Source organism: Dipodomys merriami, unplaced genomic scaffold (genome assembly GCF_024711535.1).
Source record: "Dipodomys merriami isolate MVZ:Mamm:240054 unplaced genomic scaffold, mDipMer1.0.p SCAF_56, whole genome shotgun sequence".
Lineage (NCBI taxonomy): Eukaryota > Metazoa > Chordata > Mammalia > Rodentia > Heteromyidae > Dipodomys > Dipodomys merriami.
The window spans coordinates 7,401,283-7,530,443 of NW_027206135.1; the positions used below are offsets into that span (position 1 = coordinate 7,401,283).

A 129,161-nucleotide genomic window follows, 5' to 3' on the forward strand; every position below is an offset into this window, starting at 1 on the left:
TCTTGGCCTGATGCAATGCTATTGTGCTTTTTAAATGGAGGAGGCTTGTTCTAGCCCTCTCCTCTCAGGATACAACAGAATGGGAACAGGTCACCGCTAATCTGTGAACCCTCAATGGTGGATAAATACAGAAGAGAGGGTGACAAGAAGGCAAAAATTCTAGGCCAAGAATGAGCCCAAATGGAGCTTCAGGCTAACCTCTCAAGGAAGATAGAAGGGTAAGGGCAGAGTTTTTCATTTGAAGTCAACCCTTACTTATTTAAAAAGCGATTTCCTTAAGCACATAATTATATGTTTATTTCCCTAAGGAACTCTTGAGGCAGAGGAGACCTGCTTAAATTATGGGGAGGGAGGCTGCACACAGGGCTTTAATGGGGTTAAGAGAATTTTTCTATCACCTTCAAAGGAACCTGGGAGGAAGGGAAGGGCACAATTCTGCTTGTGTGGTGCAGAGGATGTGGGGAGGATGGAACAAAAGAGGAACAGAGAGACAAGATGAAGAGTGGCAGTGTAGTCCTCACAGCTCAGGATGGGTGTGCAGACACGAATTCTGGGGCGAAGCTTTGAGCCTCCCACTTCCTTCCCTCCATCCTGATAGAAGAGAAGGGGGGTGCAGGAAGTGGCCACTCACATCCTTCCTGCCCATGCAAGGAAACGTGCACAGACTCTTTTGGAGGATGCTCTGGCTTGCATCAAGGCACAGAAAGCAGTAAGCTTCAGCGCAAGGATGAGAGAGGCAGGGGGACTTATAGGGGGAGGGTAAAAAGAGTTTCATGTGTGACCTCTCTTCGTGCTATTTCTCATTTCTTCTGTGGCAGTCTGAATGCTAGGTTTCTTCTCTTTGGGCAATATCCTTCCCTGACAGACTGGGAACCTAAGTAAAGGAATTGATCCCTCAGATCCAACAGCCAGACTGTGGTTAGGGCACCTCACAGCTGGTGAGATTTGGGCTGATTCACCTTTTGTGTCAGGGTGAGCAGGATGCCATAGAGTTGGGTGTGCAGTAGACATAGAGAGAAAGTAGAGAGGAGGGGATGGCTGAGGACTGGCTCTTGACTGGGGCATGAGGGAAGGTTCTAGAAAGATGGAAGGTCTAACTCCCATCCCTCTATCTCACTGTGCCTGGATTGACAGACACAATTTTGAATGTCCATTATGTGTGTGACTGGACCGTGTGCTTAGCTTCTTCTGCAGGCTGTGAGCTCCTGAAAGCAGTCAGCACACCTCATTCTGCTCAGTATCTCACATCTCTAGTGGAGCCTCCTTCAGACAGGCACACAGTACATACCTCATGAATCCCACTTTATTCAGCACAGCCTGCTTCAGCAAAGAACAACAGTTCAGACCCATGTCGGCTTAATAGAGCCCATTTGGCTAGCATACACAATTCACACCATCTCTCAAGAAGTTGAAAGTGTGGTAAAGAAACGTGGCCAAGATTCACAGCCCTACCAGTCTTTATTTAATGAATGAATATTTGCCCCTCTGAATAACCAGTGGTTCAGCTCCAGCACTTTTTGGTCTGATGCGGAGGACAGCATAGCAGGATGGAAGAACCACGTGAGCTAGGCAGCCCTGGAGAAGTGTAGACAGTCCTCATCTATGAGTAAAACACCTAAGCTTCCTCCGTTGTTGTGAGAGGGATAAGGGTGACACTGTGGGGCAAGTGGATCTCCACCCAAGGTGACATTAACCGAGGTCCTCCTGGCCAGGAAGTGGCAGAGATCTGGAGATTCAAGAAAGCTTGGCAGCCAGGGACTTGCATTTTCACTGGCCATTTCCCCACAAACCATATCAAATAGCATCAGGGAACAGGTGCAGAGAATTCCAGCATCTTTAAGAGGCTAAAGATACATGTCACAGTCCTTCTAGAAGTATGATCTTGGCACCTCTCTGAGCCTTAGCCAACCCATCTAAAGAACAGGGATTTTTTTTTTTCCATTCCCATATCACAGAGCTAGCATGAAGCTTAAATTGATGTGTGAGAGTGCTTTGTAAAGTGCTGTCCAGTGTGAGCTGGACAAATCATTTATTCAAGGAAGCAGCACAGGGTCCCGTTCTTTTCACTTCCATGGGGTCCCTGCCATTTTTTCATTTGGGACCTGCCTGCTAGGAGGGGCTGCCTACTTCAGTCCAATGGGAGCAATGCAAGCTGGAGGGCTTAGTATTTCACTTTCCTTCCTCTCTGGCCGCATGCCCCACATAGAATAGGGGGCTGAGGTGCTAGTAGACTTCTGAGACCCCTCATTTCAAGACCCCTTATTTTGTTCGCTGGTAGAACTGGAAGACTGCTTTCTCTTGCTCGTAGGTCTCTATGGATCCAGGTCGCAGGCGACGAATCTCACTGATGGCATCTCCTGCAGCCAAGCCCTGGTCCTTCACTAGGTAACAGGCTAGCATGGTGCCAGTACGACCGAAGCCCAGGGCACAGTGCACTCCCACGGCCTGTGAAGAGGCAGCTTGATGCGGTTGGTGGAGTCCCCGATACCCTCCCCAGTACTCTGTGGTCCAGTCTCAGACCCTCAGAGGGTGAGAAATGCCGTCTGGGTCACAGAAAACAATCCTTAACCAGTAGTGAACTGACTGGCTCCAGCGCTGGGCATCTGGTCTACCTCCAGGACCCCTCTTTTACCCTTGCTGTCTAACACAGAAGCCAGTAAGCCACCTTGGCTGCTGACCACTTGAAACGTGGGCAGTCCAAATTGAAATGCGGTGTAAAATACACGCTAGGACTTGAAGATGCAGCAGGGCAAGCCCAGAAATATCTTATTAACAAATTTATTAGATACTGATTATATGTTGAAATACCTTTTTTTGCCTTAGTCAGTAGTACCAGAATTGATTTCATCCGCTTCTATTTACATATAAAATTTACATAAGATATGCGATATGCATTATGTATAACGCATAATACACATTATGTATCACATATAATGTATTTTGTGATAAATTTAAAATTACAAGCTGTGGCTCCCTTACACTGGCCGGCATTGTTCTAGAAGGTTGTAAAAGGCCTGCCTCCCTCAGGCTCTCTCTCCCATTCACCAGCTGGTCGGGGCCTCTCATCCCCCCCCCCCCCCCCCGCCCACCGTCCCGTGACTCCGCCCATTGGGGCCCGGCCCCTCCCGCGCCTGGACGTGGCAGGGTCCCCCAGCTCCGGTTCCCCTCCTCCAGCCCCGCCCCGTCCCGCCCCGCCCCGCCCGGCCCCGCCCAGCCCGGCCCCGCCCAGCCCGCTGACCTCTCCCCGCGCGTTGGCCTGGTCCACGATCTGCACGAAGCGGTCGATCTGCTGGGGGTCTGGCGGGCAGAAGTCGGGGACGCGCAGGCGGTGCTGGGCGAGCTCGGGGAACCGGTCTCCGTGCGGGGGCCCGTGCTCCGTCAGCGACACCAGGTGCCGCACGCCCTGCGCCAGCAGGAACTGGTAGTGGGCGGGGAGACGCGGCAGCGCCATCCCCGCCAGCCGGCCCGGGAGCACCCAGGAGAAGTTGGGGGGCTGAGCGCCCATGGCTCGGGGAGGCGGGGCGCACGGGACGCGGGGTCGCCGGAGACGAGGCTGGTCGCCACGGCCCCGCCCTCCCGGGTAACCGGCGCCCGCCCCGCCCCGTAGGGCCGGCCGGGCCACGTGACCGCGGGGCCCGCCCGGGTGACGCCCCTCTCTGCCTGGAGGGGGCAGGGAGTGGGGCGGGCAGAAACGCCGGGGCGGGGCCGGGGTGGGGCCTCTGCTCCCAGTCACCCAGTAAGGCCCCGCCACCCCGCCCAGCCGGAGCAGGGCATTCGTTAATTGGCTGGATGACCAAGTGGAGGTCCACTCCCACCACGGAGCAACGGCAGAGCAAATTAATTGCTTTGTAGATGACGTAACCGGGGTCGGGCTCTGCTGCTCCCTGGTGGTGCAATGCTGTTACTGCATCTCTGGACAGCTGTTCCCCTCCCCCCATCCCCCTTCTCCTCCTCCCCCCCCCCCCCCCCTCGCTCCCGATCCCTAGGGGCCTGGCCTTGCCTTCCTTTCTTCACAGAGGGTGTGGGAGGAGAGTTTTAAGAGGTGACAAATCTATTCCAGTCTCCTCGCCTGTGATTGACCAGTCATTGTGGGTTACTTCTTGAACTTTTCCAGTAAGAAGGAATTAATTACAAAAAAGGTGGTTAATTTCATGTTCCCTTTGCTGGGATTGTTTTGTTTTTTTTTTAAATTTTTTTAAATAGTGGACTGCCACGTGGTCCCCAGAAATCTTACTCAGAATGTAGTAATGATATCCATTAGCATAATCACATTTATTAGCTAGACCCTGTGGCTGGTAATCCTAGCGATTCAGGAGACTGAGATTGGAAGATTATGTCTCAAGATCATACAGAAAACTCCATGAGACTCCATCTCCAAAATGTCAGGTTAGAGGCATGGCTCAAGCAGTAGAGTGTGAACAAGCAAGAGAGAGCATAAGGCCCTGAGTTCAATCCCTGGTATTGGCTTAACTCTTCTAAGGACATTACATATATGAACTTAGTTATGACAGAGGTAATCTAACCTCATTTTGTAGGTGAGGGAACAGGCACTGGAGAGGTTAAAGAAGATGTGGAATAGCTCCAGAAACACAGTGCTGTTCTACAGGAAATTATATCTTCTTCACAAAACCACTCTTCAAATGTCCCCAGATTTAAACACCTATGGGTTTTCTCCATTTTAATTCCAATTTCCTATTTCTCCGTATTTCAGGATTTCCAGGCCTTCTGAGTCCTCTTGTTCTGGGCAGGTCAGTTTATCATTCTTATTATAAGCCGGGGCCTAGATCTGAGTAGGGTGTCTCAGCTAGGATTGGAAGTCGTATCTTCATATGAATGATGTATTGTTGTATTACTGTGAGAATAGTACCTGATCCTGTGCCAGGTGTTTTCCAGAAGAACCACACATGAAGGACATTTTATATCCTTTTCATACAGAATAACCTGATCCTTAGAGGAGTTGGTCAGGGACACACTGATCCAAGCCCAGGGCACAGAGCCATGAAAATGAGCTTCTCCCTCTGCCTGGCCTATGCCTGACATGCATATTTCACCATTTAGTCCTCTGACTCCAGCAAAATAAAAAAGATTTCTCCTTCCCTAAAGCTCAAAGCCAGCTCTGACTCAGTGCAAAACCATTTACCCAGGCAACTACTCTCCTGGGATTTCAGGAGTTGCCAAATCTCCTCTTTTCTCCTCTTCTATACAATTGAGTCCTGATTAAATCCTTCCTGTTTGCACTCCTGTTTCCCTGAACAATTCCCTATTCACTCCCTTTTCTGTCTTCCCAGTTGTGGCCTTCCTAACACTCATCAACTAACCCTACTTCTCTCAATTGAAGTGCTCCCCAGGATTTCTGGTTGCTTTTGCCTCTAGAGACAAAACTCCAGGGCCAGTCCTTGCAAATTAGTCATCTCTTGCTCAATCCTTTGTTCTTTACACTTTTCAAAGTTCCTACCCATGACTCTGCCCTCCTATTCCCCTTCGTGGCTCCTTGATATCTAGCCCAAAGTCTCTCTCCTCCAAAGGCAATACACTTTGGGGAGAGAAACAGATTCTCTTCTCTGTGTCTTCAGACTGTAATTTTCCCTGATAGGTCTTTGCAGGACAGGAGCACATTCATCAACCCACAGGACTCCCTATGGAAAGGCCAGTTGGCTCCTTTTTAAAGCCTTCCTTTACTTTCTCTGCTGTTCTACCCAGGGAGGACACTATTCCTGGAGAGCAATCTGTTGACACTGCCGGTTGGATGAATAAGTTTAAGAAATTCTTTCCAGCAGACCCAGGGAGAAAAGGGAGTCTCTGCCAGAGCTGTGTCTGATTGTCAAATGTCCCATTTAATTTGCTGTCGTGGTTCAGGGAGCTCAAACTATACGCAAAATCCTTCTGCTTCCTGTTGAGGACTCCTGCAACTGGCAATGTTAGTTCTCCCCCTGCTATGGTCTTGACATTCTTCACCTCTCTCTGTGGAGTGTATCTGACCCTCCATCTCCTTCGATGTCAATCCATCCTTCTCAGGATGGCAGTTACTGTGCTGAACTGGGGTTACCTCATTGCACTGAAGCCAACATTGCCTCCTTCCGTCTCTTCCCATTCTACACAAAGGTGGAGCCTGAACATGGTGCTCAAAAACATCAAATAAACAAATGTCTAGAAAAGGAGTAAGTGGAATGCATTGGAAAGACTATGATCCTATGTTTTTGGGTGTCTCTAGCGCTGTACATTTGTGACTCTTTTTGTTGACTGTGTTTGAGGATGTGTTCACTATTGTGTAACATCTCTTTTAGGTTACCTTTATTTAAAAAAAATCTGCCTTCTGCTTTTAATAAAATAGTGACTGTTAGTATAATCTTATGTCTAATAAGTTTTTTTTTTTTTGGTGCTGGTACTGGAGCTTGAACTTAGGGCCTTGCTCTCTTGCTTAGCTTTTTTGCTCCAGACTGGAGTTCTACCACTTAAGCCACACTCTCATTCCAGCTTTTGGCTGGTTAATTGGAAATAAGAGTCTCATAGACTTTTCTGCCCAGGCTGGCTTCAAACTTCAATCCTCTGATCTCTTCCTCCTAAGTAACTAGTATTACAGGCATGAGCCACCAGCACCTGGCTAATTATTATTTTTGTTAAAGGGATAAATAAACCTTCTTCATCAGGCGCTGCTCTTGTGGTATGCATGAATATGCCAGAATGTGGTTATCTGTGTACACGAGTGTGTTCAGGGACAGATTCCTGGAGACAATCTGTTTATGCTGATGATGGGATGAATAATAATCTTAAGTAATTCCTCTGACTTCAAGGAATTTACAATGTACTGGGGGGATTTAGACTCAGATATAATGATTCCCCAAACATATAATAAAGTCCTAAATGGTTCATCAAAGCAATTGTCATTATCTGGCAATCAGATAATATACATTAAAAAACTAATTTGTGCAGTAAAAATAACAGGCATGAAGGCAGTTAGTGGGGTAGTAGAGGTAGTGAGCGGGGAGATAAGCTTAGGTTATAAGGTGAGGAAGACAGGGCCTTCCTTTTCCATTTTGTGCAGTATCTTTTGAAAAGCTCAATAGATCAGTCTCAGGACATCCTAGCTCCCCCTTTCCTAGTTTTGATTTAGTTCTTATCCACATTGATATCTCAGGTCCCTGATAGACTTGATGTTAGTAACAATTAGACATGACATTAGAGAATTTCTTCCTGCAGGTAGCTAGCTCCCTGTGTTCCACCAAGCCCAAAGATGGTTTGAGTGTGGGCTCCTGTGGACCTTGGACTACAGTCAGTATTGTCAGTGTCTTATGTATGCTCATTTTTATATCTCAACACACTTCTCATTTTGTGATCTGGAAATTGGACCTAACAAGAAGGCGTGGTGTGGTAGCCAGCCTCCAAGATGGCCCCAATGAACATCTCATACCTGTGTTGTCATTTTCTACCATGATGGGCCAGATTGTGCAACCAGTAGGACATGAAATGGTAATGAGTAACTTCTAGGTAGAATGCCGACCTTGGATGTGGCTTGTTCTCTATTGGGAATCCAGCTGCCAGGTGGTGAGAACCTAGAGAGAACCAGGCGGGGAGGAATTGAAGCATCTTACCTAAGCAAGCGAGCTGTTTTGGAAGTGGATCTTCCAGCCGTATCAAGACTTGAGATGACTTGCACATTATGGATTCCCTGAGCTAGAACCACCCAAGTAAGCCTCCTCCTGAATTCCCTATTCACAGAAACAGTGAGATCCTAACTATTCAGTGTTTAACCCATCCATTTTGGGATAATTTCTTATACAAGCAATATTCAGTTTGAAGAAGAGGACTAATTTCCAATAAACTCAGGAACTGGAATGAAATGGACACAAGGGCAATTTAAACAGTTGTGGTCTAAGTGCATGCCTGTGTCTGTGTGAGGTGTTCTGGCAGGTCTTTGCAAATTTTCTACCTTTGGGGAAACTATGCCTAGTAGGGGAACCAACCAGAGCCATTTGGATATGGGTTTTGTGGATGTATAGTATTGGAGATAAAGGTTGATGTAGTGTATTTATGGCTTAAGAGGATACATAAAATGCATACCAACTGGCTGTGTCACAGGAAGCAAGAGTTCGAACATGGTTTATCCAATCAGATCACCACCTTGATGTCTACTGGCTGCTTACCAGCCATGGGTGCAAGGCTGTGAAATGGTGTGGGTGTGGTCAGATCACCTTGGACATTTTAATATAGGTCTTTCCACCAGATGGCACTGATAGCTTTTTCATATTTCTTTTTTTTTTTTTTTGGTCTTGTTGAAGCCGGTGTGATTTGGACTGTTACAGAACAATCCATAACCCCAATCTCACAAGTTGCTAATTGATTTCTTGTCCTTTTTTTTTTTTTGGGACAGTTTTGCCTTTATGGCTGTCAGTGATTTATGCTTTCTTTTTAGGTCCTTCCAGGAGCGTGTTGAAACCTCTAAGTTGGGGTGTTGGAGATGCTGCCTTATACCACCAGGTATTACAATATGAGTTGGGGAAGGGGCAGCAGGAGTTGGGGGAGGGACGGCAGGCTTTGGCTCTGCAAGAGCTATTTGAAGAAAGCAGGTGAGAACAGAATCAAAAGGGACTACTCAGCTAGATGACAGCCACTTTTGCCATGAAACCATTGTGGTGCAACCTCCTCCTTCTATTATTCAAGTTGCCCTGAGCAGAGATGACTGAAACTCTGGCTGGAACTTTGATTTTAGCCTGAAACCTTGAGCCAAGGAAAACCTGTAATTGGACTTTTAATCTACAAACAGTGACACAATAAATGGCTATTTCTTTAGCCACTAAATTTGTGCAATTTCCTATACAGCAATAGAAGACTTCCAAATATTCTATTAACTTACTTTATTTCCTCATTTTTAATATGCTGACTACAATACCAGACCCTGAATTGTCACATAATCTTATTTTGACTCTTTGCGCGAAGTTTTCCAATTTCCAAAACCTGTAGACCAACTCGACTTACTTTTCCAAGGCAAACATAACCAATGCAGTGCATTGGTGGAGTCCAGCAATTTCAGGCATCTAATTTCCTGTAAGCACCATCCCAAACCTATGGCTGTTTTCCAGTCACCTGTCCACCAGTGCTTCTTAAGGTGAGCTCCACAGTGGACATTGTGTGGGAGCTCCTGAGAAAGGCACCATCTCAAGCCCCATGCCAGATGGGAGTTCCAGGAGGCTTAATCTCACATCTGTGCCTGAGAAGCCCTGTTATAAGACTGCTTTATCCTGAGACTGGCCTTCCATTTTTCTTGATGGTCATTGGTAGCACCCATGGTCTGGTGATAGAGGTGGTGACATGGAGAGTTTCAGACCTCTGGAACTGAGTGGGGCTGTAGGAGGACTTGCTGATCAGCAGAGGGAGAGTCTCAAAGGGGTCTAGCTAGTTTGGGAGGAATCCCCAGGCCAATGATAAGCACTAAACAGTTCTGGATGAGAACAATCTATTGGTCTTATCTCCAGGTTAGAAGGATGTCCAAGAAAAATAGGAGCAAATGTACATATGCCTTTCCTGTTTTTGTCCTAAGGAAGGGCTTGGTGCCTAGATTTCCTTTCTGAAGGAATTCTTGAAACAACCCTCCTTGCCCTTTTTACCTTTTAATTACATTCCAGGCATGACACTGGATGTCATTATCATTCAGTTTAAGTGCTCCCATCTCCCTGCCATCTGAAGGATAGGAAGGCGGCGATGGACTACACATCCTACCATCACCTCCTTCCTTTTCCATAGCAAATGCCATCTTTCCCAAACCTCATGGTTTATCACCTCTGGATCTCTGGACTCTTCTAAGGCGGCTCTCTATTTCTCTTCTGTGTAACTTCGATGTATTACACAGATCCTACCTTTCTATTCCCTCTGTAACTTTTTATTGCTCTCTAGGAAACCCGCCCAGCACTTGCAGGCTGGCAGTCAGAGCCCTCAGGGATGAGGCTTTACCTCTTCAGGTTTGTCTCAGCTAGTTCCTCTGTGCCAGTGTACAACCCCAGCACACTGAGCCATGTGCACATCTTCAGAGAGGCAGAGGACCTATGCCTTTGCCCATGCCCGTGTCCTTCACATGTTCTGCTACTACCTTCAGCTTGCAGCAGCCCCTCATTTCCTCAGGGTTCAGTCTAGGAACAAAATGCTTTCTCTAGGAAGCTTTCCCGCCTCCCTTATGACTCCTCTTTTATGCCCCTCTTCTAAAGCTTCTGTAGTATCTCCATTATAGTTTTTGTTACACATTTGACACGTTGAAAGCTTGTGATACTACATGACACAAATAATATGTTTATTTTAAAGGCAATAAAGTACATACACACAAAAAAGAAAATAATGATTACCTACTACCTAGTTACATGCTGTTTGATTAGGAAAAGAGAAGCGGGGAAGGAGATTGAGATTAGACGGGTTGTTCAGCAAAAGGTCCCAGACAATCTTAGCCTGTAACTCCTAAGTGAGGTGTTCGCAGAGATCTTGCCCAGAAGCGATTTTACTGTAAATCTCAAGAACTTCTAGAAAATTCACACCAATTAGCTCAGTCTTGTAGCACTGATGCGGGAGCATCTCAAGAAATTCACTAGGCTTTCTTTGGCTGCCTCTGGCAAAGAATGAGCTCTTCTCTCTCCTCTCCCATGCCTCACATGAATACCTTGCATTGTCGCTCAAAATACATGGGGAAAGGGAATTCTGAGAATGTTCCTACTCTCTCTGTGCTAGAGAGATCTTAGAAATGAATGACATTGGTGGTTAAGTTTACAAGAGGGAATTCGCTTAAAGATAATAACATTTTGGTACACTATCTTTCATGTGTATCTCTTTCCCCCTTACTGTGTCTTTCTCTTTCTCTTTCTCTCTGTGAATAATATACATAGATTTCTCTCTTTAGGGTGCTTTCTCTGTCTGTATATCTGTATACATTTCCCCCCTCTGGTTCCTTGAAGGTTTAATGAGCTTCCTTCTCCACTTCTTTAGAGCGAGGATTCCCAGCACTGGTTTGATGACACCCTGGAGTGTCTTCAATTTATCTCAGGGGGTGCCTCGAAATTCACAAAACAAGATTAATTTAAATTCATTTTCATTTAAAAAAGTAAACAGACATTATATACTAATTACAGGTACAAGTGCGTGTGTTGAAATCAAACTAATAAATGTTTGCCTTAGAGAGAAATCAAGAGGATGGGGGTGGGATAAGAAGAGACTATAAAGGTGGTATAGTCCAAATATTTTCTAACACATCCCTCCCCTTCTCTTACTTCGAGGTAGCTATTGCTCCAAATTAATCATGGTGTTCCAAATCAGGGCTGTTGAGGATGAAAGCTCTCAGTATACCATCTACCTGCTGTGGCTTTCACAGGTTCTGGCATTCACAGGAAGTATATTTTGATTGACAGTGTGTTGGGCTGGGACACAGAGATGGTGGGTTAAAAGGGTGCAGGACACATGAGAGACTTAGCTCTGTGGGATTGGGCGCCATGAGATAGTAGCCTTGGTAGAAAACATACTTGAATCTGGGATGATGTAGACTCTCAGATTGGACTAGAGGCATGTCTGAGCTGTAGAGCACCTGCCCAACAAACACAGTCCTTTGAGTTCAAACCCCAAGAGAATACGGACTGTTAGACAAAGAAGAATGTGGGCTGAGATGCTATTGGCCTCAGGTGACTGTCCAGAAGCTTCAGGTAATTACCCTTCTATTAACAATTTGTGATCAAAGAGTTAAATAGGCCAATTATCATCAAAGTGTATGAGTGTCAGGGACTTACAGATGCAGGGAGGGTTTTTTAATTCTGCACAAGTCTAGTATCTTTGAAGCAATACATTTGGTACATTGGGGTTCAAATTCTGATGCTGATATTTCGAACTATATTATCCCCTACCCCCAATTGCTTTATATCTCAGTACCCTTCTCTATAAAGTACAGCTAATCATAACACTGACTTCATAGAATTGTGAGGATTAAATGAATTAATCCACGTGAAGTGCTTTGAACAATGCCTGCAATCACTATTGTTATCATCAGCATCATAGTAGTCACATCCTCCTTAGAAGTGCCAATAGGTAGTAAAAGTGTTTCAAATAGAGAGTATATATTAGTGGCCCCTCTAGGCCCAGAGAGTAAGTTTAGGAGTTCTTCTTGTTGTCCTCTACCTTGGGGTAGGAGCAGCATGTGTTAGAACTAGAAGCACAGGAAGAAAGCTAATTGTGCAACAGGCAAGCAAATAAACAAAACAGAGCAAAAAGCTACCACATGCAAATAGAGTTCTCAGTGAATCCCCTTGTTACATGTTGATGAAATATTCTGCTTTGTGAGGAAAAACAATGCAAATATGCCTGGATTATTAGAGTCATACTTAGTAGCAAGAGAGAAATGTGTATTTTGGCTCAGAGCTTTATGGCTTATCGATCTTTGAAAGTAAGATATCATTAATCAAATGCATTCATTATTACTCACTACTATTGATGAAAATACCAACCTCATCTGGAGAAGATGACTGATAAGAAGAGAACCTTTGAGGCCATTAAAACACAATTCTGATCCTCTTTATTTTTGTGAAAAATGAAACATACCTGTATCCTCACATGGGAAAAACAAATCAAGTCTAATATATCATCTTAGCAAAATTCAAATATAGAGCTTTGAGATGCCAATAATTCTATTCAGTTTCTTTTCTCTTGTGCAAGTATGGAGGAATCTTCACTATGTGATCACTCAGATTTTCAAACAGTCTTGGAGGATCCAAAAAAAATTGCCAGTTCATATGGAATTGTATTTCTTGAATTGCTACAACTATAATAGGTACAAGATTGATGAGAGGATTACCTATTTGAAATTCATGATGACCCTAAAAGTCCTTGGCTAGAAAAGGCATTTGAAGCATATGAATGTGGAAAGATGGTGGGAAATTTTTTATTTAATTTTACTTATTTAATATTTTATTAGATTGTATTAGTTACACAGAACAGAATTCTGTTGTTAGATTTCACAATATAGCCCAATCAATCCCACCCACTCTGTCACTGGGAATCTTTCTTTTTCATGGCTAGCTTTGTTTTATAATCTTTTGCTTTTCTGATACAGTAAATGACTAGGATTTCTGCACATCGAGTTTCTAAAATGTAATATACATCGAGTTAATTCCATTAGATAAATATACATTAGATATATGCTCTAGTGAGCAAGAATATGAAACAAAGCACAACAATTACATAGTAGTGTTATAGATTTTTTTTTTTGTCGGTCATAGGCCTGAACTCTGGGCCTGGACACTGTCCCTTAGCTCTTCAGCTCAAGGCTAGCACTCTACCACTTGAGCCACAGTGCTGCTTCCAGATTTTTCTGCTTATGTGGTGCTTAAGAATTGAACCCAGGGCCTCATGCATGCAAGGCAAGCACTCTACCACTGAGCCACCTTCCTAGTCCCATAGTGGTGTTATAATGGACTGGTATAGCAATGACCTCAATGGGTCACAGCTGTTAGCATTTATATCCTTCCATCTCTACCACACTGGTACTGGGATTAGCCACGTGCTTTGCTTTGGATCATGTGACACAGAATTAAAAACATCATGTGGAAGAAGAGGCCAGTTGAGTTCCGTCTCCAAGGGTATCCTTAAGATGGATGCAGCTGTGAGAGTGATCTCAAGCATGACCAGCAGAACAATGACTTGGATAGCTCATAGAATCACGAGAAATAATAAATTGTTGTTAAAACACTGAGATTTTTTGTGTGTGTGGGGGAGTGGCTTTTAAAAATGGAAACAGACAAAAGTTGATACCTTATATAAGTGGTAGGTTGCTGTAATCGCTTTACCCACATGCCTTTGGCTTTAGGACTGAGCGGCTGACTAAGGCTTAGAGGCAGCAAGTAGAGGCCCATTAGTTGGGGGGAGGGGAACAGCTAATGGAAGCCAATAAATGACATGTCTGATTATTTAGCAAGTAATAGGATAACTGGCAACACTGTCACCTCCAGAAACATGTGAGATAGAAAATGTACTTAATGAACCTGTGGATTTGGCTTAAGGAAATTTCCATTTAGAATGCTGAAGGAGTCAGTTTTTTTTAAGTCATATATAATAGAGCATAGAAAGACAGAGATGAAGTGAGGGAAGCCTCCATTTCCAAGCAATATTTACAGCAAATAATTAGGGCCAACAATGTGCTAGATTGGGAAAGAGTACTGTGTCATATTCTGAGTCTTTTAACTGGCAAAATATTTCTTTTTAAAGTGAAAAATACTTTAGGGTTCAAACCAAGTCAGGCCAACAGATTTTGGAAGGCCCCTTCCCTTGCCCAGAAGGATTTAAAATGATGTCTGCTAAATTCTTTCAGCTGCACGGAAAGACTTCTAAGAATTTTAAGTGCATTTTTCTATAGCACCTAATATGCTGAAAAAGTAGATGCTGTCTCAAAAATGACTGTGTGACTTCTCCTTAATGAGGTAAACTATATAACCTAGTCTGTAGAAAGACGGCAAAGTTTATAGGAGGACTGGGCAAGTTTATATTATATGATGTACAGGAGGTTCAAAATGACAAGAGACAGAAAGTGAGCTGAGAAAAGTATTTAGCTGCAAACAAGCTATTATTTATTGAAAGGATTGCCATCTTGACTGGCAGAACCAACTATAAAAACCAGGCTCTGTTCAAGGATCACTTCCTGTACGGGAGTAGGGGCCCTGCAGCACAGACATGTTGGCTTTTAGAAATGCTAGGACCTAGTATAAGGGCTTATGTGGCCTCCCTGTCATTCCCTCCTTTAAATGTATGTGCTGAGGGTGCCATTCCCACAATTGTATGCCAGGGATGTATGGAGCAGAGAACTAGGAGCCACCAAAGATCCTGGATTGGGGGTTTGATATCATGATTAGTTAAGATCTTTAATGATTTTGGGAGAAGTCAGTGCATTTTGCAAATGGGACTGATATAAATCATTGAAGCTAGCAGGAAGGAAGACCATGACATGTTGTTAACAATTATGGGCCTTAGTGAATTTTGATTCAGGGTATTCATGTTCATGTATAATCCTTTTCCATGATATTTTCTGAGCTTGGCCTTAAGACTTGCATCAGCGTGTAATATAAGCCAAGGCTTGAAAAAAAAAAAGCTTGAATTTTAAGGCTTGTTGAGATCATCATGTGGTGAAGAACCTTATTATGAAAGACTGTGTGTGTGTGTGTGTGTGTGTGTGCATAGACAGAGACAGAGAGAACCTATGGTTTTCACTTTGACTCCAGGAAACCTGGAAACTAAACACATAGTTCCTATACATGAGCAATAAAAGAATGATTCAAATAACCCACAAAATTATGAGATACAGTAAAATGCTGTTTGTTTTAAGGCACTGACTTTGGGATGGCTTGTTGTGCAAGGACAGACAACTAGTACTAGTGTCCACTGCTGAACACGCAAATCTAATAGATGGGAGACTAGGAGAATGCCATACACTGTGTCATCTGGATTTCTAAATTTATTGACATACTCTTGATAGATGTGTGTAGAGATGAAGAACTGACAGGAGAGTGTAGATGCTATGTGGCAGGGTCTTGGAGCTATATGCAAAGATGTTGAATAATAGGTAAATCCTTGATGAACATGTGGCAGAGTGAAATGAGAATGGGTGGTGAGACAGAAAGACTTGGTGCACATTAATTCTACACATTAGTTTGGACAAATTACCTAACTGCTAAGAAGCTTTGTTGTCCTACTTGTATAATGTGGATTGCAGTCTTTGCTTTATGGGGTATTATTTGCATTGAGATAGCATGTACAAAAAAAATGCCACCCGAAGCCTGGTACATAGTAGGCATTTCCCACATGTCTTCTGTGTGTGTGTGTGTGTATGTGTGTGTGTGTGTGTGTGTGTGTGTGTGTGTGTGTGTGTGTGTGGCGTTGGAGTTTGAACTCAAGGCCTTGTTCTTGCTAGGCAGGTGCTCTTCCATTGAGCCATGCCTCTAGCCTCTCTTCATTGACTAATTGTGAGACAAAGTCTTCTTTCTTCCTGGGAATGAGCCTGGGCTACAGTCTACCTATTTTAGGCTTCTTGCTGTATGTAGCCTTTTGTCATTAACATGGACTCTTGTGGACTTTTTCCCCCAGGCTGGGCTGGAACTCTAGTCCTGTCTTCTCAATATCAGCCTTCTTGAGCCACCATGCCCAGTTATTGTTTGCGAAGTATGCTTAGGCTGGCCTTGAATTGTGATCCTCCTTATGTCAAATATCCCAATTAGCTAGGATTACAGGCTTGATCTACCAGTACCTGTCTTGCCTCCTGCTTTTTTTTATAAGGAACAATCTTGCTCTAACACACCATGGAGTCATCATTCTAGTGGACTTTTCATGCACAATTGTCCTAATTTTCTCTGGTAATGAGGATCAGGTTGGATTTAGGTAAAATATTGCATTATTAACTATGTTCCTCTCTATGATGTGTTGGAAAAATTTTTTCATGAACCCTAATTATTGCTTATAAATTTAATTGGTCCTTTTTTGATCTTTGTGCATAAAAACTAATGAACTGGTGCATCATCAGGGCTTGTCAGAAAACAGATAGTTCACACAAACTGCATAACTTAATAGAAGGAACTACATGCAAAGATATAGGCAGCGTTGAGGAAAATCTGGATGGGCTAACAGAAGAGAAACTGCAACTCACCTGGCCTGAATGATCAAAGGAGGGGAGAGTTACTGGAATTTAAAGAATATAATGATATGAATTATGAGCCCTGCCTGATATGAGCTACAGCCTTTGGTTGAGGAATGCAACCCAACCCTTGCTGGCCCAGCAGAGAGATGGATGGCTATACTAACCTATTTTCCCATCCTTTAATCTCCTGCTGGTCTCACCCATTGGCTGATTCCTATATAAAGAAAAGAGCAAGGGACCCTGTTGATGCATCATATACAGTCAGCCTTCCCTAAGGCACAGAGCAGGATGCAGAATGGTGGAGAAGATAGAGAAGGTGGACATAATATTCAGTGTAGCAGGGATGCAAGATTAGATAACTAATGCTTATGTACTGTCTGCGCTTAGACCTTAACAAGCCTTCCTGGGAATGGTCTAGTAACAGATCAGATGATAATTCTAAAAAAAAACTGAACTGTGTTCTGCCTCTGCTTCTTCCAATTCTTCTTTTTAATTTGTATCTTAATGATTTGAAACAATTTGAGCATGATCTAGCTGTATCCACCCTTATTATAAAAAGTATAAAAATATTCTCTATGCTGGCGATATAATTTTATTGTCACTAACCAGAAATGACCTTTTTTTTTTCTTACTGGGAGATAGAATGGCTTAAATTCAAATATTCTAAGTCCCAAATCATCATTTCTGACAGCTAGCGTTTACAGTTTAATTGGCTTCTATCTAATGAATATATATAGTCAGCTAACTCAGCTAGTTAGGGGAACATTTTGCAACCTTTTTTTTCCTCTTATAGTTTCACTAGAAAAGGATGCTACTTGAAAGTAGATGGGCTTTTTGGGTGCAATTTTGATATTGTTTGTTTATTTTTATGGCTTGAGGGATTAGTGAACTGTATTTTAAAGTTATTTTTTGTGGGGGGAGGAGACTACAAGTGTATATGTAGCATCCGTGGAGACTCAGTGAATGTTGAATGAAAGAATGAAGTTTGACTTTACCCTTCTTTCCCACAATTGCTATGAGGAACCAGTTTTGGGGAAGTTGTCTGAAGGTGAACCTTGGTTAAGCTGGCAGGTCTTCTGCTAAAAATGTCCACGTGGAGGAGGGCTGGCCGGCTGGTCTTGGATGGGAGCCTTCATTTACTTTGAGGTAGATGAATCCACTTGGTTGACCTTTAACATATACAGGCTGTCTTTCATAAGTAACATGGATTTCATGTACTCTTTCCCAGTGTTAAAATTTAGACAACTGTTGCCTAATGCCTACCAAAATCACAATTAGAGGGGAGAGCAGTTCCCATCAGCAGCTGAAGAATATTCTTTCATTGTTCGGGATCAGCATTGCTTAGTAGAACTGTTTATAGTGATGGACGCATTCTGTAATAGTGCTATAAAACACACACTGGCTGTGTCCAATGAACATGTGAAGTGTGCTTCTTAGAACAGAAGAATAGTATTTAGCATTTTTATTTTTAAAGTTTAAGTTAATTTTAATTTAAAATCAAATCAATTAATTGTAATGAACTAATTTAAATAGACAATTATGCATGTAGATATTATATTTGACAGTAGAACACTAGATATCCTAAATTTTATTCATAGATCAAGTCAGACCTCTATCCTTCTGTAGCTTTCCAACAAATAGTATTAATTTTTTTTTAATGTAGTCTAGACTGGTCTGGAACTCTCCGTTTGCCTGCTTCAGCCTCCACAGTGCTGGGATTACAGGCATGTGTCACCTAAAGGATATCATTTTCCACTCTTTTTTATTAGCATAAATTAATTATACAAAGGAGGTTCATTGTGACATTTACATACATGAATATAAAGTACGCTGATCAAATTCACCCCCTCTATATTATCACTCTTTTTTAACTCCTTTTTCCTCTCCCTTCTTTTCAAAGATATTGTTTGCTAGATGCATATATATATATTTGTTTTTTATTGTAAAAATAGTGTACAGAGGGGTTACAGTTACATGAGTAAAGTAATGAGTACATTTCAAGCAGTGTTACCATCTCCTTTGTTTTTCCCCTACCATCCATTCCCTCCCCACCTCTTAACTCCCCTCTCATCTTGGGGTTCATTTCACTTAACATCATCTTATACGGTGATATGTACATAGCTTTTGTCAGTTGTGGGGCTTGAACTCCAGGCCTGGGACTTGTCCCTCAGCTCTTCAGCTCAAGGCTAGCGCTCTACCACTTGAGCCACAGCGCCACTTCTAGCTTTTTCTGCTTATGTGGTACTAAGGAATTGAACCCAGGGCCTCAGGCATGCAAGGCAAGCATTCTACCACTGAGTCACCTTCCCAGCCCAATATATATAATTTTTAAAATAAGGTCTTAATTCCTGGTCAGGTAGGCTCCTGATTGCCTGCTTTAGGCCTTCCACCATAGCTAGATGACAAATGCATATATTCACTCCTAGCTTCTTTTCATTATGATGGAGTCTCATAGATCTTTCTGCCTCTTCTGTCCAGGCTGGCCTAGAATCTCAGCCTTCCTAATCTCAGTCTCCCATATATCTGGGACAACAGTGTTAATGGCTCACTGAAGTTGTTGGGTTATTTTGAGGGTCAAATTGACATAGATTTCTCTTGAGTCTTAATATCAGAAAGACTTGTACTTTGAACAATACATACATTTATTTACTGAATCTAAGTATTCCTAGGAAGGAGAGGTCACTGCTGGCTGGGGGATCACAAAGGCTTCAGGAAAGAGTGACAGTGAGCTGGACCTGGAAGGGTGGTTGAACTGCACATGTTTGTTGGACCATATTGCTTACTCTTCTGTTTATGGATCCAGCTCTGTCCAGAGGCATGTGAATAGGGTAGTGTGTGTGTGTGTGTGTGTGTGTGTGTGTGTGTGTGTGTGTGTGTGTGTGTGTGTGAGAGAGAGAGAGAGAGAGAGAGAGAGAGAGAGTGTGAGAAAGAGAGAGAGAAAGAGAGAGAGACAGACAGACAGAGGCAGACAGAGACAGAAACAAAGAGACAGACAGAGACAGAAAGAGGTAAACAAGGAAAAAGAGTAGTAGAAGAGGAGGAAGAGAAAAAAGAGAATATGAATGAAAGATTCCACATACCTGATTGTTTAACAAACAATGGGAATATGTTCTGAAATAACTGTTTAGAACCTTTTTATTAACAAATAACTTTGGTACAGGGGAAGAAGGTTCTGGAACAGATTCCACAACATTGTGTGGCACATTCAGGACACTGCTCTGGAACCCAATGGCATGTGCAACTTTCTGTTAGACAGCTTGACTTTTCTTTTTCTTTCTCTCGTTTTGTGTTTTCAGTTGCTGGGGATGAAACCCAGGCCTTGCATTTCTGGGCATGTACTGTAACTCTGAGGCGCGCCCCCTTCCTGCTTCATTTTTATTTCTTACAGCCTTTTTGTAACAACAGTAGGCTGGTATTCTGTGGAACAGTAAGCCCTGGGAAACTTAAGAGTGGGGCTCTGCAGGGACAGATCTACAGTTTTTTCCAGCAGTTGAAGCATTTATTGTAATTAGTAATAAGCAGTTCTCCTGAAATTCTGCAATTGCCCCTTGAAATAGGAAACCCTCAGATCACATGGGTAGGAAATTGTTAATGGGGTGAAAACTTTTCCAGACCATTAAAACCAGTTTCTGTCATTTGCCTTGAAGTGAAAGTTTAAACAAACCTCGGTTTTGGTTAAGAAGACCAGAATCAATATCCGATTATAGCAAAATTCTATGCCATTTTGCTTGATTCTTCTGAGCACACAAAACCCACAGAAGGCAGGACTTGGTTAATGTAAGTCATCAATAACTGTAGTTGCTATATTAACATTGCATATTGCTATACTTCCTAAAAACCATTTCACATACATTTCATTTAATCCTCATAAAAACCCAATGAGGTGATTATTACTCTTCTACTTTTACAGAGGAGAAAACTGAGGCACAGATAAGTTAGGCAAATCATCCCAGATCTCAAAGCATGTGTGTATCAATGGTAAAGTTTATGTCTGATCTTGGGAGTCTTAAGTCCATTTTGCCCTTGAACAAGGTCCAAAGAAGAGAACAGGCTTGAGGCACTTAGGTAGAAGAGTGAATGCAGAGGCACACTGGGCAAACATTTGGCCAGCTAGAGACAGGCTGCCCGCAGACAGAGACAACCTTTTCTAAGCGTTCCTTTCTGTCCAGGAAAGTAATTAGGTAGCTAGTAGCATCATTGGAAGTGATAGGCAGATCTCCTGAAATTCTGCAGTTGCCATTTTGAAATAGGAAAATCTGAGATCACATGGATAGGATCTTGCTGGAAGTGATTAAAGTTATTATGTGTTCAGCACCTTTGTTTTCCAGAGGGGAAAGCAAAGGTCCAGAGAAGTTAAGTGTCTTCAAGAGGCTCACGTAGCTGCCTGGTGATGAGGCTGGGATTGTTGCCCAGTTTTCTCATAATGGAATTTTTCCCCACTACACCTAGATGCTCTTCCTGTTATATGATCTCTCCCTCTCTCTCCATCTCTCTTTAACTAGGTAAAAGTATGTTTACAATGAATGATGATGGGGTACTCCTTAGATAAGTGAGATAATGTTAACTTTGCTACTATGCATTGAGCATTTTTTGATGTGCCACACTAGATACATCAAATGCATGCCTTTTAATCTTTGCAAAAACACTGAAAAATCTATATTATTATCTCGTAAAAGAACTAGGGCCAAGGATGAAAAGGGATTGGCTAGGGCAATAATGAGTTGATGATTTTCCACTGTGCAATGTGGCCTCTGCAATAATTTATCTCTTGTCCTAGAAAACGGAAATATCTTATTTTTTATATAGTCAACTATCAGTTTTTAGAAATCATTAAAATTCAGATTGTCTATGTTTATTCCTAGAACTATATCTGATTAAAAAAGGGAGATGGGGATGAATCAGTGAGCACTTTTAAATAGGATCTTTAGAAGTCCTGATTAATACATAGATTTTTGTATTGTGAAAGAAAACCAACAATTTTTTACGACTGTAATTTAAATCATATGCATAAGTAATTTTTTAAAAATACATAATTTTTCAACCCCTATTCCTCTAGGATGCTAAAGACAGAATCTTAGAGACACTTCTGTATTCATTAATTCTTCTCAAATTCAAACACTTTAGGAGAGCTAAGCATATTCAATATTTCTACCTCAGTGAAATGTGGTTTGATACACTTGCTTTCCTCTTAACATCTGTGACAGGCTTTCCTCAAGAAGAGGAAGAGACTTGTGGAATTCTGGGTTTGTCATCTCAGGTGGGATCCTTGGGGCTTGAGCACTTGTCCAGAAATGGTACCACAGGCAGAAATGGTACTACTGATTGAGAGGCGGGGGAATGTTACAGCAAAATTAGTCAATTTTTATGTTTATTTCCCCCCCCTCTGATTCTTAGTGGCTCTTCCTGGCTTGTGAGCCTTGAAATCCTGATGTGTCATTGGTGACTAATTATTGGCTTCAAGTTCTGGCCTTTGAGCACTGGATAGAGGATACTGGTGTGTCCTTCAATATGATTCCAACAAACCTCTGTGTCGTCCCTCTCTGTCCTTCTGTCTCTGTCTGTCTGTCTGTCTGTCTGTCTGTCTGTCTGTCTGTCTGTCTGTCTGTCTGTCTGTCTGTCTGTCTGTCTGTCTGTCTATCTGTCTGTCTGTCTCTTTCTCTCTCTCTCAACATAGAGCCTCTGCTTCTAAACACAACTTGAAATGGTTACATTCCATAGATATAGGGTTAGAATTTTCTTCCCAGGAGCAGCAGGTGGTTTGGCTTCAAGGCCATTCTGATTCTATCTTATAATTGGTGGGCTTGACCTTTCACTTGGTTCTGATGTTTTGGCATGCATTGCCCTATGGTGCCTGTGGGTTCCCTGGTTCATTACCACTGCTTCATCTTGAATCATGATACACATATGATTTCTGACTGCTCATTTGATTTCTGAGCTCTATTGATTTTCCCCTCATTTCCAGTGCCTACCTATAATTCTTTGACTTTTATTTTTCTACCTGGCTTCCCATCAAAGCTCTGGAATGTCTTATCAGCATCAGTCTTCTTCCAGTAAGGAGATTTAATCTCATTGAGTAGCCAGGTACACAGCGGAGGAAGTGAAGGCCCTCATGCCTTCACTTAGTGTCTAGTACGATTCTCCTGGTCTTCTAAATCAAAGAGTTGACTTCATATATTTGAAGAAAGTTTGAACAGAAGAGATAGTTTGTAATTGAGGGACAATAATAATTATCATCTCTAGTTGTTGAGTTGGATGTGCCTTTATAAATTGTAACACAGTACTCCACATTTATATTGAGTTCCTATGGTGTTCTGAAATTGGGGTCAGTCCACTTCTCCAAAGAAGACCAAACTTATTCCTGTGATGCAGAGCATTTGATATAACATTCACGGATGATAATTCCCAATGCTTTTTCCTCATTCTGAAAGTGAACAAAAGTCATTTCCCCTACAGAGCCTAGATTTTCTGGTAGTAATTTTGTCAGTGTGAACTCCTAATTTATCTCAATAGGATACTATTAAAGGAAGAATAATTTCCACATCTAAGAGGACTAACCCAAATCAAGATCCTCAGTTAGGAAAGGCAAACTGAAGATCAGATACTAGCAAAACTGGCACTTTGTCTTGCAGGTATGTTGAATTCATACAGCTCTGAATAACTCGTGGGCAAATGAGCTCAAGATTAATTTCTTGTCATTTTCTAAGAATACATGTCTGTATCTGCAAAGTGAGATGCAGTGGGGCCTCCAATAGCTGTTCTTTCAGACCACTGCTCTTAAGAATTCACATCAAGTTTACTCCTTGTGTTATAACTGACGGTGACAGTAAAGTCAATGAGTCAATGTCATCTCTTCGAAGCTCATGATAATTTTAAGGACATGCTGTCAACCACATTTCCAACTTCAATCAAACAATTACAGGTATGGCTTCTAAACTCATTGATTTCCATAATGTCACATTTCGTAATGCATTGAAAGCTGCTTTTTTGGAGCTGCCAAGTATGGCGATGCTAAGAATTCTGACCTCAGGAAAGATTTGGGACAGTGTTTGGCAAATACAGGACACATCAACTATGCCTTCCTGTTATTAACTTGGCATGGACTAGATGATCAACAAAGTCCTGTTCCAAGCTTATGTTGAAATTCTGTCACCCTTTGAAAACCCAAGTAGTGATTTCCTCCCATTGTGCAGCTCAATAAATTTGATGAAATAATGTGTTTGGTTTTCTGTTCCTGGAAATTTCCTTCACAGAGGCCACTGTAGGTGTTCTAAGGTTGCCTGAGGGAAGTTAGTATTGGATGATGCCATGAAGGCTACCAAATCTTGGTAGCAATAAAACACATCCTAAAGCAGCAGAGGCAGAGATAAGCAGGAGGAAAATCTAAGGGTGATGCAGCACAACTCAAAGGATGTATCATTCAGACAGCCAAGGTCATGGAGAGCAACACAGAACACCAAGAAAGCAGTCCCTGATAAACCAATGCAATAATTGGAAGTGCTTGTGGTGATGTGAAGGAGGACTCAGGAGGCCTCCAGGGTGCGATAAGGCAAACAATCAACATGTCAAGGTAATTTGTTAGCAGGTCTGGCTTTGGGTTGAGGTGTATAAACCTGCCCACTGTGATGTATGAAGCCTGCTAGCCTGAGGAAACTTGACCATAGAAAGCCAACAGCAAAGTGGAACCTGCTTGGAACTGACAGGCAGAGTCATTACATCCGTAAATGTGACATTTTCCCTGGTGAAAATAGTCCCTGATGACAAACCTTCTAGGTAGAGGCAGGAAGTGGTCATGGCCTCTGTACTCAACAAGGCATTTCCTACTTTGGCCTGATCTGGTTGAGCAGTTCCAATAAACTATTGTTCTCAAGAAGCTGCAAAATGGGTCTAGGAGCTTTAGTGAAGGTTCATCTCTACAAGCCAAACAGACACTAATCCACACTGACTGCACAATCCTCACCATACTAGCTAGGTGTACTTTTTTTGCTTTTCTTAGTGTATTGACTGTGATTTACAGAGTTTGAGCTAACAAATGGTGCCACTACAGGTCACTACCCCATTGAGCCTACACAGATTACACCACTTTTACATCACATTGTTAATCTCACACCTGACTGTATGATTCTTACTTCCTTCCAATCTCACACCAGCACACAACCTTCCTTCACAATTTCAAGGATTTTACCTGTACCTGCATCAAGCTAAGCTGAAGCCACATGGTCCAGCTTATTTATTTCACATGGATTAATATAACAATGATTTATATAATACTGATTTACCCAAGCGGTGATTTTCACTGCTAAGAGTGTGCCTTTCCCTGCTTCCTTTACTGTTACATTTGATTGTGTGATAAGTTCTGGCCAATGAGGTGTAAGCAAAACTTGTGTTGGGCAGAATTACTGACAAGGTTCCTGGGAAGGGAACTGAATGCTGGACCTAATTGTTTGCCTTCAATGTTTTCAAACCTTGGAAATGGAATGTGGACCTGGTGAGATCACATCAGTTGTCTTTTGTCTTTGAGAATAGAAGTTATCTAATAAGAATGATTAGCTCATCATTTAGGGATGAAGATGGGTCTCTAATAATTTTGTAGAACTACAATACCACCCTCTCTGGTCCTTCTATCTTTTGACTTCTTTTGTGTAAAAAAAGGAAGTCATAGTGTTGTGTAAGCTGCTGTATTTGGATCTCTATTACTATGTCTGTACATAAGAGGGCTGTGTGTTGGTACTGGGGCTTGAACTCAGAGTCTCATATCCTCACTTGTTTTTTTTTTTTGCTACTTGAGTCACATTTCCACTTCTGGCTTTCTCTGGTTAATTGGAGATAAGATTCTCATGCTTTCTCTCTCTCTCTCTCTCTCTCTCTCTCTCTCTCTCTCTCTCTCTCTCTTTGCCATGGCTGGCTTTGAACTGTGATCCTCAGATCTCAGCCATGAGCCAATGGTGCCCAGTTTATGAGTGTCGTTCTCATTGACCCAACCCTCACTGTTCTATGGAACTCACACTGTGCATACTGATCATCTCCCAGGCAATGTGTGCTCCATGTGTTATCAGTTTATCATGATGGTGCATAAGTGACACAACTGTCTTTTTTTAAATGCCAAGAGGACTCCCTGAATTTTCCCTATGACTTATTCAGTCATATAAAACAGGATGAATTAGACTCTCCGAGGTACATAAATCACATTCTATAAATGTTAATGAGGAGAGGCTAAACTCGTACAGCACAAGTTGTTCACTGGAACCAATAAATTATGCACAGAGATGTTGGGACCAATGATGTTCTCTTCTCTGGGTCAGCACCAAAATCTAGCAATTATTTCTGTATCTTGGATGTTGCCAATGTTTAATGTAATTCTGAGTCACATCTACTATACTATCCCAAAGACTATATAGTCAGCTGTCTATATCTTCAGATTTTCTACCTGCAGATTCAATCAACAGTGGATCATAACTAAGATAAAATTCAGTTGTACTGAATACATACAGCCTTCCCCCGCGGCGCCCCCCCCCCCCCCGGGTGTCATCCTTAACCAATCTATTATGACAACTACTTTTTGGACATTTACACTCTTTTGGTTATTATGGGTAATTGAGTTCACGTGAATATACTTGAAGTATGTAGGAGATTGTATATAGGTGCCATGAATGAAACTATGCTATTTTATATGGGGGCCTTGGCTGCCAGGAAATCCTGGCAGCCAATCTCCTGTGGATACCAAGGAATAACTGTGTTTGAAAACATTTACACATTATTGTCTTTTCCTTGATTGCATTCTTCTCTCTAAAGCCCTTGAAGAAAAAATTGTAGCTACGGAGACTGCAACTATATGGCAGGAGGTGGGACAATGGGCTCCCACCAGTTCTGCCCAGTGCAGGGATAATACTGTAACTGTTGTTTCTCCAAGGGGAAAGTTGGTGGCTCTGGCTCATTCCCAAGTGGAAATGTCATCTCCTTTCATAGTTGGCATTAACTTTAGGGGATAGAGGACACAGTAAAATGTGTGCTCTGGTCCTGTTCATAGTAAAACTGCTTCTCATTCCTCCTTATCCTTTTTTCCCCCCTTTTGGCACTACAGCACTAGTGAGATTTGAACTCTGAGCCTCATTCTTGCTAGCTGGCATGATACTACTGGGACGGTGGTACTGTGGGAAGCCAGCCATACTTTCTCCCTCACTTCCCACCCAGATGTGCCTGAACAAAGCTCCAGCTCCTTCTCCTTTAGAAGGATTCCTGTCATTACTGGCCACTGTACCTAACTTCCCACTACAGATAAGGAATCTCCCACATAATTTGAGATGGCTAGTTTGCCTGGTCATGCCCAGCTATATAGATGGAGGAAGGGTCTCTTGAACTTTCCTGCCCAGGCTGGCCTTTAACCATAATCTTTCTGTTGTCAGTTTTCTAGGTAGCTAAAATTACAGGCATAATCCACCGATTATGCCTCAGTGCCAGCCATCAGTGCTTGGCTTCTCGTATCTTTTTGGGAAGAACCCCTTCCCTAGGCTTTGACACGGTGGAGCAAGGCGAGTGGTTCTATGGAGGGCCAAGGGTTTTTCAACTGTGAATTCTTCAGGATGTAAAAGGAAAGCTTGAGGAGAGTATGACTAACGTTGAGATAGGAAGTGGTTATTTAGGTATCAAACTTAACCTTTCCGGTTCATCCAAAGGTATGGCTTAAAACCTTTAAGCAGTAGAGATAGCATGAAATGAAGTGATATTATTTTAAACAAGGATTTCTTAGGTGTCTGGCTTATCCTTCTTCCCCCCAGTCTTGGGGCTTGAACTCAAGGTCTGGATGTAGTTCCTGAGTATTTTATTCTCAAGGCTAGGTTTTTGCTCTTCTTAAACTAGTTCATTTATCCACAACAGCCACACTGGCTGTGTCTAAATGATCTTTTTTTTTTGTATGTGAAACCTTTAGCCACTCAAGGTTGCCAAGCCCCCAATGTTTCAGATTTGGGACCCAACATGAATCACCCATGTAGGTAACAGCTGTGCTTTTTGTTTGTTCCTTTATAGATCCCATTTGGATTGTTATTCATTTCTCCCATAAATGATCCATGTTAGTTTTTAGTTTTTCCCACTGACAGATTTTGTATTTTCTAAATCTCTGTTGTTTTACTCTTTGCCAACCCTGACAATTGCAGTCATTGGTTATAATTTTTATTCATTTTTTTATTAATGTTATGCAATAGAGTGAAGTATTGTTGCTTTGAGACTTTATTCTTTCTGCTCTATCCCATGTTGTCTTCTGCTGGTAGATATGTATCTATTACTTAGGCTCCTCGAATCCTCAGTTTCTTTATTTGTCAAATGGAGACAGCATTGCACTCCAAAACAAGCAACTCATTCACATCTCTGTGCCCACAGCACTTGCCCTCTCCCCCTGGATGCCTTTTCCTGAGATGCCTCGCACCAGCTGAAGGTGAAAACCAGATTAGGTAATGTAGAAGAGCTATTTTATGTTCTGAAAAGAGACATGAAGATCTTTGTGACGATTGCAAGGGGTTTATGTTCCTTAACCATCCTTGTGACAGTGTGAGGCCTCTGCTCTTACAGAAAATTATTCTTTACTATTTCATTTCTCCCACAAACCTCAGGGGAAAGGCTCGTAGGCTTTGTAAAGAGTCAATGGATACTTAACAACGGAGGAAGCTTCATGCCTGAGTGTTCTCCGATCATATGATAAGCTGGAGTTTGCTCTCCTGTGCCACAAGGGACCACAACAATAATGCCATCCACCTTAGACATTTCTTTTCTTTCCCTGAAAAGAGTCCTGAGGATCCCTGTTCCTCTTTTATAACCATGTGACTCAGAGCCAGGCTCAGGTACAGATAGTTTCTGATAGTTACAGACAACCTAGTTAGAAAAATCTTGAAGAAGAAAGGTTTTGAGGGGATAGATGGAAAGATGATCTGGCAGTAGGATGAAGATTCCATTAATTGAGGATGTTATGAAAAGCAGGGAGCAATGGAGATTCAAAAAGGGGAGGTGCTGTGTTGCCATAGAAGGGAATGACACTGTCCTGGTGAGGCCTTTGGTCCTAATGTCCTGGACTGGTAGGTGCTCATGAACCATCTTCTGAGCTTCCAGGCCTTGGCCTCTGCTGTCCACACAGAAGGGACAGCCCTTCTCTCTATTGACCAAAGACAGTTAGAGGGTCTGAATTCTTGAGAGGAGTGAGTAGGACTCATTATCAGGGTTTGATCACCAGAAATAATGGACTTGTAATAAAAATAGATTCTCAAAATCCTTATAGTTCAAAGTTCTTATTTTACAGATGAGGAGAACTAAGGCCCAGACAGGTTAAATGAGCTGTTCAAATTTTTTCAACAGAATTCTATGTTAGAATGACAATACAGGTCTCTTGATTTATAATTAAAGGCTCTTTTGCTACTGAATAATTTTTAATCAAGTAGAATGTAAGCTTTTGATGAATAACTATAGGATAGTTGAGACCAATTCAAGAATGATCTGATTTATTATCTGGTGATAGTAGTTACTCTAAAAGAAAATGAATCAGAAACAGTTTTCAAAACAACCAGGGTCACAAAAATGAACATATAAATTGTAATGTCTCTGTCTAAGTTTCCCAGAGCTCTTTATTTCTCTTCCTGTTTATGATCCCACTTTCTAGTTTTGTGTCTTCTTAAACTAAAGAGTACAAGGTACCCTTAGGGGTCACCATTGCATGCTGGTCCTCTTTTTAATTTTTGTTCCAACACAAAGCTTCTTAAGAGAGCCTACAAAGGATTCTTGTAGAAAGGGCACATACCCTTCAGCTTGATCTCTGCTGACAGATTGCTTTTGTGGCCAGGGAACGTGGCCCTGGGCTTATTTCTTAAGGCTATGTGTCAGCATGAACCGGAACTGGAAATCTTAGCAGGTGTTCAACCATTTTCTTTTTCAATAAAATTTATGTAAAAATATAATTTAAACAGATCCCACTAGTATATGCTGTTATAAACTTAATGTACATTTTTACCTAGTGATATATTGGAGATGACCTATACTTGGCTCCTAAGAATTGATAGTTATTTGGGAATTACTGTAAGCCTGTTAAGCCATGGGTAGTTGAAAATCTGATATGGCAGTGTGAAATATTTCCCATGAAAATCAACAAATGCTACAAATTGGGTTTTGTTTTATTTTATTTATTTGTTTTTTGGATAGCCAGTTTTCCAGCATAAGGTAGCTTTGACGTGTGAGAAATTTCACTACTCAGAGGCAACCACTATTATTTTCCTTTTGTAAATAACCAGAAAAGTATTCTGCTAAGTCATTTGTGGAATGAGAAGCATATTTTAGGAAGTTTTTAGAGATATTTCCATAATCACCCATATAGAGCCAACTTAGTACTTTAAGTGATCACATAGTAGGCTACTAGATAATTCTACCACAGCTTAATAATGGATGTCTTTAAGTTTCTCCAAGAGTAGACTCTGAGACCCATGCTTGGATGCAGGTGGCTTTCATTTGTCAGATGAATCCAGAAAGCAAGAGTTAGATTGAGCCAAGTGAGACAGGAAAGTGTGCTTTGTAAGTTAGGTTAGGTAAGGCCTTCACAAGTGATTGGCTTATCTGTATCTTAAAACTTTCCATTTGTTTCTTGCCTCAATCATGCTATTGGTTGAACCCCTAATGAGCTCACTTGGCATGTTTTGTGTGTGGCTACAGGAGTCACCCCACTTTCCATGTCCCACATGGAAATACTGAATGGAAAGTTCCAGGGGCAAGCAATGCATATGTTTTGACGTGCTTCATTCCAAGAAGCTTGAAGAAGTCCCACACCCTCCAGCTCTGCTCTGCCTGGGACCTGCATGGTCCCTTTATGTAGTGTATATGCTCTGTACATGCCACTTGCCCATTAGTGACTTGTTAATCATCTTAACTTACTGTATGTGATGCCTGTCAGGGCATCATGGTGCTTAATAGTGGTCTCAAAGTGTAGGAGTTAAGATGTTGGCAGCTTGGATATGCCAAAGGAAGCTGTCAAGTGCTTTCTTTAAATGAAGAGGTGAACATATTTTGCTTTATCATCAATACATAAGGGTTTGGTGCTCTGTGATTTTAGCTATCCACTGGGAGTGTTAGAACATATTCCTCAAGGACAAGGGTGCATGTGGGACTATGATAATCCCTAGAATTTACAGCTGGATTTGAAGGTAGAAATATATTCCTGTTTAATAGTAGCAAATACTGAGAGATATTATTAGGCTTTTTGTATTATTATTTATCACTATATTATTTACTTTATATTTTAGAATATGTAAGTTTAGATCTACAGAAATCTGGAGATGGGAGATTTCATACACTCCTTCCATCCCTCCTCTTGACAAATTTCTCCACTCTGAACATTTTACTATGTATGGTATATGTTTTGTATATGCTTCCTGCCTATTAGTTGCTTGGTAGCCATCTGAGTTACTAGATAGGCTGTCAGTTCATCACAGTCCTTGTGCTCAATTAACTACTATTTTGCCTAATAACTGTGCCAAAGTGCAAGAGCAGGGATATTGTTCATTGGACTAAGTCATAAAGTGCTTGTTATAATTAATGAACTGACCCATTAAGTCTGTATTTTATTCAGAGATCCTCAGTTTTTACTTATTATCCTTAAAAAAATCCCATTCCAATATACTGTCCTGTGGGTATCCTTGTCGCAATGAGTCATCCTGTGTCCTTGTTTCAGCGTTTTGTTATTTCCCTTCCCCTCTCCAGATTAGACATATGTATATACAAGATGCAGGGTACCAAAATCAAGTACAGTGACAATAGGGGATATGCCGTAGGGGGAAGAACATACAAAGGAAACAACAACAACTAAAAGCAAATCACCTGGTACATTTAAAACAATAACAATAAAGACAGACCTCTTGTGTCTATATCTTGGGGTTCATTTCACTTAGCATCATCTTATATGGTCAGAGGTGGGGTGAGGAGGAGTGTGGGAAGTGGAGGAGGGAAGGGATAGTGGGACAACAAGGAAGGGAAGGGTAACAATGATGGACCTCAAGTAATGTACTCATTGCCTTACTCATGTAACTGTGACCCCCTCTGTACAGCATCTTTACAATAAAATAAAAAATATTGAAACAAAAAATTCCCATTCCAGGACCATGTTCCAAGGATTACGTTGCATTTTAGTTGTCAAGCTTCTTTAGGCATCTCTTGGCTGTTCCAGTTTTTGTAGATCTTCCTTGCTTTTGATGACCTTGGCAGTTTGGAATACTAGATGTCCACCTATTGGAAATTGATATTTCTCTTTCTCCTGATTAGGTTAGGGTAGGGGTTTTGTGCCATTTTCACCAAATTATATCAAGGGTGCAAATTATCTGGGTGATTTGTGAGTTTTGATGTTGACCTTAGTCACTGGCTGAGGGGGTGTTTGTCTGTCAATTTCTCTATCCCCGACCCACCCTCCCTTCCCATACTTCTGTGTGCTCTGCAAGGAAGCCATCCATTATGTCCATGTGCACTTTAGGAGTGGGAAGTTACACCCCTCCTTGCCAACTGCCTCTGGAGTTCTGCTGCACAGGAGATTTATCTCTTCTCCTCAATTATTTACTCAGCCATTTATTTACATCAGTATGGACCATGAATTATAATTACTACCGTGGTACATATTTTGTTACTCAGCTTTTGCCAGTGAGAGCTCTTCCCATTGGCTTCTGTGGCTCTATGGTATACCCTATTAAATTGAAGGGTTTAATTTCGTTTTCCTTTTTGAGCACTTCCATAGTTTCAGTCATCTATTAATTTTAAGGGATAGATATTTATTCCATCTACCTCAAGTAAATTTTATGATAGGAAGTATGTACAGATTATTCTCTTATGTTTGGAAGCAGTGCTTGACTTGGTTTTGCTTTTGTTTATGGTCTGTATGGGGCTTGAACTCAGGGCCTGGGCGCTGTCCTTGAGATCTTTTGTTCAAGGCGAGCACTCTATCACTTTGAGCCACAGCTCCATTTCCAGTTTTATGGTGGTTAATTGGAGGTGAGATTTTCCTGCCTGGGCTGGCTTTGAACCATGATCCTCAGATCTCTTCTTCTTGAGAGCTAGGATTACAAGTGTGAGCCACCAGTGCCTGGCTACAGTGCTTGACTTTTAACACCATTTGGGTCAACAGTATATACTCTATATAAGTTTCATCTTCAACAATTCTTTTTTATTTTATTTTTATTATCTCCAAGTAGGTGTCTAAAGGGATTTCAATTCAATGTCAGTTTATAGAGTACAATGTATTTGATCAATGTCCCTCCTTTCATCATTCTCCCCTACCTCTCCCAACCCCACCATCCTCTCAATTTTCCTAGTTCTAGTTTTACATATATAGAACTGAATATTATGGATGCATCCTCCTACCTTTCCTATTTTTGTTCCTTTACCTCTCTCCCCTTGACCTCCCCCTGCTGATACCTTTAGTTCTAGCTTTTTCTGTGGCCATTTTGATAGACTGTAAGTTAGTTGTTCAAAGGAGTTATACCACTGGAATTAGCCTCTCTTCTTCAGTAATTGAGACTTCTAGTTTTGGGTTTTGGTATAACTTTTATAACTAAGGCTAAATTTAAGAAAATGTATGACATACTTTCCTACTTCCATATTTATTTCAGTGAGTTAGCTTCATGATGGTCTTGCTTCGTGTGTGTGTGTGTGTGTGTGTGTGTGTGTGTGTGTGTGTGTGTGTGTGAGAGAGAGAGAGAGAGAGAGAGAGAGAGAGAGAGAGAGAGAGAGAGAGAGAGAGAGAGAAAGAGAGGGGGGTGGGAGGGAGGGAGAGGTCTCAGTTCCTTCTCCATACTGTTATGGGTGAAAGCTCTTGTCTCCTGCAATGAAGATGATCAAGTAAAATAACGTGCTCTTACTACTTTTCACTATAGCTTTCCTATTGTCCCCCTCCCCCTCAGCTTAAAACTTTTTTTTGTCTCTCAGGGCTTTCCTTTTTCTCTGTAGTTCAACTATGAATTTAAAAGAATGTTTTTACATTTTTTTCTAGTATTTATAAATCTTTTATATTCTTTAGTTTCTCAGTTTTTATATTACTAGAAATGGAAATCCTGCTCTCCACCTCCTCTTTTTTAATCCAATGTTTTTCTTTTGAGAAATTAAAAGAAACTACAAAATTTTATTTGAAATACATCCTGTCCTTCAACCAGAATTGGAAATCTTTAATTTCTTCCATGAATATTTATGTGCCTATACACTGTTCTAGAAACATGGGATAAATCAGTGGAAAAAATAAAAATTCCTATTTCCCACGGAGATTGTATTCTAGTGGGAGATAAAGACGATGAATAATAAACATGGGGTGCAATTATATTACATGCTATGTGGAAGGGGATAAATGCTCTAGGAAAAAAAAAAAGAAAACAACTAGAACAGGTTTTAGGATTCAAGAGTGTGGGAAGGTTCTCCCCCCACTTTATTTTTTGTAACAGGCTAGGACTCCTTGGGTGATCCCTATGCCTCTGTCTCTGTCTCTGTCTCTTTTGTGCTGGTTTGGGGGCGTGAACTCAGGATCTGGGTACTATCCTTGAACTTTTTTGCTCAAAGCTAGAACTTTAGCTCTACTTCCAGCTTTTTTTGTGTGATTAGTTGGAGATGAGTCTCATGGACCTTCCTGCCTGGGCTGGCATTGAACCATGATCCTCAGATCTCAGCCTACTGAGTAGCTAGGATTATAAATATAAGCCTGACACCTGTTTTCCCTCCTCTGTTTTAGTAGCGTATACTAGTTGTAAAACACAATGGAATTCTATGTCTCCATCAGAAAGAATGACATTGCCCCAATTGTTAGGAAATGGAAAGACTTGGAAAAATTTATATTAAATGAAGTAAGCCAGGCCCAAAGAAACATAGGTCCCATGGTTTCCCTTGTTTGCAATAACTAGTATATGTCTGAGACAAGCAGAAAAGGTCAGATAAGTTGATGTTAAGCAAAAATGAACCCCAAGTTAAGGACTCAAGTGTTTTTTCTTGCTTTCTATTGTGTCTAACATATATATATATATATATATATATATATATATTTTTTTTTTTTTTTTTTTTTTTTTTTTTGTCGGTCATGGGGCTTGAACTCTGGGCTTGGGCGCTGTCCCTCAGCTCTTCAGCTCAAGGCGAGCGCTCTACCACTTGAGCTACAGCGCCACTTCCGGTTTTCTAGTGGTTTATTGGAGATAGGAGTCTCACGGTCTTTCCTGCCCGGGCTGGCTTTGAACCACTATTCTCAGATCTCAGCCTCCTGAGTAGCTAGGATTACAGGCGTGAGCCACCGGCGCCCGGCTGTGTCTAACATATTTATAAGATATTTCTTTGTTGCTTTGTATGTCCTTCCCCATGGTATAACCCCTGTTTCCACTGTATTTGATGTTGGTATATTTCTGTGGAGGGGAAGGGAAAAAAACAAATTGTTTAAGTAGGGATACAGGTGGACCCATTGCAACAACGAGATGTACAAGATGTTATGTCGAAAATGGCACGGGGCGGGGGGGTTGTGGGGTAGGATGGTGGGAGGGGTGGGGGGCAAGATGGGTAGGGATGGTAGGGGAAACAAAGAGGAGGCAACAATGCTTGATAAGAAATGTACTCATTACCTTGCTCATGTAATTGTAACCCCTCTGTCTGGTATTTTCACAATAATAAAAAAAAAGGTGGTGTGTGTGTGTGTGTGTGTGTGTGTGTGTGTGTGTGTGTGTGTGTGTGTGTGTGTGTGTGTGTGTGTGCCATTATAACATGTCTGTTCGTGTATATAATGTTATCAACTCCCTCAAGCTCTCCCTATCCCACTCCTCTTTCCCCCAAACATTCTCAACCAGTTTCATTGCTCTATTTTCATATATGCAAGTGATTGCTTAGGCCATATTCACTTCTTTCACTCCCCTTCTTACCTCTCCTCCCACTGAGGGTGACACTGGAGCCCATACCACTTCCTTGCCATTCTTTTTTTTTTCACCTTGGGCAATTTTTCAAGTGAAGAATATAGTGGATCATGGACTTCCTGTGAAACTAGACTTCACAGGTTCTAGAAGGCCTGCATCTGATGAGGACCTCCTTGTTGCCTCTGAATGTGGAGAGACTAATAATGAGAGAATATGAATCTGCTTCAAATCACAGATTCTCCATCATAAAGATAATGTCTCACACTCACTCTGCTGATAAGATTCTCTTTTATAATTATAATTGGTGAAAACAAAAAAATGGAAAAAGCTGACTTGCAAAAGGATTTGTTTCCCTATTTTTAATTTTTCTGAATTATGCTCAAAATACTTTATCAATGACCTTTAATTTTACTTATTGCATTTTAGAGGTTTCTGTTCAGCCTCGTATACGTGGGGATATTTAGGAACATTTAAAAATTAGTTTTAAGACATCTTTGCCAGTGTGATTTTATCATTTTAAAGGGGAGTTAAAAATCCTGGATCTAGGCATCTAACCCAATTTATGGAAATTATCCTCCATATAACCTTATGATGATGGGCTACTAATTATACCAGGAAGATAGTATAAGCTATGAGTGCCCTGGGCAAACTAAGACATATGTTTATCTTATCTAATGAGCAAAACCGATACTCCTTGTCAAAACCGTCAGCTAAATCAACTTCTTTTTCTGTCAGAAAAAGTCTGACTCTGACTTCATATTCAATCCAAATAAACATGCCATTATGTATCCCCATGACAACCCTCTGCTTTCTAAATGCAGCAGCTAGCTGGGATCAGATGATCCCATTTCCTCATGTATCAATTTAAGGAGATGGCGTGTAACTCCCTTGCTTTTATAATATTTACAATTTAAGTGGCAACATCCAATATTCCCTGTAAGTCAGTACCCTACTGTTTTTTTCCCCTCTTTTTTTTTTTTTTTTGAAACCAAAGCTAAAGAGTCTTAAAGCCTAGGTATGAGAAGCAGAACTACATTTGTGGGTAGTCCCTGAAAAAATCAGGACTGATGACATGAATTGTGAGAGCCAGTGCAATTATGAAAACATGAGACCTCTTGTTTAGAAAGTCACACCCTTCTCAGAGCAGGGCTCCCTGTGGACTGTGGACTGTGGAGGCTGCGCTGCAAAGGTGACTTGGACAGCATTTTTTTTTTTTTTTTACCATTAGTACAATCCTTTTTATTTTGTATTTATTTATTTATTTATTATTTTTTATTGTGAAAATACCGTACAGAAGGGTTACAATTACATGGGCAAGGTAATGAGTACATTTCTTACCAAGCATTGTAGCCTGCTTTGTTTCTCCTTCCCATCCCTTCCCATCTCCACCCCCCACCCCGCCCTCCTCATTCCCCTCCCACCCCACCTCCCCAGACGGCAAAGTTGAGTAGGTAGCCTTATCCCATTCTCAGTTTAAGTCAAATCAGCGTGAATAAGTTTCCAAATTAAAACATACACACACACACACACACACACACAAAACCCAACCTCACTAAAGTTGGCTTTGTGTGTGTGTGTATGTGTGTGTATTTGTGTGCATGTGTATACATATCAGTACTGGTACTTGAACTCAGGGCCTCTTCCTTGACTTTTTTTGCTCAGGGCTGATGTTCTACCTTTTGAGTCATACCTTCACTTCTTGCTTTTTGGTCATTAATTGTATTTGAGGCTCATGGACTTTCCTGGCTGGTCTGGCTTTGAATGGTGACTCTCATATCTTAGCCTCCTGAGTGCAAGGATTACAGGCATGAGCCACTAGCACCTGACTCACTAAGGTATTCTTCTACTGATGTAGACACAACATACTAGCTGTGAGTAATTAGTAGCATCTGTGGACTTTTGACTTGAAAGGCATATCTTATCTACAATCTTTATCATCATCTTGGGGGACAATTTCTCAGTGCAGTGTGGATACTGCTGTACCTTCCTAAATTTTAAGGACTGGGTTAATATGAGGACTGGGTTCATTATAGAACTACTATATAGACAGTACTACTTAGCCATTTGTTGTTCTCATTATTATCATTACTGTTACTACTTGCTCATTTTATTCACTAAGAATAATAATGTGGGAATAGGGATTATATCTAATTACAATGATAGACTTCCTAACCTACCAACAGTGGACCAGGCAAAACCTTTGTCCATATTTATCTGAATTCTCAGTTTTTCATTAGGAAAAAATTGAAATTGGAAATGCCAATTCTCTCTCTCTCTCTCTCTCTTTCTCTCTGTTTTCCAGTCGTGGGGCCTGAACTCCGAAACTGGGTGCTGCCCCTCAGCTCTTCAGCTCAAGGCTAGCGTTCTACACTTGAGCCACAGAACCACTTCTGGCTTCTTCTGCTCATGTAGTGCTGAGGAATCAAACCCAGGGCCTCATGCATGCAAGATAAGCACTCTACCACTGAGCCACCTTCCCAGCCCAGTAATGCCAATTCTTTTTTTTTTGGGTCCGGTCGTGGGGCCTGAACTCTGGGCCTGGGAGCTGTCCCTCAGCTCTTCAGCTCAAGGCTAGCGCTCTATCACTTGAGCCACAGTGCCACTTCCGGCTTTTTTCTTTTTGCTTATGTGGTGCTGAGGAATGGAACCCAGGGCCTCATGCATGCAAGGCAAGTGCTCTACCACTGAGCCACCTTCTCAGCCCAGTAATGCCAATTCTTAAGAGGCTTTCCAAGGCAGCCCTGTTAATTGAATTTAAATGTTAAGCTTACTGTTACTTGTATGAGTGCCCTTAACTTTCCTCACAAAGAATTAATTGGTTTAATTTTAGAAGCTGAATGTTCTGTAAATAAATTGCACTAGAGAGTCTTCTCATTCTATTGTTTGACAATGTTTTGTGTTGAAGAACACAAAGCAGAATAGAATGGTTTTATTGGAAAGAAAAACATGCTGTATGTAAGATTCATTATGTTTAGTAGTTTATTTTGGTAGTCCTTGGAACTTTGGTCAAAAAGCTTCCACTATATATTTTTTTATCCGAGCTTAAGTCTTTTGTAAAATTCCAAATTGCTGTTTGATTGTGTCCAAAGGAATTCTCTTGTAAGCTTTCTTGAACACTTTGATGATTGCTCCTTATTGGCTGTCAGAACAAAGTACCACACATTAAGTAGCTTATATCAGCAGTTAGTTTGGGGGCTAGCAATCCAAAAGTATGCATGCATTTGCACATGTGTACACACACACACACACACACACACACACACACACACACAAATGTATACATATGTGCATGTAAGCATATATATGTATATATGTATGTATGACATCTCTCTCTCAAATACATATATAATGTATGTATAATATATGCATATGTGTGTATATGCATATGTATATGTAACATATATTCTCTCTAACATATATATACATGTACATATATACACATCTACATGTGTATATTTGAAGGACAAAATTTGTAATTCAAGTCACCAAAGCACACAATTTAAATTTTTTTATTTCAAAAGATAAAATTTTACTATCTATATTTAATAATACTAAATTATTCAGATATTGGAAACATTTGCACCACATGATTTTTCATTATAATTAAGTATACATAAGAAGTTTGTTGATGAATAATTAATTTTTTTATTTTCAAGGAATACATCTTACTACTTAGATTTTTGCTCCCAAAGACTATTATAAAAGCCACTAAGGCATAAATTATGGAAAGAATCTGTGATATAGATTACTAAAACCAACAAGCTCCAAATTAAAATGATGTAGATGAACATGATTATTGATTTTTATAACATTGTAAAAATCAGATGACATAAATTATTCTGTTTCTTATTACTTAATTTGTGATAATCCAATGTAATGTGAGGCTAAAATGTTATGAAGCAAGAAGTACCATAAAAGTCATGATATTTCTTCTAGAAATGCCTGTGAAAGCATGCACCTAACACTGGGGTTGTCTTCCAGGGATAAGTAAAGCAGAATAATATTAATATTTTGGAATGCTGTGCATGCTTGTAATCCCAGAATTTGGGTGATTAAGGCAGGAGAATTGAGATGTCAAAGCCAGTCTCATATCTGTAGTAAGATCCCATCTGAAAAAAGTAAAAGAACCATGTAAGACATGATTCTACTATCTCCATTAGACATTGTGGTTAAATTTTATACATCTGAAGAGAAAGTTGTAGACTCTCAAAGTTAATCTGTGTAGAGGCTATGATGGGGCATACTTTTGTACAGTGGAAAGCATTGTCCTGAAACATGAGCTGGCAGGACAGCCTTTGAGATGGCTTAGAACAGATGAGTGCTTAGGTGGCTCAGTTCCACAAGAGTTGCTTGGAATCAGAGGATTTTAAAATCTATTCCCTTAGAAAGTCTTTGCACATCAAAATATCATGAGTGTTTCAGCTTGACTAAACCTGTATCTCATGTGGAACCTTAGTAGCAAGAGACTGGGAAATGTCAATTTTTAGCTTACGAGGGATGATAGATTAGAACATCAAACTTGAAGGGACTCCCATAGACATTAAAGAGATGTCCGGCACTTCATTCTGAACAAATTCAATACCTCATCTGTGTGCATGTGCATGCATCCATGTGTATGTAGGTGTATGTGTATATGTGTATGTGGATAGTTATCATCATGGTTTGTAAATCTCCTGGAAATTAGACTAGCTGGCCCATATGTATATAGTCTTGTGAAGACAATAAGATGATGCTTGGGCTGCCAGCTATAGATAATGAAATGATCCAACTGTTGAGTGAGGAACTGAGTCATAAAAATCACTAAAGCATGACTCCTGCAAAAGACAGGTGGACAGATGAAGGCAGCTCTTTCTTTAAGGACTTTTTCAGATTCCATGCAACTTGTCATGTTGGTTATTTTTGTTTCCTTTCCTCTATTTCAGGTTTATTTTAGAAAGTAAAAGCAAAAACAAAACCTAAAATGAAAAAGTCTATGGGTTTACTCAGAAGAAAGACAGCAAATAAATAGAGTGGAACTGATGAGACACATTGATTGATCAGGTAGGAGGCCAAGACACTGAAATAATCTTTGAGAAAGTGAAAGTCTGAATCTCCAGTCAGCAAGAGGAATGAAATGAATGGGTTGCTGGGCCCTTCATTCTTCAGTCATAAAAGCACACTGGGAATTATGGTTAAAAAGCAAGGCACTTTCAGGTGCATTTATTCATAAGTATTCCCAGGTGGACCCTGCCCTCAACACCATTGTTTTGGTATGTCTTCTCATCCCTAGTCCGGTGGATGGATGTGCTTTACAAGTCTTCCCAGCCCTTTTCTTATGATAACAAGGCCTTTGCTCTTTATCCCAGTATGGTTTCCATAAATCTGACTATGCTTTATCTAGATTTAGGTATATTATTCCTCCATTTATAATTTTAAGCCAAGACTGAGAGGTCATCTAGTTTGAGAAGGAGTCAAAGGCAGAGATGCAGGATTGCTTGGATTCCTTGTTCTAGTTCTTCATAAGCAATATCTTCTCAGGAAGTCCTGAAAAGATGCCTTCTGAGGACCCTTACGCAGTGTTTTTCCCCCATCATGTTATGCCATCATTCTGAGATCTACATTAGCAGCTTTTAGGTGTATAGCTATTTATTGTACATCTTCAGGGGTCTTCTTTTTCTGTAGAAAATCTGATTTATGTGTTTTGTTGCCCAATATTAAGGGATATTCCCACAAATGACATCATAAATAAATGACCTCATTAGGTTTGAAATCTCCCGTGAATGTTTCTCATTGCCAGTATTTCTGCTATAAAATAACTTTTATGAAGTAATCCGTGTGCAGAAAATCTTGTACAGAATGAGAGGTATTCTAGGGAAGATCTAGTTTGAGCATATCATTCAAAATTTGTGTGATGGAGCAATTAAAAAAACTCTGGCAATGATCATAAAACCATTACAAACATATTGAATTGCAAAAACCAAATATAGGAGTTTGCCTGAAACTAAAAGATAAATCTTAGCCAATAAAAAGTATATAAAGAAAGATTGAATGATGGAGACAACCAATGCCTCAAGATGATGAAGGACAAGGGCTGAGAATACAGTTCAGTGATGGAGCACCTGCCTAGCATGCAAGAGACCCTAGGTTCGATCCTCGCACTAGCAAAAAAACAAAACAAAACAGACAAGAGGGAAAGCACAGCAATTACTTCTAAGATGGAACACATGGCGAGCGGGACTGAGAGGGAGCATATTAAGTGGTCAATTATTTCAGCTTGTTGTATTCTTCTTGGTAGAGTACGTTGTAATAACTGCTTGGTGGCAGATGAGAAATGCATGAATGTCACTCCTGTTTTTACACTGATGTCATACCTCACTTATTAAATGAGTTAACCTATGTTTCAGAAACAAGTGCCACAGGTGTATTGAGTGCGTGAGTGACCAATGGTGGCACTAGAATTTCTGCATACAAGCAGCTAAGGAGTAGCAGTGTGGCTTGGAGGAAGAACAAGGGGCCTGACATTGATGGCACATTGGCATAGTTAGCACATTTTATTAGTTTGTTTTTTTTTTTGGTCCATTGTGGGGCTTGAACTCTGGGCTTAGGTGCTGGCCTTGCGCTCTTCGGCTTAAGGCTAGCATTCTACCACTTGAGCCATAGTGCCACTTCTGGTTTTCTGGTGGTTTATTGGAGGTAAGGGTCTCATAGACTTTCCTGCCCGGGCAGACTTTGAACCAACATCTTCAGATCTCAGCTTCCTGAGTAGTTAGCATTACAGGCATGAGCCACCGACACCCAGCTTATTTACTTAGTTTTTATTTAAATGCAGTCATCCCTTCTTAAGTAGGTTCTCACTTTGTTAATTATGCAAGATAATGATGTGACAGAGAGAAATGTTGCTTGATGATGGCTTAGAATGTGCAAGAAACTAAACAAGTGATTTCTTAAAGATGTATTTGGCTGTGTGGCTATTGTAGAGTAAGCTTCATTTCAGAAATCTGCTTAGGGTGATTATGAAGACAAAACAATTGGGAGGGCCTGGGAGACCTTTCCCAAGCATGTTTGCCTGGCTCAAATATAATTCCTCAGCAGAAAGCTACAGTTACAACCTCGGTAGAACCAGTCATTCTGTTCCAAGTGTGCTTCTGAGACTGTGTCAGTGAGAAATCTCTGGAGTGTCAGAAACGAAGTCCAAAAGGGACAGGTGGGAATCAAGAGCTTGTGATAATGTAGAAAGGAGAAGAAACCCACATCAGGGAAGACCCAGATATGGTGATCAGCAGTGTCAACCTCGCAGTTTTCTAAACAGTTCAGGAGGTTAACAGATGATGAGGTGGTGTCCTGTTAGATGGGTAAATTCATAGACTTAATCCCTCAATTAAATCTCAGTGAATCCAAGACTTCTCCCAAGTGAATTTATAGACTCAGGGAAACTGCCATAATTCACTGGTATCTTGAAATGAAAAAAAAAACACCTCACAAGATTTTATTCAGCCATTCTTATTCTCTTAGGCATTATGGAGTTGCTATTATTGCCTTTGGAAACATTGGATCCTGAATTTTGGGGGAAATCATTTTGTCTACAATGTTTGATTTAGTGAGTGTGATATTGGCTTGTATTGGATAGTTGTGTGGTATGGAGCCAGTGGTATGATGATCTTGTGTGTCCCATTAAACTCATGGAATACTTTAAAGGAAGGGCTTATTCAACTTTATTGGACTTGAAGGAACCATACCTCATTTAGCAAAAAAAAACCTCTCAGGTTACAGAGGCTGAAGGAAGCTGACTTTTGAGACTATGTGGTATGACTCTCTGAGACAAGCAAAACTGGAAACTGAGAAGGAGGCATTTTGAGTCTAATGTCTTTGGATTTTTAACTCACAAGGGTGAGACAACTTGTCTTTAGACTTTAATTCATTTGGACTTTACTTACAAGGGAATTTTATTTTTGGATTTTTTAATCCCTCCTTAGAATTTAATAATGAAAAGATTTTATCTTAAGATTTGGGGAATTTATGTGTTATTGACATTCATTACTGAATATTGTCATTTAATTTCAGTGCAGAACTTTTGATGGAACTATATCAGAGAATATGGCTACAATTAATTTGGGTCCAGAAAATAATAGGGAGCAAATTTTCTCATGGACTTATTTAATTAACCTATTGCTCTGACTCACATTAACTAGCAACAGTCATGATGGATTTTAAAAGAGCACCAACGATCGTCTTATCTTTGGTCATTGATTGATCCTGATGGATAAAATGAACAGAAAGCAGAGCTATTTTTGGATAAAATGTTTATACCCTAGTCTTTGATGGAAGTAGCCATAGAGAAAACTCCCCAGCCATGTTTCTCTTACATGAATTCTTTCTGGAATAGGGGAGATAAGTAGTCCCCTGCACAGTTCTTCTCAGCTCTGCTTTCAGTGATAGCAAATGAGCATCTTGAAACCAACCATAGTGGGCGTATTTACACCATAGAAACTTTACACATCAGGGGTTTTGTACCGGAGATCTAGTTTACCAGTAGGCCACTGGGAAGAGAGACCTATCCCATTGATGATTTTGGGATAACATACTGAACTCATGCAAGTCACTCCATCCTGCTTTCCCCCTATTTTTCTCTTTGTCTCTGTCTTTGTCTGTCTGTCTCAGTCTGTGTGTGTTGGAGGTTTGTCCTGCCTGATGATAACAAATATTTGGATCTGCTTTGGGACATGTGGCAACTTTGACAATTTAAACATTGCTCCAGTGATGGGAAGTTAGCTGATCTAGCATGACCTGGGACTAGGTGATTAAAGCTGTCATTTCTAGGCATAGGTATTAAGCCATTTTTACCAACCAAGTCCCTTTGGGTTTCAAAATCTCTAATTTCTATTTCTCTGACTTCTATATTGGTTGAGAATGCAGACAGCAAGGGGATCAAGCAGTACACTGACACACGTTTTGCAAACTTCAACATTCCTACATCCTCCCTTGAGTAGTTTGGAAGGTGAATGTACTTACATTTCTCTAATGGTTACATAAAAATAGCCCTGTGTTTTACAATTGTATTTTTATTTTGAAAAATGATTCTACCAAGAATTAGAAATTGTATAATATATATGTGTGTGTTTATTGTTTATACACACACACACACATACACACACACACATACACACACACACACACCACTCAAGTAATTTGAAAAAAGCTTTATCTTTTGTCCCAGAGGCAAGCATGGTAATGAAATGATGTTGTATTTCTTACAGAGTTTGAACACAACATGTTTCCTTAATGATTTTTTTATTTGGAATAATTTTAAATTTGTAGATATGTTGCAAATATAATATAGGGGTTCCATTAGCTTTCCATCCAATTGCCCCTAATAGTAACGTTTTACATTGCCAGGGCACACTTGTCAGAGCTGAACAATAGCATTAGTCCATTACTGTTAACTAAACTCCAGTCTTTCCCCAGGTTTCTCCATTTTTCATACTAATGATCTTTGCCTGTGTAAGGATGCAATGCAGGATCCTGCATTATATTTCCTCATCCTGTCTTTTTAGTCTGCACTGTGACAGCTGCCAAGATTTCTCTTGTTTTTTCATGACCTTGATAGTTTTGAGAAGTATTTGGTTTTGTCTGATATATCTCTCTATAGTAGACTATGTTTGGAATGCATTATTCGTTGTTTTTAAAACTTATAAGCTCAATAGATATCTAGATATATATCTATGTGTGCTGTATAAGATTGTTTTGATTTTTTTGGGGGGTCCAGTTGTGGGGCCTGAACTCTGGACCTGGGTGCTGTCCCTCAGCTCTTCAGCTCAAGGCTAGCGCTCTACCACTTGGGCCACAGAGCCACTTCCAGCTTTTTTCTTTTTGCTTATGTGGTGCTGAGGAATCGAACCCAGGGCCTCATGCATGCAAGGCAAGCGCTCTACCACTGAGCCACCTTCCCAGCCCCTATTGTTTTGAATTTTTAAAATTGAATGTGAGATATCATTTAAGTAGCTTATCATAATTTAATATTACTTTTGAGATCTATCTTGTTTTGAAATACACTTGTGCTCCAATATGATATATGTATTCCTAGAAATCTTCCTGGTCTGCATAATTGTGCATTAAAAATGGCAGGGCTGGTGGCATAATTAGATCCATAGATAATTAGAGGCAGGCCATTCAAAAGCCTATGCACCAGTGTATCAGAGGCTTAATATGAACATCCACAGTCTGATGGACTTATGACTGTAGTGTAAGCTTCACAGACACTTTCACCAGTTCCACAATTAACGTGGCTGCAGCCAGGGCTCTCATCACCTCCGTTGAGATGTCTTTCTTTGAAGGGCTATCATTTCCCATAGATGCTGGGTTCATCAAAATTTAAAATCTGCTGTCTTTCAGTCATCAACAGTTATTATTATTATTATTATTATTATTATTTAACACAGAGAGAAATGTCTTGGCAGTGTATTCTTCAACACTTGCAGCATTACAATATAGCTTCACTGTAGAATGCAAAGCAAATTTCACAGCTACTAAGCCATGCATCATCATGAACGGACAGTGCTTAGGCAGACATTTCAGCTTCTTCATTAAGACCTTCACATATTACTAAGGATTTCTCTTTAATTGTGAGAAATTACGGTGTTTGTTGCTTCATTGTTCACCTGTTGGGAGAGAAGACATAAGAATGAACATAGCCTCTATGTTCTATTAACATCATTCTTTAATTTCTACATCTACAGTTTACATATTATAATGAAGCATGTCCCCATTTGCACTTGATTTGTTGCAAAACAGGATGAATATATATTTTTTCTTTTTAACTGAGATAAATGATTCCTTCATAATTAAGTATTTTCTCAATTGATGGACATTTAAATTTCATCTCCTGCCCATCCCCACAACAAGCAAGGCTGTGAAGAATTTCCTTATACATGTCTCAGATGGAGTTTTTGTAGGTTATATTCCTAGAAATAGAACAGTTAGATTATAGAGAAAGGACATATTTAATAGAACACCTACATCAATCTAAGGAGTGTTAGTATCTCTAGGATTTTGGGTCACTCAATGTATATGATAACCTTCCCATTTACTCATTTTATATCCTTAAATATTTTATAATAATCTCTAAATCAAAAGGTCCATTTCTGTTAGATTTACTTCCAGGTTTCTATGAGTTATACTGGTATTGTGACTGGGATCTTTCACATATTATATTGCCTAATTGATTACTTCTATGGAAAAAGATATTTTAATGTGCTTTATGATTATTATATTTTATGCATGTATGGTATATTGTATTTCATCAGCTGAATGAGAGAATGGATAAGATTTTTAGGGTTTCTGGAGACAAAGAAAGAAGTAAAGTAGGCATTTAGAAGCGTGAATTAGGTAACAACTGTAGCAAGATTGCTAGGCAGTGTGGAAGGACAGCTTGAATTCTATGAATAAAAGAAATACAAGTCACTCAGAATCCTCCCTGAAGCTTCATATATTTAGAAAACAATCTGAAGAAATTCTGACACAATGGTACATTTGTGATTAGATACATGTTTTCCTAGACTGAAGATCTTTGAATAAATATACTCAACTGGCCAAGAAAAATTTGTTCTTGGCTCAGGGAATGATATGTTTGTTTTCTTCATTTCCTAATCTGAAAACAAGCAGCTCCTGACAGGGGTTAATGATTATGTCCATCTCCATAAGCTGTCATCCTTCCTCCATCAAGTGAACTCTATGAGTTGGGTAGTATTAAAGATGCAGGGATCGCATGCACATAGAAGGCCATTTGTGCATTAAATTAAGATCTCCCATTGTTCTCAGAGGATAGGGAGCCAAAGTGGAACATTGGGCAGTTTCTTCACTTTGAATTGGCAATTCAGTAGTCACAGGAATTCGTAATAAATAACCCACATTGATTTCTCTGTCCCAGAATGATTTTTGCTTCCCTTCCTACCAGAGCCCTGACATTTGCCCAAGAGGCAGTGTTAGAAAATCATTTACAAAGAGGTACAGACGCCTCTTTTGCTGTGGATATAAATCCAAGTAGGATAGGGTAGGTGTGAGGCAAGGAATCCGGGGGATTTAGTTCCTCAGCTTTCAGACAAAGACATTTTCTCCAAGGGCATAAACCCAGACCTCGTAACCATGGCAGCAGGGATGATGGAGAAGCTGCTCTGGTGCTTCTTGGTCTCCATTAGCTTCTCTGATGCTTTTGGCCAGACAGGTAGGGGCTACTTATGCTATGCTAGAGATTTGGTCTGGAGGATAGGAGTAGGTATGTAATGCTGTAGCCAGGAAAAGGGGTCAGTTTGTTTCTTGATCCCGAATTGTATTTGTAAATAAGGGACAAACCTTTTGATCTGATAACTTTTTTCTTTCTACTTGTTTTTCTGTCTCACAGACCTATCTAAGAAGGCCTTCGTATTTCCAAAAGAGACAGATAATTCTTATGTATCTTTGGAAGGACAGTTAACGAAGCCTCTAAAAGCCTTCACTGTGTGCCTCCAGATGTACACTGAGCTGAGCAAGACCCGTGGGTTCAGCATTTTCTCTTATGCCACCAAGAAACAACCTAATGAGATCCTCATATTTTGGTCGAAGAATAGAGGATATGCTTTTGGTGTGGGTGGGCCTGAAGTATTATTCAAGGCTGCTGAAATTCCTGCAGCTCCAGTCCACATCTGTGCCAGCTGGGAATCTGTCACCGGGATTGCAGAGTTCTGGGTAGATGGGAGGCCCAGGGTCAGGATGAGTCTGAACAAAGGATACACTGTGCAGCCAGAGGCAAGCATTATCCTGGGACAAGAACAGGATTCGTTTGGCGGGAGCTTTGATACAAACCAATCTTTGGTGGGTGACATTGGAAATGTGAACATGTGGGACTTTGTGTTATCACCAGATGAGATCAACACAGTGTATGTTGGTGGGACCCTCAGCCCCACTGTCCTGAACTGGCAGTCTTTGAAGTATAAGGCAAACGGTGAAGTGTTTATCAAACCTCAGCTGTGGCCCTGACACACTGTCTTGGGTCCTGAACGTGCCTCACGAGGATTTCACCTCAGGAGCCTTGCGTCTCAGGTACATGTTGCAAGGATTCACCGTAAACAGGTCACAGAGGATGTAATTTAAGTATTTGGCTTGGGAACTTGTGAACTACATTGGGACGCTTTATCCACAAGAATCATAATTGCAGATGTTTTTGCTTATGTGTGTGTGTGTGTGTGTGTGTGTGTGTGTGTGTGTGTGTGTGTGTGTGTGTGTTTGCCAGTCCTGGGGCTAAAAATCAGGACCTGGGCACAGCCTCTGAGTTTTTGTGCTTAAAGCTAGTGCACTACCACTTGAGCCACAGCTCCACTTCTGGCCTTTCAGTGGTTAATTGGAGATAAAATCATGCAGACTTTCCTGCCTGGGCTGATTTCAAACTGCCATCCTCAGATCTTAGCCCTCTGAGTAGCTGGGATTACAAGTGTGAACCACTGGTGCTTGGCCCTATTTTTTTAATCGGAGGAATTTCATATATTATTTTTACTCTCACAGAGGTGAGAACATTGACACCCAGAAAGGAGAAGTACATTTTTTAAAAAGTTACAAGATAAATACATCTTTGAGGTGGGAAATGTGTACTGGTCTTCTATCTAATTCTGTCCTCAGGAATTTACTGCCTCCCTTCTTAAAGCACTCTGGAAAAGCAATAAAAATTTCTGTAGCAGAAACAGCCTGTTTTTATTTTCTGGACAAAATGAGGCTGATAGATATATTATTTCAGTTGTTACTGCCAATGACTTAAATAGCAATGGTTTTATTTGCTTTCAGTGCTTTCCTAATTTTATATTATTTTGAAAACTCTTTCTTTGCATGTGTGAAACTGTGAGTTTCTTCTCTAACCTCACATTTCTAACCAGGCCAGAAGAGTGGATCAGTGAGCCAGGCTGGCCTTGGTTTGGTTTTGGTTGGTTACAGGTTCCTAGTAGGTCAAATTATCATCTTCCCAAGAATTGTGTTATGGACTTTGGTAAGGAACCTTGCTTTCCCTTGGAATTTCAAGATGAAGAATGGGAGCCATCTTGTGTGCCACATGGAGAGAAACGGGAGCAAAGAAACTATGTTAAATGAGAGGAGCTAAGAAGCTGACAGAGTGATGGATCCTTAGCTACGCTAATTCTCAGAATCAGCTTTGTCTGAAACAAAATTTACATCTAAACTTCCCAGGACTATGCATCAATAAAGCCCCTGCTTACTTGAGTGGATTTGAGTTTTCTGAAGTTGAGCTGCATTATATGTTGTGATTGACTTCTGTAGTGATGCTCAGAAACCAGAGCTTTCTGAGTTCAGGCTAATCTTTGCTGTCCTGCAAAAAGCCAACACTCTCTTCTCCGCTACCATCTACTGTGGAGATTTTCTCTGATACATACAGCCAGATAGCCAGTCTTTCATAGGAGTCAGATGTTGGAATTTTGATGTTGGGAGTCTAACTCAGGACTTTGTATATTCTCAGTAAGTGCTGTACCACTGAACCATATCCTAAGCTCTTGGATTTTGATAGTTTACACTATCATTATTCTAGTTTTAGGAACAAAACAGAAAGACCCATGAATCTGCTCTCCCATTCAGTGTTAAAATGCATTTACCATAGTCCACTTTGCTCTTTTTTCAGAAATAGATTCCTCAAAGATTATGGCTGTGTTTCCTTTAGGGATGGACACCCATTACCATGACTTTTCAGAACTGGGTGGACAACTATAGTTCTTCCATAGGGCCAGATCCAGGGATGAAAGAAGGCTCCCTGCACAACAAATCATTATGTAAGTGAAAGGATGTGAAAGATTAACCACAAAGGTTCTGGGATTTGATTGTGCAGATATGAATTCTAGATTTATAACTTATCAGTGATCTCAAGTAGCATAACCTCTGTGCCTCAATTTTCTTACCCATGAAGTGAGATAAATAATAGTAATCTACTCAAACAGCTGAGTCAAATAAGATCATGCAAGCTCTCTTACTAGTTACTTGCTATTTTTATCATTAGGCTGTTGTATGTTGGCTACAAGGGATCAGATTTACAGAGGATGAACAAAAAGCTTTAATTTATGAATATTGTTTCCCCCAATTGAACTATTAATAATAATTATTATTAGTGGTACTAAGATTTTTAAATTCAAGGCTTTGAGCTGGCTTTACCATTTGAGATATACCTCCAGCTCTGTTTTTTGCTGTTTCTTTTGCATACGGAGTCTAGTGGATTTTTCTTCCTGGGAGGCTTTGAACTGTCATCCTCTAACTCTCTGGCTCCTGAGTAGGTAGGATGTCAGGCATAAGCTATTAGCACCTGGCTCTCATTGATTTTTTTTTTGAGACAGGTTCTCCCTATGTAACTCAGGCTAGCCATGAACTCAAGCTATTCCTGATTCCCTCTCTTGTGTGCTGGGATTATACATGGGCATCAGGTTCTTACTTGACTTGAAAGCATTTAGGAGTGCATACATTAAGGAGGCACTCTCCTGTGCAAAAAAGTGTAGGTGCAGATATTTTCCATTGTTGAATTAGGGCAGATGTATATACCCTGACACTCAGCTGAGCAGAAGAGAAGTTGATGCTTTTTAAAATTTTTCCTAGTTCAAGAATGCATCCAGGAGATATGTCTTAATTAGAAAAGGCTATCCCAAATCTCCAGTCATGGGGATGAGCTAATATTTTCTTCAGAATTTAATTATGGGAACCTTGCTACACGATGTCTGGCAGACAGCCTCTGGCCCTAATAATTTTAGCCAGGAAAATTTTAACAGCTGATATTTGCATTCAGCAAACATTAAGAAACCTTAATAAAGTATTCCTCTGGTATTTAAATTTAAGTAATTTATCTTATTGGTGGATACCTCCAATGTAACCTTAGGTGGTAACTGATGAATTGTCATACTATATGGAGTTGTTAGATGTAATCCAATTAAATGTTAGATGACATATGCCACCCAGGATGAATGTGGTTTTGGCATGTTGATGCTGTCTTCCTTTTTTTGTGGTAAATGGGAGAGTAATAGCAACCCACCATTAGTTTCTACCTGATGTCGATAAAGCCATGTGTTCAGCACTGGCTTTCTCAGGGCTCATGCATCTAGTTTTCCTAGCACAAGAGACAGGCATTAGGGTAGAAGTTAAAAAGACAGATGACCAACTAGTATATAAAACCTATTACAAAAAATGAGGCAAAACAGAGGCTGAGGCTCAGTGCCTGAAGAAAAACTATTGTGTGTCTACAGGCCAAATCAAAAAGATATATGAGCAGCATAGATTGGAACTTCTAGAGGCTGCTACATAATAGAACACTTTCTTTTTGTATCTGAAAATAGCCATTTTGGCACAAGGTTAGGGTCAGGTCTGATCCAGATATAAGCACCTAAAATGGGCTACAATATGTTGATATGTAGATCAGAAACATAAAATCTCCCTGTGTCAGGCAGAAACACTGGAGCATTGATCAGTCCAACAAGAGGTAATTATAAAGAAGATATGGAAAACTGAGCTGTGTGGAGAGTCAGGGTTCGGGTAAGACCTGATAGCCAGAGTCTAGGGGGGAAAGACTAGACTGCCTCAAAAGAAAGGGTGGGCTGGGTGTGGTGACACACACCTGTAATCTCAGCTACCCAGGAGAAGGTTGGAAGACAGCAGTCCAAGGCTAAAAAAGTCTCAGGGAGAAGTGCAAGATTTTATTTGAGAAACAAACTCAAAAGGACTAGGGGTATAACTCAAGTGGTAAAATACTAATGTGAGGCCCTGAGTTCACTCCCTAGGACTACAAACTATCAAAAAGACAGCCAAGGTGGTTCTGGATGGGAATGGGCTTAAAGTTCCCATTGATGAAGTAAGTAGAATGTTAAATCTGTGAGTTTGTCTGCTCCCCTCACCCCAAGATGTTTTTCAGAATCCTTTAGTTTGATGGGGGATGTGCTCCAGGACAAAGAAAGCTACTGACTCCGATTACTTTTTTTTTTTTTTTAAAGCAACAACAAAATAAGACCCAAATCAAGTTTTCTGAATATAGATTTCTGGTTTTTAGACTCTCAGGGACAGAAGAGAAATACTATTTTGATTTCTAAATGGCTCCATCCTGAGATAACTATCCTCTCATCTCAGTTGGGCTGGTGTTACTTGCTTGGGTTCCTTCCCTTCAGTTTTTTTTCTCTATCTGTCACCTGTGTATGTATGTTTGCATTTTTCCTGTACCAGAAAGTGAGTAACATGGGCTTGTTAACCTTTTCCTTCAGTAAATGCAAACTCCTTGTTCAAATTCCCTGGAGGATCTAGCCCAGTGAAACATTGTGGTCTGGGATACATGTATCATTATTGCTGGGATGTTTGTTCAGGAAAAGTCCCCAGAAAGAGGCATGGTGAAAAGAAAATGAGCCAGGCAAAGAGCCAGGCAAAACAAGAAAGTAACTGTCAATGGGTGCAGATAAAGAATCTCACACTAGATTGCTTATGTTACCAGAATGACTTGTGACACTAGCTGACTTGTAGCCCCTGAAACCTGTCCGGCCCTCTCCCCCCACACCCCAGTCTCTGAGAATTCCTGAGAAGAACCCAGTTTTCTAGGGCTCACCACTCTTTTCTCTAAAGACTCCAATAAAAAGCTTTATGTCTTGACTTCCAGTTCAGTGAGCCTTCTTTAATCTGCCCACCTTCCTGCTGGAGGGTGGTGCTATTGCTTTGTTTTGCTTTGGCTTTCCACCACTAAACCTGTCCAACCCTCCCGTTGGTGCCATGGCAATCAGCTGTGCATGACTTCCCCCAAGGTCTTAGTACATTTTTGTTTCTCCTATTCGTTTGTTTTGGTAAATTCTTTTATCAGTTCACAACAACAAAGTCCATGAGAAAGTCTGTTGATTGTGGATGCAGATTCATTGACTTCAGAACTACTGGGTCAGATTCTCTGAAGTTAGAGCTCAGGACTATCCAGCATCACATACTCAGGGTGCTTTTAGAACTTCTACTTTCAAGCTTTCCTGGGAGCCTGGTCCCCAGTGAGCCTGAAGGCAAGTGGTAGTCTTTAAACGTGATGTACTTCTGTGGTTGGGAAACTAGTTTGCACATAGAAATTTTACTGAAGATTAACAGAATATTAGGCTGACAATGCCTGGCTTACATTGCTGAGGTCTTTTGATGTGGACTTCTCCCCTATCTTTTCTGTAGGTCTGTGTGCTTTAGACATAGCCTTTTATTCTAGGAAGTGTTCACCAAAGGCCTGGAACCATGTGAAACCTCTTCTACTGCATCTTTCAATTTCAGGTGCTAATTAGAGTCACCTGAGGAGCTTTAGAAACCCCAGTGGCACAGGTTTTACCTGATCACTATGCTGTATTCTATTTTTTTAATGTATCTAACTTCATATATTTATTTTTATTAGTGTTTCATAATTGTACAAGGGATTTTATTATGGTGTTTTCATGCATGTATATAATGTATTTGATCTATTCACTCCTCTGTTATTCCATGGTAGTTCCTTTTCTCCTTCCCTTCCAATTTTAAAAGTTTTTTAGTGGATATCATATTATTTTCATATAATGTACTTTGGTCTTATTTACTCCATCATCTTTTCTTTCCCTCTACCCTCCACTGGTTTTTCTTCTTCTACTTTCTTTTTTTATATCATGTACTAATATATAAGTTCTGCATATAAATAAAAACATTTAATATCTGTTATTTTTCTTTTTCTTTTTGTCAGTCCTGGGGCTTGAACTTGGGACCTCGGTCCTATCCCTGAACATCTTTTTGCTCAAGGCTAGTGCTCTACCACAGTACCACTTTCAGCTTTTTCTGAGTAATTTAATTGGTGATGAGTCTCACTGGCTCTGTTGCCTGGGCTGGCTTAGAACTGGGATACTCAGATCTCAACCTCCTGAGTATCTAAGATTATAGAAGGTGTGAGCCAAAAATGCCTGGCTAATATCTGTGTTTTGGAGCTTGGCTTTTCTTTTTCTTTTTTTTTTTTAATATTATTTTATTTTATTTGAGAACATACTGTACAGAGGGGCTACAATTACATGGGCAGGATAATGCATACATTTTTTACCAAGCATTGCAGCCTCCTCCTTTGTTTACCCTTCACCTCCCTTCCCAGCCTCCCCCCTCCCCCCACCCAATTATACCCCCCTCCCCCCCCCACCGACATTGTAAAGCTGGTTTTGACATGACATTTTGTTGGAGCTTGGCTTTTCTTGCTCAACATGATAATCTATAATTTCATCCATTTTTCCCCCAATAACATAATTTGATTCTCCTTTATGGCTCAGCAATAGTTCACTGTATACTTAACCACATTTTCTTTATTCATTAATTGTTGGGCATCTAGTCTGAGTCCATGGTTTGGCCATTGTGAATAGTGGTTCCATAAACATGGGTGTGCAGGTGTTTCTACAGCATACTGCCTAACACTTCTACAGATACATTGCTAATAGCTGGATCACATGCTAGTTCTATTTTTAGGTTTTTTTTTGTGAGGAATGTCAATGGAGGTGAATACAGTGTGCAGCCAGGTTTCTGGTTGTGAAGAAAGGGGTCCTACTACTCTAGGTTGAGGAGTAACTTTAGAGGTCACAGCTGTCATCCCAGACAGTCCATGTGGTTGTTTCTGACTGATATACCCCATGTATCCTCCTTTCTTTCTGTTAGAATGGTTTTGATTTGGATTGGGAGCACACATTAAATTTATAGTTTCAGCACTGTAGACTAGAGTTGTAACTTCTCTGGGATTAAATAAAGTGACAGCCCCGTATTTAGCATGTTGTTTATCCAATAGAACTCCTCTGTGATAAGAAAAAAAATTCCTCCTGTCTTACAGTGTTTTTCTTTATTTTTCCCCCCATGATTGTTGTTTGGATCTTTGTAATCTGGAGATGTTTGGCTGGTCTTTAAATCAGAAGGAAACCCAAGTAGCAAGAAGCACACAAGGGCTGAGCTCCATGAGTATTTTATTATTTATTATTTATTATTGCAAGCTGTAGGAGGAAGCTGGGAGAGGACCGGCATGCAACCTGTCTGAGGGAAGTGTAAGATCTCATGGTAAGCTGATGCATTATAGCCATTGCTCTGTGATACAATGTGAGCAGCGAGTGCTGTTGGCAGGTTGTTGGTACCAAGAATGGACCAAAAACTGGTTCACAGAGAAACCTCTCTCAGCTTGTTCAGAATATCAATTAGGATGGTGGCTTTAATATTGTAGTGGGCTTCATGAGGTTAATTAAATTTCTATGTCCATCTATCATTTTGGTGTCTGTGTTCTCAGCTTGATTAGGAAGCACAGGTGTCAACAAGTAGGCAATTTGAGTATTGGGAAAACACCTTCTTTTTTCTTTGTACACACACACACACACACACACACACTCTCTCTCTCATATATTTTTGCCAGTTGTGGGGCCTGAACTCTGGGCCCGGGCACTGTCCCTCAGCTCTTCAGCTCAAGGCTAATACTCTGGCACTTGAGCCACAGAGCCACTTCTGGCATTTTCTGCTTATGTGGTGCTGAGGAATCGAACCCAGGGCCTCATGCATGCAAGGCAAGTACTCTACCACTGAGCCACCTTCCCAGCCCCTCCAATATTTTTACTGGTCAGGTTCTTTATTTAAATTATGCATAGATCTTTCACTGGACTAATGGTTAGAATAATAAAGCTATTAGAGCCAGTCATATATTTAAAAACTGAGTGTTACAAATTTGGGGAAGGATAATTTAAAAGAAAATTTATGTAAACATCATGAGGGAAAAAATTTCAAACCATTCTGGAAATGTGCTATCGTGTGTAATAGTGCTCTTTTCTTGATGTTTAGTTGAGTCTGAGTTGATTCTTTTAGTCAATTCCTATCATCAATTTCTTATGAATATCAATGGGAAAACTCATTAGACCATGATGACTAAGGCTCACACTTGAAGTTGAAATTATAAGGTTTGACATGAGAGTTTGTATATTGCAAGGTATGTTGCACCTAAATACATCTCTCACTTAAGGATGTTACCTAACTGATATTGTGCTGTTATACCTACTCTGGGCATAAAGCCAAATAGCCGGTAAGACTGGGTGTCCTGTTCATAAAATGAACAGTAACTTTTGGAGCTTCGAGGACCACTGATTTTTCCTTTCCTTGCTTCTTAATTACACACACACACACACACACACACACACACACACACACACACACACACACACACACACACACACACACATCTTTGTTTTAGATGTAATACATCCATATTGTGGAAATAATGGGGAAAATTATACACAATTCCATTACTATAATAAGAATTTGAGGGGCATAATGGTCTTTTTTTCCCTAAAAAGTTGCTTCTTTTCAATATAGTGACTATACAAATGTTTTATTTATTTTTCTTTTCTAATCCAAAACATTTTTACATGTGGCAGCATAAGTTAATAACTAACATTTTAAACAACTTGCCATTCTATTTAGGGGGTGTAGATGTATTTAATTCTGTTAAGCATAACACTTTTCTAATTTTTCAGTATACTAAGCAATGCTAAATGGCTATCTTTGTGCTCAGAGTTCCCACCCCCTAAAATTTACATCATTTCCTGGGATATGAGTATCCTAATTTACCAGGCAATGCCACACAGAGCTGTTGGAATATCAGCCAGCCTCGTGGAGTTTCTAATAAATAACCCATATTGATCTCTCATTTTGTGATTTATCTTGCTCTCTTTGCTCTTAGTGCTTTGATTCATGGTTCCAAGGGGACAATTTTGGAAAATCATTTACCAGCTGAGACACACTGACTACGGCACATTTTTAAGGTCAAGGTGGAGCAGACAGGAGACAGAGGTGATCTCGGATATTCAAACCCAGAATCTCAGCAACTGATGCTTTTTGCAAGAGGATAATTCAAATTCTGTACACACAAACAGCACCCAGCAGGGCAAAAACTTGGCCTTTCCCAGGCTCAGAACATGGACCTTCCTGTGTTTCTGATTTTCATCAGCTTCCTCAGCACTTTTTCCAGACAGGCCTCGCTGCAGATGGTAGCTGAGACCTTGTCCTGCGGTATCATTGCACCTGGGCCAGTGCCAAGCCTGCTTAGGGAAAAGAGCCAGCTGGGGTGAGGAGTTGTGATCTGGAGAAGAGGTCAGTCTGTGTCTAAATTGCTTTCTTTAATCCACTATCTTGGGACATGGTAAGAGAATATATCTTTATGGCCTAACCAGCTTAACTGATGGCCTTTTCCCTTTCTGCTTTCTGCCCTACAGATCTGAATAAAAGACCTCTGTGCTCCCCCGTTAGAGGGCTCTTTTGTTATAATGGAGCTGGAGGAGCCAGGTGTGACCACATGCATACCCATCAGGTCCAGCCACACAGCCTTCTCTCATTCCTGGTATGAGATAGCTCTTCAAGGAAAAGACATGAGGAGGCAGCATTTCTGTGGGTGTAACCTCCTAAGAAGTCTCCTGCACTGATGTTCTCCTGTGCAAGCCAAGCAACCACATCAGGGGTGGCTGAACTCTTGGTTAATGGGAAGATCCTGGTGAGCGACAATCCAAGAAGAGACTCTGTGGGGACAAGCAGAGTCCTGGGCAGAAGCAGGAATCATCTGGTGGAGGCTTCGATGCAAATCAGTCTTGGGAGGGAGACATTGGGAATGTAAACATGTATGATTTGGTTACTCATGAATGCATCATCACTTCCTGCCTACTTGACCACATGTAGGCACTCTGTGAACCATAGTGAGCTGATGGATGGACTCTGGGTACACTAAGAACTGCTAGACATTGAGCTATAGAAATTGATTGTTCGTCACAACACCTTCCACCTCTACCAATTTCTGCCAATTGTCTTTGACTCTCCGATGTATACTCCCCACCTCACCCCAAACAGTTCTGTGTTCTGATCTCTCTTGAAGGAATGACCCAGAGTACTGGGACGGTGACACAGAAATGGCAGGTGATACCAGCCCTTGGATTCTTTGGGAGAGCAGATAGGCTGTAGAAGCTTCTCCCTTCTACAGACTGGCTTGGGACTGGCATGGCATCCTAACTCTAGTGTCCAATAGTTTATAGCCATGGGATCTAAATTGAATTAGCCCTCAGAACCAGAACACATTCAGAGGAATTATAGCCTGCAGGGTGACCAGATAGCATTTATGGACATTGAAGAGGCAAGTACAGAGCTCATCTGGTGATGAATCCACATTTGCCTTATCTGAACTTGAACAGCTGGCCACCTGTGATTGACTGAATCTTGGCTGCCTTGACTGGCTGAGACTCAGCTATTTGTTACAAATATATACTAAGTTAGTCTGTCAGTGAATTTAGGAACACAGTTGCAATTTGTTACCCAAGACTCAAGTACAGAGACATCCTCAGATCAAATTTAGTTTCTTAGGTCTGTACCTTGTAACATCACAGTAGCTACATGAGGGTTGTGAAATGTCAACAACACAGGAGCTGTTAAGTCAGACTCACTATGGTGAAGGAATGAAATAATAAACAACACCAGTATAACTGGTGTTGGTGGCTCTTGTGTAATTCTAGTGACTTGGGAGGCAGTGCATGAGTGGATGAGAATTTGGGGCTGGAAAAGTTCTCCAGTTCTCTTCCAACCCATAGCTTGGCACAGTGGTATGCACCTGTCAGCCTAAACTATGTGGAAGACAGAGATGGGGAGGACTGTGGTACCAGGTCCTCCTGGGGAAGAAAAGTCCAATAGAGTCCCAGTGCTGATGGGAAGCCCAAAAAGTAGGTGGATTGTGGTTCACAGGCATGAGCTTGGCACTAAATGAGACCTTATCATAAAAACAACCAGGAAAAAACAAATCTAGAGGCATGGCTCAGTGGTCTTGTGCCAGTCTCACAAGTTTGAGGTCCTGGTTCAAACCTTTACACCACAAAAAGGAAGAAAGATAGAAAGAAATGATAGGCAGAAGGAAGGAAGGAAGGAAAGATGGGAGGAAGGAAGGAAGAGGCATAGAAGGTAGAGGCTGTATAAGGAATGTATTAGGTTCTTCTAGAGAAAAAAAATCATAGAAATCATCATAAATGAAAGGTCTAAGGGGGAAATTCAGAATGCTTGTACTTAGGACACTGTAGCTATAGGAAACAGGTTTGCTCAGAGGCAGATGGAAGGCTCCAATAAGCAGGCAGAAAACTGATGTTTTGAGAGCATCAGAAATGCACACAAGAGGTTTTGTTTCTTTGTAGCTGTTGCTTTTAATGTTCTATGTGATTTTTTTTGTTTCTTTTGTATGTTCTTTGCCCCTGGGATAACCTCTGTTGTCACTGTATTTGATTCAGATGCCCTGCATCTTGTATATACATTTTTTTCTATTGGGGGAAGGGAAGGGAAATAACAAAATGCTGAAACAAGGATACAGCCTGACCCATTGTACCAATGAGATATCCAAGACATGATGTTGAAAACAAACTTTTCAACTTTGGGGGAGTGGTGGGAAGGGGATGTTGGGGAGATGGAGAAGGAAGGGATGGTAGGGGAAAAACAAAGGAGGGGGTAACTGTTCTATAGGAAATGTACTCAATATCTTACTCATGTAACTGTAACCCCTCTGTACAGTATCTTTACAATAAAAATATATTAATAAAAAAGAAAAAATAGTGATTAAACCAATAATAATGCGTTATTCAGGAAAAAAGTACAAGAATAAAGCCTCATGTTTTAACCCAAAAAGAAAAGAAATGCATGGAGGATGAAATCCACTCAAAAGTTAGGCTTTATTGTACAGACAGGGTGACAGGAAATGGAGAGGAAAAGGAAATCACAGTGCTCTGTCTTGTGCTGACCCTACAACTGGCTGTGCAGGAGGTGAGAGGAGCAGGTGTAAATGGGTGCAGCTTTCAGAGCTCAGCAATGGGGTTCTCTTTAAGAGAACACAGGAGCCACAGTTAGAAAGAAAATGGGGCATTAGAGGAAGCAGCATGTGACCCTCCTTCAGAGGAAAAGTGGGAGGAAAGAGGCTTTTTGTGTCACCCAGTGGCCCAAGTTAACTTGGTGTCTTGATATTCACTGGGAGAAAAGGTGGTAGATGGGAGGGATGAGCTAAGTTGTGGACACAATGGTAGTTGACCATCCTCTGAGGGCCAAGAGTTTGGTACCTGTGACCATAAAGCTTACATTCCTAGCTGACTCCTTTTTTTTGTTGGAAAGCCCGGAATAAGCACATCCACACAGGCTTTGTCTTTCCATTAAGAGGTTAACCTGGCCCAATGTCAACCGGATCAAGCCTTCTCCACAGTTTCCCACTGCCCTTAAGATTACTCCTAAATCTTTCCATTTCTTAACAAATGGGGTAGTGCCATTCTCTCTGATGGAAGCATAGAATTTCATTATATATATATATGTATATGTATATGATGATATATATGCATATATATAAAATCACATTTTATTAATCCATTCATCTACTGAGGGGCATCTGGGTTGGTTCCATATCTTAGCTATGGTGAATAATGCTGTGATAAACATAGTTGTGCTGGTAGCTTTAGTATGGCCTTGTTTGTGATCATTTGGGTAAATCATATTAAGTGAAGTAAGCCAAACCCAAAGAAATATAGGTCCCATGGCTTCCCTTATTTGAACATCTTATCAGATGTTCAGAAAAGCTCAAAAGCTATGTATATATGACCATATAAGATGATGCTAAACCAAATGAACCCCAAGATATGGACACAAGAGGGTTTTTTTTGGCCATTGTTGTTTTTAATGTACCATGTGATTTTTTTTGGTTTCATTTGTATGTTCTTCCCTCTATGGTATATCCCATGTTTTCACTGCATTTGATTTTGGTACCTCGCATCTTGCATATGCATTTATCTAATTTGGGAAGGGGAAGGGGAATAACAAAATGCTGAAACAAGAACATGGGATGACCTATTGCAACAATGATACTCCAAGACACTATGTTGGAAATGAACTTTACAACTTCTGATGGGGGGGAAAGATGGGGGGGGGAGGAAGGGATAGTAGGAGAAAAACAAAGGAGGGGGTAACAATGTTCGACAAGAAATGTACTCATTACCTTACTCATGTAACTGTAACCCCTCTGTGCAGCAACTTTACAATAAAATAAAAGTTAAAATAAAAGCTTACTCCCATCCATTTACTCTGCCAGGGAGAGCCTGGGTTTCCTATTTTCTATTTTCTTTCCCCATCTGTCTCTCATTGATTCTCTAAAGTATAGCACTTCTGTCAGTTCCTCTGGTTATTTTTTTTACAAATATGAATTGAGTTGGGTGCAGGTGGTTCATGCTGTAATCCTAGCTACTCAGGAAGCTGAGAGCTGAGGATTGGAGTTTGAAACCAGCCTGAGCAGGAAAGGCTGAGAGACTTTTATTTCCAATTAACCACCAAAAAGATGGAAGTGGAGTGTGGCTCAAGTGAGAACAGGCTAGCCTTGAACTACAAAGTTAAGGGTCAGGGTCTGGGTCCTGTCTTCAAGTCCCATATCAGCATAAACATACAAGATTAGATACCTGCAGTGGGACAGGCTTTGGGTGCTCAAAATAAGCAGCAAAACCACAGAAGGGACAGGACCTGGCCACCTGAAAGTTCAATTAAAGTCCCTTTAAATCTGCTTGATCTTTCTCTAACTCAGACCTGGCCATCATTCTTCCGTGTTTTCTCCAGATCTTATGTGACTATTGGCTTTACACATACTCTCCAGATCAGCTCAGCCCCCTCCAGGAAGGCCCTTCCCAGTCATTTTCTTCACCTGCTATTGTTTTCTAAGCAAATATCATCATCTGAGGCATTTTTTTTTATTGCTGTTTCTTTGTAAATTCTGTAAATTTTAAAGATTGTAAAGACTGTAAATTCCATGAGAGCAGAGACATTATTCTCTACTGCAGTCCCAGTTTCTTGAATGCGATGGGTTCTTAGATGTCCTCAATAAATATTTGATGAATTAATTAATTTTAGAGAAGGCAGCAGCAGCTAAGAGATGCTTTGTGTGTTGCTGAGGAGGGAGAAATGGTTAGAGCTGAAATTTGTGAGACCTACATTCAGCTCACACAAGGGCCTGGTGTAAGTATGTGCCCACTTGCTCCACAAAGAAGAACAGGGGCTGCATTTGATAAGTGTCTCCTTCTGGGGATAAGGCAGATGGGGAAATGCAAGTTTGAAGGTCATTAAGAATGCACAGGACAGACAGTACAGGGGATCTGGTAGTTTCTGGAGAGGTCTAGAGAGCAGTTTCTAAGTTGTTCAACTGCTAAATATTCTAAATGTCAGTCTCTATAAAGAGGAATGCTTGAACATATGTTCTTTCCACTTTCTTTCATTCTTACAATTGTCATGCCATTGTTTGTTACCAACCAAATATTCCTCAGTTCTGGTTTATTTGAAGTCTCATTCTTAGATTTATGTTATGAATTTTTGGCAGAAACATCACAGAGACTGTTTTTCTCATGGTGTTCCATGAAGAGGGACATAATTTTTATTTATTCCATTTCTTGATTATTTGGTCACAATGGTTTTATTTGCTTTTCTCTTCCACAAGTTACTCTTTTCCCTTTGCAGATAATAAATGCTAAAAAGATGCCCAAAGACTATGTAAATGCACCATTTCTCATCAAATTTCACACACTAGTTGTAGCATTTATCAATGTTTCGTGGCTGGATTAATTATTATCATGATAGTTTATCAAACGTTGATTTCCCAATCCCATCACTCTTTCTATTTTATTAATAGCACTCTACTGTAAAGAGAGCTTTTCTACTTCTCATTTATCCACCCATTTATTTATATTAGATTGGACTAATAGATTCTTTTTGTCTCATTCCACTGTCTAGTACTTTCACTTAAGTAAAAATGGTAAATAGGTTAATTTATTCTCTTACTTCATGGAGTCTGTGTGTTTGAGGGAGGGAGACAGAAAGAATCAGTTAAAAGACTGACTTATGAGTAAGCATCTTAAGCATATATCTAGTAAAGATTTTAAGTATATATATTTCATTTTTATGTTTTAAAATTTTTATTGTAAAGGTGATGTACAGAGGAGTTACAGTTACATAAGTCAGGTAATGAGTACATTTCTTTTTAAGTATATACATAGAGATATACTTTAGGGCCAGGGTGCTGTCCCTGAGCCTCTTTGTGCTCAAGGCTAGCATTCTACCACTTGAGCCCAGTGCCACTTCTGGTTTTTTCTGAGTAGTTTATTAGAGATCAGAGTCTCATGGATGTTTCTTCCTGGGCTAGCTTTGAACCTCAATCCTCATATCTCAGCTTCCTTCTGTTTACACAGAAAATAGAGGAAAAGAAATGTCATAAGTTCATGTGCTAGGACAATTCCAAAATTCCAAAATCTGATGTATAATTTAAGGAATGCAATTCAAAGACAGCTGTGCAGACAACTTATTTATGTTAATATCCATAATCATGAGATTATGGGGAAATAAACGGTTTCATTTATTTGTGGTGGGTGTGTCCATTTGCAGAGGCTTATTAAAGTTTTGGTATGGTCATGTTTTTTGACCCAGTAACTCTGTTTATAAAAATTCATTCTATAGCAATAAGATAGAAGTCTACCAGAAAATAGGCAAGAGGACATTATAGTATACTAACTGCAAGCATTTGAAAAAAAGTGTGTCCATCATTAGGGAAATTTTTTAATTTTTATTTTTTATTGTAAAGATACTGTACAGAGGGGTTACAGTTACATGAGCAAGGTAGTGAGTCCATTTCCTATCTAGCATTGTTATACCCTCCTTTGCTTTTCCCCTACCATATCTTCCCTCCCCACTTCCCCATCTCCTACCCCCCCCCCCCCCCCGGGCAATGTTGTAAAGTTAGTTTTCAACATAATGTCTTGTACATCTCATTGTTACAATGAGTCAGGCTGTATCCTTGTTTCAGCATTTTGTTATTTCCCTTCCCCTCCCCAAATTAGGAAAATGTATATACAAGATGCAGGACACCTGAATCAAATACAGTGAAAACAGGGGTTATACCATGGGGAAGAACATACAAAGAAACAAAACAAATCACACAGTACACTAGAAGTCATTAAAAAAGAACAGCAAGAAAGATAAAATCTCTTGTGTCCCTATCTTGAAGTTCATTTCACTTAGCATCAGCTTGTATGGTCATATGTACATAGCTTTTGACATCTTCTGCTTGTCCTAGACATATATGAGTCATTGCAGATAAGAGAAACCACAGGACCTATGTTTCTTTGGGTTTGGCTTACTTCACTTAACATAATTTTTTCCAAGTCTTTGCACTTCCTAACAAATGGGGTGGTGTCATTCTTTCTCATCGAGGTATAGAATTCCACTCTGTGTGTGTGTGTGTGTGTGTGTGTGTGTGTGTGTGTGTGTGTGTGTGTGTGTGTGTCACATTTTCTTGATCCATTCATCTACTGAGGGGCATCTGGGTTGATTCCATATCTTATCTATGGTGAATAATGCTGTGATAAACACAGTTGTGCTGGTAGCTTTAGTATGGCCTTGTTTGTGATCATTTGGGTAAATGCCTAAAAGTAGGATTGCTGGATCATAGGGGAGCTCTATGTGTAGTCTTTTGAAGAACCTCCATACTGCTTTCCAAAGTGGTTGAACAAGTTTACATTCCCACCAACAATACAGTTGGGTTCAGTATGGAAATTTTTGAATGGGCTGAATAACATGCTACAGATCTATTATGGGAATATTGTGCATCCATTAGAAGTGACAAGATAGATTTCCTTGTACCATTTAAGATATGTGCTCAGGGAAGAGTAAGACTCAGGTTGGAATGAGTAGTGAGATTCTGTTTTGCAGCGTAAGATCATTTCCATGTGTGGATCAACAGCTCCTATGTGGAAAAACAAATATATATGAAGATGTAGCTGTATATACAGTCAAGATGAATTGTGAAAGATTCTTCATTGAAATATAAATGGGCAGAGATGGGAATTGCCTATTATTACTCTGTAATAAACTTTTTAAAAAAGGAACTGTATTATGTTAGTTATTGTGTGATGTAGTGATGAGAAATTATTTAAAACATTTTAGGGGACAAAGCTGGTGGGCAAACTGGAAATGTAGGATTTTGAATGGATTCTAGGAATGAACCCACTGCTACCTCCCCACTGTAGGAGAATCAACAGACAGTGTCACCTGCTTCATAACACTGAGGATGCTGGTAAATGGGCACTGGAAGGCTGCCACAAAGAAAGCTTCTGTCCCCATGATCTTGTTAGCCAGGAAACTACCTAAGAAATGGCAAGAAAGGAGCCTCTATCTCCATTTTACCTTCCACATTTCACTGAATTGCTAGAGTCTAATTTGCATCCAGAATCTGAACTACACAAAACTGGGAAATGTCCTGTCTTGCATTCATTCCCACAGAGGCTGTGGAAAGGAGGCCCAGGGAAACAAGCACAGGACCCATGACAAGGGCTATGTAGATTCACTTGGATGTGTTTTTGGCATTTTGACGTTTAATTAAAAAAAGAATGGATATTGATATTAATACTTCCCATTTTTTAAAACAGGAAAAAGGCACATATGCACACATATGTCTGGGTTTAGAAAAATACTAAAGGGAAACATATTAAAATATTTTAATTGGTTTTCTGAGAAGGGAGGGGGATTGAAATTAGTTTTAGAAATCATTGACCTTTTCTACAATAGATATATGTTGCTTTAAAATTAATAAACTTTAATTCTTTTACTTTTCTTTTTGGGCTCTTTTGCTCAAGGCTAGTACTCTACCACCTGGAGCCACAGCTCCACTTCTGATTTTTGAATGGTGAATTAGAGATAAGGATCTCATGGAGATTTTCCTGTCTGAGCTGGCTTTGAACCTTATCCTTGGATCTCAGCCTCCTGAGTAGCTAAGATTACAGATGTGAGTCAGGTGCCAGCTAAACTTTATTTTTTAAGGCAGTTTTAGGTTCACAGCATAACCAAGTACAAAGTGCAAGAGCATTTTCATGCACCCCTGGTGCCTCTCAATTTTCCCCATAGTAGTGCTTCATTTGCTATAACCCATGAACTCAAGTCCATCATTATCATCCTAAGTCTATAGTTTGCAGTGGAGTTCACTCTGGCATCACATATTCTATTCTCTGGGATTGGACACAGCACCATGAATTTATCCACCACTACACTATCACAGAGAATAGTTCCACTGCTCTGAAAATCCTGTGTGCTATGCGTTCTTTCTCCACTGAACCACAGGTCATTTTATTGCCTTCATGGTTCCATTTTTTTCTAGAATGTTAGATGGTTGGAATCATATAATCTGCAGCCTTTTCAGATTAGCTTCTTTCACTTAGTGATATGCACTTAATTGTATCTTGCTTTCTAAAAGGAGGACCAAATGTTAAGCATTTACAAAAAGACACTGAATAAGCTGGGTGTGGTGGGACATACCCGTAGTCTCCGCTATTCTAGAGGCTGAAGTGGGAGCTGTTAAGTTTAAGACAAGCCTGGGCAACATAATGACACCTCTGTCTCAGAAAAGAGAACACCACCACCAAGAAAAACAGCTAGGATGACATTAGGAAAGCGATTGTCAATTCATTCCAGACAGATGCCCTGGAGAGTAGAAATGAGGGAAGGGGCAGTATAACTTGATACAGCTTTGGCTTCCTTGAGGAGAACAGCCTTGGCTCTGACTCACCATGGATCCTGTTTAGCCCAGCAGGTCAGGACACATAATCTGAGTAGTGCAATGTGGAAATAGTTAAGATTCTTGTTTTTGCCTCTTAATCCCCCTCCCCTTCCCCCACCTCCATCCCAGCCTCTACACAGATGTTATGACTGACTGGTCATATTTAAAGACTGTCAGTTTTTGGTTTGTTGAATTAAAAAGGGGATTTTTTGCCTTATGACATCAGTGAATGGGAGAACCAGAATCTCCTACTATCTCTGCACCTCATCTTTACTCTCCTTTCCCTGCATCCCCTTTTTTTCTTCTTTTGTCTTTTTTTTTCACATTCTTATCCATCCGCCTTATATCCCAGCCCAGGAGAGCTCAATTTCAGGAAGATAAGTGGGTCTTTTATTTTTATTAGTGTATTTTAATTGCACAAAATAGTGGGTTTTATTATGATTTTTGTACACATGTACATGAGAAGCTTTGATCATATTTATTCTCTGTCTTACCTCTCTTCTCTTCCTTCTCCCTAATAGTCTCCCTTCTACTTTCATGTCATTGTTTGGTTTTAGATTCCTTATGAGAAGAAACATCTGAGACCTCTCTTACTATAAATATTAAGCACTCAGTCCAGATTAATGTATTCCTTTGGTAATTTCTTTGGTATGAACTGTATACTTGTGCATATATTGTGCATAAGGTATGCATAAAAATAAAAATTAGGATAAGATGAAATAAAAAACAAACACTAGATATTTCCAGTATATTTTTCCTGCCTGAATTCAGGACTGAACTTGTCGATATGTCACCTGTGGCATAATAGTTTTCTGTTGAGATCTCGAAATCCTGAAGTCTTTAAAACTGGCCTTGAATTTTCATTGTGCACAGAACCCAACAAATCGGGTAGCTGGTCCCCCATCTGTCTGGATCACCTGGTCCCTCCCCAACTGGTTGCTCACCAACCAGTTTTAGAAATCTTCGACCTAGATCAATTGGTTCAACAACCAAAGCATAGCATTCAGTCTTTTTATGAATTTGGGTTCATGTTTCTTCATTCTCAGTCCTATTCTCTTCTATTTATGCCTCAAAAAATACAGAGCACGTTGTTGTTCTCCAACATACCATGCAACTCCATGACTTTCCCTTTGCATGGGTTTTTTCTATTTTATTTTGTTCTCAATTTTATATTTTATTCTTGAATGAAGGGCCTAATGCACTGAGAAAACTCCTCTATGCATGTTGAAAAGCAACCCAAATGTCAGCACTGCTGAATGGCTTGCCAGATTCTAGATGCTTCAGAAGTGGAGAACTCTGTAATTGCTTAGTGAGGTTATTTATTTATTTTTCAAAATGCAAAACCTAGTTCCCTATGTAGAGTTCACATTCTTTGTTCACTAAATTAAATAGAGACAAAGAGTGTGAGGCAGAACTCTTCTGTTATGTTTTGTTTGCTTTGTTGGAGGAAACCTAATGTAAAACAAATTGAAAAAACTGGCTCATGGAGCTAGATGGCAAGAGAAAGGAGGGATGGCTTGATTCAGGAAAGTTGGAAGCTATCTGGGATGTTGCCAGGGTTCCCTCATCTTTGCTTCTCTGTTTCTTTATTTTCTCCTTTGTTCTGCTGTGTGCCTAGAAATGAGTGGCAGGCACTTCTGAATGGCCATGTGCCATCCTGAACCAACCATACATCCCACTTTCTCATCTTCCATGGGTTGTGTGGGTATGTATAAAAGAAGGTGATGGAATTTCACAGATCCAGGGTGATATGGCTGAATTCCTGGACAGTTCTTTTTCTTCCTCTTCCTCATTGACTTTCACAATGCAGTTTCCATGGAGTACTTTAAATTCCTGCCACAAATGCATTCAGTCAAATATTTATCAATAGCAACGTTTATTTTGTATAGTTTCATAACACAAAAATGGATTTTGATATTTTTGTAGTACATTTTTTTTTTTTTTTGCTGTTCAGTCTGGAAATCACTGAAAAACGAGTGGAATCATTAGGGAAATGCAGACAAAGCAATCTTCAGTGAATAGTGAGATATCTCCTCCTGAACTAAAGAGATTACAAGACTAACCCTTATCATTAACAACTGCAGTCAACAGCAGCATTCAAATGAAAAGAGGTTAGCCTATCTAAATATAGATTTTATTATTTTTAAATATGATTGTGGAAATCTGTACATTTAGCATCATCAAAAATCTCGGGAAGAAAGAACATTCAAATGTACCTATGTCTCCAAACATTTTTTTCCCCTGAAAAATGTAAATAACTTTTATACTTTTGAAGTGAGTTAATCTAATTAATTTATTTAATTTAGACTTGGCTATAACTTTTTTTTTATAAACTTGGGAGATTTCTCAAATGTAGAAGTTTTTACTCTAAATATTTTTATTAAAAATTTTTAAAGTTTTAAATTTGATGTCATTTTCTAAAGGATTTTATTTTGCACAGTGAAGTGGTTTTTGAAAATTGTTTTTTTCTTTTTTTCCCTATGTGTTAATAGCCATACGTGTTCATTCTGAATTAGTTGGAGGTGTTAGTCAGAGTTTACAAATTAGAGACTGATTTATTATTTAGCTGTCATGGGAAAAAGATGTCTTCAGGAGGCATAAATATCTACATAAGTGAATTGAATTAAATTATTATCTTAATAATTGAGAGAGGAGACACAAATTTGACTTACTTAGCAACTTGTGAGCATATGAAGATTCTTAATAAATAACTGAGAGCCAAAGATATTAAAAATTTCCTGCCACATAACAAACCTTATGCAATGAAGATAGTGTTTGAGAATTGATTAAAGAAAATTGATTGTGGTGACATTTGAAATTCTTTATTCATATGGATGTGATGAAGATTATAACTTTGGTGTTGAAATGAAGAATAACATCATTGCCATCTTTCTTTGCTGAAAATAAGTTCCTTCAGGCAGGTATTTTCCCCAAGCAGCAAAATACACTGACCAGTGACTCAGAAGCATTTAGCTAACAAATGACAGAAGTTACTTGATGCCTCAGAAACGAAAACACACTGGTTGAAATTTCTACCACGTATAAATAAAAAAGGGTGTCACTCATTGGTGTATGGATTTCTCACCTAGGTAATTACTATGATGTGAAAACCAAACAAAAACAAACAAACAGCAGCCTTTCTCCCCAGAAAACAGAAAACTATCACCATGAAGAGCTGATTCTATTTGTATCTATGTGAGTGAGCCTAGACTCTTGAAATATTACAATTCCAGGACAGACAGGAGCAATTGCCTGGCTGCTGAGTCTGATTTATCAAGTGTCACTTGAGTTCAATTCAGTCAAGATCTTGAAAAGTAATATACTTTGTACCTCAGCCTCCACTCTTGCCTGTAGGATGCTAGGATAGCTGGGTCATGGTTGGGTTATTTAAAATGGTTTTGAGTAATTTTAAAACTGAATTGAGTATGAAAAAGTCAGTATGTTAGAAATCAGGATGTGAACTATGCATTCATTTTTAGGATGGAACTGGTAAGACATTTCAGATTTGTGGCAAGTTGGCCTCTTGAAGTTGGCCTTGGTCTCTCAAGGGATGCACTATTCACTCTTGCCTATTCTCAGGTGTGTGTGTGTGTGTGTGTGTGTGTGTGTGTGTGTGTGTGTGTGTGTGTGTGTACACAAGTGAGGTGCTCTGGTCTGGGTTGGGTGCTCTAAAGTCAAAGCCAGGAAAACAAGTTGGAGGCAGGTTGACAGTCAAGGTGCCAGGTACCCAATTAAAATTGAGATTTACATTTACCCAAAGGGTCACAAACAAGGCCATACTAAAACTACCAGCACAACTATGTTTATTGCAGCATTATTTACCATAGCTAAGATATGGAACCAACCCAGATGCCCCTCAGTAGATGAATGAATCAAGAAAATGTGGTATATATACATAGGAATTCTATGCCTCCATCAGAAAGAATGACATTGCCCCTTTGTAAGGAAATGGAAAGACTTGGAGAAAATTATATTAAGTGAAGTTAAGCCAGGCTCAAAGAAACATAGGTCCCATGGTTTCCCTTATTTGCAATAACTAGTATAAGTCTGAGACAAGCAGAAAAGGTCAAATAAGATGATGTTAAGTGAAGTGAACCCCAAGTTAAGGACTCAAGTGGTTTTTTTCTTTCTTGCTATTGTTTCTAATGTATTTATAAGGTACCACGTGATTTTTTTTTTTTTTGTTGCTTTGTATGTCCCTCCCTCACGGTATAACCCCTGTTTTCACTGTATTTGATGTTGATATAATTTGGGGAGCAGAAGGGAAAAAATAAATTGTTTAAATAGGGATACAGTTTGACTCATTGCAACAATGAGATATACAAACGCTACATCAAAAAAGGAACCTTACAACTTGGGGGGGGATGTAGATGTGGAGATAGGAGGGAAGGGATGGTAGGGGAAAAACAAAGGAGGCGACAACAGTGCTTGATAAGAAATGTACTCATTACCTTGCTTATGGGATTGTAACCCCTCTGTACAGTATTTTCACAATAAAAAAGACATTTATAAAAAAATAAAATTGAGCTTTATGGGAAATATGAGTAACACAAGAGTTACAAGTAAGGAGAATATCATTTCTATTGTCTAATTATATATTCTTTTCTGGCCCAGAGGCTGAGCTACTATATTCTGAGTTTGAGGTCATGAGTAAGTTCACACACTAATGTAGGACCTTGATTTTTCTTTTTTTTTTTTTTTAAATATTATTTTATTTTATTTGAGAACATACTGTACAGAGGGGCTACAATTACATGGGCAGGATAATGCATACATTTCTTACCAAGCATTGCAGCCTCCTCCTTTGTTTACCCTTCACCTCCCTTCCCAGCCTCCCCCCTCCCCCCACCCAATTATACCCCCCTCGCCCCCCACACACCGACATTGTAAAGCTGGTTTTGACATGACATTTTGTACTTCTCATTGTTGCAACAGGTCCACCTGAATCCTTAAACGACTTGTTTGCCCCCATCTCCTCCACATGTTATACTGACATCAAATATAGTGAAAGCGGGGGTTACACTGTGGGGGAGGGACATACAAAGCAACAAAGAAATAATCTTATAAATGCATTAGAAACATATGCATAAAAGAAACGAAAACATTAAAATACATATTTAAGGGTTCATTTTCCTAACATCACATTATCTGACCTTTTCTGCTTGACTCATACCTATACTAGATATTGCAAATAAGGGAAACCATGGGACCTATGCTTCTTTGGGCCTGGCTTACTTTACTTAATACAATTTTTTCCAAGCCTTTCCATTTCCTAACAAATGGGGAAATGTCATTCTTTCTGATGGAGGCATAATATTCCATTGTGTATATATACCACATTTTCTTGATCCATTCATCTACTGAGGGGCATCTGGGTTGGTTCCATATCTTAGCTATGGTAAATAATGCTGCAATAAACATAGTTGTGCTGGTAGCTTTAGTGTGGTCTTGTTTGTAAACATTTGGGTAAATGCCCAAAAGTGGGATTGCTGGATCATAGGGGAGATCTATGTGAAGTCTTTTGAGGAACCTCCATACTGCTTTCCAAAGTGGTTGAACAAGTTTACATTCCCACCAACAATGAAGTAAGGATCCTTTCTGTCCACATCCCCTCCAGCATCTGTTGTTGTTAGAGTTCTTGATTTTTGCTGTTCTAACTGGAGTGAGGTGATATCTCAATGTTGTTTTGATTTGCATTTCTTTTATGGCTAGGGATGTTGAACATTTTTTCATGTGTCTATTGGCCATCCTTCTTTCTTCTTCAGAGAATCTTCTCTTTAAGTCTTTTGCCCACTTATTTATTGGGCAGTTGTTTCTTTGAGGATTTGTTGTTGGGTGGTTTAATTTTTTGAGTTCCAAGTATATTTTAGATATGAGACCCTTGTCCGTTGTATGGCTAGTAAAGATCTTCTCCCAATCGGTGGGCTTTCTATTGAACTTGCTAGCTATGTCATTTGCCCTGCAGAAGCTCTGCAACCGTATGCAATCCCATTTGTCCAACCTTTCTTTGATTTGTTGTGCTTCCGGGTCTCTATTCAGAAAATTTCGGCCTGAGCCAAGGAGACCTAAGGTTTCTCCTATTCCATCCTGTAATGTTTTTAGAGTGTCTGCTTTGAGTTCAAGGTCTTTGATCCATTTGGAGTTGATTCTGGTGCAGGGTGATATATAAGGATCTAGCTTTAGTTTTCTACATGTAGTTAACCAATTTTGCCAGCACCATTTACTGAAGAGGCTGTCTTTCTTCCATTCTATTGTTTTAGATTCCTTATCGAAGATTAGATGGCTATAGGTCTGTAGGTTCATTTCTGGGTTTTCAATTCTATTCCATTGGTCCTGAGGTCTGTTCTTATGCCAATACCAAGCTGTTTTGATTACTATGGCTTTATAGTAGAGTTTGAAATTTGGTATTGATATTCCTCCAGCAGTGTTCTTTCCGTTGAAGAGCGTTTTTGCTATTCGGGGTCTTTTATTGTTCCATATGAATTTTTGGATTGCCTCTTCTATTTCCTTGAAGAATGAGGGTGGAATTTTGATAGGTATCGCGTTGAATTTGTAGATAGCCTTGGGAAGTATTGTCATTTTCACCATGTTAATCTTGCCAATCCAGGAGCATGGGAGGTTTTGCCATTTTTTAAGTTCTGTGTTGATTTCCTTTTTCAAGATTTTTAAAGTTTTCATCATAGAGGTCCTTCACTTCTTTGGTTAAGTTAATTCCTAGGTATTTTATTTTTTGTGGGGCTATTACAAATGGAGTTGCTTTCCTAATTTCAGCCACACTTTTCTCATTGTTGGCATATAGAAAAGCCATTGATTTTGGGGGGTTAATTTTATAACCTGCTACTTTGCCAAAGTTTTGAATCAGCTTGAGTAATTTGGGAGTGGAGTCTATGGGATTCTTTAAATACAAGATCATGTCATCTGCAAAGAGGGAGAGTTTTATTTCTTCTTTCCCTATTTGGATCCCCTTTATGTCTGCATCTTGTCTTATTGCTGTAGCTAGGCATTCTAATACTAGATTGAAGAGAAGTGGAGAGAGTGGGCATCCTTGTCTTGTTCCTGAGTTAAGAGGAAATGGCTTTAGTTTTTCACCATTGAGTATAATGCTGGCTGTAGGTTTGTCATATACAGCCTTTATTGTATTGAGGAATGTTCCATGGATTCCTAATTTTTCCAGAACCTTCATCATAAAGGGGTGTTGGATCTTGTCAAATGCTTTTTCTGCATCTATTGAGATAACCATGTGGTTCTTATTCTTGCTCCTGTTGATGTGATGAATAATATTAATTGATTTGCTTATATTGAACCAGCTTTGCATCCCTGAAATGAATCCTGTTTGATCATGGTGTATGATTTTTTGGATGAATTGTTGAAGTCGATTGGCCAAAATTTTGTTGAGAAGTTTTGCATCAATGTTCATCAAAGAAATGGGTCTATAGTTCTCTTTCTTTGATGAGTCCTTGCCTGGTTTTGGGATGAGGGTTATGATGGCTTCATAGAATGTGTTCGGTAGTGAGCTTTCTCTTTCAATTTCATTGAAGAGTTGGAGGAGTATTGGTGTGAGCTCTGCTTTGAAGGCCTTGTAAAATTCCGCTGTAAAACCATCTGGTCCTGGACTTTTCTTAGCTGGGAGGTCTCTTATTGCTGTTTCTATTTCAATGCTTGATATGGGCCTGTTAAGCTGGTTTAACTCATCTTGGTTTAGTTTTGGCATGTCAATATTTGCTAGGAAAAGGTCCATTTCTGTCAAGTTCTCAAACTTATTACATAAAGATTTGAGAAGTATTCCCTTATAATGTTCTGAATCTTGGTTGTTTCCGTGGTGATGTTTCCATTCTCATCTCTGAGTTTATTAATTTGGGTGTGTTCTCTCCTTTTTCTGATAAGGTTTGCTAAGGGTCTGTCAATTTTGTTAAGTTTTTCGAAGAACCAACTCTTTGTTTTGTTGATTCTTTCTATAGTTTTTTTGGATTCTAATTCATTTAATTCTGATTTAATTTTGATTATTTCTTTCCGTCTACTGGATTGGGGTTTATCTTGCTGCTCTTTTTCAAGGAGGTTTAGTTGTGTCATTAAATTGTTAGTTTCAGATCTCTCCAATTTTTTGATGTAGGAGCTCAGAGCTATAAACTTGCCTCTGAGTACTGCCTTTGCTGTGTCCCAGAGGAGCTGGTAATTTGTGTGTTCATTTTTGTTGAATAGCATGAACATTTGAATTTCCTTTCTAATCTCTTCCATGACCCACTCATGATTCAGCAGTGTGTTGTTCAGCCTCCATGTGATACCGGACTTTCTTTGGTGGCTTTTGGTGTTGAGTTCTAATTTTATTCCCTTGTGGTCAGAGAGAATGCAAGGTATAACTTCAATGTTTCTGAATTCAGACAAGTTTGCTTTGTGGCCTAAAATGTGGTCTATTTTAGAAAACGTTCCATGTGCTGCTGAGAAGAACGTGTATTCTGATGCTGCTGGGTGAAATGTTCAGTAAATGTCTGTTAAGTCTAGTTGATCTATGCAGCTGTTTAGATCTGCAGTTTCTCTGTTGAGTTTTTGCCGAGTTGATCTATCTAGTGGGGAGAGTGGTGTGTTAAAATCCCCAACAATTAATGTCTTTGGATCTATATGGGATTTGAGGGAAAGTAGTGTTTCTTTGATAAATTTGGGTGCTCCATTGTTTGGCGAATAGATATTTAGAATTGTAATATCCTCCTGAAGGAGAGATCCTTTAATTAGTATGTAGCGACCTTCTTTATCTCTTCTCACGAATTTTAGTTTGAAGTCTATTTTATCTGATATTAGGATTGCAACTCCCGCCTGTTTATGAGGGCCGTTTGCTTGGTAGATTTTGTTCCAGCCTTTAACATTGAAGATGTGTTTGTTTTTACGGGCAAGATGTGACTCCTGCAGGCAGCAGATAGAAGGGTCTTGTTTTTTAATCCAACTAGACAGTCTATGTCGCTTAATTGGAGAGTTCAGTCCGTTAACGTTAAGAGATAGGACTGAGAGGTATTTGGGAGTTCCTGCCATGTTAGCCACCTTCTTGGGGGCTGCGAAAACTGGGTTCTTCCTAAGGTTCTTGGATTCTCAGTTTGGGTGCAGTTTCTTGGCCTTTGTTGCGGTCTTGTTGGTTTTCTATGTGTAGGATATCTTTAAAAATCTTTTGTAGGGCTGGTTTGGTGGAGATGTATTGTTTCAATTTTTCTTTGCTATGGAAGGTTTTTATTTGGCCTTCAGTTATGAAGGAGAGTTTAGCTGGGTACAGTATTCTTGGTTGATAATTGTTTGTTTTTAGGGCATGGTATACGTCATTCCAGGCTCTTCTTGCTTTGATTGTCTCTGATGAGAAATCTGAGGTAATTCTAATTGGTTTCCCTTTGTAGGTGATTACCCTTTTCTCCCTGACAGCTTTAAGGATCTTTTCCTTGGTCTGGGTTGATCCTGTGTGGATTATAATGTGACGGTGGGATGTCCTATTCTGGTCTGGTCTATTTGGGGTTCTAAAAGCTTCTTGTATCTGAATAGGCCTATCTTTTTGTATGTTTGGGAAGTTCTCTGCTAGGATCCTGTTAAACAAATTTCCTAGACCATTAACTTCTGTTTCTAGGTGCTCCTCTACACCCATTATCCTTAGATTGGGCCTTCTGATGGTGTCTTCCAGGTGTTGGATAGACCTATCATATTTCTTGGACTTGTCTTGGATGGTTGTATGTTCTTTCTCTATAATATCTAGGCTGTCTTCAATCCCTGAGATTCGATCTTCTGCATGGTCTAACCTGCTGTCAAGACTCTCTACTTTGTTTTTTATCTCTTTTCCTTCTAATTGGTCAGCTTTGATAGCTTCAAGTTCTTTGTTGAAGCTCTGTTTTAGGTCTTGTATGAATTTCTTTACTTCCTTAATTTGGTGTTCAGTGTTTGTTCTCAAATCACTTAGTTGATTGGTTATGGTTTCTTTGGACTCCCATTCCTTCTGTTGGGTTCCATTCAGCATTTCCTTTGTGGTCTCCCTGACTTCCTTCAGCTCTTTGTTAATGGATTCCATGAATGCCTTTAGTGATCTTTGTGTATTCTCTACCTGGTCTCTCAATTCCTGAATTACTCTTTGATTAGCTTCTTCCCGTCTGTGGGATTCCTGCAGTTCTCTTTCTTCCCTTTCGTGGGAATCCTGCAGTTCTCTTTGAGTGTTCTCTGCCTGCTCACGCCATTCCTCCCTTTCTCTTTGAGCATTCTCAAGTTGTTCACGCAAATCCTGTATCAGTTTTTGAGTAGCTTCCTCACGCTTATGATATTCCTGTATAAACTTCTGGGATGCCTCCTCTCTCTCCCTATCACGCTCATACAGAGTCCTTTGTACATTGTCAAACTTCTCATTTATCATGTTTGCTATTAGTGTTTGTAGAGCTATTTGGGAACTCTCCTCTGGATTATTCTTTATCTTTTCTATTCCCTGATTATCAAGATTGGGAATTGAGATACCCGAATTTGCCATTTTTCTTGTGTTTTTCCGGCTTACTCGGCCCATTTGAGATGAAGATTGCACCAGTTTTATGCTAGAACACTATCTTAAGGCAACCATCAACCAAAGTTTGCGTTTGTACAGTCAATAGTCTACAGATACAATCTAGTTCAACAGATACATCTATTCAACATCAAACAACTATATGTTAAAGTACTTCGAACTGCAGAAAAGAATTTGGAAAACCAGAAATTATTAGGATTAGGGAGAGATGTGGGTAAAAAATAGGAATAGATTGGTGTGGGGAGGCACAGGGAGAGTTAACTATGTCCTAATCACAATGCAGGAAATGGGTTGGGTAGGATGCAAGTAGAGAGAGAGAGAGACCAGAAAAAAAATAGAAACGTAAAAATTAATGTTATTATAGATGTTAAAAGACCGTCTATTTAGAGAGGAATGTGAATATGTTCCGAGAAGGGGAGGGACATAGAGGAGATGTGAAAAACTTTAAGGATGGGAAAGGGAGAAGAAAAGATCAGAAGTTCAGTAGAGCTAGACAAAAAACAAAAAGATAATTAAGAAAGAAAGAAAAAGAGAAAGAAGACAAGAAAAGAAAGGAAAACGCTCATTCACATATTCCTAAAATAAAAATTATAAGATGAGAAAAAAAAAGTTACTGGAAAACAATTATTTTTTCAGAAGAGGCAAAAATTAAAGATTAATAAAAATTTTAAAAGGGAAAAAATATATATAAGGTAACAAAAAACAAAAAACAAGCAAAAAAAAAGAAAAGAAGAAGAAGAAAAAAAAAAGAAAAAAAAGTCTTTTGATTTTTTTTGGGGGGGGGGAGGAGTGGGAAGAATCCTGTATCTCCCTTTTGTCTCTAACCAGTCTCTTGTTGGAGTCTCTGGTCAGCTTGAGGTCCTGTGGCTTGACTGGTTTCTTAAGTGGTTGGTTGGAAGAGGCAGAAAAATGCTCTGCTTTACCCAAGATTTTGAGATTCCCCTCCCAGGTTAGTTTTCTGGTAGGGTGATCTGCTTTGAGAATCACAAAAGAGGGGGATGTGGTGATGAGGCTAGGTTCTGGGTAGAGTTGAGGCCTTTCAACAAACAGTAGCTTTTCCCTGGGGCTATTTTGTGATAAAGCTCACAGAACCCAGCCTGGAGCCATTCTCAGGGTTTCTGTTTTTCAATTGATTGTGGTGGCTGCTAGAGGGAGGGGCAGCCTCTGGCTCTGGTTACCCAGTGAGGCAAGGCACTCCAATGGCTGGTGCCTGAGCTGGGTGACTTTTCCCTGGATGGAGCTGAGTCTGGCAGGTCACTTCGCCGTTAAGTTCTTGTGACCTGCTAAATGACTCGTTTTATTCCAAGGCCTGAGCTGGAGCTAGCAGCTCCTCCGAGCTTTGTCGGTATCCAAGATGGAGATCACCAGTGCTGGAGGGGGGAGGGGTGGCCTTCCCTCCTCTGCTCCGTGAGAAGGAGTGAGGATGTCGGGCTTGTACTCACGCCGAGTCTTGGGTCCTGGGTCGTCTCTGGTCTGCAAACAGCAGGATGAAGATTTCCGCTCCTTGTCGGTTCTTGTTGGTGTTGAGTAGAATCTGCTCGTCAGCTGCGTCTGGCTCCTTCGTCCCCGACTCTCTGTGTCTCAGGTATGACCCCGCGGCGGTGCTCGCCGCCGCAACCCTGCCGCCGTAGCGGCAGCTGATGTGTTTCCTTGGCTTCCCCTCTCTTGTCTAACTCTCTGTCCTGTGATGGCACACTTGGTGTGATTCTCTGGCTTAGGACTGTTCACTGGAACTCTAAAACTGCTTTCTATGCGAGAGCTTGTTCAGATTCCAGCTTCTCCTCCGCCATCTTCCCGGAACTCTCTAGGACCTTGATTTTTCATGCAGAAGCTCTCTATATTTCTAAATTTAGTTCTTTTGGGAAGATGATGATCTTACCTCACAGGAAGTGTAACTTAGCAGGAAGAGAGAGAACTTATTCCTGTCTAGATGCTTGCTAACATGGGCCTAGAACTGGAGGAGGAGGATAGAAAGGCTTTGGGTATTTCTCAGCTTTCACCTAGGAGCAGTGTCATAAATTGGAACCCATGGGCTTCAGGAACAGTTAAGAACCAGATAGAACTGGCTCCTTGGATTGTTCTCTTCAGTAATGTATTTACTACATGTAATAGAATAGTTATAGATACTTGAGAGAAAAGTTTGTGTACACTTTGGGGATGCAGTTAAAAGGGAAGAAAAGAATTCCTGAGACCATCAGATGGTCATGATAAGCGAGTCCCTTGGGAATGTAAGTCTCAAAGATCCAGAGCTGAAGCCAACAAAATCAGTTGTCCTTTCACATAGGGAGGCTTCTTCTAAGGTAGCCCTTCTAGGTAAGGGAGCTTGAGGTGCAAGGAGGATTCTAGACTGGCAGAGCTACTTACAGCGCATGGAAGAGGTGCTAGGAAGACATAACTAAAGAATGACCATTGGACGCTGGTGGCTCATGCTTGTAATCCTAGCGACTCAGGAGGCTGGGATCTGAGGACTTCAAATCATGATTTGAAGTAATCCCAGGACAGAAAGGTCAGAGACTCCAATTAACCAGCAAAAGTGAAAAAGATAAGAGAGATCACCAGGCCTTCAGTTCAAGCCCTAATCCCAACACACACAATTAAAGCCCTAGCACCAACACACACACACACACACACACACACACACACACACACACACACACACACACACACACACACACACACAAAGACTTTTGGGGAGGGGAATTGCTTACCTTTTATCTCTTTGTATTCTCTTTGGTTCAGTCAAAGCCCAGTAATTTATGAGAATTGAAACATCACCACAGAAACAACCAAGATTCAGAACATTATAACAGAATACTTCTCAAATCTTTGTGCTAATAAGTTTGAGAACTTGGCAGAGATGGACCTTTTCTTAGCAAATATTGACATGCCAAAACTAAGCTAAGATGAGTTAAACCAACTTAACAGGCCTATATCAAGCATTGAAATAGAAACAGCAATAAGAGACCTGCCATCTAAGAAAAGCCCAGGACCAGATGGATTTACAGCAGAATTCTATAAGGCCTTCAAAGCAGAGCTCACACCAATACTCCTCCAACCCTTCAATGAAATTGAAAGAGAAAAGTTCACTACCAAACTCATTCTATGAAGCCATCATAACCCTCATCCTAAAACCAGGCAGAGACTCATCAAAGAAAGAGAACTATAGACCCATTTCTTTGATGAACATCGATGCAAAACTTCTCAACAAAATTTTGGCCAATCGACTTCAACAATTCATCCAAAAAATCATACACTATAATCAAACAGGATTCATTTCAGGGATGTAAAGCTGGTATAATATATGCAAATCAATTAATATAATTCTTCACATCAACAGGAGCAAGGATAAGAACCACATGGTGATCTCAATAGGTGCAGAAAAAACATTTGACAAGATCCAATACCCCTTTATGATGAAGGTTCTGGAAAAACCAGGAATCTAGAGAACATTCCTCAATACAATAAAGGCGGTATATGACAAACCTGCAGCCAGCAATATAGTCAATGGTGAAAATCTAAACCATTTCCTCTTAACTTAGGAATGAGACAAGGATGTCCACTCTCTCCACTTCTCTTCAATTTAATATTAGAATGCCTAACTACAGCAATAAGACAAGATGCATACATAAAAGTGACCAAATAGGGAAAGATGAAGTAAAACTCTTCCTCTTCGCAGATGACATGATTTTGTATTTAAAGAATCCCACTGACTCCACTCCCAAATTACTCAAGCTGATTCAAAACTTTGGCAAAGTAGCAGGGGATAAAATTAACCCTCAAAAATCAGTGGCTTTTCTGTATGCCAACAATGAGAAAAACGTGGCTGAAATCAGGAAAGCAACTCCATTAGTCATAGCTCCACAAAAAATAAAATACCTAGGAATTAACTTAACCAAAGAAGTGAAGGACCTCTATGATGAAAACTTTAAAAACCTGAAAAAGGAAATCAAAGCAGAACTTAGAAAGTGGAAAAACTCCCATGCTCCTGGATTGGAAGGATCAACATCATGAAAATGGAAACACTTCCCAAGAATATCTACAAATTCAATGCAATACCTATCAATATTCCAACCTCATTCTTCAAGGAAATAGAAGAGGCAATCCAAAAATTCATATGGAACAATAAAAGACCCCAAATAGCAAAAATGATCCTTAACAGAAAGAACAGTGCTGGAGGAATATCAATACCAAATTTCAAACTCTACTATAAAGCCCTAGTAATGAAAACAGCTTGGCACTGGCACAAGAAGAGACCTCAGGACCAATGGAATAGAATTGAAAACCCAGAAATGAACCCACAGACCTGTAGCTATCTAATCTTTGATAAGGGAGCTAAAAAAATAGAATGGAAGAAAGACAGTCTCTTCAGTAAATGGTGCTGGCAACATTGGTTAATCACTTGTGGAAAACTAAAGCTAGATCCTTATATATCACCCTGCAACAGAATCAACTCCAAATGGATCTAAGACCTTGGAGTCAAAGCAGACACTCTGAAAACATTGCAGGATGGAATAGGAGAAACCCTAGGCCTCCTTGGCACAGGCCGAAATTTTCTTAATAGAGACCCAGAAACACAAATCAAAGAAAGGTTGGACAAATGGGATTGCATGAAACTGCAGAGCTTCTGCATGGCAAAGGACATAGCTAACAAGATCAACAGAAAGCCCACGGATTAGAAGAAGATCTTCACTAGCCATACAACGGACAAGGGTCTCATATCTAAAATATACCTGAACTCAAAAAATTTAAACCCCCAACAACAAATCCTCAAAGAAACAACTGCCCAATAAATAAGTGGGCGAAAGACTTAAAGAGAAACTTCTCTGAAGAGGAAAGAAGGATGACGAACAAAAACATGAAGAAATGCTCAACCTCCCTAGCCACAAAAGAAATGCAAATCAAAATAACATTGAGATACCACCTCACCCCAGTTAGCATGGCTATAATCAGGAACTCTAATAACAGCAGATGCTGGAGGGGATGTGGACAGAAGGGAACCCTACTGCATTGTTTGTGGGAGTGTAAACTTGTTCAACCACTTTGGAAAGCAGTATGGAGGTTCCTCAAAAGACTCCACATAGAGCTCCCCTCTGACCCAGCAATCCCACTTTTGGGCATTTACCCAAATGGTCACAAACAGACCATACTCAAGCTACCAGGACAACTATGTTTATCGCAGCATTATTTACCATGGCTAAGATAGGGAACCAACCCAGGTGCCCCTCAGTAGATGAATGGATCAAGAAAATGTGGTATATATACATAATGGAATATTATGCCTCCATCAGAAAGAATGACATTGCCCCATTTCTTAGGAAATGGAAAGACTTGGAAAAAAATTATATTAAGTGAAGTAAGCCAGGACCAAAGAAACATAGGTCCCACGTTTTCCCTTATTTGCAATAATTAGTATATGTCTGAGACAAGCAGAAATGATCAGATGAGTCCATGTTAGGCAAAATGAAATCCAAGATAAGGATTCAAATGTTTTTACTTTCTTGCTATTTTTTTCTAACATATTTATAAGATGATTTCTTTGTTGCTTTGTATGTCCCTCCCCCACAGTATAATCCCTGTTTTCACTGTATTTCATGTTGGTATAATTTGTGGAGGGGAAGGGAAAAATCAAATTGTTTAAATAGGGATACAGATGGACCCATTGCAACAATGAGATGTAGAAGACATTATGTCGAAAAACAAACTTTACAACTTTGGCACAGGGTGGGGATGGAGGGGGGAAGGGGCGGGGAAGATGGGAAGGGATGGGAAGGGGAAACAAGGGAGGAGGCAGCAATGCTTGATAAGAAATGTACTCATTACCTTGCTCATGTAATTGTAACTCCTCTGTACGGTTTTTTCACAATAAAAAATATGACAAAAGGAAATAAACCAAAAGAAAGAGTTAAAAGAACCCCAGTAATTTAATGTCACTTAAGATGGAGATTGGGTTTAGAACTTTCTGGTACATAATGAAACAAAGATATCTGCTGAACAAATGAATTAACAAATTAATTAAAGTGATACAACCTCAGTACTTGTGGGGAAGCTCTTGGGTGGGAAAGAGACAGAAGCTACCGTATATATTCCAATGAGCTATATGTTGTATCATACTAATAAGTAATGAACTATTAAATACAACAAGTGTCTTATTTTAATTTTGAAATGAGGGAAGGGAGACTATAGGTGGAATGGGGATCCAACTATTATTCAGGGACGATGAGATGTTTTTCAATAAAATTGGGGGACATTTTTTTTCTTAGTAGGAGCATATTTTGGAAAATTATAATTAGAGGGTCCATAGTTTTAAAAAAAATAAATGAATACATATTTTATGGTTGATCTATGAAACATTAGAGGCTCTGAGATGTAACTCTTAGGTCATTCAAGTTGTTCAGTCATACATAGAGGACTACACAACAAAAAGACTCAGGTAGTTAGTTGCAGCTTCAAAATTTTCTACAGGATGGCTGGAAGTGAAAAAGTCACATGCCTTCTATAGGTTTTTTTTTTTTTTTTTTTTTTTTTTGCCGGTTGTGGCTGAACTCAGTCTGGGCACTGGTCCCTCAGCATTTCAGATCAAGGCTAGCATTCTATCACTTTGAACCATAGCACCACTTCCAGCTTTTTCTGCTTATGTGGTGCTGAGGAAACAAACCCAGGGCCTCATGCATGCAAGGCAAGTGCTCTACCACTGAGCCACCTTCCCAGCCCCTTCTGTAGGTTTTTTTAAAAAAAATTATTTTTTTTATAAAGATGTGTACAGTTACAAGTAAGGTAATGAGTACATTTTTTTGTCAAACATTGCTACCCCGCCTTTGTTTTTCTCCTACTATCCCTTCCTTCCCACACCTCCCCCCACTCCTCCAAAGTTGTAAAGTTCATTTCCAACCATAGCAACATAGTGTCTTGTGAGTATCATTGTTGCAATGGGTCATCCTGTGTCCTTATTTCAGCATTTTGTTATTCCCCTTCCCCTCCCCAAATTAGACAAATGTCTATACAAGATACAAGGTACCAAAATCAAATACTGTGACAACAGGGATATACCATCAGGGAAGAACATTCAAAAGAAACTAAAAAAAAACTAGTCTTGGAAGAGGGTCACAAAATTCCATAGGGTTTTATGTCTGTGGTTTAGAAATAGGCAGGGAAAGATAGCTAGGTCCCCAAAGACAAAAGCAAGCATTCTACTATAAAAGCTGTACAAATTATTGCCTTCTGTATGCAGCCAGAAAACAGGATTAGGACTTATCTGATAAAAGAGAACTATCCCCAAGAGGAGATAATGTGTCTCACTGATCTTTTTGTCCTAGAGGGAAGACATTTTTTGGGGAGACATTTGGTAGAACTGGAGATGGGAAGGCAGCTTAGCATGTATCTCAGATTGGCATTCGTCCCTGTGGATATGTTCCTTAAAACCTGGGGCTGCACACTTAGCAGCCAAACAAATGATCTACGGGTACAGCTCATGCAGACTGGAGCACTACTGAGTGGAGAGGGGAGCAGTTTCTCTTGCTTCATGGGGAAGAGTGACTCTCTGCTGTCTTGAGGCTAAGAGCAGGCATTGCGCCTCAGCATCAGATTAAGAGGCTCCAGAGATCGCTTTGGAGAAACAATAGGCTTCTCACAGAGGCAAGGGTGGTAGTGGCAGAGTGAGATTCTACTAAAGAGAGATTTTTGTAAGCTTCAAAGAGTGGATGACAGTTAGATACCAAGAGATACAAGAATGTCTAGGTACTCTCAGAAGTAGCTGATGTAACTCTGGGTGAAGGGGAAGGGCAATGAAAGGTATCAGTGAACATGATTTGATTCTCTCTTCCAGGTTGGTGAGGCCTAGGGAAAGTCAGATGTAGGAAAAATCAATAGAGACTGATGTGGTTTAGATATGTCTCCTAAATTCATATGTTGAAAATTTGATCTTCAGTTCAGCAGTGTTTAGAGGTGAATCCTTTAAGCATGATTAGGTCATGAGGGCTCTGCCCTCAAGAATGGATGAATGCTCTCACTGAGAGAGTAGGTTGTTACCAGAGTGGTCCTCTGATTAAAGGGTATATGAAGTAAGAGGGACCTTGCTAAATGCAAGTCCCTTGACCTTGGGCTTTTTAGTCTCCAGAACAATAAGAAATAAATGTTTGTTCTTTACAAATTACCCAGTCTGTGACATTCTGTTATAGCCATAGAAAAGAAGTACTAAGACAGAGACTAAGTACTCCAAAGTTTTATTTTGAACAGATGCATAAGTGCAAATGAGGCTTGAAAATTAAGTCATCAAAACAGAGAAGAGTAAATTGCATGGGAATTGCTAATAATGGGACAAATCAGAAAATATCATCTAGATGTGGCCAGCACTGACACACTGGTTCCCTTATCTTAGAGATATTAAAGGTTCTGTTTCTTCAGTGAGTTGGAACAACAGATGCAAATCATTACATATAGCCTAACTTGAAAGGCCAAGCAGTTGTGACTGCATACATACAAGAAACACATTGTTCTCATTATACATTGTGAGTGCAGCTACTCTCAAAGGATGTATTTATTATTTTTCTAACCATTTTTTTCTAAAGATCTTTCAGGTATTCGTGTATTGAAAGGCCTTGAATGAATGGATCCAGATTTTTAGGTTAAGATAAAGTTGTTCAGAGAGTATAGAAGCAGGTAATAAGCACCATTTATGGAAGTTTGTCATTGGAAGGCTTATTTCTTTCTGAGTAGGCCAGTGTTAGTTTGAATGACTGCTTATTATTTCATCCATCACATGGATGTAGCATAAATCACTAAGCCATCCATTTATGTAGTGGATATAAATCTTATTCAATAAACTCAGGTGAGCAAGAAATGTCACATCTCTATTTGCTTTAAATCACATTAAATAAGTCTCTGGCTTCTGTCCTATAGAGTTGCTGAAAATTCAAACTTAGTCATCATTGGGGGTTCCTGTCTATGGCTCCAAAGTCATGTAAAGGTTCTAGGTAGTCTTTAGTACTTAAATACCAGAGGGTGTCATTGGGTGCTTTTGAGATGACTATTATTCAAGCCTACAATGACCCTTGAAGTTTGTAACTCTGCTACATAGGATGCAGGTATTTTAGTGCAGATTGGGAAACGTAGTGAGATATGCATTCTAGTCCTCTTCTCAGAGACTCTACTTTCTCCTCAGAAGACTGGCAGAGAGTAGAGTAAGAATCCAATACTCACTAGACCTGCTAGCCTCTTCCCTTCTTCCAGACTCTATGTACTCTTCATTTTTCCTGAATGCCAATATGTATCTGCTTCTCTTGGTTTCCAGTATAATCCTTGCAAAAGCTTAGAGTTTTGGAGAAGATAATCAATGTACAATTACCTCCAATAGATTTAGTTGCTGCTGTTGCAAATTTGAGACAAAGATCAATACTACTTGTGTGGAATAGACTATTTTCCAATATATTCTGGAATAGCCCAAACAATATACTACCTTGGTGAGTAGCCTTGGTGAGTAGCCTTGCCTTGTTTATTCATCATGCAATGGTTACCTCTAACTGAATTCTCCAAAGCTTTATTTTCAATAGGTGCATAAGTGCACAATGAAGCCCTGAGAACACAACGATGAACCTGGCAAGATGTGTTTATCACCCTCAAGGGCTTTGTTGTAGTGGGCAAATGCATATGTACAAAGGCCAAAGGCAGTACTGTTGATAAGTTTGGAGAGGCCACCTTCTCTAGAGTACAGAAGTACAGAAATCATTCCTAGAGGATGTTTCATGTAAGTTGAGAGCAGAAAAAGAATAGGAGTTAGAGGGTCAGAGGAGAATTGGAGGCAGAATAAATAATAGTGACAAATATTTCAAGCAGGAGACATCGTCCCATTGAAAAATAAACAGGCCATGACACTGAATGTTGAAGGTGCAGCGTGGGGAGAGATGAAGTCAGAGGAATAAACTGGGCCCAGGTTACCAAGGAGCTTATAATGCATTCTAAGTTCCTTCGGGTTAAGAGAGTTGGCCCACTTAACTCCCATTCCAATCTCATTTTTCCTGTCTTACCTGACTGTAATGAAAGTATAAATGTTCAACTTCTTGGCATCAGTTGGAGTCAGTAGGAGCCTTGGGACCTAGATCTGGACCAGTTGCTGCTGGTTTATTTCTTACTTTTCTCCCTGAGGCACCAATAGCTAGAGGTTATCATTGAGATGGCAGAGCAGAAAGAAAACAATCAGATTGTGGAGCCACTGTACCAGTGCTGAACTCCTCCTCTCAGACCCTGATGGAGCAAGGTGAATATACCTGCATTTGCTTAAACCACATTTTGTGTGTTTCATTCATGCAGGTGGAGGCAAATGTGCACACAGAAAGAGGAATGGGGTGAAAGAGAGGAGTGGGGGAGCGGGAGAAAGAAGGAGGGGGGGGATGAATGAGAATATGTAGCTAGTCAAACAGGACCAATGAAGTCAATAGTGACCTTTTCCAGTACATTGAGAGCTATATTTTGCCTCTGGCTAAAGCTTCATTTTGTGATGCTTGGATCCAAAATCAAGCTAATAAAAATCCCAACCTGATGTATGTGACACTCACTTGTTTTTGGGATGTCAGCCTTTTCCAAGGGCATTCTGTCTTATTTTGGGGGGATGGTGGAGGTCATTCTTGCTTTGTGGACCATTGCATGCTTATTGAGCTCTGGGTGGATGGAAAGTACACACTGAGGCAGCTGGAGGAGGGACATTCTGTAGGAAAAGATGTAAGCATTGTCCTGGGCTAGGATTTGTTTTGGTGGTGAACCTTTGATATGAACGAGTCTAAGGTAGGAGATATTGGGGATTTGAGTATGTTGTCACCAGAAGAAATGACATGCCTCTCCTGGTGGAGGCTTCGGTTGAGATGCTCCAGGCTGGATGGTGTGGATGGAAAAGGCATACCGAGCCAAGCTGCAGCTCTGGGGCTGTGATCTCAGAGAGCAGAGGATGGTGCCTCCTGGAGATGCTGTCTCTTGCAACTGTTCTGTGTCTTAGATTTGGAAGCCTATTTTGCCTTTTATGCTAATGTGCTGCATGGTGAGTTCTGGGCTTCCCTCTCTGTTCTGTCTTCACCAACACCAAAGAATGCATGTTTCTTCTTAAGTAAAAAGTAAGCCATATGCTGTTTTTCTTTCTTTTCTTTTTTGGAAGAAGTTGAAACTGTGACATTTCTTTTTGAATTGAAAAAGGTTGTAACGTACTATTGTGTTAGTTCAAGATTGCTGAGGTAACAAATTACCACCAAATTTATGGCTTAGGACAGCACCAATACAAATCTACTCTCTTTCAGTTCTGGAGGTCAGAGTCCAAAATGGTTGGGGCCATAGGGCTCCTTTCCTTGTGGAGGTTCTAGGGGATGGTCTGTTTCTTAGCCTTTTCTAGTAGCCATAGGATGGCTATGCTCTGTGGCTTGTGGCTCCTTCCTCCACCTTCAGGGCCAGCACATAGCATTTTCTGTCCTTTCTGATATCCTACCTCCCTTCCCTAGGAGCCCTGGCCTTTATATCAGCACAGCTATATAATCAGGGCAATGTTTCCAACCTCAAGATCCTTAATTACACTTGTAAGATCCCCTTTGCCATATAAGGTAGACAATTCACAGGTTTTTTTTTTTTTGGTGGTGGGGGGGAATAGAGCACAAATAACTATTCAGTCTACTCATTTTACTGAAGATATCATTGAGACCTTAAGGATGAAGAGTTGCTTTTAATGTGTAGGTCTAGACCAGGAGGTGTCTAGACCTTATGGCATTTTTGTATGAGTGGATGGATTCATTCTATGACAGGGGACATGGTAGCCCTGAGAGTTCCCTCTTCTTAGCTCCTCCTATTTGGCCAGTCACACCCTTTCACAGCTGAGAACTAGGGATTATCTCCAAGAAGCTGTCTCTGAGAATGTAAGACACGTACTGGCTATACTCTAACGTGACCCAGCCATGCGGCTTCTCAGCAGCACGAGGAGTCCCTTCTGCTGACCTCATGCATGACAAACTTCTTCCTGTTCTCTTATCAATAGCATTTCAGTGATTCTCCCCTCATTCTATCTCATCAGTGCCCACATGCATCTATAACCCAGTCACACCTCCCATCCTTTATGTGTGTGAAGATTGTATTTTGCTCTGCAACACCGAGTTTCAGCCACGTTGAAAAGGGCAAGACATTTTGGCTCTGAGTTTTATAAATCCTCTGTGGCAACATCACCTTTCTTCACCACGATTACAAAGTGACTTGCAGCTGCCTTGACCAGTGTGGGAATTCCTCCACACCAGCACTGTTGAGCAGGTCTTCCAGCAAAAGATGGGAATGTTCCCAACCTCCCCTGTTCTATAGGTTGCCTCCAGCCATAGGTGGCTAGTGCCACTGAGGGAATGTGCTTACATCTTATTAAATTTTAATTAAAATTTAAATAGTCACCAGAGGCTAGTGGCTATTTTCTTAGGCCTAGACTCTTGCCCTTGGAAAATAAATGAAAGATGCAGGAGAGAATATTCTGAATTATAGCTTATAGTAAAGAGAATAAAGCTTTTTTTAAAAACTGGAGTATAAGGGTAACAAAATCTTGGAAGGTTTAAAATTTTCCTTCTAGAAGCTGGCTGATCCAAGTTTCTTTTTTCTCTACAGGATTGGTAAATGTGTTGTTAACAAATTGCTTAAAGTATTCTGGGTCGGGGGTGGTGATCCTTAGATTATGGTTTTATTACTTTCAGCATGCAATATTTTTCTTGCAAGTCTTTTTTTTTTTTTGGTTTGTTTTTTTTTTGTCAGTTGTGGGACCTGAACTCTGGGCCTGGACATTGTCCCTCAGCTCTTCAGCTCAAGGCTAGCGCTCTACCACTTGAGCCACAGCGCTACTTCCGGCTTTTTCTGCTTATATGGTGCTGAGGAATCGAACCCAGGGCCTCATGCATGCAAGGCAAGCACTCTACCACTGAGCTACCTTCCCAGCTCCATCTTGCAAGTCTTTTTTTCTGAATTGCAATCTCTGACTCTCTGTTTCTGTCCATCTTTCTTTTTTTCAGTGTCTTTGTCTGTCTGTCTCTGTCTCTGTCTCTCTCTTATTCAGAAGTGAGGAGTGAGTGAGGTGGCAATCCTGAGGGGATGTGAGTGTTTGAAGTAAAGAGGAGGTCCTGAGACAAAGAAAAGGAGCTCAAGTAAAGAACAAAGGGAGCTTTGAAGGCCATGGGAAATCAGTGAGATAAGTTCCCTTTCCATGCTTTTCTAGCAGTGAGTGTAGAACCACATTTGCCTGGTGTCAACAGGGAAGGGTGACCTGTGTCCACCCAGGAGAAGGTGAGCAAGAGTCAAGCTGTAGGAAGCAAAAGAAGAGCTAGAGCAGGAACAAAGAGGGGGTTAACAAGGACAGAGACAGACAAGATGATGGGATGCATAGCAATGTGGAAATTGCTCAGCGTCATTTCTGTTTCATCCACTATGAAAGGCATTAGGGACACTCCAAGGAGAACCAAAGAAAAGAATCAGGTCTCCTAGAGCAGTTCCTGGTGGTATCTGTACAAGATGCTAGAGGATACAGACAATGAGAGGCTTCTCCTGGTATTTGTAGTACAGCGGAGATAAGCGGCTGCCTGTTAGAGATTACTGTGGTGGGGATCCCCATTGTCAAGGTGTCCTGAGACACAGGTCTCTGGTCCTACAAACTCAGGACAAAGAGTACTCTGTAACACAGGTAGATAAATAAAAGGACGTAAGTGTCTATGAGGAAACATAAAGAATGAGAATGCTGAAAACTAGAATACATCTGTGAATTTTCAGGAAATCCTTCATTGTTACATCTGCTCTCTAACTGATCTGATGCATATTCACTCAAAGCTGCCTACTTGGCTAAATCCTATGCGTAGTAAAAACAAGACTGAAATAATCCTTGCTCTTAAGTAACTGTCGTTGTCGGAGGATATTATCCTCTCAGAGTAGCCATACCTACCTCACCTCTGAGTAAGGTGCATCATCCTCAATGCATCGATAGTCCTAGCAGAGGATCGCAGCTCAACAACTATGTACATATGACCATATAAAATGCTGCTAATTGAAATGAACTCCAAAATATGGAAACATGATTTTTTTGTTTTTTGTTTTTTGTTTTTATTTTTTTGTTTTTTGTTTTTAATGTACTGTGTGAAGTTATTTTTTCTTTTGTTTTTCTTTTTCCTTTGGTTTATCCTCTGTTGTCACTATTTCTGATTTTGGCACTCTGTGTCTTATATATATGTTTTTCTGATTTGAAGAAGGGAAGGGGAATAACAAAATGGTGAGACAAAGGACAAAGGGTGAGCCAATGCAACAGTGATGCTCACATGACACCATTTTGGAAATGAGCTTTATAACTTTGTGGGAGGCGAGTTGAGGGGAACGAAAGTGGGAGAAAACAAGAGAGGGGGTAACAATGTTCAACAGGAAATGTACTTATTACCTTACTTATGTGACTGTAAACCCTCTGTACATCGCCCTTACAATAAAATACAATAAAATTTAAAGAAGTTGAGTATACTCTAGACTCAGATTCTAGGACAGATATTTAGAATATAAGCAGATATTTAGAATATAAAGATAATATTGATTCAAGGGACTCAAAAAATGTAATTCCTTAGAATGACAAAATTAAAATTCAACAAAATAAAACACAAGAGAGTGGGTACTCGAAAGAGATCGAGTGGGGCCAAGGGAAGGGGGTAGATGAATGAAAAGGAGAAGAGGGGGAGACTGCAGTCAAGAATTCAATATGTATCTTACAAAATTAAAGAGTGAGGGAAGGGGTGGGTAGGGATAGGTGAGAATGTGACATTGATCAGACATTATATTCATAAGCTGCTTTGTTAAATGGCAACTCCATTGTTCAAATACTTAATAAAAAAAAAAAAAAAAAAGATAAGGGCTAGTGTTAGTGTGCTTGCCTGGCATGTAGGAGACCTCGGTTGAATCCCCAGCACTTCAAATGAACAACCCAAACCAGACTAAACTAGATCCAACTAAAAAACACTCCCAGAAAAAAAAGAAAAACAACAGATAAAGCAGTACAGATATACTTAAAGAAAAATGAGTCTTGTTTTGTCACCATACCTCCTGCCCTGTCCTACTTCATGGAGATAAGTCTATTTTAACTTTAAAAATTCTTTATGTTTATAGGGAGGAAGGCTCCACTTTTCTAAAAGAAATTCTACTTTGCTATTTTATAGTTTAGACATTTTAGTCATTATCTATAGACGTGCTATTATGGGAAAAGAAGTAAGCCAAGCATTTTCCTATTACAGAAAAGCAGTAACTCCCTCTCACCCCCTCCCTCTATCCGTAAAGGTGTGGTGTCAGGTTATAGGTCACTGGTTCCTTTGTAAGCTTTAACTCCAGACAGCAAGAGATACTGTGGAAAGTATCTGTTGTCTCACTTTACATCTTATATGGGCTGGGAATGTGGCTTAGTGGTAGAATGCTTGCCGAGCATGCACAAAGCCCTGAGTTTGATTCCTCAGTACCTCATTACTATGTATACAGAAAAAGCGGGAGGTGGCACTGTGGCTCAAGTGGTAGAGTGCTATCCTTGAGCAAAAGAAGCTCAGGGACAGTGCCCAGGCCTTGAGTTCAAGCCCCAGGACTGGAAAAAAAGTTTGGCTGGGAATGTGGCTTGGTGATGGAATGCTTGCCTAGCATGCATGAAGCCCTGGGTTTGATTCCTCAGTACCACATAAACAGAAAACACCAGAAGTGGTACTGTGGCTAAAGTGGTAGAATGCTAGCCTTGAGCTAAAGAAGCTCTGAGAAAGTGTCCAGGACCTGAGTTTAAACTCCAGGACTGGCAAGTAAATAAATAAATAAATACAAAAAATCAATTAATTATACTTCTTTTCTTTCTTCATATGCTTTGTGTTTAGATAACCAATTTTAGTAGTTCACAATAGATTCCTTTCTTCTATTTTTTAAAATGTTATCTTTAGGTAGTTGTACAAAGGGGTTGCAATTCCACATCACAGCATATTCTTTACATAAGAAAAATTATGAGTTTTGTCTACAGGTTGATTCTAAATGCCGGATCTCAGGAGTGTTTACTTGATTATGATTTTTGTGAAAATTGTTCACTGTAGAGCTAAATGATGTGATATAATTATATTTCCTTTCTAGCTCTTTGTTGTTGGCATTCCTTGGAGTTTTTAATCATTTTTTTCATTGTACTGTCTGTTATTGTAACTGTGAAGGCATGACCAAATCAAAGGTATTCTTTTACTTCCTTACATCCCTCAGTGTCTTATTTCTGGAGCCAACTGTCCTTCCTCTGTAATCTGGGCTGATTATTATTTGGGTTGGCTTAAAGGATGTCATTTTGAGTCTTTCTTTCATAACTCTCCTGGGTTGGGGTTCCAGTTTCTTTGATCTCACATAGTTCTCTTTCTCTTGCTCTCTCTCTCTCTCTTTCTCTTTTTGGCTTATCTCTTAGCTTTGCTAGGGCACGTCTCAAAGTAATTTTCCAAGGAAGGATATGAAGGTCATCCATATCTGAAAATATCCTTGTTGTGCTCTCACATTGAATTGACATCAAAATGACTATCAAATTCAACTTGAAAATAAAATTTATGCCATATTGCTATGAAAGATTTTCTCTTTTAAAATTTATGTAGGTTTTTCAAGTCTGCTGCTAACCTGCTTCTCATAATTCAGTAAACTATTTTTTCCTCTTAAAACTTTTAAGATTTTCTCTTTACCTTTAGTGTTCTGAAATTTCAAGAATTTGGAATCAGAGGTAAATATTTTTTCCCCTCTATTTGTTGTTTTGGGTACTTGATGGACAACCCCAGTCTGAAAATTGGTTGTCAAATTTTTGAATATTTCTTATATTATTTTCTTATGATTAGCTAATTTCTGTTGTCTCTGGAATTTATATTGGTTAAGTATAAATTGGAATAATTGGACCTCTAGATTAATCTTATCACACTATTTTCTGTTTCATTGTCATTAGATTCTCTATTTAATGTCCTTCATTTGATTTTTTATTTATAATGTTTAATTTAACACATATATTTTCTAAATGCCTTACATTTGTTCTCTGCTTTTTTTCCTTTTCTTGTTAAATGAGGTTATAAATTTTGATAGTTTATTTATTTATTTATTTATTTATTTATTTATTTATTTATTTATTTATTTATTTATTGTCTAGCTATGTAGCTTGTTTATCCTACCTCGGTCTCCTGAGTGCAGGGATTACAGGTATAAGTTGCCATGTCCAGTTTAGTTTTATGTCTTCCTGGAATAGCCTATATGGTTTCCAGGGTTAATTTTCTCCTTCCTTACCTCAATCTTTTACTTTCAAATTACTTTCTTTCCTTAAATACATATACCTAATGGGTTTTGTCCATTGGAATGGATTCTGTATATAATATGTACCTGTACATAGTGGGTTTTGTTCAATGGATATAGTGAAGTATATGTGTGCATGCATTTTGGATAAATGTATATTAAGGCTGGGCATAAATTATACAATCTAAAGCTCTTCCCAACCCTTTGGGGTCCAAATCATCGTGGATATTCTTTGTTTTCTCTATTTTGATCACTTTCCTTAGAAACATACTCTTTGTTTATATGTTTATTTTAGGCATGGAAGTAAGATATTTGTTTACTAACAGGTATGGTGGCTCATGCCTGTAATTCTAGTTACTCAAGAAGCTGAGATCTGAGGATCATGGTTCAAAGCTGGCCTGGGCAGAAAAGTCCATGGGATGCTTATCTTCAATTAACCACTAAAAAAACAGAAATGGAGCTGTGTCTCTAAGAGGTAGAGCTCTAGCCTTGAGCAGAAAAGCTCAGGGACAGTGCCTAGGCCCTGAATTCAAGCCCCACAACTGACCAAAAAAAAAAAAAAAAAGGGATTAGAGAAAGGAAGGTTTAATTTCTACTGTCTATCATGCTGGGTCTTGGGGGAAAGAGAACATCTTTCTAGGCTCTCCTGGGTAGAGTTTTTCTCTCTCTGACTGCGGACCTCATGCTCCTCCCCACCTACCTCACATATCCCAGATGATAATTCCCCTCCTCCAGCTTCAGAATCTTTTATCTGCTTTTCCTCTCTGGCAGATCTCTTTAGAAATAGTTTACTCGCAAATAGTGAGTTTGTATTTCTTTTTATTATTTTAACATTTTAAAAAATGCGCCCTTGGGAGAAAGAGTTGATAAACATTTTTTTTTTTTGTACAATTGCAATTTTGAAATGGAAACTCCTTTGCATTCTTTCCCCTTAGATACAATAACTTTTTGAGTAAAACATTTGCACAGAGGATGTATGTACATTGTACAGAATTCAAAAGGTCCCAAAGGTTTTACAGAAAAATTTGTCTCTCTCATTCTTATTCCCTCACCTGTGTCTTGTGCATCCTATCAGAAACAGAGTATGCAAATATTTATTTATTTATACCTCTCTCTCTCTCTCTCTCTCTCTCTCTCTCTCTCTCTCTCTCTCTCTCTCTATTTATTTATTGTGCCAGTACTAGAGGGTGAATTCAGGGCCTTATGCTCTTGCTTAGTGTTTTCATTTAAGGCTGGCTCTCTGCCACTTGAGCTACACTTCCACTTCTGGTTTTCTATTGGCTAATTGGAGATAAGTGCTTTTCAGATTTATATTCCTGGACAGGCTTTGAACCATGATCCTCAGATCTCAGCCTCCTGAATAGCTTGGATTTTTGGGTGTGATCCACTGGCTCCCAGAAATTTATTCTTTTTAATTTTTTTGAAGATAGAAGCAGAAGCAAATATATTGCTTTAGATACTTTATTTTATACTTACCAAGATCTTGAAGATATTCCATCTTGGTACAGTACAGAACTTTTTAAAGATTATTTTAGATTTCTGCACTGTATTTCATTAAAGAATACATTGTAATTCCTTATAGCATTCTTTTATCAGTGGACTTTTAATTTCCTTTCCAATCTTTTGCTTTTATTTTATTTTATTTTTTAAAAAAGCTCTATTGCCAGGCATCAGTGGTTTATGCCTGTAATCCTAGCTACTCAGGAGGCTGAGATCTGAGGATCACGGTTCAAAGCTAGCCTGGACAGGAATGTCTCTGAGACTCTTATTTCCAATTAACCATCAGAAAGCCGGAAGTGGTGCTGTGGCTCAAGTGGAGAGTACTTGCCTTGAGCTGAAGAGCTCAGAGACAGTGCCCAGGCCTAGAGTTCAAGCCCCACAACAGACAAAAAAAAGCCTACAATGAATCTCCTTTTATATACCCAGTGTTTCACACACATATGTTTGCCAGATAAATTCTTAGAAATGAAATTGCCGGTTAATTTTTATCTTTATTGGTGAGTATATTAAGTATTACTCCCTCTAATAAATTCTGAGGTTATCTGTGTCTCCACATCTTTGGCCATGTACTGTTAGGGCCTAATTAGAAGCCATTCTAATGATTTCAGTGGTTTATTATAAAGAATTGTGAACTAGATATAAAGTTGTAAAGGAGAGAATTAAGGCAGGAAGGTCATAGTAAAGCACTAGGGACATAGTGATTGCAGAGAACTGTCATCATCTCTAGGGCCAGGGGAACACATGAAGAAATTGCAACTAGAAATTAAGAGTTTAAAGATGGAACCTCATGGCCTTGAAACTCAGACATCTTGGGAAGGGGTGGGATTAAGTGGGGTGGGGTGTGGAGTCTATGTATTTAGATGAGAGACCTTGTAGGACTTTCAAAGCTGGTTGGCTATGAAGTTTTTCCAGGAGGGGAATGAGCAGGCCAGAAAATCCGGAATCTCATTTCAGCAGCTTCAGTGGATGAGCACTGATACTTCAGCTGAATACTTTGTTGGGGAGAGGCTCACAGGGACAGGCAACTGGGGAGGAAGTTTCTTCTTTGGCAGCCTTCTGCTCTCTTCCACATCTCTGTTGACAGAGCCTAATTAGGAGCCAGGTGGCAAAGCGCAGGGTGGTGTGGGAGTTTATTTAGGAGGATGGGGCTGAAGCAGGACTATAGCTCAGAAACTGAAGGGCTGTCCAGTGAGCTCTCAAACTTTTTGTCTTTTCTATTGAGATATCCACAGATTGTGGTTTCTTTTTCTTTGTTAATTTGGTTTTGAGTCTACAGGTGTGCACTGTGCTTGGTTCCTTCTTGTCATGTTGATTAACATTTTATCCTTTATTAGGGCTTAAATTGAGTATTTCTTAATTCTTAGAATTATTTGACACTTCTTTCTATGAACTATCTTTTGTTATCTTCTTTTTGCCCTGTTTTCTTTTATTTGGATTTTTTACCCATTAAAGAAATTAGACCTTTAAATACAATAAGACCTGCACATACTTCTCTCTTTCTCTCTCTCTCTCTCTCCTTTCCTCTCTCTGTCTCTGTCTCTGTCTCTCTCTGTCTCTGTCTGTCTCCAGTTTCTCGTTCATTTTCTGGTTTACAGTGGATTTTCCACACATTTTTTAAAAAAACAGAGTTGAACCTAGCGGTAGTTATATATATATATATATATATATATGCATATATATACATACATACGTACACATATATGTATATACGTAGGGAGAGAGCTTTTCAACATTGAGATCATAAAAAGTTTTTGCTATGTTTTCTTAGTTGATTTCTAAGATTTCTAAGATTTAGGTGATTTCTTGATTTCTAAGATTTAGGTATTTGATCAATTTGGAATTTTTTCCCGTATGGGATGAATTCAAATGTATTTCCTCTCTGCCTTGTTATCTGACTACTCCAACACTTACTGAACAACCCATATTGTTCCCACAAATTTGGAAATTCACACTTATTATAATTCTTTTAAGACATTCTGTTCCATTGATATGTTCACTCATATTAGTACTGCATTTTTAAAAGTACCCCAGCTGTAATGTATATGTATATGTATATACACATCTAAATTCTGTCTTGTCATCATCATTATATCATCAAAGACAGGGTCTTGTTATGTAGTCCAGGCTGTCTTTAAACTCCTGACGATCCTCCCTCAGCCTCTCCAGTGCTGGGATTATTGATATGTGTTACTTTATCTAACTTTATTATCTCCTTTTTAAAAACGTATGTTTGATTTTCATTTTACTTTCCTCTATAAGATAACTATAATCTGCTTGTTTAATTTTTTTTTTTGCTGCTATTGGGGTTTTGAACAGCTTCCTTGTGTAGGTCTGACCTATGCTACTTAAGCTACACTTCCAGCTCAGCTTCTTGCTGGTACATTGGAAATGGTGTCTTTTGAACTTTTCTGCCTGGTTGGTTTTGAACCAGGGTTATCAGATCTTAGCCTCTGGAGAAGCTAAAATTGCAAATGTGAGTCACCTGTATCTGGAAACTTGTCTTATCTTAAGTTTTGTTGGTGCTGTTAACGTGATCACATAACAATATAGGTCATCTAAGAGAGAGCTGACATTGTTAGGATGTTGAATTTTCCTATTAAGAACATGGTGTGCCTGTAATCCTAGCTACACAAGAAGCTGAAATCTGAGGATTATGGTTTGAAGCCTGCCTGGTTAAGAAAGTCCATGAGACCCTTATCTCCAATTAACCATCAGAAAACTGGAAGAGGCACTGTCGGTCAAGTGGTAGAGCATTTGCTTTGAGCTGAAATGCTGAAGAACGGTGCCCAGGACCAGAGTTCAAGCGCCAGGACGGACAAAACAAAACAACATCAACAAAAAACCTTTCAACATACTCTTCTTTTACACATTTCCCATTCAGTTTATTAGAGTGTTTAGTTACCACTCCCCCTTACTATTAGCAGTCATAGGCATCTTGACGTGGTATTTGCCCAACACTTCAATTTTAAAAGGGACATACAGTTTACATACAGGGTGCAGAGTTATAGATGTCTCATAGTTTGGAAGATGGAGTTTGCCTGTTTGTTCTTTGTTGATTCTGGACAATTCATGAGAGAACAAAGGGAAACAGCTATATCTTCTCTGTTGTCTAAAAAAATCTGATGCTAATTCATTTACACATTCAAAACACCATGAGATTTCACCATATTGAGTGAAAGTTTTTACCATCAAACATTTCTGGCATCTTGAACAGATACAACATGAATATTTGTCACTCCATTAGTCATCTGTCTCTAATATACTTCTGCCCAGATTTGCAATCAGCATTTACCCATCTCCAGATCATCCCCTTAGGATGCTCTCAGTTATCCTTAAACCAGGTGCACACTTCCCAAAGGTGCATAAAGGCATTCCAAGGAGTAAGAAAAAGAAAGGAGGGGCGAATCAAGGGGAGAACTCAGGATACCGATGTTAGTGTGGTGAAAAACAACTATAGTGATTAGTAACGAATCTTTCTGTAAATCTTTGGGCTTCCATTAAAATGAAATTAAGTCATTTGCAGAAAATAGATGGAACTCACCAGGCTCAGTCAGATAAGCCAAGCTTAAAAACTCAAATGCCACTCATTTGTAGAACCTATAACTAAAATGATGCTGATAACAAAACAACAACAACAATGCAATAATCATGTGACACAAATTTAAAAGGGGGGTTGTCAGGAGGAATTAGTGGGATGGGGACTAGAAGTAAAAGGATCGATCCTGAAGAGTAAGGCAGTACATATACATATATATACACATAAACATATACATGAAGATAGCTTAATGAAACCCACCAGACACTTTGAAAGATGGGAATAAGAGGAGGAGGGGATTAAGGAATATGATAGAAAGATGAACTTGTTCAAAGTACACAATATGCATTTATGGGATTATCACAATGAAATCTCCTTGAGTTATTAATATATACTGATTAAAACCTAAAATTAAAATAAAAAACTGAAGGAAAATGGGTTATCAATGGCTACAATATTTAAAGTAATGTCTTTGTGGATCAGTCACTGCATTTTGCTTTGTATATGACTTGGAAAAATTTAATGGGAATAAAAGACATTAGTATACTCAAATTCTCTTATTTGCATGTACTAACATCAATGCAGAGTTGTCTCACTGCTTACACTGAAAACAAAATGAAATGGATGAGAACTCCTGTCTCAGCCCAGCAGTGAAGAATGTTCATCTGTGTGAATATAAATTAATTTTAAAAGCCTCATCTATCTTATTAAGAAATGGATTTCCTGCTGAAACACACTTTTCGTTTAAAATTATTTATTGAAACCACATTCAAGTAAATATTGAAATGACATCTTAATCCAGAAGAAACTTTTATGCATTTAGATCTTTATGTGAATTGGCAATCACATAAAAATGTGTTTTTATTTATTCATTTATTAATCTTTTTGGGGAATTTTAATATGGTGATCAATAACAGACTTCCAAGCATAATATTTACATTCTGATAAAAAACAATTCTGTGGGGGAAGTGAAATAGAAATGTAATTTCAAAAAGGATGAATGATTTAAAATTTTGACTATTGAAAGACCTTATTTATGAATTTTTCACTGAATGAAATCTCAATTCTCTTTGGAATGTACTTCATAAATAATACATTATTTTTCTTAAAATGTTAATACTTATTATGTGCTAGAAGTTATAGATTTTGAAATTATTTAAATGTATCATTTGCTTTTTGAGACAAGGTCCCCAGCTGGCCTCAAACTCCTAATCATCCTGCCTTAACTTCCAGAGTATTTGGATTATAGAGGTGGATAATTTTTTAAACTTGTAGTGAATTTTTAATTGCCAAATTAAAAATGCACAAGAAATCACATAAATTCTCTAATATTTTTTGGGTGATTTTGAAACAAGGAAAAATACACACCACAAAAAACCATAGTTCTCCCTAAACATCCGTTGTAAGTAAATGTCTATTTTTATCCTCTTAAACTTTGAGATTAAGAGAATTGATGAATGATTTTAGAGGGAAGGAAAATAGAGGGAGATCAATGCAGCTTTAGCATTTGTGGGAATACATGGTTGACTATGAGATTTTTAGTGCTTGGTGTGTGCTTGGGTCCAGCTCTGAACTCACACTAAAGAATCTTCCTATTTCCTGCCTCAGTGACAGATAGGCTCTATGAACCTAACCCTTCTTTTAAATGTTGAGCCCTAGCTTCCAAAGACACAGGGATATGGACATGTTCCCTACTCATCTTGGGTATACTTTCATGTTTTGTTGCTTATAAAAGTGATCACAGGGGCTGAGAAGGTGGCTCAGTGGTAGGGCGCTTGCCTTGCATGCATGAGGCCCTGGGTTTGATTCCCCAGCACCACATAAGCAAAAAGCAAAAAGCCAGAAGTGGTGCTGTGGCTCAAGTGGTAGAGCGCTAGCCTTGAGCTGAAGAACTGAGGGACAGAGCCCAGGCCCAGAGTTCAGGCCCCATGACTGGACCCCCTCCCCCCCAAAAAAAGCGATCACAGCATTCCCTCCTCATTTTCTTTGGAAAGCTAGAATCCAACCTTTTTCAAGGAAGTGCTCTCTGAAGCCTTAGGCTTTCTGAAGGCAGCAGAATACAGTGATGGACATAATTACCTTTCACACCATTTGGATTATTATTGTCTTAACATCACATGTGGGGCAGGAACAGTCCAATGGGGGGCAATGGTCCAATGGCCATTTTCTTACTGTCTTCTCCAGTTAGGATATATTGAGCCTGAATATAGGTTATAGCCCTTTCCTTAGGCTCCTCTTCTGTTGAGTAAGGACTTGAATAATAACACACAGACCCTCCAACACACAGCAAGAAAGTCTCATAGATTAGAGATAAATTTATCCATTAGAATACGGTCAGCAGCGATAAAGGTATGCTAAATGGCACATACAATTGATGTCACTTAACAAACACAACCTGCTCAGCCAAAATATTTTATACCTGATTATTTCATTATCTTTTCCCAAGTTTAGTGGAAGACCTCAAATGACATCAGGAAACTAAAAGGACCTGCCAGTGAGTTTAGCCTTAGAACAAACATTGGTCTTTCCCCAAATCCAGTTGCTTTCTGAAACTATTTGCAGGGGTTACAACTTCCTGTCTACGCTGACTTTTCGATCCTCTCAGTTCATCAAGCTAGAGAACAGAGGCCTTGCCTGTTGAAGTTTCTCTCTGGGGATGCTGCACTAGTTTAGCTCCTAGTCTTTAAGAAAAAACAAAGTGCAGAGGGAGGGTCAGGGAGGTCGCACTGGTGCTTTCTAGCTGTGCTGCTTCCTTAGGTAGCTCTGGTGGACTTGGACCTTTCATTCTCCTGCCTCAGCATCCCAAATATGAGGATTACAATGTGAGCCCCTATGCCAGGTACGAGGCTTCTTTAAGAAGTTAATGAAGCTGCTTAAAGTGATCCATGAATGGATGCTTGTGAATCATTTGGACTCTACAAGGATAAAATTGAACAAGAATAAAAATTCCTTTATCAGCTTCTTTACTGAGGTATGGGTCTCACTTTTTGCCCAGGCTGACCTCAATTTACAGTCATTCTGGTCTGAGCCTTTCAAGTGGTGGGAAGTCAGTGACTGAGTCTGGTGGAGAGTAAAAACCAGTGACCATTGGAAACAGTGTGATGGCTGATTGGAATTTCATCTTGGTGCCAGTTTTTCTTGCATTAGTAACACATAAAACCCACAAGACTTATAAACTTAAGCCATCTGAAACACAAATGGTGCTAACCACAAGGGAAATCAGTGAAAAATACTAGATGCGCTCAGATAACTAAAAACATCCTTGGTTGACAAAATGAGGAAGGCTGTGAAAGTCTGATAATTTGATTACTCGTGTATCCTTAACAGCTGAATTTGAGGAACTCCTCCGTGGAAGCTCAGCCTCAGTACTTTCCACCCCACATTCCATATCTCCAGGAAAGAGAAGTTCATCATTGTAGTGTAGGTGCCATTACTGTTCCTATATCATCTCCTGTGACCAGGTAGCACAGTTGGATATTAATTGGTGTTGGAGTCACTCAAAGTCATGCCAACTTCCTGCAGCTTAAGGCAATGCCATCTGCCACTATTTCCTTGGATCTAGGCTTTGTGTGTGATGCTGTTGTTTTTCTTGTTTGTCATGGGTCTTGGGGAAAGATGCTGAACTTCAACATCTCTCTTACCTTTATCCTGTAATTCCCAGCTTTTTTTCTTAGACACATCTTAAGAGTTAAAGTTAAAGCTCACTGTTTGATTTTTGTGGTTGTGTCCAGTTTGTTTATTCAGCTTATCTATTTTGGAATATACATTTCAATTACCAATATTTGGTTGCCCAAGATAGCCATAATTTTTTTAATGAGTGAAGTACGAGCTTGCACCACTTGAGGATGCCATAGCCTTACACTAAATCCCTGTTATTCTTACTGCGCCCTCTGTGTTTTTTGTACATAAGTGCTATTGTTTATTGAGTTTGGTATTTGTCTTTTAATGGCTGGTACATATTTGGAGATTATTGATTGTTTGCCCATTTTGTAATTGAGGTAGCCTTTTATGTCGCTAGTTATATTTATTTTCCTGTACCATTAGGAAGAGGCAGCACAGACAGTTGTATGATAGATGGAGAAGGTCTCTATGCCATTAAGTGCTACATCTTTTTTTTTCTTTCTTTTTTTCTGTGTTGGGGCTTGAACCCAGGGTCTGGGCACTGTGTCTGAGCTTCTTTTGCTCAAGGCTAAAGCTCTACCACTTGAGCCACAGTGGCACTTCAGGCTTTTTCCTGTTGATGTGATACTGATGAATTCAACCAGGGGCTTCATGCATGCTAGGCAAACACTCTACCACTGAGCCACATTCCCAGACCAAGTGCTACATCTTTATTGTGTCTTGTAGGAATGAAGATTCACCTTCTTTCCAGAGTGATGCCAGATACCCAGGGGTATTTCCCTGCCTCTCTCTCTCCCCCATGCCTTCAGACTTGCTGCTGCTGCAATTGCAGAGGATGGAGGACCCTAACTACCTGATAGCTCCAATTTGTACTGCAGCTAAGAACCCTTGAGTTGTCCTTGAGCAAAGTTCTGCTCACTCCAGCTATATACACACACCTTCATGCATGATTTGTTTCTTATGTTCATTTTTTCTGCTTTCAACTCTTATTTTTAAAATAAGAATTATAAAAAATATTTGGCTTGGCACCAGTGGCTCATACCTGTAATCCTAGTTACCCAAATAAGATCTGGAAGGGTAAGGAGGTTACTATAAGATGAATTGTGTCTCTCACCCCCAAGCTTATATGAAGTCCTAGCCCTCAGCTCCTCACTCTGTGACTTATTTGGAGACAGAGCCTTTCAAGAAGGAATGCTATTTAGCTAGTATATGTTGATGGACTACTATTGTAAATGGTGGTCTTATAGGAGTAGGTTCTAGGAGATGTACATGCAGGGGGAAGGACAATGACTATCTTTGAGCCAAGGACACAGTGTCCTAAGTAAACCTTGTGGACATCTTGATCTTAGACTTTCAACCTCCAGAACTGGAAGGAAATGAATTTCTGTTGAAGCTACCTGGTCTATTGTACTTCACTCTGGCAGCTTAAGCAGACAGATTCAGAGCTCAAGTTCAGTATCTGGTTTTCCTTTCAGCATACAAATGGCATCTTGGAAGTTCTTTTCAATTCTCTACTTTCTAGTCTTCATTTATTCCCTGATGTAACTGTACAGTTTCCAGAGACGTTGCACTTTTGCTGGCTAACATCTGAACTTGAAGGTTGTTTATTTTCTTTTTCAGGTTTGTGTTCTCCTGCTAATCCCATCCTCCTCCTGTTACTGCTCCCTTAATCAACCCTGTGCTCCCAGGCACAGCCAGCCTGTCTCACAAGGTGCTCTTCAAGGCCACCATTTCAACGCATTTCTGCTACTAGCTTCTTCACAGACCTGGGGTTTGCTCTCAGCAGGGACTTTTCAGAGCTTATTAGTTGGAGTAGACATCGTGGGATCCTGAGTAGCCTTTTATATCCACAATTGCTTCCATTCTAGCCTTTCCCACTTGTCACCCATCGCATTAAGGATGCCTTAAGTCTATCCAGTGTGTGTGTTCTCCCTCCCCCTTTTCTTAACCTATTACTCCCATTATAAAGGACAGTTGTTCCTTAGAATCTATCAGGAATTGGTTCCAGGACTAACCACTGACATGAAAATCTATGAATGATCTTCTTACACAAGATAGTGTAGAACTTGCATATAACCTAGGTGCATCCTCCCCTATACTGTAAACATCCTCAGTGACATAATAATAAAATGCAATTACTATATAAACAGTTGTTATATTGTGGTATCTAGGAGTTAATGACAAGAAAAATATCAGTCTGTACATGTTCAATATAGACATAATTAAAAATAGCTTTTTTGATTTTCAGTTGGTTGAATCCATGAATATAGATTCAATATATTATTCTGTATATAATCTTTTGATATGGAGGGCCAACAGTACAACTAAGCATGTCTCTTGGTACACATGTCTGTATACCTGGATAGTTCTTTTTTGAGATTAAGTCTTGCCATATAGCCCTGGCTGGGCTAGAACTCACTGTGTAGCCCAGGCTGGTCTCAAAGATATGCTTGGTATTACAGGTACATGCCGCTACACTCAGATGTCAGGTATGGATATTTATTTATGACACATATCTAGAAGTGGAATTGCTAGAATTTACTAGCTATTGCTTAATTGTCATCCATAAGTGCTGTTAAAAAGTGAACTTAAGTAGGTGTGTGAGCACTTTTCCTCTTATTTCCAGTATTTCCCATCTGATATTTTCAGGCTTTAAAGGTTTTGCCAATACAATGGATACAAAATGTATGCCAGATTATTGTCACCTTTCGTACCTCTTTTATTCACAAACATCTGAGCATGTTGGTCATCTACATGTCTACTGAGGTGGCTTTTCAAATTCTTTACTCAAAATTTCCCCATCATATTGTTAACATCTTCCTCAGTGATTTATGAGAACTCTATGTTAACATTTAAGCTTTGTGTGACATATTTGATGTATACTACATATCTTTCCAAGCCCACCAACTGTTCCAAACTCTACTAAGTATATTTTGGTGGTACTGAGGTTTGAACTCAGGGCACTGAGCTTGCCAAGCAAGTACTTTAATATTTGAGCCATGTTTTCTATCCTTTTGCCTTCATTACTTCTTGAATAGGGTCTAACATTTATGCCTTGGCTGGCTTGGACTGTGATTCTCATATTTATATTTATGCTTCTTATATACCTGGGAGAATCTAGCTTTGTTTATTTCTTTTGCTGATCCTAGGGCTTGAATTCAGGATCTGGGCATTGTCCTTATACTTTTTTCTTTTTTTCCTGAAGGTTAGTGCACTACCACTTGAGCCACTTCACTTCTGGCTTTATTTATTTACTTATTTATTGGATAGCTATTTGGCGATAGAAATCTGTTGGAATTTTCTGCCCCAGATGGCTTTGAACTGTGGTCTTCAGATTTTAGCCATCTAAATAGGTAGGATTATAGGCATGAGCTATCAGTGCCCAGCTTGATTTTCTTTTAAGTATCTTTACTTAGTTATACAAATGAATTTCTATTCAACATATGAGTACAATGCATTTTGACCAATGGTCTTCCCTTCATCATTCTGTCCCATATCTCCCAACCAAATCTATCCCCTATCAAGTTACCTAGTCCTATTTTCACATGTGTATATTGAATATTATGACTGTATTCATTCACTCTTCTCCAGTCATCTACCCCCTCCCTTTTGACTTTTCATACTCCTGACAACATGTTTCAGCATCCTGTATTCATTTTGTTAAATGAGTTAATTATTCAAAGAAGTTACATTGCAAATTTCCTCTGTGTATGCCATGCTTTAAATTATGTTTATGTATATGCATATGACCCTATATATGTTTTCAAACATATTTATAATTTAGATCTAACTTTTGCATATGTAAAAAAATGCATCCAGCTTTTTTCTCTTTTGTAAGTGGTGGGGATTGAGCTCAGGGCCGGGACACGGTCTCTGAGCTATCTTGTGCAAGGCTAGTGCTCTCCCACTTTGCACCACAACATCACTTCCAGTTTTTGAGTGATAAAAGTCTCATGGCCTTTTCTGCCCAGGCTGACTTCTACTGCAAGCATCAGATCTCAGCCTCTTGAAGTAGCTAGGATTACAGGTGTGAGCCACTAGTGCCTGGCTGTAGAGAGCTTTTAGTTGGTTGTGACAGTGCCTTGTGAACTTATACTCCCTGGCTAGCCTCAAACTATGATCCTCTTGCTCTCTGCCTCTTGAGTAGCTAAAATTACAGATGTCAGCCACTGCACTTGATATTTTTTCTTTTCTTTTCTTTTTAAATCTATATAGAAAATTTTAATCATTAGTACAATTATTGTGTTTTCTTTAAATGTGTATTAAAAGAGGATACTACTCACTGAAAGTGAGCTCTCCATCATACCTCCAAACTAAGGATCAAGCCTTAGAACACTTGTGCTGTTGGTGACAGTATCCATCTAGACCAGGTACAAAGCTTTGATAATACAGATGTCACTACTGGACTTACTATTGAAAACGAACCAAGGGCATATCTATTTACTATCATTTGTCATTTTTCCTCTTTGGCTTATATTCATTATTTATTTAGTTGGTGATGGCTCATCCCAATTTTCTGTAACCAATAGATAAAATTTCAATGTAATACCATAAAACTCATTACATAGTGTATACATGAGTCAATGGAAACAGGGAGAAACCGAAAAAAGAAATATCCTTGTTTAAGCAGGTAAAGAGTGAACGTACACAAGGAAAAATAGAGGGTAGTCTCTGTTTTTATTTGCATTTTTTATTGTGAAAATACCGTACAGAGGGGTTACAATTACATAGGCAAGATAATGAGTACATTTCTTATCAAGCATTGTTGCCTCCTCCTTTGTTTCCCCTTCCCATCCCTTGCCATCTTTGCCCCCTCAACCACCTCCTACCCACCCCCGCCAAAGTTACAATTTGTTTTGCCCTTGCCCTCTACAAATTATACCAACATCAAACACAGTGAAAGCAGGGGTTATACCGTGGGGGAGGGACATACAAAGCAACAAAGAAATCATCTTATAAATATGTTAGAAAAAATAGCAAGAAAGTAAAAACATTTGAATCCTTATCTTGGGCTCATTTCGCCTAACATGGACTCATCTGACCATTTCTGCTTGTCTCAGAAATGTACTAATTATTGCAAATAAGGGAAAACATGGGACTTATGTTTCTTTGGGCCTGGCTTACTTCACTTAATATAATTTTTTTTCCAAGTCTTTCCATTTCCTAACAAATGGGGCAATGTCATTCTTTCTGATGGAGGCATAATATTCCATTATGTATATATACCACATTTTCTTGATCCATTCATCTACTGAGGGGCATCTGGGTTGGTTGCCTATCTTACCCATGGTAAATAATGCTGCGATAAACATAGTTGTGCTGGTAGCTTTAGTATGGTCTTGTTTGTGATCATTTGGGTAAATGCCCAAAAGTGGGATTGCTGGGTCAGAGGGGAGCTCTATGTGGAGTCTTTTGAGGAACCTCCATACTACTTTCCAAAATGGTTGAACAAGTTTACACGCCCACCAACAATGAAGTAAATTTCTCTTCTGTCCACATCCCCTCCAGCATCTTCTGTTATTAGAGTTCTTGATTTTTGCCATTCTAACTGGGGTGAGGTGGAATTTCAATGTTGTTTTGATTTGCATTTCTTTTGTGGCTAGGGAGGTTGAGCAATTCTTCATGGGTCTATTGGTCATCCTTCTTTCTTCTTCAGAGAAGTTTCTCTTTAAGTCTTTAACCCACTTATTTATTGGGCAGTTGTTTCTTTAAGAAATTGTTGTTGGGGGATTTAATTTTTTGAGTTCCAAGTATACTTTAGATATGAGAGCCTTGTCCATTGTATGCTAGTGAAGATGTTCTCCGATTCCGTGGGCTTTCTGTTGATCTTGCTAGCTATGTCCTTTGCCATGCAGAAGCTCTGCAATTTCATGCATCCCCGTTTGTCCAACCTTTCTTTGATTTGTGTTTCTGGGTCTCTATTAAGAAAAATTCGGCCTGTGCCAAGGAGACCTAGGGTTTCTCCTATTCCTTCCTGTCATGTTTTCAGAGTGTCTGCTTTGACTCTGAGGTCTTTGATCCATTTGGAGTTGATTCTGGTGCAGGGTGATATATAAGGATCTAGCTCGAGTTTTCTACAAGTGATTAACCAATGTTGCCAGCCCCATTTACTGAAGAAGCTGTCTTTATTTCATTCTATTTTTTTAGCTTCCTTATCGAAGATTAGATGGCTATATGTCTGTAGGTTCATTTCTGGGTTTTCAATTCTATTCCATTGGTCCTGAGGTCTCTTCTTGTGCCAGTGCCAAGCTGTTTTCATTACTATGGCTTTGTAGTAGACTTTGAAATTTGGTATTGATATTCCTCCAGCACTGTTCTTTCTGTTCTTTCTGTTTCTTTCGGGGTCTTTTATTGTTCCATATGAATTTTTGGATTGCCTCTTCTATTTCCTTGAAGAATTAGGTTGGAATATTGATAGGTATTGCATTGAATTTGTAGATAGCCTTGGGAAGTATTGCCATTTTCACATTGTTGATCCTTGTAATTCAGGAGCATGGGAGGGTTTTTCCACCTTCTAAGTTCTGCTTTGATTTCCTTTTTCAGGTTTTTAAAGTTTTCATCATAGAGGTCCTTCACTTCTTTGGTTAAGTTAATTCCTAGGTATTTTATCTTTTGTGGGGCTATGACGAATGGAGTTGCTTTCCTGATTTCAGCCATGCTTTTCTCATTGTTGGCATACAGAAAAGCCATTGATTTTTGAGGGTTAATTTTATACTCTGCTATTTTCCAAAGTTTTGAATCAGCTTGAGTAATTTGGGAGTGGAGTCTGTGGGATTTTTTAAATACAAAATCATGTCATCTGCAAAGAGGGAGAGTTTTACTTCATCTTTCCCTATTTGGATCCCTTTTATGTTTGCATCTTGTCTTACTGCTGTATCTAGTCAGTCTAATATTAGGTTGAAGAGAAGTGGAGAGAGTGGACATCCTTGTCTAATTCCTGAGTTAAGAGGAAATGGCTTTAGTTTTTCACCATTGAGTATAATGCTGGCTGTAGGTTTGTCATATACAGCCTTTATTGTATTGAGGAATGTTCCCTGGATTCCTAGTTCTTCCAGTACCTTAATCATAAAGGGGTGTTGGATGTTGTCAAATGCTTTTTTTTTACATCTATTGAGATAGCCATGTGGTTCTTATCCTTGCTCTTGTTGATGTAATGAATTATATTAATTGATTTGCATATATTGAACCAGCTTTGCATCCCTGAAATGAATCCTGTTTGATCATGGTTTATGATTTTTTGGATGAATTGTTGAAGTCGATTGGCCAAAATTTTGTTGAGAAGTTTTGCATCAATGTTCATCAAAGAAATGGGTCTATAGTTCTCTTTCTTTGATGAGTCTCTGCCTGGTTTTAGGATGAGGGTTATGATGGCTTCATAGAATGAGTTCAGCAGTGATCTTTCTCTTTCAACTTCATTGAAGAGTTGGAGGAGTATTGGTGTGAGTTCTGCTTTGACAGCCTTGTAGAATTCCTCTGTAAATCCATCTGGTCCTGGGCTTTTCTTAGATGGGAGGTCTCTTATTTCTGTTTCTATTTTGATGCTTGATATGGGTCTGTTAAGATGGTTTAACTCATCTTGGTTTAGTTTTGGCATGTCAATATTTGCTAGGAAAAGGTCCATTTCTGCCAAGTTCTCAAACTTATTACATAAAGATTTGAGAAGTATTCCCTTATAATGTTCTGAATCTTGGTTGTTTCTGTGGTGATGTTTTCATTTTCATCTCTGAGTTTATTTATTTGGGCGTGTTCTCTTCTTTTTCTGATAAGATTTGCTAAGGGTCTCTCAATTTTGTTAATTTTTTCAAAGAACCAACTCTTTGTTTTGCTGATTCTTTCTATGTTTTTTTTATTCTAATTCATTTAATTCTGATTTAATTTTAATTATTTCTTTCTGTCTACTGGATTGGGGTTTATCTTGATGCTCTTTTTCAAGGAGGTTCAGGTGTCTCATTTCAATTTTTGGTTTCAGATCTCTCCAATTTGTTGATGTTGGAACTCAGAACTATAAAATTGCCTCTGAATACTGCCTTTGCTGTGTCCCAGATGAGCTGGTAATTTGTGTGCTCATTTTTGTTGAAAATCATGAACATTTGAATTTTGTTTCTAATCTCTTCCATGACCCACTGGTATTCAACAGTGTGTTGTTCAGTCTCCGTGTGTTACAGAACTTTCTTTGGTGGCTTTTGGTATTGAGTTCTAATTTTATTCCCTTGTGGTCTGAGAGAATGCACGGTATAACTTCAATGTTTCTGAATTTGGACAAGTTTGTTTTGTGAGCTAAAATGTGGTCTATTTTGGAAAATGTTCCATGTGCTGCTGAGAAAAGCCTGTATTGTGATGCTGCTTGGTGCAATATTTGGTAGATGTCTGTTAAATCTAGTTGATCTATGCAGTTGTTTAGATCTGCGGTTTCTCTATTTAGTTTTTGCTGAGTTGCTCTATCTAGTGGGGATAGTGGTATGTTAAATTCCTCAACAATTAATGTCTTTGGATCTATGTGAGATTTGAGAGAAAGTAGTGTTTCTTAGATAAATTTGGGTACTCTGTTGTTTGGCGAATAGATGTTTAGAATTGTAATATCCTCCTGAAGGAAAGATCCCTTAATTAGTATGTAGCGACCTTCTTTATCTCTTCTCACTAATTTTAATTTGAAGTCTATTTTATCTGATATTAGGATTGCAACTCCTGCCTGTTTATGGGGGCCATTTGCTTGGTAGATTTTGTTCCAGCCTTTCACATTCAAAATGTGTTTGTTTTTATGGGCAAGGTGTGACTCCTGAAGGCAGCAGATAGAAGGATCTTGCTTTTTAATCCAACTAGACAGTCTATGTTGCTTAATTAGAGAGTTAAGTCCGTTAATGTTGAGATAGGACTGAGAGGTATTTGGGAGTTCCTGCCATTTTATCCACCTTCTTGGGGGCTATGGCAACTGGGTTCTTCCTATGGTTCTTGGATTCTCAGTTTGGGTGTGGTTTCTTGGCCTTTATTGTTGTATTGTTGATTTTCTAGGTGTAGGACATCTTTAAGAATCTTTTGTAGGGTTTGGTTTGGTGGAGATATATTGTTTCAATTTTATTTTGCTATGGAAGTTGTTTATTTGACCTTGGGTTATGAAGGAGAGTTTAGCTGGGTACAGTATTCTTGGTTGACAGTTGTTTGTCTTTAGGGCATGGCATACATCATTCCAGGCTCTTCTTGCTTTAATTGTCTCTGCTGAGAAATCTGTGGTGATTCTATTTGGTTTTCCTTTATAGGTGATTGATCTTTTCTCCTTGACAGCTTTAAGGATATTTTCCTTGGTCTGAATTTATCCTGTGGGGATTATAATGTGATGGTGGGATGTCCTGTTCTGGCCTGGTCTATTTGGGGTTCTAAAAGTTTCTTGTATCTGAATAGGCCTATCTTTTTGCTTGTTTGGGAAGTTCTCTCCTAGGCTGCTGTTAAGTTTCCTAGACTATTAACCTCTGTCTTTATGTTCTCCTCTGTACCCATTGTCCTCAGATTAGGCCTTCTGATGGTGTCTTCCAAATGTTGAATAGATCTATCATCTTTCTTGCATTTGTCTTGGATAGTTGTCTGTTCTTTCTTGATAATATCTAGGCTGTCTTCAATCCCTGAGATTCTGCATGGTCTAACCTATTGTCAAGACTTTCTACTTTGTTTTTTATTTCTTTTCCTCCTAATTGGTCTCCTTTGATGGCTTCAAATTCTTTGTTGAAGCTTTGTTTTAGATCTTGTATGAACTTCTTTGCTTCCTTAATTTGGTGTTGTATTTATTCTCAAATCACTTAGTTGATTGGTTATCGTTTCCTTGGACTCCCATTCCTTTTGTTGGGCTCCATTCAGCATTCCCTTTGTGGTCTCCCTGACTTCTTTCAGCTGTCTGTTTATGGATTCCATGAATGCCTCTAAGCTTTGTCTATTCTCATCCCACTCTCACAATTCTTTTATTACCCTTTGATTAGCTTCTGCACCTTCACGCAATTCCTATAGTTCTTTTTGATTGTTCTCAGCCTGCTCACACCATTCCTGACTTTTTCTTTGTCTGTTCTCAGCCTGTTCATGCAAATCCTGTCTATCTTTTTGACCGTTCTCAGCCTGCTCATGCAATTCCTTTATTTCTCTTTGAGTGTTTTCAACCTGCTTACGCAATTCTTGTATCAATCTTTTGAATAGCTTCCTTATGCTCATGAGATTCCTGTATTGATCTTTGGTTTGCCTCCTCTCTCTCCCTATCATGCACACACTGAGTCCTTTGCAGGTTTTCAATCTTTTCATTCACCATGTTTACCAGTAGTGTTTGTAGAGCTTTTTAGGTATTCTCCTCTGGATTATTCATTATCTGTTCTGTCACCTGATTATTATGAGTGGGAGTTGAGGTACCTGAACTTGCCATTTTTCTTGTGTTTTTCCAGCTTGTTCTGCCCGTTTGGTATGAAAGTAATACCAGTTTTGTGCTGCACACTATTTTAAGGCAAGCATCAACCAAAGTCCTGTAGTTGCACAGTCAAAAGTCTGCAGATACAATGTAGTTCAACAGATACAATCTATTCAGCATCAAACAACTATGTATTAATGGGCTACGAACAGCAAAGATGAATTTGGCAAATCAGAAATTATTAGGTTTAGGGAGAAATGGGAAAAATAGGATTAGAGGGATGTGGAAAGGTAAAAGGAGAGTGAAATTAATCAAGTCCTAATCTCAAAGAGGGAAATGGATTGGACAGAACGGTAGGAGAGAGAGAAGAGAAAAAAAAGAGACAAGAAAAAATGGAAGAACAAAAATTTATATTTAAAATGTGAAATACTTAACAGTTATGCAAGTTAAAGAAATAATATTGAGGGAAGAACGGGGATAGGATGAGAGGAGGGGAGGGATTGAAAGGAAACATGAAAAAATAAAAAATAAATATACTTAAAATATTATATAGGTATAAAGAGAAAATACTTCTATTAAGGAATTTAAGCCTAAGAGTTTTTGAATTGAGTAATAAATTTCTGGAGTAAGTGTGAACACAATGGAGGATAAGGTCTAATAATCGACGACGGGTATATTTGAGGATGAGCAGAACAGCAATTAAGTCACGCAAAAAAGAACAAAAGAGAAGAAAAAGTAAAAAGAATGAGAAAAAAAGAAAAAAAGGGACCAAAAGATCAGTAGAGATAAAAAAAATCACCCACACACATATACACCTAAAATAAAAATTATAAGAGGAAAAAAAAGATTACTAGGAAACAATTTTAAAAAAATTAAAAAAGGTACAAAAAAAGAGTTCTTTGATTTGGCGGGGGGGGAGTAGATGGGAAGATCCTGTATATCCCTTGTGTCCATAACCAGTCTCTTGGTGGAGTCTCTGGTCTGCTTGTGGTGTTTGGTTTTCCTGTGGCTTGATTGGTTTCTTAAGTCAGTTTGTTTGGGCAGGCAGAAAAATCCTCTGCTTTACCCAGGATTTTGTGATCCTCCTCCCAGGCTAGTTCAGTGGGAGGGAGATCTTCTCTGAGCATCACAAAAGAGGGAGATGCCTGTTTCCTCTAGTTTGGAGATGCTGTGATGAGGCTAGGTTCTGGGTAGAGTTGTGGCCTTCCAGCAAATCAGTAGCTTTTCCCTGAGGGGCTAGCTTCTGAGACCCGCACAGAGCCCAGTCTGGAGCTCTGTTTATGTTTACTGAATTTCAATTGATTGTCTAGGCTGCTGTAGGGAGGGGCAGCCTCTGTCTCTGTTTACCCATTGAAGAAAGTCACTCCTCCGGGGGTGGAGCTTTCTCTGCCTGGGCTGGGTAACTTTCCTCTGGGTGGTACTGAGCCTGGCAGGTCAGGTCAGGTTCCTGTGACCAGCTAAATGACTCTGGTTTTCTTCCAAGGCCTGAGTTGGGTCTAGCTGCTCAGCTGGGCCTTTGTCAGTATCAAAGATGGAGATCTCTGGTGGGGGGGGAGGGGTGGCCTTCCCTCTTCTGCTCCCCGAGAAGCAGTGAGGATGTCAGGGTTCTACTCACGCTGGAGTGTTGGTCCCTAGGTCGTCTCTGGTCTGCGATATGCAGGATGAAGATGTCTGCTCCTTGTCAATTCTTGCTGGTGTTGAGTAGAATCTGCTCGCCCCCTGCATCTGGCACCTTTGTCCTGGACTCTCTGAGTTGTAGGTATGGCGGTTATGGTTGCAGTCACTGCCACTACAGTAGCCGCCGCGGTGGCTGCCAGTAAGTGCTCAGATCTGTCTCATTGCCTGGATTGTCCCTCTCTGGCCAAACTCTCTGTACTGTGATGGCATACTTGGTGAAATTCTCTGGCCTAGGACTGTTCACTGGAACACTAAAACTGCTTTCTATGGAGAGCTTGTTTATCCTCCAGCTTCTCCTCCGCCATCTTCCCGGAACTCCCTTATTTCCATTTTTGGTCATAAGACTTTCTTAAATTTTGACTTTCTTCTGACATTGGAAATTCATGGGCTCACAAGTACATGTGACCTGACATCTTTCTCCCCAAAAGATTTGTCTTTTACTCTCAAGTGTCTTAAGCCTGGTATTACTGACTGTTAAAGATCTGAGTTATTTTTTTAACCATTGGAATTGGTTAATAAAACAAAGCATTTTCCTGAAAGCTTAGTATTCTGACAGTTTTAATCCTAATATATTCTTTTAATCCTAATATATTCTTTGGTGTGTGAGGTTTAATATAGTTTAGTATGTCTCATGATTTTAATAGGAAGGCTTAGAAACTATATTGGTGTGTGTGTATGTTAGAATATCTCCTTTGTTTTTAAAGGAGATAGTCTTGAGCAAACAAACAAACAAACAAAAAGAGCTCAGGGACAGCACTTAAGCCTTGAGTTCAAGCCCTAATACCAGCATAAATACAAAAAAGTAATCTTTTTTCTTGGACAGAGAGTAAGATGCCTTTAAGAAATACTCTTAAATTGTTTTATTAATCGGTTATTCCCAAATATAATAGAATTCATAGATTTATTGAATTGTGGTACTTTTTCAAGATTATATAAATTTATTTATTTATTATCTTTAAAAAGAGATGAATTTAGCCACGAGCTGGTGGCTCATGTCTGTAATCCTAGCTACTCAGTACGCAGAGATCTGAGGATCATAGTTCAAAGCCAGCCCAGGCAGGAAAGTCTGTGAGACTCTTATCTCCAATTAATCACTAGAAAACCAGAAGTGGCACTGTGGCTCAAAGTGGTAGAGCACTAGCCTTGAGCTGAAAAGCTGAGAGACAGTGCCCAGGCCCAGAACTTAAGCCCCATGACTGCAAAAGGAAAAAAAAAATATAGGTTTATTCTGTCACTATTGAGGTAGAAGCTTCTGCCTGGATTGGAGGAAGAGATTCTTGAAAACAACCATAAAAAGACCGGTTGTTTATTTCATTTTTCTTTTTCCATTGGTTTATTCCTGGCAATCACTGTCTTTGATTCTGGTACCCTGAGTCTTGTATATACATTGATCTGATTTGGGGAAGTGAAGGGGAATAATAAAACAAGGATACAGTATGACATCCTAGGAAAAGTCCTGACCTTCTCAATAGGCAATATTTTTTCTATAGGATAGCAGCCATATTTAGAAAGGACACATTTTCCCTCCATAAATGTACATATTTGTCACATATGCATATATATGTAAATATACCCGCTTATATTACAAGCAGTCCTTCCTACTCTTAATAAGATCATAAGAAGAATGGAATCTTAAATTCAGGTTCAAAAATTCTACCAAGGCCGCAGTAAAGCTACCAGCATAACTATATTTATCACAGCATTATAGCTAAGATATGGAACCAACCCAGATGCTCCTCAGTAGATGAATGGATCAAGAAAATGTGGTATATATAGACAATGGAATTCTATGCCTCATTTGTTAGGAAATGGAAAGACTTAGAAAAAAATTACATTAGGTGAAGTGAGCCAGACACAAAGAAACATAGGTCCCATTTGCAATAACTAGTATACGTCTAGGATAACCTTACCAGATAAGCAGAAAAGGTCAAAAGCTATGTACATATGACCATATAAGATGATGCTCAGTGAAATGAACCCCAAGATAGGAACACAAAAGGTTTTTGCTTTGTCATTGTTATTTTTAATGTACTATGTGATTTTTTTGTATGTTCCTCCCCCATGGCATAACCCCTGTTGTTACTGTATTTGATTCCAGTACCCTGCATCTTGTATATACCTTTTTCTAATTTGGGGAGGGGAAGGGAAATAACAAAATGATGAAACAAGGATATAGGTTGGCCCATTGTAACAATGAGATGTACAGACACTATGTTGAAAATTAACTTTACAACTTCAGGGACAGGGAGGGAGGAGTTGGGGAGGTGGGAAGGGAAGGGATGGTAAGGGGAAAACAAAGGAGGGGGTAACAATGCTTGCTAGGAAATGTACTCATTACCTTACTCGTGTAACTGTAACCCCTCTGCACAGCATCTTTCAATAAAAAAAGAAGAAGAAAACTCATTAAAGCATCTAGTTACCATTTCTGAGTAGCAGCTGTATTACCTTGGATGACTAATAATCACACAAACCAAGATGCCACCATTTCCTCCTTTTTTGATTTTCTTTTCTTGGCATGAAGATTATGCAGAGGTTTAGTGGTCGTTGTTTTTGTACCAAGTTCAGAAAATCTTTGTTTTGTCTCATGTTTGTATTTCTCCCTCAGGTATTAAAATTTTCATAGCAATGATTTATTCTTGTTACAATTCTGTCTCATTTACTTATTTTTACTGTCTTATTTAGTTATTTCAGAAATAAGATTTCCTGCATGTTTTTTCAAGCTGCCTCAAGACCTTATTAGAATTAGTTGAGGTAAGCATGAATAAGTAGAGATGTTTGTCCTACACCCAGGCTTTGGTGGTCAGATGACTGAGAATGTTCACATAGTCTCTACTCAGAGCTTTATGACCCTCTTCAAGACAGCAGCCTTTTCTGTGGCCAGAGCATGGCTATATCCAAAGAAATTTGTGTGGATCAGACAATAGCAGCATTTGGTTAAGTATCTATTACACTACTTAACCCTTCCTAGTTTTCCTTTAGGGAATGGAACAGTCTTGGCTCCTCCGAGTATACATCCTGTGAGCAGAGTCTGAGACTCATACAGGTGAATGTACTCAGAAAGCCTTTTGTATGATTTTGACCATTTTACACTTTTAAATCATTTTATTCATAGTTCATGCTATTTAATTTAGAACCACAATAGAATGTTGATAAATACAAGAAGTATAATGATGCCTGATGTGGCAGTGAATGTTAATGACAATAATTTAGCAACTTCACCTTGAGATGTCTTACCAAATCTTTAAGTGGCATTTAGCTAATTAAAACTCTTACATAGCACATTAAGCCTTCTTGGGATTAAAAGAGAATACTCGTGATAATGATACCCAACAATGTGTTATTTACAGAGAAGTACATTTGAGTTCCAAATCAAGCGTGCTATAGTATCAATTTTTATAATACTTAGCTATTCATATGTACCTTAAAGCAAATTAAATAGCAATTTTCTCATTAAATGTGAAAATATATTTTCATATTATGAATTATTAAACATATAATAAAATGAATTTTAGATGCAATATTTAATATTATAGTGATTAACATTTTAACTTATAATAATTTATTTATCACGTTTTACATAAAATGAACAAATAATTTGAAAATCTCCATAAATGTCTTTTATATTTAAAAATGCTTTCATAAGAAAAAAAATAATTAGAAAGTGATTTGGCCAGCCCCTTCCACAGTATTAGATTACTCACTCACTTTCATTGGGAAATGTGTTCCTTTGTTGGAGGTTCTGTTCTCTAGGACACCAAGATGATTCCCGGTGTCACACTGTCTCTAGTGTCTGACATTTTAATGTCACCTTATAGTGTCTCACAAAAGCCCTAGGGATGACACACAATCTAATGTCTTTATTCTGGAGGTCAAATTGCTTCTCATTTATGATAATGTCATTTTCCACTGGGCACTCAGCACTGAGTGGACTTGGTGGGTGTAAGTCCATGCTATTGAGTTTGCATATATCTTCTAGCCTGACCACTATGGCCTTATAATTTGTTAGTCTATTTAGCAAACAGTGGGTTGTCCAGAGAAAGAGACAGATTGACATTAACAAAGTAACTTTATGACCTTCTGATTATTTAGACTCTTGTCAGCCTTGAGGATTTTTTAAATAAGAATTTATCTATGACACAGATGCTAGAAAATTCTAAAATCTTTGTGAAAAGGATGCTCTGAAATTGCAGCTCCTTCTCTATTTTCATGAACTCACCATGTAGACTGTAACAACGACTCTTGGGAAGCTCTTGCTTCTTATTTCCAGTGTCTGTCATCATGACACTATCCAAGAAGTGGACTGGTGGTATGATGTCCTGAGAGTTGATGAAATGACTGAAGAGTCTTTCCTATCTTTCCTGGTGATGTGAACATGCTCAAGTAACTTTTCTCAGAATAGAGCTGGGCCTTGATGGACTGTCAGAGAAGGCAGAATGACATTTCCTACCTGCTTTATGGGTCACAGCCTCATTATAAAAAAATTTCCTCTCATTTCAAAGCCTTGGAAATTAGGGCCCAATACTTCCAGCAGACTGATAGTTTTCACTCCTTCTAGAGTTCTCCCCTTCCCTCCCCTCTCCCCTTTTTGATTATGCAAATCAATTGAAATTTTATTGATTGAGTTCTGAGAACTTTATAGAATAGGAAAAATCTATGTGAAAGCATTATCAAAGAACCTTGATAACTGTGAACCTTCAATTTATTTATTTATTTTTATAATTATCTTTAAATAGTTATACAAAGGGGTTTCAATACATCTTGATCAATATCATTCCTTCCATTTTTCTATCTCTCCCAACCTCACCAATCCCCTCAAGTTTCTTGGTTCCATTTTCCCATGTATACACTGAATATCATGAATATATTTGCCTACCTTTTTTCTCTCCATTCATCTAGGTCCAATTTATTTCAAATAGTCCAATGCTACCACCAGGTCCAATCTAACAGTAAGAATCGTTCTTTTTTCTATTCAATTTTTTTTTGGAGGGGGGGTCCGGCTGTGGGGCCTGAACTCTGGGCCTGGGCGCTGTCCCTCAGCTCTTCAGCTCAAGGCTAGTGCTCTACCACTTGAGCCACAGTGCCACTTCCGGTTATTTTCTTTTTGTTTATGTGGTGCTGAGGAATCGAACCCAGGGCCTCATGCATGCAAGGCAAGCGCTCTACCACTGAGCCACCTTCCCAGACCCAAGAATCATTCTTATTTCATTTTAATTGCAGCTCTTCCCCAATTGCCACTCAGCAGAAAAAGAATAAAACTATCCAGGAGATTTTCTTTTCAATATTCAGTCATTTTCTTGATATTCACTCACAAACATATCAGAAAAATTCATTTTACAAAATATGTTTATTACATGTAATATTAATTATAATACATATAAGTATATTTATTGTATACATATAAGTATATTTATTGTATATGTTTATCATAGTAAAAGAATCAATGAAATGAGCAGGGACCATGGCAGACAAAATCTAATACTCCCATCTTCTACAGTATTTTAGTGTTTTCTGCTACATTTTTATATTTCAGTACTGCCTGGGCCAAGATTAGCCAACCCAGAGCATTTTCAGAACTATATATTTTCAGAACTACAGTCTAAAAATATAATCTAGTACTTTGAAAGCATTATTACTGATGAACACATCTTTATAAGTTAGCACCTGCTTTCAATCCCTTCCAGCTGGAACAACTCTTCACTTCGTTTTGTGTATCACCTTTTTAGGTACAAATTCTATGTTGTAGAATAATAATGAAGAGCAAGGCATGATGGGATGTGCTATTTTACTTCAAAGATGCACTGTGATACAGCAAGGTGTGTGGAATGGAAATTATTTCACTGGGTGGTAAAGAGTCACCCTTCTCCAGGCTCTCCCTATTTGATGGGTTAATAGCCCATATTTAGTCAATGTATTATTTCCATGTAAGAAAGAGGAAGAAGTTATTATCTCAACAGGTGTGTTAATTTGTCAGCCTATAAAATGAATTTCTCAAAGTGATTTCCAGTGACCTCAGCTTAGTGAACACTGGCAATGAGAGTCATTGACCATATCCATAAAATGATCACTCTTTTACTACACTTTTGAACCAAACCTAGGGGGATTCCCATTTGTTTTTCTCATAAATTATTCAACGCCATCAGAAACAAAAAATCCCAGCTGGTACTTCTGAAATTCTGAATTTCTGAATTTCTCCATCCAATTAAAACTCATTTTCCAACTATGACTCAGCCTTCGAGGACCTCAGTCTCAGAGGTTCCCTGGTTGTTCAGACCATGAAACCTTAATTCCAGCCTTAACAGGATTGTGTTTCTACTCTTTGATTATTATTGTACTTAGCTTTGTTTTTATTGTTGACATTTTCAGAGTATAAATCTAAGTTTTCCTTACATTTTATTTATTTACTTTGTACACTTCTTCTACTGTGTGACTTTCTTTGGTTCATATTTTCTTACCTTTCTAATTTAATTTTTACTTAATTTACATTTGATCATATTTGTAATACATTTAAGGCTGTAAATCTTTTGATTCCCTTTTGATACCTATCATAGGCTTTGAAATATGCTCTGCTTGCAAGTATTAATTTCTTTTTTGGGGGGGGGGTCCGGTCGTGGGGCCTGAACTCTGGGCCTGGGCGCTGTCCCTCAGCTCTTCAGCTCAAGGCTAGTGCTCTACCACTTGAGCCACAGCGCCACTTCCGGCTTTTTTCTTTTTGCTTATGTGGTGCTGAGGAATCGAACCCAGGGCCTCAGGCATGCAAGGCAAGTGCTCTACCACTGAGCCAACTTCCCAGCCCGCAAGAATTAATTTCTAAAGACTCTGTAAGCCCAAATTTCTTATATTTTATACTGAAATTTCTTATATCTTATATAAGAAATTTATATTTATATATATAAATACTGAAATTTCTTATATTTTAAGCCCAAAGCTTTAAAAACTGAAAAATTCTCTGTGGATAAAAATTTTTAAAAATAGAATTTGGTTTTGTAGTATTTTGCTTGGTCAAGAAACTATGTAAGCATCTTGTTAACCATTAGCACGGAGATAATGTATTTGTATAGTGATACTAATCAGTGCTCCTCCCCCTTCAAAATATTTGACTTAAAAATGGGGGAAAAAGCAAGAAAAAGTCTTAAAAATTCTGCTGAACAGACTGTGTGCTAGATAATAGAATTGATTTAGATTCTGGTGTAAGCTCGTTCCTCCTCTGATAAGTTTATTGACTAAACTGGTCTGGGAAACTACACTTTGAGTAGCATTCCAAGTCAATTTTATTAAATTTTCAAGTGGGATTTCAGCAAATGCGTATTCTCTGTGTGGTACCAAATACCATTAGCATTTTATAACTCACATTTATTTATCACATCATCAAATCACCTGAGTTCTTATTCCTTTGTCTATTTGATCTGTATATTTCTGTTGAAGGCATGTTGAAGTCCTCCCAGCTCCTCTGGACTTGACAATTTCTCTTTTCATTCTCCATACATAGCATTATTATGCTGTTGTTGAGTAACCTGATAAATATTGGTGGATTATAATCATTAGAAAAATAAGACATCACTTTTACTGAATGACTGCACTTCTGTTTTAACATTTCTCTAGTGATTTTTTGGGGGTAATTTTTGCCCAACATATTACCATTTGTTCTATTATTTCTTACTTTTTTGGTCATTTTTTTTTAGCTTTTTTTTTTCTTTTAAATTTAATTTTATTATAAAGATTCTGTACAGAAGAGTTACAGTTACAAGAGTAAGGTAATGAGTACATTTCTTGTCAAACATTGTTACCACCTCCTTTGTTTTTTTCCAACTATCCCTTCCTTCCCCCACCTCCCTCACTCCCCCAACCCCAAGTTGTAAAGTTCATTTCCAAGATAGTGTCTTGTAAGTATCATTGTTGCAGTGGATCATCCTGTGTCCTTGTTTCAGCATTTTATTATTCCCCTTCACCTCCCAAATTAGATAGAAGTATATATAAGATGCAGGGTACCAAAATCAAATACAGCGACAACAGAGGATATACCATAAGGAGAAGAACATACAAAAGAAACAAATAAAATCACATAGTACTTTAAAAACAACAACAACAAAGAAAAACCTCCTGTGTCCATATCTTGGGGTTCATTTTGCTTAGCATCGTCTTATATGGTCATATGTACATAGATTTTGAGCTTTTCTGCTCATCTGCTAAGATTATCCTAGATGTATACTAATTATTTCAAATAAGGGAAACTATGGGTCTGGCTTACTTCACTTAATATGATTTGGCTGAAGTTTTTAATGTTAGATTAACAAAAAGTTACACATATGCATTCACGTGCACAAACACATGGAGTGGTTTTTTTTTTTTTTTTAAGATTTACAGGATAGAAATCAAAGGTGTGCCATGGACTAACGAAGGGCAGGTAGAATAATCCTCAGACCATTCAACTCAGAATACATTACAAAAACCCTAAACTATTTAGAAGTCTGCAACAGATCTGTAAAACATAAAGGTGGAAGAGATACTCTCATATTTGACTTGAATTTATTCCTTCATTTTCTTTCTTTTTTTTTTAATTTTATTTTATTTTATTTGAGAACATACTGTACAGGGGGGCTACAATTACATGGGCAGGATAATGCATACATTTCTTACCAAGCATTGCAGCCTCCTCCTTTGTTTACCCTTCACCCCCTCACCTCCCTTCCCCGCCTCCCCCCTCCCCCCACCCAATTATACCCCCCTCCTCCCCCACACCGACATTGTAAAGCTGGTTTTGACATGACATTTTGTACTTCTCATTGTTGCAACAGGTCCACCTGAATCCTTAAACGACTTGTTTGTCCCCATCTTTGGTCATATTTTAAAGGTTGTCTTTTATAAAAGCAAATAAAATACATTGTTTCTATTTTTTCTCAATGATAAACACTTAATTTTTTCTAAGGAATTTAACCCACTCACATGTATTACGACAATTATTACATTTGTGCTTATCTTTTCATTCCACTTACGTTTTGCTACTTCTAACTGTTGTACGTTTCTCTTTTTCATTAGGCTCATCAAGATGAAGTGCTTTTATGTGTTTTCCTGGTTTACTTTCTTCCATCCCCCTTCCAAGGGTATGCACAGTGCTTCTTAAATGCAACTCTTAGGCTCTTCCTTCTGAGGTCCTATGAGAACTGTATATGTGAAGATCTGTTGCCAGGAATCTGCATTTTATATCACAGAGGTTCTGTATAAGAGAGTTTTAAGATTAAAGATTAAAACACAAGACTCAATGCCTCTCTGCCTCTGATCATGTAAAATAATGTTGTTTTTTTAAAAAAATGAATTCCAGGAAATGGAAACAAGAGTTTTTTTGTGTATCTAATTTGCTTATTTGTCTGGGGGGGGGTGTTAAAGAGAGGTACAGAAATGGAGGAACAAAGGGTAAACAAATGCAGCATGTACTCAATAGACCCGATGTTGAAAATGTACTATAAAATTTGTTGGCAGGGACAGGAGGAAAAAACTGAGAGAGATACAGAGAGAGAGAGAGAGAGAGAGAGAGAGAGAGAGAGAGAGAGAGAGAGAGAGAGAGAGAGAGAGAGAGAGAGAGAGAGAGAGAGAGAGAGATTTTAGTTTATAGTCTGGAGTGTAAAGGAAAGGGTGACATTGTCCAAAAAGAAATGTACTCATTACCTGACTTAGGAAATGAAACCCCTCTGTACATCAACTTTATAATAACAATAAAAACTAAAACCCAGAAGCCAAAGATGCCTTTCTCATTCTTAATTTCATTTTTAACATTTTAGTTTTAGAATTTCAATTGTATAATGTTTCTCCTGTTCTCTGCTGATGTTTTCAGATTAAAAAGAATTGCACCTAGTGATTTTATGATCTGTATCTGATAATACCTATTTATATTTTTTGTAAGGCAACTTTCTGTTGTTTATTCTACTTTTCTATTTCTTCATGTGCCTTATTTCTTTGGCTGTGTTTTTCACACTGTAATTTTTTTTTAAAAGTTCAGATAATTTGGTATAGGAATAAATATCTTTTTCTCCAGAGAGTACTTGCACATACTTTAGCCAGGAGTTTCTGTGGTGGGGGCAGGCTACCAATTTGGGCTTGAGACACCCTAGACATCTGATGATGTGATCCCAGGTGTATATAGGATGGTATAGCAGCCTTTATTTACTCCAGGATCACTTTAACCTAAAGATGTAACTTATTAGGGCCTCAGCCTGCTGTGGAGAAAGGTTTATATTAGATTTTTTTCATCTTGTGCAGGCTCTAAGGTATTGGTTATGATTTTCTTACCTTTTGAGACTATTGAAAGTTCAAGTTGCCCAGGATTAGAGAATACAATTACAGCTAAAATAACTCCCATAGTCACTTATCTATAGTTGACTTTTTATTATTGTTGTTGTGGCTGTTATTCTCTTGCTTTTATTCTTTTCCTGCTTCCTTCCTTTCTTCTTTTTATCCCTCCCAACATCCTGTTCTCTCTGTTTCTCTCTTCAGAGTAAAAAGAAAGTTTTATACAGAGCTGTTTTCTGAAGCCAGCTGTCTCACATTTACTAGAAGTAGGATGTATATTCTTTCTTGACTACTTTTCTTCATTTTCCTAAAAAAACTACAAAAATTAAAAAAGTACACAATCAGTATGTTTTAAACTATTGCTAACAAAAATTCTTGCTCATGGGCTGGGAATGTGGCTTAGTGGTAGAGTGCTTGCATAGCATGCACGAAGCCCTGGGGTTGATTCCTCAGTACCACACAAACAGAAAAAGCCGGGAGTAGGGCTGTGGCTCAAGTGGTAGAGTGCTAGTCTTGAACTAAAGAAGCTCAGGGACAGTGCCCAGACATTATGTTTAAGTCCCAGGACTGGCAAAAAATTTCTTGCTCTATCTATAGTTTGGTTGGATACAGTCTTCTAGATTTGAAAATATTATTATTTTTTTTACAACTTGGGGGCTTGGTAGAATTTTAAAAAATATTTTTTATTGTAAAGATACTATACAGAGGGGTTACAGTTACACGAGTAGGGTAATGAGTACATTTCCTATTAAGCATTGTTACCCCCTCCTTTGATTTTCCCCTACCATCCCTTCTCTTCCCACCTCCCCAACTCTTCCCTCCCAGGCCCAGAAGTTGTAAAGCTTGTTTTCAACATAGTACCTGTACATCTCATTGTTACAATGGGTCAACCTGCAATCTTGTTTCAACATTTTGTTATTTCCCCTCCCCTCCACAAATTAGAAAAAGGTATACACAAAATGCAGGACACGAGCCAGGCGCCGGTGGCTCATGCCTGTAATCCTAGCTATTTAGGAGGCTGAGATCTGATGATCACGGTTCAAAGCCAGTCCGGGCAGGAAAGTCCCTGAGGCTCATATCTCCAATAAAACTCTAGAAAGCCGGAAGTGGCCCTGTGGCTCAAGTGGTAGAGCGCTTGCCTTGAGCTGAAGAGCACAGTTACAAAGCCCAAGCTCAGTGTTCAAGCCTCATGACCAACAAAAAAAGATGCAAGGCCCTGGAATCAAATACAATGACAACAGGGGTTATACCTGGGGAAAAACATACAAAACCCCTCTGTATGGTATTTTCACAATAAAATAAAAGAGAAAGGAATTTCAGGAAAATTGGGGCAGTTCACAATTCACATGTATTTTTCCTCTAGACAGTCACTGTATTTCAAAAGGCAGATTTATTTTTTAAGCCCTCTGTTAAAATGGTAGATAGTCAAGAGGTATTATTTAATAAAAACTAATGATCTTTTGTTTTGTCAAAAAAACCCAAAAAATCACATAGTACATTAAAAATAACGACAAAGAAAAACTTCTTGTGTCTCTATCTTGGGGCTCATTTCACTCAGCATCATCTTTTATGGTCATATGTACATAACTTTTGACCTTTTGACCTTTTCTGCTTGTCTGGTAAGATTATCCTAGATGTATACAAGTTACTGCAAATAAGGGAAACCATGGGACCTATGCTTCTTTGTGTCTTTCCATTTTCTAACAAATGGGGCATAGAATTCCATTGTGTGTGTGTGTGTGTGTGTATACTATACACACACATATATATACATACATACATATATATATACATACATATGTATATATGTATATATATTATATCACATATATGTATATATATATATATCACATTTTCTTGATCCATTCATCTACTGAGGGGCATCTGGGTTTGTTCTGTATCTTACCTATAGTGAATAATGCTGAGAAAAATGTGGTTGTGCTGGTAGCTTTAGTATGGACTTGGTAGAATTTTTGAACCAGAATTCAAGATGCCATTCTCCTTATTATGGTCTTATTAAGAGTAGGAAGGACTGCTTGTAGTGTAAGTGGGTACATTTACATATATATTCATGTGTGATAAATATGTACATTTATGGAGGGGAAATGTGTCCTTTCTGAGTATGGCTGGTATCCTATAGAAAACATATTGCCTGTTGAGGAGGTCTGGTCTTATTCTAGGATGTCCTTTGCCTTTCTCTTCACTTAGAGTTCTAAGATAGGACTCTCTCTCTCTCTCTCTCTCTCTCTCTCTCTCTCTCTCTCCTCTCTCTCTCTCTCTCTCTCTCAATGCTGGTAGTGAGGCTTGAATTAAGAGCTTAGGAATTGTCCCTTGGCTTTATTGCTCAATGCTAGCACTCTATCATATGAGCCACATCTCCACTTTTTGCTGTTTAATTGGAGATATAAGTCTCATGGACTTTCTTGACTGGATTGTCTTTGAACCACAACCTTCAGATCTCAGCCTCCTGAGTGGCTAGAATTATAGGAGTGAGCCACTGGCCTCTGGTGCTAGGAAGCTTCATTATGTAGATCCTTTACTTGACTGAAAAGCAGATTTGATGGTTATGCCTCATGTTTCTGTGCCCTGTGTTTCATGCCAAAACACGAAACAACTCTGCATTGTTAGGAGAGGGGAGGAATCACTGTCCAATTGTTCTATGTAATAGACAGGTTATTTAGTCTGGTTGCCTTTCTTTTCTTACTTGATTTCACTATTTATGACCAGAGATCTTATTTTTTTGTTTTTATTTTATTTATAAATACATTTTTATTGTAAAAATACTGCACACAGTGTTTACAGTTACATGAGCAATGTCATGAGTACATTTCCTATCAAGCATTGTTACCTCCTCCTTTTTTTCCCCTACCATCCCTTCCCTCCCACCTCCACAGCTACACTTCCCTCCCCACCCCACTGCTGCCTAAATTGTAAAATTCGTTTTTCAACATAGTGTCTTGTACATCTCATTGTTACAATGGGTGAACCTGTATCTCTATTTAAGCATTTTGTTTTTTCCCTTCCCTTCCCCAAGCTAGAGAAATGTATATACAAGATGCAGGGCACTGATGTCAAATACAGTGAAAACAGGGGTTATACTGTGGGGGAGGAACATACAAAGAAACAAAAAAATTATATTTTTAGGGCTGGAAGGTAGCTTAGTGGAAGAGTGCTTGCCTTGCATGCATGAGGCCCTGGGTTTGATTCCTCAGCACCACATACGCAGAAAAAGCTGCAAGTGGCGCTATGGGTCAAGTGGTAGAGTGCTAGCTTTGAGCTGAAGAGC

General features: G+C 39.4%; 2 protein-coding genes and 1 long non-coding RNA gene across 5 annotated transcripts; 2 read left to right on the forward strand and 1 right to left on the reverse strand.

Annotated features, from left to right (window-relative positions):
• Positions 1-1,285: 1,285 nt before the first annotated feature.
• Positions 1,286-3,602, reverse strand: Dusp23 (dual specificity phosphatase 23). Its single transcript, XM_070000307.1, has 2 exons — positions 3,239-3,602; positions 1,286-2,445 (listed from the first exon to the last, which is right to left on the reverse strand). The coding sequence occupies exons 1-2, from the start codon at positions 3,503-3,505 to the stop codon at positions 2,260-2,262; spliced, it is 453 nt and encodes a 150-aa protein (XP_069856408.1). The 5' UTR covers positions 3,506-3,602; the 3' UTR covers positions 1,286-2,259.
• Positions 3,603-7,548: 3,946 nt separating this feature from the next.
• On the forward strand, positions 7,549-61,380 carry LOC138812252 (uncharacterized). Of its 2 annotated transcripts, XR_011367573.1 has the most exons (5): positions 7,549-7,685; positions 8,411-8,475; positions 40,437-40,554; positions 57,200-57,609; positions 57,732-61,380. It is a non-coding gene; the product is annotated as an uncharacterized lncRNA (long non-coding RNA). The 2 variants fall into 2 exon arrangements; XR_011367574.1 differs by lacking the exon at positions 40,437-40,554.
• On the forward strand, positions 47,538-49,728 carry Crp (C-reactive protein). Of its 2 annotated transcripts, XR_011367572.1 has the most exons (3): positions 47,538-47,710; positions 47,888-48,564; positions 49,389-49,728. XR_011367572.1 is itself a non-coding variant. In XM_070000311.1 (2 exons), exons 1-2 carry the CDS (start codon positions 47,632-47,634, stop codon positions 48,499-48,501), a joined length of 693 nt encoding a protein of 230 aa, XP_069856412.1. In that variant the 5' UTR covers positions 47,538-47,631; the 3' UTR covers positions 48,502-49,728. The 2 variants fall into 2 exon arrangements, 1 of the variants encoding a protein (XP_069856412.1); XM_070000311.1 differs by having other exon boundaries at positions 47,888-49,728.
• Positions 61,381-129,161: the final 67,781 nt, after the last annotated feature.

Excerpts from the sequence above, each read along its gene's own strand:
- Dusp23 (XM_070000307.1), bottom strand. The coding sequence starts at position 3,505 with ATGGGCGCTCAGCCCCCCAACTTCTCCTGGGTGCTCCCGGGCCGGCTG. Across the intron at positions 2,446-3,238 it reads AGGCCAACGCGCGGGGAGAG|GCCGTGGGAGTGCACTGTGC; the intron begins GTCAGCGGGCTG and ends GCCTCTTCACAG.
- Crp (XM_070000311.1), top strand. The coding sequence starts at position 47,632 with ATGGCAGCAGGGATGATGGAGAAGCTGCTCTGGTGCTTCTTGGTCTCC. Across the intron at positions 47,711-47,887 it reads TGATGCTTTTGGCCAGACAG|ACCTATCTAAGAAGGCCTTC; the intron begins GTAGGGGCTACT and ends TCTGTCTCACAG.